We start from the raw sequence: 144,179 nt of genomic DNA, 5'->3' as shown, positions 1-144,179 counted from the left end.
TTTCATTTCTCTCCGTGCAATTGTTCCCTGTTTCTATCACAGTAGGAATATTTAAGATGTTTTCAGCTTCCTGTGAAGAGAACCATGCACTTACTGTTGCACAGACATGACATGGTGGTGTTCTGTTACAGTTGCACAGCATAAAATGCTGTTGTGCCAGCAAAACACAAATATAATTAAAGTCTGGAGGCTAAAAATTGTAGAAAAAAAAAATAAATTGTATAATCCTGGCATGCAAAACACTGAGGGGAAAAAAATCAGGTGGTTACATCACAAGCAACAAGCCCCAGCAGGGTGAACCACATGCCCATGTTTGTGTAATTCTTCTCAATGCCATTTTGGTTTCAAAGTGACATGTTGTGGCAGTGCCAGAACAGGGCGTTCTGAAACAACGGAGGTGAATGGTTTTCTAATTCGTGTGTCATCCCTAGGAATCTTGTTCTTTCTGCTGCAACTGCTTCACCTTGTGTTGCTTGTTTGTGAATCAACAGGATAGTTTGAACTCACCAGTGGATGCAACAGCTTCTGCTTCCTTAGTGTCTCATTGCTGCTTTTTTTTTGTTTTCCGTGTGATTTTGAGCCTTGGATTTTACCTTTTTTTCCATTGGCACTTTGTATGCTGTGTCCCTAAATGACATTTTGATGAAAATGCACATACTTTGCAGGCATTTGTACCCATTAGCTAGTGTTGCTGTTCACTTTCCTATCTGCTATACAAATTCACATAAAATGTGCTTAAAACTTTCTTTTTTTTTTTTGCTGTGCTTTTCATCCACTGTCCTAGATTTGTGTCACTTTGAAAAGTATGGACTGGCACAATATGTTGTCATCATAATCTAATGTTTTGACAATCACAGCACAAGTGTAGCCTGCTGCCAGCAAGCTGTGCACTGCTGAGTTAGAAGCTTGTTTTGTCAGTGTTCTCCAGGACAATGCCTTCTGCTCACCTTCAAGCTGGTTTTGTAGCTTCATGTTGTCCCCTCATTAGAGGGTGGCAGCATTTTCCTCTGCGTTTGGAAATTGGCTCTCACTCCCTCTGATATTAACATTATTATCTGGATAATTCAGCAGGAGCTAAAGAGAGAGTGAACTTCATCAAGTCAGAAAGCACAGCCCTCAGCTCACTGGTGAAATGTTAGTGAGGACTCTTAGCCTCCAGTGTGTCACTGCTGTGGCCAACATTGAACCCAGGTCTCCAGGGGTGGAAAACTGGCCCAAGGGACAGACACCTCCTCTAACTCCCATCACATCCCTAACATCCCTGCCCATTCTGTTACTAGGGCAGAATAATGTTCCATGACCTTTGGGTAGTACCATTACCATAGCATAATCTAGCTGTGTGAGCTTTGCAAAGGTCATTGTAGAAATAAAAATATTGCCTGCTGTGATCCATACCCTCAGACACAAAGGAAAAGAAATAGCTTAATAAATGTAGTGATATTTGCACTATAGGGCACAGTGCAAGGGTCACGAACCATTATTCTGCACTAGTAATAATGTCACTATTCTATTCTTGCCCAGTGGTTACTGTATGACATTTGTGCTTGCAGGGAAATTCCTGTGAATATCAGGAATTTAAAATACATTGCCTCGAGGGGCCATTGTTCTCCCATTGAAGTCAATGGAGTCAATGTGCCATTTGCTTCCCAGTATCTGGGCACTGGACTTACCCAGCATTCCTCATGATCAAAACTGAAATGGCTTTAAAGTGGGTTTGGCATTTTGTTTTCTTTTATCCTTAAAAAGTATTTGTTCATTGGACCCCAGATGAAACGTGTTTCTTAAAAGATTGTAACACATAATTTTATCATATCTATGGGAATTGCCATTACTGTATATGTAGAAGACAGATTATATGATGAGGTTTTTTTGTTTTAAAAAAAGTTCAAGTCCTAACACTCCTAAGTACCTGTGTGATGATTTATGACATGGGAGAGAGATGTTACCCAATATTTCTTCACTGTATTCCTATGTGATAGGTAAATGACTGTTTTCTCTATTTCTCCAACAAAGAAATATATTAATTCAGACTTTTCTGCATGATATGGCTGGAATGATAGAACTGAAATTACAGAATTCTTCATAATATTGAAGAATTTTGGCCTGAACTTTGCAGATGTGGAAGGTGCTAGTTTTGCCTGAAAGATTCCTGTTTTTATGCTAGTGGAATTGGAAGCCTTGAAGCTGATTTTTTTTTTTTTTTTTTTTTAAACCTGAAGTATGTCAGCCTTGGTGCATCCCTCTGAGATCCTGAATTATGACTGAGCTCTTAAGGGAAGTGGTGGACAGTTTGAATGCAGCTGTTGCCCATGTTGGCATTGCTCTTGGTCTAGAAACATACCTTAGCAATCAATAAGTTTCATGTGCCTCTGGTAACAAGTCTGAGAAGAACTCCACTCCTCATGTGTGAAGAAGCCTGTCTGACAGAAAGGAGCTATTTGAGAGCTCAGTCAGTGGCAGGATCATTTAATTAATTGCTTTGGATAACTGGTGCCTGCCTGTAGTCTGGCCCCACCATGGACGAGGTGATAAATGTTTCCTTCCCCAGCCTCAGAATGTGTATCAGAGAAAAACACAACACCAGTTGTTTTCAAGAGCTTGTGGTGACTAAAATTGTCCCCAGCTGCAAGGGAGGGGTCGTGTTTACAATCTGGGGAAGCAGGCAGCATTGTACCATTCAGGGTGCCATGTCCTGATTGCCTCTCAGAAGTGCTGCAGCCAGGCTGGTGACAGAGGAAGGGGTTTGGTGCACAGCATGGTGAGGGGGGCACAGGGGCCCTTGTAGATCAGGTGCATCCTTACAGAAGGACTTTGTTGAACATGGAAACACAGTAAGGGGGATCTAGTGGCAAAAGAGCTGTCACCTCTTTGTGATCCGCTGAGCTCACCTCAGCTGTCACAGCAGCCTGTGGCTCTGCCTTGAACATGAAGTTTAGCCCTGGCTCCAGACAAAGATGAAGTGAGAACCACTCATGAGCCATGTCTAGTACACGAGACAAAGTCAGTCTACAGGGCTGACATTCAAGGTGTGCTCCACAGAGCTGGGCATAGACTGTGTCTGTTTCTCCAAGGCCTTGACAGTGAACAGCACAGACTGATCCTGCCCTTGTTTTCCTGCTCCTTTTCCAGGCCAGGAGAACAGGCAGATTTGCATAGTCTGTAGGCAGCTGAGTACAAGTTTTCCTGTGGGTGGAAGTGTTTAGAAAGTGTCCCGCCTTGCCACTTTCAGATTGCTATCACCCTCCCCTGATGGGATTAGGAGCCTGGCTTCACAGGCATTGCCTGATCCAGCTGGCTTTCCTAGGGATGAGGTGGGCAGTGGTGACAAAACAGGATGGGTGATGACTATGTAGCTGTGCTGGTAAACTTTCCTTGGGGGAGGGGACTGAGGGGAAGACAGGGGGACAGAGGAAAAAGTTAGAAATCTCCCATAGAAGGAGCTCCTTTAACATTTGAAGGAAATTATCAGGGAGCAGACACCAGTCATGCTGTTCTGACTCATTGTCCTGTTTTCAGACAGCATCCCCCCACTCCAGTCTCCTCCTGCCTGTAGCAGTGCTGTCCCAATTTATTTCTGTAAAAAGTTATCACAAGAATTTCCCTCTTCAAAAATGTAATTAAAAAATTAATGTTGTAATACACAAAGTTTTGCAATATGCTGAAATCACTGAGAAAATTAACTTTCGTTTTTAAAAAATAAAAAGCAGCAACACTCATGCAGTCTGCAACCTGAATGACTCGAGATGCTCTCATGGGTTCTTCACTTCTTTAAGTAGAGTCTGCCCTTTGCTCCCAGATGATCCTAACACAGGATGCCTTCAGAGGGGACATAAGGTACAGTTTGATCTCATAATGAATGGTTAACTGACTTGCTCTTCTCCCTAGCTTTGGAAGGAGGAAGGTCTGCAGAAACTTTTTCAATGTCAGTGGCGTCCACAAAAAGAACAGGAAGAGTGGTCTGTGAGGTACAAACCTGTGTGTGTTTTCTTCTAAGCCTGCTTCCCAATTTTGTTACTAATATGTTACTTGGGAGTACTGAGGGACAGGCCACTGCCCCTTTCCAAGGCTCTTTTGTACAGTAGAGCCCAGAGGTGAAAGGCTGCTCTAACTTTGCAGTAGCCTCATGAAAATTGCTGTAAAGACTGATTTTGCCACAGGTACTGTAGAAAGCTTGACTTGGCATGTCTTTGGCATCAGCCACAAACACTTTCACTTCTGGGCCCAGAGTTTCAAGGATCAGCTTAGTCAGCAGTAGAAACTCTGTCATCTCATTTGATACCCTTTAATTAGACGTACATGCATATATAAATGCATAGATTATCTAATACATCCTACTGCAAATTTCTCACTGAAATTAATGAGGTTATTCAAAGAGTAAACTGTGAGTAATAATGAATAATATTAGTACTCAGCGTGACTAATAGTGGCAAGAGGGAGAGTCTTAATGACTTAGAGACAAGGAGGGTCTGCTGGGAGCCAGCATAACCATTTGCACAAACAATTCCTTTTCAGAGTGGTGAAACTTGGAGCTTACCAGGAGCCAATCATTAAACTGCAGACCCCATTTTATCACAGGCGTCTTGATTTCTGTCTCTGAGCCTTTCTCGAGGCACAGCTTACATGTGTGGCAGAAAATGAGTCATGCCCAGGCAGTTGGCCTTCTGATCCTTTCTCTGTTTAGTGTAGTCCACATCTTTGCAGCAACTTTTATGGAGAGATCGTGTTTCAAAAAGCCTTTGACAAAGCTCCAGACCGGGTGTTATTTTTCATTTAACTGGGAGAGAGAGGCAGAGCATGAGATGAGGAACTGGCTAAGCAGTAAGAAAAAAAAGCAGAATGAGATTATATTTTGTTAAAGCTAACTGTTCTTGGTGCAGCGCCTGGGAGTCTATCTGAGGTTAAGCCATATTTTAGCATATTAGTATCTCTGAAGGATCTGGAAGAGTGGAAAAAATGATGCAAAATTAAAGAAAAGCAAGATTCATGAAAGTTTCTAAAATAATGAAACATGAGGTAGTTTTCTGTGATATTGGGTGCTAGATGGTCAGCTCTGAATAGATATCAGTGAATATTTGAAGTTATTAAGACAAACTGGTGTGTATATATTACTGTAGAGTCATATACAGTAAAATAAAGTCTGCTCTCGTGCTATTCCTCCTTGCTGTAATTGCAAGTTTTTGCAAGGAAGGGGAAAGATGTGTGGTGTAAATTAATTTGGGATGGGAAGCAAGGAAATTAATATTCCTCCTCAAATACAAAGCAATCAGAACTTCTTCAGAATGAATACTGAAAGGGTGAACCTTTTTTATCACTGTAAAAACTCCAGTTCCTTTCCAGTTCATATTTCCAGCTCTTGCCACTATTTCCCCATCTGTGATGCCTCTGCTTTTCTCATGATATATTTTTCAGCAGTTTCATGCCACAAAAATCTGCAAAATGCTAACAATTTAGAGATCCTTGGTCAGGCTGGATTTAGGAAAATAGGGTCAAGAGGTTTGGAAGAAAGACAAAGCTGTATAATTCCAAGGTTTGTCCTAATCTATCATTAAGATGCTGCAATGGCACCTAACTTTAACAAGTTCCATGACTAGAATAATAAGTTAAACCAAATAGATGTGTCAGATGATGAGCATTGAAAACCAGGTCATTTCAGGCTGTTTTAATTGAAAATTTTCTCTTGAGGATTTATGATCCAGGTCTGGACCAGAATAATATTTAATAGTTTAATCTATTAGATATCTCCTATTGGTTGAGGAAAAATGTGAGTCAAGGTGTGAAAGGATTAGTTCCAACAGAGAATCTCTTTCAGATACTGTTTATGTATGATTAAAGCTCAGGTCAGAATGGCCTCTGTACTAGGGCCACAAAGAATCAGCCTTCTCTCAGCAGTAGTTTTGAATATGATTAAATCACCAAAGGCATATTCAAAATCACCCAATCCATTTTAATTCTTCTTTTATGTTGTACCCAACTGAAATTTTCTGATGCTGTAGGCTAATGGAAAATACAACTTTTGCTGCCTGTCCTGAAGGAGAATATTACTGTAAATGTTCTTGAAAAGCTGTATCATAAGCAGCATCTAAGGGATGTAATTTTAAAATAATTCTTGCTCGTAGTCCTCTCATTACAACATTGGCCTTAAGATGATCTGTTTAAATGCAGGTGTCAGCTGCCTGCTTGTCTGATTAGTGCAATATTGCCCCTGTTGTGTACTGGAAGGTAAGAGTTTTAGGTTGATGTGGATCCTGGGGTTCAGTTAGCCACCCCAGCATGTCTTTTCCATGAATTTGACCCAAATGACTATTCCTTTTCTGTTTGATGGATTAGATGAATAGGCTTCTTCTTTACAGAAGAAGACTCAGCAGGTTGCTTGTTGCATGAGGCAATGAAGGTCAGGCAGAGGGGCATTACAAAACTGATGAATGATTCTGATTGATGGAACTTTTATTCCTAGGCATGCAAGAATGGAAATCTCTTTTATAAGAGCTTACAGAAGGCATAACAGAATAGCAAGAATGTTCTTGTTGATTTATCTGCAGCTGGTATTGGGTCTGTGGTAGTGATTAAATAAATAACAGCAGTTCTATCAAATGTTGCAAAAGTGAGCAAAATCAACAGCACATCAAAACTGAGTTCAGGTCTCTGGGACATAAGCTTTACATAGACTGCATTTTCATGTAGCACAGAGATTCACCATGAACCCTCTCTGATCTCACCATTGCTGTGGCAAATGCAGTGTGCTTGCAAGAGTGCAGCCTACTTGTGGCAAGTTTGCTGTTTGTACTGGAATCTTCTCTGAGTTTTTAAATCAAAGCCTAAAAGTGAGAAAAGCATGTGTGTATGGTTATTATATACCACCTGCTTGTCACTCAGCAGCAAACTAAGTGATCTTTTAAAGAGTGTTTAAGCATTTGAATAAATTACAAGGGGAGTTGTTTGGGTTGTATCTTGTTTTGTTGACATTGTTTTATCTTGATAAAATATTGAAATGGATTCAGAAATGTCCATTGCAAAAGAGTAATGTGCAATGAACTTTTATATGTGGCAGCTGTTAATGACATCCTTCCCCCTTGCAAAGGAGATCGTTCTCTGTGGTACAGCATTGTTGATATCTCTTAAGTTAGTTCTTTGTCATATCCTCTAAATAAAGCAGAAGAGAGCAATACTGCAAATGGAAGAAATTCTTGATACCTTTGGAATTACTCATCCACTGTGTTGGAAACTGTGAAGAAATCTTTCTTATTGTGTATCCTTCTTTGTCTGTTATTTTGAAAGAAAAAGCTGCCACCAGCCAGCCAGAATCACCACTTAGGTCTTCAATAAGCAGCTGCTAGGAGTTTGACTTAGAAATGAGAGAGACAAGAAGCAGAAAAAATCCGCTCCAAGTGGGTGGGAAGGAAGGAGAGCTTTTATGAGGTAGAATTTCTGAACTTCCTTCCTTGCAAGTATATTACTAAAAGTTGCCTTTGTTTTTCAGGGGGGAAATCCTGCTGGTGAAGTAAAGGGTGAGCCATTGTGTCAAGGTAGCTTGCTAGGGCCTGGACATGTGTTTCAGATCAGCTCTCCTGTTGGTGCTGATTCTTATGCCAGTGAGGTTTTGCTGTTGACTTAATTGTGAACAGACAATTCTCTGTGTCCTTAATGGCTTAGGAAGCTGTATATGGTAGCTAAGACCTTCCATTTGCTCTCCAAGGAATGTGCTCTTCCTACAAGACTGCTCTTCTGATCCTGAGGTGTTCAGCTTCATTTTTTTCTCTTTTGTCAATAGAATCAAATGAACATTTTGAAGATGTAGTATTCTGTAATTCCAGTAGTCCACACAAGTATGGACTAAGCCAGCCCAATAACTGGATAAATGCATTTTAGGGAAAAATGACCATGTTTACTGACAACAGTGTTCTCATTCTAGTGCTTGCACAATATTAACTATTGTACAGCTTTCTTGCACTGACTGTCATCACATTCTTCAAGCTAGAAAGAAAATCAAATCATTGCAAATAGGTTTGAACACTTGGCAGTGAAGAAGCTGGAACATAAAAAATAACTCAAGAGGAGACTATTGAAGTGTTTGCTGATGGCCATTTGTTAGCTGACAGATTGGTTCAGGCAAACACATCATCCAGGATTAAAGCTAGACAAGACCTGGAAACCAACCCATTTTAATTTCAGACTCAAATATGTTTATTGTTTGTCCATTCTCTTTTTCCTTTCTGTTCTCTTCTTTGCTTGCTGTCCATCTCTCTGCATGTTTTCAACAGTTTCTGAGTTCTTGCTTGGGACAGACCAAAGCAATCTGGCAAGATCAATTATTTCAAAGATTAATTATTCCCCACAACAACTTAACCCACCTAGCATGGTACTGGGGATGGCTTTGTGTGCTTGAGAGAGAGATGATGTGAAGGTGGTTACTTAACCTTCACTGTAAGTGAGAGAACAGTTTTCAAACTATGCTTAGTAAGCTTAGACTCATGGATTTCTTGGAAAGGGGGATTGATGAAGGAGAAGAAGTAAGGCTCAGAATTCAATAATTCAGACATGTTAAGTCTTCGAGAACGGGCTTTAAACTAATTACTTACTAAGTTACCTATTTTGGCTATGGGGATGCCATATGTACCTCCTGTTTTCAGGCATTTTCGTGTGTTTGTTCTTTTTTCCACCCTCCCCACGTGCCCCTAGAAGTAGTGCTGCTACAGCAGAGTGTGGGATGGAGTTGTGGGTAGGATCAGAAGACTGATTTGTCTGAAGGCTAAGCTGGCAGCAGATGGTTATGGGTAACTTGGGTCAGGCCCTGGTGTGGCTCCCAGTGCAGCCCTGGTGCAGTTGGCCAGCGCTGCTGAGGGGTGGTGCAGGATCAGCTGGGAGCAGACAGGGGCCACGTGGAAGCAATGCAAATGCTGCTCCCCAACTCCTGTGCCCCCAAGGCCATTGTGGGAACCCAGAACATCCCTCTGGCTGTCCAGGATGGCCAAGACCCCTGCCAAGGGGCTCAGAAGCCCTGGCACAGAGCCCAAAACACCTGTGGTTTTGATTATGACCCACGGAGCAAATTACCAACCTTACATGAAGATCAGCAACCCACAACAATTTAAGTAGAATAATAGTGAAGTTATCACAGAGTGGAAAAGTAGATATGGGGGTTCAGGAGGCAAGATGGAGGGATCTGGGCGTGTCCAGCCTTTCTCCTTCTTCTTCTTGGCCTCCATCTTCTGCTGTGATGTTGGCACTCACAGATTGGTTTAGAGTATAAGCTCACTGTCTAACATAGGTGGTAGGTATTGGAAAGTAATTGTAAACATTGTATATGTAGTTTTTAGTGTAAAGACACAACACCACCCCGGGGGAAGGCAGTGTGCCTGGAACTGTCCTGCTGGACGGACCTCAGCAGGGCACGAGAAAATATTTTATAGATAAAACGCAATAAACAACCTTGAGACCAAGAACTGAAGAGCTCCGACTCATTCTTCAAGTGCTCGGGCTGGGAAAAGAGACTTTTAACATCTCTTGGGGTCATAGTGACCAGAAAAAGATCCTGAGAGGCCATGACTCCAAGCTAGGAGGTTGGCACAGGGCTGTTGCAGCAGGTGGCCTGTGTGTGTGCAGTGTCAGGAGATGGGCTCGGACACGATGGGTGTCCTCTGTCCTCAGCTCTGATTTCACCTCACAGGAGGAGGGAGCTCTGGAAGTGCCTCAGACTGCCAGCTGCCCAGCAAGGGCAAAGGTATCACAGGAGAGTTTGCTTTTCTGATGTTCCTACCTTTGACCATTTGGAGCAGGAAAGGCAACGTTTGCCTTCTGAACTGGCATGCACTGGGGTGAACACACGCAGTCCTGCTGGTAACTGTGCAGCAGAGACAGGCTGCTGTTCTCCAGGTGGTTGCTGCCTTCTTTTCAGGGTAAAATCTTCCTGGACACTGTGACTAGGAGAAATGCAAGCAGTCATAACTGGCTTGACAGAAATAATGTCTGGGCTCCTCAGAATCCCTCCATCCTTTACATTTTAATTATGAGTAGGACTTTAAAGTTCCAGAACACTTTCTTCACTAAGATTAGTTCTATTTTGCAGTTTTTTTTTTCCTCCCATAACTTAAAAAAGGAAAACCAGTATTTTTTGTTTTAATTTGGTCTTCCCTTCTTCCTCAACTTTACCTCATACATTTTATGAATGGGGATAGTTTAAATAGGGAATTTTAAGAACATGGATCTGCTTTCCATGTATGGACCCTTCTTTGTCATTTTAGGAAGCTAAGGAGATTGCCTTCAGTAGCATGGAATGGTATTGATAAATCCAATTGTATATGTAAATTAATTGCAAACATATAAATCCACATCTCATTTTGTGGAGATGTCTAGCTATCAATCTATCAATCTAGATATGCTATGCATTAAATATGCATAAGTGTTGAACAGCTGCTTCTATAGTGGTGAACAGCTGACTGAAGTTTGACTTTCCAGAGTGAAATATATTTATTTAGTGATCCTTTATCTAATGCTCTTTGCTTACTGCAAAATTTACAAGATAAGAAAAAAAAACCCCAACCTTTTGAAAATACACAACTTTGACCAATAATGTGATAAAGGATCAAATATTAAGTGATGCCTGAGACACATACTTTTAGGCACATAAGCTTTTAGGCAACAGTGCTGATCTTCTTGGAGGGAGCATTGTTTTAGAAGACTGGCGGTCAGGTGACAGTCATCAGTCTGCTTTCTCCTTTTAGCTTTTGCCTGTGGAAACATGCTATTCAGAATCATTATCTGCTTTGCAAATATATTTGTAGTAATTATGCCTCTGCAGGCTAGATGAGCCATTAAGTTTTTATTGTGGCATAAAAATGGTTTTGAAATCTCTGTACCAAAGTAATTAGCAAGAGTGAAAGAGGAGATCACGGGGCTGGAATTTTTTATTTTGCTCAAGTAACATGGATTTGCTATAGCAAGTTGGAGAAGGCTGATGTTTCATCCTGACTTCATCGATACTGTAGGTACAGGAACAGCCATGAATGCTGTGCAACTGACTAATGGATTTACTTCGGTGATTAATGCCTATTATCTACTTTACTTCAGAGTTTGATACTTGCTAAACCGTTTTTAATACCTAGAAATATGCTGAAACCACCTCAATTTCTTGCAAAATTACTTCTTGTGAATAGGGTGCTGCTAAATGCAAGCTAGAACATGCAGTTGGTGATACCATTAGGGACTAGGCCTGCAGAGAAGAAAAAACCAACTTTGAAAGCTATTGTGTGTTTAAGACACAGCACGAGTTTGGAGCTAACAGCTCCCAGATGTAGTGATGCTCTTTTTTCCCAACACCTAGCATCCTCTGGGCAGACACTGTCTCAATTAATCTGTAAATTAATTCAGTGCAGGCTCATGGGGCATGTATGGAGGTAAAATGTTACCAAACCCTAGTCAGATGCATGATTCCTACTAAAGCTGATGGGAATGACCTGCCAACAGGTTATGTGTGCTCATGGCCTGATGCTATCCTGTGATGCTGTTTGTGATGGTGTAGGGGTTTTGCAATGCCGAATACATGTCATGTTAAGTGTTATTATATACCAATGTTAACATGTTTCTCTGTTATCCTGATACTTTTGAAATGCTGTACTCCTCCTTTCCTGCCTCACCTGCCATGTTTCTCTTCTCAGCCATGACTTGTGTTATTTGCACAACCTCTGTTCTCCAAGGATGCCACAGTCCTCTTTTTAATCACCCTCTCCTCAACTCCACATGGCAATGCTTTTATTTTTCTCTAGAGAAGTCTCAGAACAGAGTTGCTGTGTTTTCTCTGAGAGAAAGGGAGTTATATTTACGAGAGGGATTATTCACCAAGAGATTTGTGGAGCATCAGCATTGTGCCTTGTCACCCTGTCCCAGGAACATTTGCCAACGTCTTTCTCCTCTCAAGGATCTTGAGATTAGTGGTAGAGAGAAAAAAGGTGACATCCTATAGGACAGATCCTCCTTTTTGTGGTGGATAACTGACCAAAGGTACTATTAATGTGACTGTATTCCACTCTTAAAGTTAATCTCAAGAGCTAGTTCAGATATTTCCAAGTCCTTCTAGATTGTACTGTGTATCAGTAACCTCAGGGCCAAGCTCTGCAAAGCAGTAAAAGGTGTCTTTGGGAGAAAGGCTGCACTGTTATACATTACTTGTTGAGGCACAGGTTGCCTTTCTCTGTCTTGAAATGGAAATTGATTGCTGAGTTGTGAACTGAGTTGAACCAGAGTCCCAGTCTCTGCAAAAGTATCCTTCCTAATTGTTTGCAGCAGGGCAATTTTCATAGAAGTGGGACTTTGCTGCAGGTGTCTTCTGGCTCTTCTTTCAAGGCTTGGCATAGATGACTTAAGCAGGTTAATTTATAAGGAAGGTGAGTGTAAGCACTGCAGGGAAGAGCCAAATGTTGTGGGCAGGCTGTCCAGACAGTGCTGTGCAATCCCTTCTTGCCCTTGGGGCTGCAGACTTGGATTTCACTCTTTTTCCCATACCTCTTCAGCCCCAGTAGTTTTACAATATGTGCTTGGTAACATGGAGAACTACAATGAATGTTTTTCCTCAGAGCAGAGAAAGGCAAAACTGCAGGCTAGGCTGCTCTGGAGGTTTATAGCAGTGAAATGAATGATCTGAATGTAATGGCTGCTCCTTGCCAGGGGAAGGGGAAGCCCTGTATAGGGACGAATGCATATGGCAAAATGCCCTTGATGACAGGGCCTCAGATGCGCACAGAATCAGTGGTGTGTGCACTCACACGCTTCACAATTCTCTGTATGAACATGGTGACCTTCAGTCTTGTGGTCTTTGCTAGGAGTCTGAAAACCAAGTAAAGTTCAAGCAACTTGAGGAATATGCCTCTGCAAATTCTGGCATGCCTTGGCCTTTTTTCTTGTGCCAAGCTGAGCCTCCAATCATCTACGTGATGCTCCCAGCACCCTTTTAACCTCTTAACACACCTTGGATATGTGCGTGCACATCCTCACGCTCTAAGGTGAAAGGGAGCCAGAGATGCCAAACACTTTTAGGGAGGATAAGTAGGTACAAGTTAGATGGATTTCCAGGGCTGGTAGGTCTGCAGTTCATGCAGACAAATCAAGTAATGTGAGAAAGAGGAATGCTTTAAGGCTTTATGAGTAAGCTGTGCAGGAAACTTTCCACAGCCTGTGAAACAGAAGGTAAAATCAGGTCACAAAACTTTGTCTTTAGCAGGTCTCAAAATTTGTAATCAAGTAACTTTTGATATAGTTAAGCATGGTATAGCATAGGCAGTATTCCTGAATGAGGGAAAATTGGGAGAAAAACCTTGGGATGGCCCAGAAAAATCTGTTTTTACTCTGATGTTAACCTGTTATTGTCATCAGCAAGTTTTTTATCTCTTGATATTCCCCCCCCCCCCTCCACCCTTGCATGGATTATGTTTGAAATAACCCAGACTGCCTTGTGTAATTTTGATCACAGGTTTCTCTGTCTGGTCCATGTGAATGCAATGATAATGTGAAATCTGCTGCTGGCTGTTCAAGCTCCTGGAATATGATGTTGGGTATGCGAGAGCTCCACACCTTTAACCATCAATTGATTAAGGCATCTCTTCATATGATAAAAAACATTTATTTCTTTATTTGTTACATTTTCACCGCAGTCCTGGGTCAGGTTAAAGCCTAGGATTCCTTGTTCCTCTTTCCACCATCTACCGTGGCCCAGAGTTAATATACTTGCTCTGACCGGTCAGTTGTTTGTAACACAGTCGCCTTGAAAGTTTGGTTGGCATAGGCATGGTGCTTTTTCTCTTTTTACCTGCATTACTCTCCTCACAAAAATATACTTCAGGTGCAGTTACACCACAAAACCCCCTGCTCCAGCTCTCATCTTCTGCTCTCCCAGCCATAGTTGTAGTTGCATGTGTTTGTAGCAGCACAGCAGAACAAGACACCATCTGGGTTTGAGTGTGTCTGTGGAGGGAGGGCTGTTGGAGCCAGTCCCTCGCCCCAGCAGCAGGTGCCCTAAGCTCAGGTGTGTCACAGTCTGCAGCCTTCCCTAACACCGAGCTCAGGGCAGTGTTGCACTGATCATCACAGCCTTGTGTTGCACTGTGTTTGCTCTGGGACTTAGGTGCAGCTTACCGAATCTGGAATTGGCAGAGTGCTGTCCTTTCATGTACTCATGCAGGACCAAAAGCAATGAAGCTCTGTCTCATAAGTCTGGCTGCTGCTCGCTGGGATAATTGCTGCCCCTTGGCTAGTAAAGGAAATGTAACAGGGCTGGGCACAAATGATTTTTAAAAAGCCCACTTAGAATTGGACAATTTCCTTAGAAAACCCTTATCTTTTGGCTTTAGGAGTTCTATAGAATGGGCTATACAATGAAAAGCTTCCTAAAGACTTCCACAAAGGGGGAATTAGCCAAGTGCTATTCATAGAACTCAGTGTCTGTGCTGAAAAGGTAGCAAGCGTCCATTCTGCAGGGCCTCCCCCACAATAGCCAGGAGTTACTGAGCCTTTCAAAGGCAATAATGCTTTCAGGCTTTGTGTGCCTCCAATCCCACAAACGACCCTATAGTTTACTTGGGTACTTAGTAGAAAGTGTTTCAAACAGACCATTTTCCTGAGCTGCCCGTGTGCTAACAGTTTCCCTGACAACTTGGCTATAGTAATTTCTCCTGCTTTTTTTCTAACGCCGATTTCCCAAGAACTGGTAATTTCAGTTAATTCCCTCTTGGGAATATGGGAGCGAGATATTATGTTTGTTTTCCTGTGATGAATTCTGCATGAATGGTTTTGCCCTGCATGCGGAATGCAGGGAAGGGAAATTTAAAAAAAGCTTATTAAACAAAAGAAGGGAAATAAAAGGGAAGAAATCGTGAATTAAAAAGCCTTTTAAAAGATGGAGAAGAAAGAAAAGAATATAATTCTTCCTTGCTATAAATAACATAGTTTTTCTTTTATTTACCTTATTTATAATTGTGTGAATTATAATAGAAATAGTTTTTTAATTACTTGTTGAACTTTACAATCTTGTAGCAGGAAAAATATTAGTGTCTGTAGCCCTATATGTCAAGAATCTATAGTGTAGGCCACATTTTAGAAGGGTTGGTATTAAGTGAATTCTCCATTTTTAATGGATGGATCATATTTTCAGTTTTTCTTGACTACAGGAGATCTACATGGGCAACTCTGATAGCAACTTAAAAAAAAGAAGGGTAACTTTAGCATGTGTTTAGCTCAGCTTAATGCCATTTGGTGTTGGAGTATGTGGGAATTAATTGTACCTTACAAATCCTGGCTGTAGACTACTAGTTGTAGCCCAAAGGCTCTGTTAACTATTAGTTCTCCAGAGTGGGAGGAAGCATGTAATGCACTGCTGGAAATGGAACGTGTTTGTAGGTGCTGTGTGGTGAAATTCTCCTCACAGGGAATCCCTTGCCTTTCCATCTGGACTGTGTTCATGGGTGAGCCTTTCTTGTTCTCAGAATGTATCAAGATAATTTTTCATCAGCTCTGTGAGCTGTTGAGCATTTAAAGACAACACAGACACAAAAATGCTGTTGGTGTGGGGCACACAGTAACACTGAGTTATGGCTTCAGAGGTCATCAGAGTGAGGAACTGAGGTTTGGTAAAGCATCCATATTTAATGGGCTCTGGTTTTTACTTAAGAGACTTGAGTTCACCATTAAGATCGGAGTTTTCAAAACGATTTAATAATCAGTATTGCTAAATCAGACATTGTTCAGATCCAAGATGAAAGCTTCTGCAGAGCAACTGTAGTTGAAAAGTCCTCTTTAGTCCTGAGCTCCCAAGAAAGGCCCTACTGAACTTGCTCAAGTCTGCTTGTCTTCAGAGCATTTCACTGATGTCTTTGGCATTCCACTAAGGCATTTAGCATCAAGGATTTAGGGTTTCACTGAACTGTGCCCTGTTCATCATCACCTGAGCCGTCACACAAGCCTTGTCTGCTTTAGGGTTACAGAGAGAGATTAAAAAGTGTGTGAAAACTAGAGGACAGGAGGTGACCTGATGTGGGGATTCTCATTGCACGTAAAACCTTTCTGCTTGAAAATTGAAGTATTGCTCGGGTTTTAGCCAGTAGAGGGAGATGCTACACGCGTGTAAATCACACCCTGTGCATCAGGCAGCCGTGCCCCTCAGAGGAGGGCACCAAGCCTAGCCCAGCACTCACAGATAGAGGGGTTCCTGTTTCCTTGCATGATGTGATTGGTTTAATATGCTTTTCAAAGCTGCTTTCTTCTAGGAGAAGCTGAAACCAGAAAATTCAGTAAAAATCAAGTTGTTCTAAGAGCACATTGTAAGAAAGCAAGAGTTTATTGATTTATTCAAGCACATAAGTGCTCAGGCAAAATAGGTATTAATGCACACCATTTGCAATGGCACACAAATATTTTCAGGTGCCTGTTACATCACTTTTAAGAGCTGTTCTGATAACACTGTAATTAATACTACAAAGTAATGATGAATAATAGTAGCAGTGAGATACAGGATGTATATGGAAGTGTGATATTAATGCTGTGTAATAGTGTCAGAGCTAGGTTTGGGACAGTCTGCTTCCCTGCACAGGTGTACCACCCGTGTACATAAAAAAACAAATGCTTTAGTGTAGTTTAGTACGTTTTTGGTTGGTTGGTTTTGGTTTTTTTTTTAAATTATTGTTATATGCAGTGTAGTTGTAGGTCATGAGACATGGTAAGAGGAAAGTGAAAGAACAGTGGAAATCACTGCAGACTCAATAGTTCATGTCTTTATAGTGGTATTGATCTGAAGCAACATAGAAGGGGAGCTGACATGGATGATGGCTGCTAACTTCTCAGATGTCTGTGTATATAGAGACACAAAAGTATTTAGCCTAAACTGTTTGTTTAGAAGGAGATGCATCATGACAATTCTGGGGAAATCTTGTTTTCCTCCATGTGTTGAGCAACAGGATTCAAGGTCACAAGGATGAGCTGGATTTTGGAGCTGATACAGTCACAGCCTACACATCTCTTCTCTATACTAAACAAGATTTCTTAGGAGGTAAGTGGACAGAGTTGCTTCAGAGCATTATCTGCATTAGTTCACTTGTCAACAGAAAATTAATTTAACAGTTTGGAAGGCTATCAAAACTATATGAGGATGGCTGTATTCACTTAAAACATGACTGATAGAATGGCTGATTAATTAAACTCTCTGTGCTTTGTTTATAGCAAGAATAGATTATTTTTATACTGTCAGAGTATGGACTCAAGAATTTTTATGGACTCAAGAATCTTTCATCTCTTTTACTGATACTCATAGAGTTCCTTTGAGACCATACTTTGAAACAGATGATGCTCAGTTTCAAATCTGTGTTTGAGTTTGGTATGCCCTCTAGTTCTGTTCTTGGGCAGCATCTCACAACCATCTTATCCAAAGGAAAAAGAAAATAAAATTGAAAAAGGTCAGATACTGCCTCAGGCTTTACTTTAAAAACACACTCCTGTTGATGTGCCTGAAAAAAGGCTGCACAGTATGACCTTGATATCCTCCACTTTAAATGCCTGTATTGAATATGTGAAGTGATCTTTGTGTATAATTTTTTTCCCCTTCTCTCTCTTTTAGAGGCTTTCCTTTTGTTCTTTAGATTACTTTGGATGCTGACTTAGTACTGTAATGTTCTAGTGGCAGGAAATGTCTGTATATGGGAATCTTGCAGCTAGACTTCAGTAATTCCCACACAGACTGTCAGTCCTATGCAGTGACTATGTATACTCTGTCCTCATGTTGGCAGGAGAATTCAATTGTGTTCCTACAATGGGATAGGATTTAAAGCTTTTAGTTGCTTTTGTTTCTTGTGGAAACGATGGCTTCTGGCCATTGGAATGGAGACTGACATGGCCTCTTATACGGGACTTTTACCCATGTTAGGGAACTGATCAGACTTGATTTTAAATAAAAATTTCAACCTGATGCAGAGGAGACTACAGTGACTGAACTTTATTTCCTCCCTTCACTCTCAGCAGCTCAAATTTTAATGTAGACTTACAGAAATTAAGGACTTGGTGAACACTGAGTAAAATGTCAGCACAGTCAGACAGCTGTAATTAGTTTCTGACTACCTTCCTGGCAGACAGTGACCAAATATTCATGCAAGCCAACCTCTTGATAGCCTGATAACACAGTTTCAATAGGGATTATTGCTTCTAGTATTTATGATAAAATTCCAGGCCAATAAGTAGTGAAGGTACTTGGGAAAATTGGAGTTTACACATTTCTAAGAGGGTAATAGTCAATAGTGTTGCATATCCCCCAAAATGGCTGTGAAATATGAGACCCTCTCTGAAATCAGTTCAGTTCTTTATTTGTGAAAATCCAACCTTATCCTAACTTCATTATAATTTAAGCCAAATCTGCTCTTATCCTTCATGTCTTTTATCCAGTGCTTACATTTTTCAGGCCTTCTTGCTATCTGCTGTCTTTGGGCACATCCCTGTGGAGTCAATGGAAAGACACTTCTAACACCAGTGAAACTGGACTAGACGCTTTGCATTTTAAAAATCTAAATATTTTTCCTTATATGCCATATTTCTGTGAGGAACACATCTTTTTATCTGATGGCACTTCTGTCTTTTTATCTGATTTCACTTGCAAAATTATTTTGGAGTTTTTGGTTGTTTATTCAGAAAAGCTACAATTATCTCATGAGATACAAATGTAAGCAGTGCTTCAAGATTCTTTTTTTCTGCTTTGGTTGTCTTTGATGGCTAGGTGTGTTTATTAGATTCTTGGAACAATGACAACATCTGTTCTTATGGCCAATGTAAAACTTATAGTCTTTAAATAATGTATCTGAAAAAAAAAAACAACTCTGAAATCAGCAGAGCAGAGATTTTCTTGGATTACTGCTTGACTCCTGAGATAACAGCACTTGGTATGTAGAAGGACATAATTGTGCTGAATTGTGGAGTTACCTGAATAAAAACAAACCAAAACAATCTACCCTGTACTTTGACCATACGTTCACCTTTGATCTTTCTCGGTTAGGGGTACTGCTCACACAGATCTGTTCTAGATAGGCTTGTCATATCGGCCTTAACAATGTCATCTAGATACAGATAAACTGTTCTACATAGTCTTAAACTACATTCAATGCATTGAGGAGATAGTTCTCTCTTTCCCAGAATTGTATTGTTTGGAGTCTTGGCAACTAACAGAGTGTGGGTATGAATTAGCTAGAAAATAACCCCAAGATATAGCATATATTAGCAAACCAAACAAGTATCTCAACCTCAATTCTGAAAGTTTCCAAAGTTTCCAAAATGGCTTGATGCAAATGATCCCATTTCTTGTGGCCGTGTGTGAAGCTTATTGCTTGTAGCTGTGGACTGTTTCATTGTCCCCTATTCTAAAATGGCAAAACTGAGGGCAAGTGACCTCCCCCTGCAGGTTATTAGCAGGGCCAAGAGTAGAATTTGGGACTGCTTTTCCCACTCCAATGCCTCCACCCTTTGAAAGACAGAGATATTATTCATAAAAGTTGATGAATATTTATTTTTTCAGTGTAACTTGGGAAGTTGCATTTGAGTTGATCATAGAAAAACTATTTAGCAACTGGGAGTAATTAAAATTTTTCTTTTCATAAGTTGCTATGGCATTGAGGGCACTAATGGCCTTGCCCAGCTTCCCTAAGGGACTTCCCTCACCCTGTCCATGGCTCCCATTTCAGCCCAGCCCTGCCCCAGTGAAGCTGCTGCAGAGTTTGTCTCCAGCAGTGGTCAGTATAGGATGCTCTAGGGCAAGGCACAGCATGCTTTTAGTTAGCATGAGTGAGGTTCTGGTCCTCAAAGGAGCCTCTTCCTTGTTGCAATTCTATCTCTAAATACTGAGCCTGGGAGCATGTAATTGTTGTAATTAGTGTAATTAATTAGCCTTTGAAAAAATGGTTACCATAACTCTGTTTTATAAATGTGTAAACCATGGTAGAGTCTTGCCTAACTTGTAGCTTGAGTGACACTGTCTGACTGTAGGGTTTGGCTGAAATTCTTATATGACATATATATGTATAATAACTTTCTTATCAGCTCTGAATTTATCATCTCGCTGTTTGCTCCAGTATTTTCTTGGCTCTTTTGTGGTGAGGTAACAGAAATGTCTACTTTACCTTTTATTTTTTTTTTTAAATCAGCCAACATTTTACCTACTTATATCACCTTACCCAATTCACCTTTCTTTAAAATCTACTCTAATAAGGGAGCCAAGATCCTGTCTAACCAAAATCTGGGAAACAAAGAAGATGTGCAAGCCTAGCTCTAGCAAGGCTGGTGCTCAGTTCCTCTGTGGCAGTAGAATTACAGACTGAAGTATCTACATGAAGTCTGAGCAGACTGTTAAAGGTCTTTAGTCCTTACAGTCAGACACAATGCTCAGTTTTCCTGATCTTGTGCCACAGCTGGAAGCTGTGGGCCCCATCGGTCTGGATTCCTCTGTCATCTGGGATCTCTTGACACAGAGTGGATGCTTTGCTTCATTTAAAGTAATTGCCAGCTGTTTGTTGAGCTGCAATAACTCTGTCATGCATCTGTCCAAATTTCAAAGAAATCATGTTGGCTAAGACAGTGACTAAATAGATCTTAGCTGTCCAATTCCCAATCCTTGCTTTTTGTAATAAGCATGTAAATACCCTACGGTTGACTTTGCTGGCTTTTGTTTAGTGCATTTAAAAACAATGAGCTTGACTTTTCTCTCCACACACATTGTGGAGTCATGAATATGCTGTCAAAGGAATGTGACAGGTGCTAAAATGCCAGTCTGCTGAGTGCTAGCAAAGGGAACTCAAGGGGATGGATAAGGACAATTCTTCAGGTAAGAACTGGGCCTAGCACAGTTAAAACTCCTCACTGGTAGTTTCAGATGTGCTGTCATTACACACAAGAAGTAATAATGCCTTTTGTTGAATTGCTCTGGCTCTCCTCTGTTAATATATACAAAAGGAAACCGTCACATACTGCACCTTTTTAGTTTCACAGCTGGAACTATTCTTCTGATATCTTTGAAGGTAGCTCACTGTTCTATTCTTTAGATCTTTGTTTTCCAGTTTCCCTTTTCAGTCCTCTCCACTCATTTGCTCCATTAGCTGCACTTTTTTATTTCTGCTTCTTGGGCCAGGATTCTAAGAGACCAAGATAAACATTTGAGAGGATTTCTATCTGGGCAAGGCAAAACTTCTGTGGCCAGGAAAAACATTTCAGCTGTATGAAACTATTATGGCTACCATAGAACTAGCAGGTGACATGGCAGTGAACAAAACACAGGTATTCTACACAAATATTAAATACCAGGATGATATCTCTTTATTGCAAGGTTAACTCTGATTCTTGCTTATGTGGCAGCTCTGCTCTGCCCTGAGAGCACAGACTTCTCAACAGCTCCAGAATTTGGACAGCCTAAAGCAAGCATTCTGGGGTTCCTGTGTTCCTGGGGTTCCCTGAGCTTTCTTGGCCTTGCAGTCCCTGCTATTTTGTACTTGGTGTCCCATTCAGAGTTAGCTCAGGGGTGTTTCACACCTGTCAGAACCCTGGAGCTGTATTCCATGACTTCTGTCTGTCCACTTGCTTAAACAGGCCCATCCGTATCTTTTCTCTGGCAAAAACCCACCCATGAGACAGAAATCCAAACTGCTGAAACACAGAAACACATTCTCTGTTCAAAGGAAGCCTGTGATACAAATGGGCCTGTTGTCATATGACAGTATAATCTTATGAAACAGTGCACTGACAGAATACTGTAAGGATGTGTACATGTCTGTTCACACAAGGACTTTTTTATAATTTTTTTATTATGAAAGGGGAGTGATCAAATTTAAACCCATTTTTTAGTTCAGAATAATCCTGATGAATGAGTACTTACTGATAATCCCTTCTCAAAAATACATTTTCAGACAACTTTGAAGTAAAATACAAACAGTGAGGACTTTCTAATATTTTATGATTAAAAAAAAAAGGAAAATTAAATTTGAAGGCATCAGGAGTTATTACTGACAAAATCACTGGTGAGACTAATTCACCATGTCTGCTGACTAACACCTCTGATTTTGTTCAAGTGGAGAAAGCAGAAGGAAATGAGAACCAGATAGCCTGACAACAACCTCTGCACACAGTTTCTGTCTCTCTGGAGGAGGTGCTACTCAGTTCTCTGTGCCATTAAAGTTCAGACCAGTTCCCTGTTGTGGCCACAGTTTGGGACAGCAAAGCTGTGTTTCAGCTTGAACAGCTTATTCTAGCCCACCTCAGCAAAACGAGCTCTAGATGCAGCACTGAACTTCTGCCACAGGACAGTGAGCAGCGTCTGGCTGTGCCGGGAGGGACTCACTGTCACTGCAAGCACAGGGTCTTGGTTCCTCCTCTGCTGCACCACTGCCTTGCAGTCACTTCTGCATCGGTGCCTTTCAAAGGAGGAGATGGGGCCCTGCTGCCACCATCTCACCCTGCTCTTGTGTCCTGCTGCCTTGCAGAGCAGGGTGGGCAGTGAACCTGGGTAAAAGCTCTTTGGCTCCTGCTTTGTGCTCTGCTTTAGATAGATGAATTCTATGACCGCTGTGCACACCACTTCCTGTTACACCAGGCCTAAAAGGGGTTGTTGGTATTATTTTCCCATGCTGAAGTCAAAGGTAGTCTGCTGTAAAGCACTTTCCTGGTGGGGTTATTTCAGTTCTAATGCTGCCATAACTACAACACCTTCAGGTTGACCTTACAGGGACTGGTATGTGAGTGTGGTTTTTGGAGCAAGCAAACTTGAGAGAAAAATGTAAGAAATAACACATTGTGTCCAGAACACTTTCCTGTTCAGATGTTTTCATTAATGAATTAAGCCTTAGGATTTGAAATCCAACCCCAGTTTACAACTCGAATGATCTGATTTCTGATCTAATGTCCCCCACCTCACTCTCACTTCCTTTGAAAACATCGGTTATGCGGTAAGCACGATATGAGGTATCGAAAAGGAAAACTTCTAGATTTCCAGAATGAAGAGTGTAAGGTATCTAAGTATCCAGCCTGGAGATTCTGGTTGTATATGATGGATCACTGATGGAAACTCATCCAAAGAATTTGGATAATGTGCTTATAATCACAGAGGATATATCTAACAGTTGTTGGTAAAGCCCCTGTCTCTTAAGTGTCAATCCTATGCTTTGACTGTGGCATCATCCCTTCTCTATTCCAGCAACTAAATCATAAAGCATTACAGAATAGAGAGTACAGGCCTATTTTAAATGCTCTACAGATAATTTATTTTTGTGTTGTGACTTAAGTACCTTTCAGGACCTAGTGAATTGATTTACTCCCTAAATTAAAAAAAAAAAAAACAAAACATTTAAAACTATTAAGGAAGCCAAAGTCAGATCTAAATGATGAGACAGAGATAGTAAAGAGGAGATGCACTCCAGTATGGAGGCTGGCCCTTCAAAGGCTGTGGACATGTGTATTCATTTGCCTAGGAGTTTGGAAAATAGCAGTGTGGTGGGCTGAGGGCAGTGTGTAAAAGCCCTGTGTGGTTTTATTCTTGGCTTGTATTTCACTGTGAATGAACACACAGTATGTGATTTGGTTTCTCTGAACTGAGTGAAAAGGCCACAGGTGCCCAGTTTGAGAGTGCCTTTTATTGCCACCTTAGATCCAGAAGCACCACGGGCACTGTGGAGATGTTTGGGTAGGTACCACAGTGCCTCTGGTACATGGGAGCTCCACCCCATCTGCTTGCTTGGAACACTCCACAGTAAGTATTTACAGAAAGTTCCAGCCTTTCTGGACCAGTGTCTGAGCAGATCTGCTGGTCTGAAACCTCCCTGCAGCACAGGGCCGGTTTCTTCCTTTTGGTTTTCTAATGGCCCGTGCTAAATCCCAAATCTGTGAGTGCTTATGCATGGACTTTACTACTGTAAGTAATTCCATTTAGCTCCATAGGGTTATTCATAGTCAAGCTGAGCATGTGTGTTCAATGTTTGCAAGACCAGACACTGCAGAAGCTGGCTGCTGTGCCATTTAGGTCTGACAATTCCATCCCTCAGGCTTTGTGTCCTTGTATGGAATGATTTCATTTTATATAGAATTTACTTTGTTTTCTACATCAGCCCTCTGCACTATTAATACATACCAGAGGCAAATACTTCTTCCTTAAATATTGTATGAAAAAAAAGGCAAATTAGAAGTGCATGGAAATTCAAATTCACTTCCTGTCCAGTGTGATGTCCTGTGCAAAACATTTAGAATACTTCAATGCTGAAACAACAATTATCACTTTTGACAAAGAAGAGATCTCTCTGGTTTATGTTGGATTTTTTTTCGTTTCTTTCAACTGGTTTGTAATGTGTAAACTGCTAGAAACCATAGCAAAGTTTTGGGATGTGCAAATACAGTGAAAAGCAGCTCTGCTCAACAGGAACTTGCAGTCAAGCATTGAGTTGTGACAGCCTGAGAGGAGACACAAAATTGTCTGGATTTGGCCAAAAAGTATTGAATGAAAGCACAAAATGGGTAAGGAGAAGCCTTAGCACATGTCAAATTAGGGGATTAAAGCTTGTGTTTTGCATAAGGTTAGATATGAAGGAAAATACAATAATAAAAAAAAGGGCCAGAGACCCAGTTACTCATTGCTGTCCCAATTGCTTTCAGTTGTCAACTTCCAGAGTGCTCACAGCTCCCTCCAGTTTGACAATGTCTGCAGCTGTAGTAAGTCCCTACCTGTTTTCAGATCACAGATACGTATATTGACTAGCTGAGGCTCAAGAACAGTGTTCTGCATAACACAGGTTGGTATATTTTCCATTTGGACAATTTCTCATTGATAACTCATCATTCTGAATATTTTTTCCATATTCTGTACCTGTCTTAAGATGTTGACGTAGCTTGCTTGTGAGACAGTTATGTGATGGAGCATGAAAGACTTAACAAGGCAACAATCCAACAGTGGCTCATATCTCCACTGCATTTTGGCCTTGCAAAGAAAATTAACTTGGACTGAAGTGATTTGCTGCTGACAAATCCCTGTTGATGTGTCCTTAGCTATGGGGTGCTTACGTAGGAGCTGAATGGTTTGTTCTGTTGTCTTTCCAAGAAATTAAGTGTTAAGCTAAGTGCTCTAGTGCTCTGTCGTTTCTAGGGTCCTCCTATCTCTCTATTTTTACAGATAAGAACTGTATTCACCCTTTATCAAAAGCCTCATCCTTCTCCCACAAGTTCTCAATGATAATCACTGATGGTTCTGAAATAGCTTCAGGCAGTTCCTAAAAATATTTTGGGTCAAACTTCACCAGGCTCAAGTCAAACCCTGAGTCTGTTCTCTTTCCTTCCTTTCTCGAATAATGCCTGCTTTGTTAGTTATATTCTGTCTAATCCCAAATGATTAAAAGTGTCTGCTAAACAGATTAGTGGCCTGTAGTGTCGCTGTAAAGGGTTTATGTTGTTGCTGAGTATAGGTAGTAAGTCAACTTAGTGAACTAATAGAGAAGCCAAGAGATTTTGGAGATCTTAGAAGCCAGAGCAGAGTGCTGGGTAGAAAAGTGACACTGGAAGAATTCAAAGGTTGGGGATGTTGTGAAGGAAGGGTTTTGCCAAGGTTATTCTGACAGTGGAATTTATCTACAGCCCTGAAGACCACAGAATGGAAGATTACAGAGTCTGTAGTAGTGCATGGTTAAACATCAATGTCTCTGAATGCAGTGGTGTTTTAAAGAGTTATTTTTGTTTGTTTTTTTGGAAAAAAACTGAAGACTTCAGTGTAGCTTGGATCCAACGCTCTGTAGAGAAGGCTGGGTCACTTATGCCTGTAGTGGGTTTGAGGTGCTGGAGCCTGTTCACAAGCGACAGAGCAGCCACATCTCTGCTTCATATGATGAAAGAGTTAGCTCTGACCAGCTCAGGTATTTTGAAAGTAGTTAAACTCTGGCTATGCTGAAATTTTAATATATTTTTGTTGAAATGTACTGACTCTTACTCAGAGTGGAAATAGAAAGAGACAAATATAAAAGGGAATACTAGATGACAGTATATAAAATTATACTTGGAACTGTTTCATCCTCTGTCCTCTACTTTCTGTGGAGAGAAGCATAAAGATAAGTGCTCTATCTCTTCTTATGAATGTTCTTACCTTAGTGGGAATCATTTAGAGACAGAGTTTTGACAGATCAGGTCTCCAACTTGAGACCACTTGCTCTTGAACACTTTAGTTAATTACAGAAACCACTGAGTTATATGAAGCCTCATTTTTTTTTTTCTCTTTGTTAAGATAATACTTGAGCATGGTGGTTTTCTCTTCCTTTTGCTCTTTGTTTCTGAAGACTTTTAGTTACAGTGTGATAAAATCAACTCACTAAAAAGAATATTTATCCTGTTTTCTGTTCTTGTGAAGAGGGCTTGGAAAGCCAACAGCCTTCCACAAAAACATACTCAGACATCACACCCTGGTTTCAGTTAACTTGGATGAATTACACTACTAGCTTTCTAACAGTTAATTACAGTGCTTGATCTTGTTACCAAGGATGATGAAACTGATTCATCCGCTAAACAAAGAGCTTTGTGGGGTTTTTTTCCCCCACTTGCTTTGTTCCAGCATTGCTTTATACTGTCAGTGTGTAATTCATCCTGATTTATTTCGTTATTAATTGTCCATGCAGGCTACATTGTAGTGGTGATTTGGTGATATGGACACCTGAAGTATTCCACACTTAACTTTTTACTAAAGGATACCAAAGTCTAAACATTATAGCTGGTAAGTACTTTACAAAACAGATATATCCTCATTTTTCCTATTGAAAAGCCAGAAATTACTTTCTGGCTTGTGGAGACACAGATATAATGATTGAAGTAATTTTCTTGTCTGTGCACACTTCCTGAACAGATGTGGGTTTTGATTTTGATTGTGGTCGTTTATCAGTTGTTGGTATGGAGAAAACATATAGGTAAACTATTTAATAAAAAAACTGATAAGCACCAGATACTAGAAAAATTTAATAATGTCTTTGTGAAAAGGGAGGGGAAATAATCTATTTCTTAATTTTGCTGCTAGTCAAATTATCTTGACTATGGGTGTTGTCAGCAGGTGCAAGGGTAGCTGACTAGAGGAATAGCATATTCTTCTCATGTATTATAGAAAAAACTTATGGTACCCAGTGGTTTGCTGTAGTCAGATGAGCTGCAGAATTCAATAAAAGTTCTATGCACTTACAAATCATTTATTTTCATGGCAGAGCAAAATAATACAATTCAGTGGTAAATGAAATTATTTCATTTACCAGTGAAGAGACAAAAATGTCTATTGCTATATGTCATAATGACTTTTGAAATCCTAGATTTTTAAACGATAAAGATCTTCAGGCATACAAATAAGTTGTCACTATGGCAATCAGTGAAATGCAGTGCTGTCCTCCTGCTGGTATCTCCAGCCAACAGTTAAAATCTACAAGACAGAAAAAATGTCAGTCCCTAGTCTAGGAAAGAGCACTCAGAAGACAGATAAAAAAGACATCAAATATAGACAAGATAGCCACAAAACAGAAAGGAATGAATGATGCCCTGTGTTATGTGTGCATGGAACTTGAGTTGCAGCAAGTGATGTTTGGGCCGGATGCAGGCAAGGCCTCGTTTAATATTTGAGGTAGTTATCCTTTCTGCAGCCTTTAGGGGGAAAAACTGCACCATCACTGCATGGAGAATCATGGAGATGCTGCTGATTCAGTCTCAGAGCTGGGAGAGAGACTTTTACATGAGGTTTCTTCTGGTTCTGTGATTTCCCTTAAATGGGGCCCAAAGCAGAGCCCCTGCAGGCACTGAAAACAACAAGGGCTTGCTGAAAGGCAGCAGCCTGCTGTGTCTCTGAGCTAAGCCTACATGTCTAGGGAATCTCCTAGTTAGGTGGTAAAGACTTGTCTGGTCGTCTTGAGTCTCAGGAATACACGTAGTGAGGCTGGATCATGTACTTGTGTATGAGGAAATAGCCATCTTACAAGAATCTCCTTGAAACCTGGGGGGAGAACCCCCAAACAGCAACCAGCAAACAAACAAAGCATCTGAATTCCTATTTGTCAGATCAGTATATTTTTAGGACTCCTGCTGAAACATGTTGGGGCACTTTGATCCTACTTCAAGGAAGGAGTAAGAAGATGGGCTGGAGTCAGCTAATCTTATGCATGTGAGTGTTGTGAAAGGTGATGCCCACATTCTTCATCACTAACTGGTTTGAGTCTTCCTCCTCCACTAACAAGTCTCTTTCAGGCAAGAAAATTGCCAGTTGAACTTCATGGTGTCTGAACTTGTTTCCTGAGGCCTGAGCTCACAACTTGAGTGCTTTTGTTTGTGAAATCTGTTAGATGACATATCTCATCTCCTTTTGTTTGGCTTCATCAGACAAAGCTGAAAACAATCACAGAAAAAGAAACATACATGCTAGATAATGGACAGATGCAAAATATGTAACCTATGTATGATGTATTTCTTACCTTTTAAAATTTTAGATCCAAATGTATCGAAGAACAGTGGCATTTATACCATAAAACTGTTACAGACATTTTCTGGTGACCAGTGATGGTCTGCCTGATTTAGAGTATTCTCTGAAATCAGCATTCCTGACTTTGTAGATAAATACTTTCTGTCTTCTCCCTGTGGTAGATCTTGTATGTTAGACTAATCCATGAAGCTTTCAAATTGATTTTATTTAATCTAGAAGGAATAAAAGATTTAAATTCCATCAATAGTAGCTGATAGAGAGTGCTCAGTGTGCAAGATGCTGCCTTGATGAGCTATAGTAAGTCTAATAATTCTTCTCATCTCTCCTACTTTATAAGTTCTTTAGATGCAGCCATGCATCTGAGAATCAATCTAGGATTCTATCAAACAATCTTAAGAGTCATTTAGTTTGGAAAAGACCCTTATGATCACCAAGTCCAAAGTTTGGAAAAGACCCTTATGATCACCAAGTCCAACCATAAACCTAACAGCTAAGTCCACTGTTACTACAAAATCTAGACATGTTCTAAGTTCCTGCAGGGGTGGTGACTCCACCACCCCCCTGGGCAGTGCTTGGGAACACTTGAGAGGGTAAAAAATAGGAATGGGCAAAACATTTCCTCGTCATAGGAAAGACCTTACACTTAGTGAAGTGACAGACATTTCTTACCAGTTTTCCTCCTGTCCGGTAAGGAGCACTTCAGGTATGAATTACCATGGGCAATGAGAAGTGCCAGCTTTTTGGAAGTGTAAGCATTTTAGTTATTTGCTGCAGGGAATTGTGGGATTTGGATTGCAGAGAGCAAAGTGAATAATCCAAATATGGCATAGGGATTTGGGTCAGGATGGGTTCCCAGCAGGGTAGGCTTTTTCAAATATGTGTTTAATGATTCAAGTTGAATTACTTGAAGTTTAGATTTGGACTCTCAAAGATACACAATGCCCAAATTCCTCAGATTAGGAATTTTGCACCTGAAAATAGAGAGGGGTAAAATCCTATTGACAAGTACTGTTAAGTGATTTTCTGGGCTGTTCTGGTGGCTGATAGGGATGCTGGTGAAAGTTCACTGGGAGGCTCGGATAGGAGTGAATGTGTTTTGTGCATGTATTTGAATGAGCTGTTCTTGGCTCAGCTCTAAGCAGAGCATGTTTGTACCTGCTCTCATTTCAAAGGTGTAACTGGACTCAGCACTTTTTTTTTCTTTTTCTTTAGTTTTACTTTCCAGTGGGATTATAAATACATGACATGGTGAAAGTATGATAAATCTGCCATGTCTGCTCTGAATGCAGCTGTCTGCAGAGAGATACAGTTTAAGTTAAGCCCATCTGAGGTAGTTCTGTTTATGCCAAAAATTACAGTCTGTGCTACAATTTTAATATGGAATTGCATCTTTTTTTCCTTCTCAAAGAAGGCACTTTAAGTGGGATGTAACATTGTGACAGTATCTGTGTGTGTGTTGTAGGAAAGAAGGGGTTTTTTAAGGCTTATCAAATATGTTTAAATGGAAACACCAAATAATTCTTTCTGCTAATAGGACTGACTGTGAGAAAACTTTGCTAAGTGTGGTTCCAAGTTCTAATTTTGCTTATTTGTGCTTATTTAAATCTAACATATTTGCTCTGAAGTCATTGGAGCTGCAGGGAATTAGGCGATTGCAGAATTTACATCAAATGGTCCCCAGAGCTGTTTGTGCTGCTGTAAGCAGTTACCATTCATAACAGTAAATGAGCTAATATGTGTATGGGAGATTCTTTTTGGATAGTATGAGATACAGAGACTGTCAATCCAATTCTCATGAATGGAATTTTCTACAGCAACACTGAAAAGAAATCACATTTCCTCTTAGTGGAACTCAGAAAACTTAGAGATACAGGAAATTCACTTGTATATTAAAAAAATAATTTCCTTCATTGGTGTCTGGGTGATGTTCTGTGATCTTTTTACAGTCCTTAATAGAGGCATAAAGCTGATAATCTTTCAAGTCATTTCTGTCAGACAAAATAGGCCTAATGTTAGGAGTGCCTGTTACTGCAAAACTAGCCTTTTCTGTTTCTGGTCCAAGGAGCAGAAACAATGTTTTATTTGGATTGTCCTATCTCTAGGGAAATAATAACTTGCGCATACAGCCTTTGAACTAGTTAGGGATTTGATGCATCGTTTTGGTAAACTAACAGTATTCCAAAGAATAGGATTAGATTAACTCTGTCTGACATTAGATGTGATCTGTTCGATCAGAGTTTTCCTTAGGCAACAGCAAAACACAAAGCTAAAGGAAATCAAAGCAAGAATCGAAACATTTTATGGAAAGCCATCATTCTCTTTTCTGCCTTGCAGCCTCTCCCCCTTTCTCTGTTTAATAGATTTTATTAATTTTTTATTGTGAATCTTTAGTTACCTTCAGATGAAAGAGCATCACCAAACTGTCAAATACACATTTCTAGGAAAAAAGATATTTCTTAAAGTCCAAGAAATATCTTGGACTTCTCCTTCATTACAACAGTGTAATGTGTATCTAATACTGGTTCTTCAAGAGTGTTGAGCTTATAAAGGTTGTTGTAGTCACTTGCACTGTTGAGATCCAAAATATATACCTAGCATATCCAACATGTATAGCACTTAGTGTGTGAAGATGCCACAAAAGTCATACATTGCAGTAAAAACAATGAAACTGACATTTAACCATGAGATAGGATGCATATCCATGTGCAAACATATCACTGGCCAAGTTAGAAAATGGTTAAACCTGTCTGACTACATATAGGAAAAGAAATTAAGTATAAGTGCTTTCATGGGCATAGAAACAAACAGAATGAAGTCCACGGTCAGTCAGATTATTTTTCCCAGACAATATCCTTTGCAAGAAGAGTGGAAAGATAAAACCCAGCTTGAAGCTTGGATAAGGAGTTATTAAATGACTTCTGTTTCTGCGAAGCTGTTCCAATAAGATAACGTAAGAAGCAAACATTATTGGCACAGTAGTCAATATGCAGAAGGTTGGTTTCAAACTAGCAGCAGTGGTTTGTGTGACACAGGCTCAGGCTGCCAGCATGAAGCCATGTCCTTTGGTACAATATAGAACACTGGATGCAGATCAATCTCTGCTAGCTAAAGAGTGCTTGGGCTAATTCCATATAGATGAACTGCGGCCAACTGTTCCATTTCTTTATGCCTGTCACTAGCTTTGGCCAATGTGACTAAAGCCAGATCTGACACTAAAAGCTAGAGTGGATAATGGCCTTTGACTGCTTGGCTGTTATGTTTGTGCTCAGGACCTTTGTGATATGCCGTCATTATGAGTGGCTATGGACAATAAATGCACAGGTCACTGTGAAGGATCCAAAGTCCTGTTCTGTAGTATCTTTGCTGTGCTCTGTGCCCTTGGAAAATCTAATCTTCTAATTTGCAAGATGTGTGAATGCCATCCTGTGGGTATCTTGTCAGAATTCCTTGACTGACAGATGTATTTGGGTGTGGGCACTTGCAGAGCTGTGTTAGTGTGTGCCTGTCAGGCAGGCACACTGCAGGACCTGGCCACACACATGGCCTCTGCTTGCCACAGCTGTGAGGCAAAGAATGTCACTTTAACCTGCTCACTCTAGTGCAGTGGGGATGTACACAGCTGCATTACACTGAGGGCCACTGGGCTGTCATGTGATGCTTTCCAGAGTCAGCACCATCAGGACCACTTTCAGTGCTCTCCTGGTGTGCTCCTCAGGGGAAATTCTCAGTCCTTCAGTCTGCTTCCTTAGGACACACCCCTGGAATATGTTAGTCTTAAAAAGTCAAATTTTTTATTCTCTAACCACCTGCATACATCTCATATCTTGCAAGGAAGGGGGAATGTAGATTACAGACTTTGTGAGTGAGAAAAATGTGTGCCAGTGTAATTTGAGCTGCCTCCCCTTGCTCTTACTGTGTGTCTTTCAAAGTGTAGGTTTAACCTGACTGAGGACAGAGCTATTCCTGCTGTAAATGAAGTCTGTATCCCCTTCTCAGTGTGTATCTCTGATCAGGAATAATACCTGAAATCCATTCTCAGTAGGCACTGCCAACTGTTCTCCTTCTGGGCCTTAGGAGGTACAAGTGCCAAATGACAACACGAGTGACAACAGTGGAGTGGCATCATTGCCAGGTTTATCAAGAACCTGCCTATTCTGGGGGAGAGCAGCCTGGATTGTATGTTTACTTCACTTCTCAGTAAGGCTCTTGCTGTGCCTTTACCTGATATGTTTCTAGCAGAGCCCACTTTTGCTTCCCAGGCTTCAGCAACCATGTAAATGTGTCCTGCAGTGAGATCCAAGAGGCACTACAAACCTGCAGGCCTAAGGGACCCAAGAATCCTTTTCCAGGCAGCAGTACAGTTTTGAGATGGAGATTTTGTCTGGCAAGTTGGGCTAGGAAGTGAGCTTTTCAGAAAAGAGTGATGGTGTCTGGGTTCCTGGGTGGAGGAGTGCTAAAAAGCAACTACTGAAAAAGTAGTTTATACTACCTGAAGAATAAAGACGCAGTGGAGTAGTTGCTGGAGGATTGCTTTTATCATGAAAGTCATATAGAACCTATTCTGGCAATATACTGGCAAAATATGTCCAAAGAGTACTGTCATCTTATTTTCTTCTGTCATCTTATTTTAGTAACACAATCTGGACTTTGCTGCCAGGAATCACATTTGGCTCTGTTAATAAAGGTACTTTGAGGTGCCCAGATTTATAGTGTGCAGCTTGCTTGAAGACTGTAGCAAGGATAGAAGGAGTGGCCTTTGGTTTGTCCCTACCTTCTTGCTGGAAAAAAACATGCTGGTAGTGCTGAGTGACATTTTCATCCCACAAGCTTGGTGTTTGTGAGCAATCTCTGCATTCCAGAAAGCAAGCAAAGCAGTGAGGCAACCTGTGTCAGCAGTGTGCAGGTGACATTCAGGGCTCTTTCACCAAAGCCAAATAACTTCGCCATAACTGGGCTGAAAATGTGCTCAGGGTTCACACAGGTGTGAGGACAGAGTGGAAGAGCTGCTGTCTGTGGGGTTTAGTCAGTGTGATGGGTTAAACACAATCCTTCCTCTCTTCTATAGTGAGTCCTGTTGGCTTGGGCTGCTCTGCTGCTCCCAAAAGCAGCTGCAACTGGGGAGGGGCTTTTCACAGAACCCTGTTTCTCTCTGCTGAGCTCACAAGTGCAGGCACAATGAGCATGTATAATGGACAGCTAATTTAGTAGTGTGCAGCCCAAGTGACACAAATGCTCCTTACCTCACAACTCTTTTGTAAAAATCTATTAATTTTTTTTTCTATGCATCAGTGATAGTAACAGCAATGGCAACAGGTACCAGCACTACAAGTCCTGGTACTGATACACAAATCACATATTCCTTGAGCAGCTGCTCTATTGGATCTAGGACATGGAACTTCTATTGCCTTGTGTCTTCAGCTGAAATTTTTGTTCTGTGTTTGAGCAGCATATAGCACAGACATAGCCAGTACTTCAAAGACTGTCACATAAACAAGTCTTGCAAATAGGCAGGCTAAGTAAACAAGGGGGATATTTTTGATCTCTGTTTATAACAAGTTGTCACTGCATGCCAGCATTTTCACTGATGTTCAGTGCAGGGGATTGGAAGTGGAAGAATGAGATAGCTCAGGGGATGCTTATGAGGAGCTTCAGCTCACTGAGAATCTGCAAGAGGAAAGCACACGGCTCCAGTTAGAAAATCTAGTGGAGCAGATAGAAGAGTCTGATGTGATGGGCAAGCTGGAGATGTGAATAAAGGTGCAGCCATTGTAGCTGAACTACTGGGGGCTGCCATGGTCCTCTCTCCTTTGAGGACTGAGCCAGACAAAAATTAATCCCTTTTTTTAGGGCTTGTTTTCAGCTGGCCCACCTCACCAAACAATTGCAGAAGCAGCAGTGCTAGCACAGGAGAGATAAATGCAGCGTGCAGAAGAGAGCAAGACTGCAGCAGCCCAGGTGCAGATCAGACCACATAGCTTTGGGATCACACACCGCCTTCTGACTCTGAGTCAGATATAATAGCTGCAAGGGAAGCAGTCTCACAAGTTAGGAGCTGATTTTTGTTCACTGCCATGAGCGCTGTAAAGAGCTGATATAGTCTTGCTCTCGGGGACTAGATTTGAGCAGAGGTGGAAATACACAGTGGTATATACTCCCTCACATAGAACAACGTGCAAAACTCAAAACTTGGTAGTAGCAATAAGCTCTAGCATTGTAACTTGTCTCTGGCCTAGACATCTTGAGAGAACTGAGATATACTTGAGTTACTTTGGGTGTAGCCACTCACAGGGGAAAATCCTTTCCTCTGTAGCCAGAGAGAAAATAAAGTAGCCAAAAATATCTGATTACTGTTGCTTCTGCTCTGAGACATAGTGGAATTTATCATCTCTGTTGCAAAGCTGTCCTATTTTAATGGAACCATTTTTCCCCACTCTGGGTCTTCTCCAAAAAGACTAGTGTCAAAAGGATTTTATATTAACTAAAAACTAAGAAGAAGGAAAGCCAGATATGCTCTTGAAAGCTAATCATTCTGACTGTAGAAGAAAGTGTTTTCTAAATAAGACAAGTCCTTGCAGTCTCCTAGTGCCAGAGTTCTTTGGGGAATTATTCTAAACTCTAGTCCTCAGCAAAGTAAGCTTTCCTGCAGCCAAGTATTGAAGTTAAACTCCAAGCTTTATTTTTATCTACAGTATTCTTGGCAAATTCTGAAGCTTATGTTTGGCATTTTATTTCCCTTTACAATCTTCTATCTTTGGCTTGTATTACACTTTGCAGAGCTTAGGGTTTATACAGGGTTCTGGGTGGGTGATATAAAGTCTAATAGGCTTTTATATAATGTAATTTAGAAGCTTAAACAAAGAAAGCCATATTCTGTACGGGAAGATTTGTGCAGAGCTTTGCTGAACTTATGTTAATGTTGAATTAACAACTATTTTCAGTAGTGTTTTGTTTTTCTTTCAAATGGAACTGTAATAGAGAAGAGGGTGGAGAGCAAATTTCTTACTGAAATGCAATACAACAGTAACACTTAAATATCTTTGGTGATCTGAGAATAGAGACCAAATTTGTGACCCTCACATTGTCATTATAATGTGCATTTTCTTTGAGAAACAAAATCCTAGGAACTTTATTTCAATAGACAATTTTGGTGTGCTAAATTTCTGGGATATATTTCTCTGTAGCTGTCTTAGTAACTTTTTTATTAAATAGGAAAAAAAAGTGTGTATAATGATTGCAAGACTGTGTGTTCTTATTGTAACTTGCAATTAGGGATCAAAAAGCATGTTACAATTATTGGTTGTACTAAGTCAGAACTGAATGTGTGAACATGATTTCTGTATCTGCTGGTGTAAATGAATGTTTTACTCACAGCTTAAGCAGGTCTGATTGTAAATGACACTGCCAAAATCACTCCAAACCACACCACAGAGCTGAAGATAAAAGAGTTGTCTCTGTATGTTTTTCCTTGTGACAGAACAATATAAATAAAAGTTTAAGACAAATGCTGTCAGGAAGATAAGGTGGAAAGCCAAACCACAGTGCATGTTATGTCCAAACTTCAGGAGCCTGGTGGGGGCAGCTTTAAACTGGGAAGTCTCATGTGGGTTTGTTGAGCAGACTTCTAGTACTGGTTTAGATCCAGGAACTGGAAAGGAATAAAACAAGAACCATCTCTTGGCTATAAATGGCAGCTCCCATAAAAGGCAAAGGAGAGTCATAAAATGTCAGCAGCTATCTGGGGATGGATCTTTATGGACACTTTCTCACCAGAGGGATCAGCCCCAGCAGAGTCCCATGCTAATGTGCCAGCTTGGTTCTCAGTTCAGAATAGTCTCATGCCTGGTCAGCTCCTTTCCTTCCATTTCTCCCTGCACTCTTCTGAGATGATGTACTGCTGCTGCTTAGGCTGTGCATGGACTGCTTGACACAGATGCAGTCAAGCCAGGGTAGCCAAGATGAATTACACAAACTGCAAATCTTTAGTAAGGAAGAGTCTTGCTCAGAGTATGTCTTTTCAGGAAAGAATGAAACAACAGAGACGGTATTTGGCTTTTTCTACCCCTTCTACATGCAGGTCAAGATGATTTTCTGCTAGATACAGTTAGTACTGGTCTTTATAATCAAATATCTTTGGAGTATTAGAGCTACAAATATGGAAGGAAAAAAAATTCCTAAGCTGAAATAAAACAGATAGGCTTCAGGAGAGCTATGTGCTGTAAATGAGATTTTGAAACTGGGTATATATTCATATATTATTATATTAATTTTAAGTGCAAACATGCCTTCAGATCACTCACAGGTATTGTCAAAGACAACATCTTAAAATTCAGCTTAGCCTGGGTTGTTTTATGTAATACTGCTGTTGTCCTATGATATTTTGTACTTGTGGCAGCATTCTTCCTTTGGTGCCATACGAAGTTCCACTGTCCTGGAGATGGTGATTTGTTTCCAAAAGTCCTCTTACATACATTGATAAAATTCTTAAATCAAGATAGTGAATATTGTATTTTTTATTTTTTGTTTTTTAAGAAGAAATAATCTGAAAGTCTGTATCAAAATTAGAGATGAATAGAAATTCTGTGCAACTCTGTACAAAGCACTAGTGAATCTGCTGATGTGACTCAGAGCCACTGCTTTCAGTTGATATTCCGCCATGGAATTAATTCTCATGTCACTTTCAAGAATCACAGAGTCATAGAATTGGACAGGACTCTGAGCTACCCCATGGGCTGATGTTGCTCCCGTTGCAGGGGCATGGAGGAGATGATTTTTAAAGGTTCCATCCAACCCAAACTGTTCTATGATTCTGTGATACCACACCTGAAGAAGTAACACAGGGATAATTGTTTTGCTTTTACTTTAGACTGAGAATACTTTAGCAAGTCACCAAAGTAAGCAAGAGTTTTGTAGCTGGGAGATGACTTGAAAAGAGAGTTACGAGTTAGGTTCAAGATTTATGGCTATTTTCTTGGGGTTTTGTTCCAGGTTTGGCTATTTGAAATTTAAGTTGCTACAGACACACTAAGTAAGGAACCTAGATTTTCTCAAATGTTGGAGTATCTGCTGAAACCCATTTGGCACATGGTGGCAATCTAGTCAGTAATAAAGACATCTGGTTACAGATATAAAGCATTACATGTTAAGTAGCCCAGTTTAAAAGATGCAAATGATTGTGTCTTGTAAAAATTTTTCCCCAAAATTGACTTCCATATTCTGTTTCCACAAGTTTTCCCTTTCCTTGTTATTTATTTAAAATTAATTTATTTAGATATTGCTAATGCATATATAATAAAATATTATATAATATATTAAAATAAAATATATTGTAAAATATATTAATTATATATTAATATAAATAATTATAAATATATAGGAATATAAAAATATTAAAATATATTATTTAATATTTATAATTTTGATATATTTAATATATTATGTAATACCTGTTTTTTCTGAAGTCCTTTGTATGAATTTCTGAGCAAATACTGTGTATGAAACTTTCTGCTATGCTAGGTGACCTGCACGATCACAAAAAGAAAAGTTTTTCCTATCAAGAAATTGGACTTTTCGATTATCAGATAAGAATTTGAGATTGTCCAACTATGTTGCACCTTTAAAATAGACCATACTAAAGAACTGGCATTGTGAAGAATATAAGGAGCACTTTAGCAGCACAAAGAAAGTAGTGCCTATCCCATCTACTTGGACACCTGTACAGAAAACCTTTTTTTGCAATGAGAAATAGACAAAAAATGAACTCCTAGTACAAAGGAATTTTGAAGGCACCTGAGTGGAAGCTGACTGTGTCAGTATAGCCAGATGATTTTTGAAGACAGGAAAACAGGATAAAATTTTAATGTTGCAAATTCAAAGGAAGAATATCCAAGAAGCTCTTTTCTGTCTAAATTTTGGTATCAACAGACTTTAACTTGCTTTCTTACTCATCATCCAATAATACCAATCAGTTGAAAAAAGCCAATTTTGAGATAAAATAATTGCATTTTTCTAAAACTAGAAATCCGTATGCCCTGGTTGTTGGCAATTTAGACATTTTAGGCACTTTTCTAGACAAGTCAAGGTGGATTAGCAAACTTTTCCTGAACTTCCATGGCTTTTTTTTGCCCAGATTGGCCTGCAGCTTCATAGGCAAATTGTTTAGCAATGGCTGTAGAATTAAGGCGAAGTCCATATTTCAGCTCTGAAACTCTTAAGTGCAAGTTCTCCATAATTGGAAATTCAGTGACTAGATGTCTGTCACGGCCACAGCTACTTGTATCTTGCCAAAAACAACTTGGTGGTTCACAATCACAAGGGAAAACTAAGCTTCCCAGCTGGCTGATGGGATGTAATCTGACTCCTGCTCAGTTACCAGAGTGCTGCAGAAACATGTGTTCCATTTGTTGACAGAACAATTGTCCTGGGTAACATTTACTTACAATTTGGTACTTTCATAAATATTCTAAGAACTGGTACAGCGCAGAGAGTGCAGGTAGCAGTTTCCATTTGCCCTGTGATGGCCTCGGGCCATCCCTTCTAAGCTCACTGCCAGCTCACTCAGCAAATCCTCCAGACTGGAGTACAGGCTGTTTAGGAATTGAGACAGGTCATGCTGTACCTTGTTTTCCTTAGCTGGCCATTCTCATTTTTTGATTGCTTTCTTCTGCTCTAAGCCTCACAGCTTCTCTGCCCAAAATTGGCTAATGGGTGGGATTTGTGCCGTGGCAATTTCCAGACTGGAAGTAGAGTAAGTCATTAGAATTGAAAGCACATGTGTAGAAGAGTCCTGAATGGCAAGAATGAGAGTGCACTTTGATAATAGCTCAGGAAAATTTTTAAGTCTGATCTGTTTTATTTCTAGACTTTTTTGTGGACATCCTGCCTCTTAATACAATATGGTGAAAACCTCTTCATTAAGAAAAAGATACAAGGATAGATTAGATTACAAGGACCTGGAAAGTATTATTTTGTTTCATGTTATCTATTGGTGATGAATTGTTTCTGCTAAGAAGAATATTCTGAGGGACAGTAATCTCTGAATTTATGCTGTATGACTTTAATGAATAATGCACCTACATTTGCCATTGATGATTCTTTCTTTCAGTTGAAACTCTTTAATGTAATATGTTGTAATGGTAATTGTTCTCTAGAAGTCTCAGATAGGAGATCTGAACTTTCGAGGAGTCACATTTACACAAGGGATTTGGACAACAGTTCCCTCATGGGAGGTTATAATCTCTGTAGTTCCTAATCTGATTTGCATTAGGGAATACATACAGCTCATTAGCAGCACTGTCGTCTTAATTAGCACATAACTAAATGTGGGACATGCATTTGACTTGTAAATAAATGTTCCCTATATCCATGCTCCTCTAAGAGTGCCAGAAAACCAGAGACAGTGAGGATGATGAACTGTGCAGTATTTCACTTTAAGTGAGGGGGTAAACAAAGTAGGCCACCACTTCCTCCCCCAAAATATCACAAAGCTGTGCCTAGTGGGACGTGTAACCTCATTTGCATCAGTTGTGTCCTTCATCCACAAACACATTTTTCACTATACTGACCATGCTCTGTTAGGAACAATATTCAAATCTGTTCTCTCCCAGAAGGGCAGGAGTGAAATTACCTTCCTGTTTCACTGGTACCTTGTTGCTTAATTCCCTTTTTAAAGTAAAGGTTTCCTGTCTCTTGTGGAGAAAACAGAAATATATAGGGTTGCTCTTTAATGTAAGAGAAAAAAGGCAATGTTTAATAAATTTGATAATATTCAGTAAAGCACATTACAATCTGTAATTAAATAATGTTGTATTTTGATTTATTGGAACAGTTTATTTAAATATTATAAGACTATGACTTTGTTATGCCTCTGTTTTCTGTCTCTAAGTATCTTACTTCTCAAGAGCTGAAACTTCTTAAATATGGAAGAAAAGCATCTGAAGTTAGGCATGCTTTTTGGCTATGTTCTTGGCCAGAAAACAAAGACCAGAACAGCAAATTGAAAACTTTTTTTGTTATAAAGATACTTTATTTGGAAAGGCGACAATTGCAGAAATGTATTGTCTATTTTTGTTTTTGCCTTTTTTTTTTTTTTAATCCCAACTGATTATTGAAAAAAAAAAAGAAAAATCATGTTAATGCAGATAATGTGACAACTGTTTATAAAGGTACAGCCACCAGATCCTGGGTGAAGACCTTGTGCTATGTCATTTTGAAACAGAAATGCCTACTCTGAAGGCATTTTATGTGTAGATAATTAGCATGTAGTGTATTGGGCATTTTGGAACTGAGTCCAGAGAATGTCCAAACATTTAGAACTTGGCTTTTCATCACAACAGGTATGATTAAACTCCCTGGAGTGATGGAAGAGAAATTGTGTGGGAAGAATATGATCGTCTGGAGAGCCTTATGGGAAAAGAGATTTGGTGTCCCATATCGCACAATTTACCTCAGCTACCTGGAACCCTGGATATATGAATATCTTTGGTGTTTATTTACTGTATTCCTTCTGTGCATGTGAAAAAATTTTGCACAAGTTGACTAATCTTTAATATTTTTCCTTGGCTGAGGAGCAGGTTAAAGGTTAAACTCATGACTTTAGGCTAAGCAGGGCTATAATAAAGGGTGCTGATTGTTTTGGTGATGTGAAGACCTGCTTGGGTGAGGTTAAAATATTACACAGAGAGCCTGTATGGAAAACAAGGAACAAGTGCAGCCGCGAAATGTGTGAGACCACATGACTGAAAAGAACTTCTTGGAATCTTTTCTTGGAAGAGTCTTCTCCTACTGCAGGCATTTACATGCTGAAGTCCTTAATTACTACTTCAAGGTCTATCTTAAACTAAGTCTTTTATAGCTTTCTCAAGGCTGCCCTAAACCTCCTTGAAAGGGTTCCCAAGATTTCATTCTTCTGATATCTAAAAACTTTTTTCAACCTTAAATTGTGCCAGTGTTGTCTTTTATGTTAAACAACTATTCCTTTCTTTGTCCTGGGGAAAAAGTAAATATCATGGCTACCATCGGGCTAAATCATGTGAAGGTAAAATTTCAGGAAGGTGTCTCCTTCTACTAAGCTGGCCATGGTGATGCTAAGTTAGCACTGAAATGCAGTGAGCATTAAACACATAGTCAAGTCTGAGGATGGATTTCACTGCTTTTCTATACATTCTATACAAGGGTACATTTTAGACATTGCACACAAGCTGGATGGGGTAAGAAATATAAATTGGTGTTAAAAATCAGCTGCATATAATTGTGACTTGTATGGAAATTTAACTGAAAATTTCTTTCATGTCTGCTACTGCTATTGTTGACAGTCAGAGTTGTTATTTCTGTTAGTGTAGTTGGACAAGGTAGGTATCATGTATGATTAATGGAGGGATAAACAGCAATAGATGAACACACAGTCAAGACACTTGTTAGTGTGGAGTCCTTAGTGTAGAGTCCTTTCATACTATCTCACCATGCCTTCTAAAATGGCCAAGTTCTATACACTGAAGTTAATAAATATTTTCCTTCTGTCAGAGGTCTGTACCAGAAAATTATGAAGCAGCGGATTTTTCTTTTCTTTTTTTTTAAAGACAAGGTGAGATAAATTTCCCTAGACTAAAACTTCTTTTTGAACTGTGTAACAGCTCAAACACACATCTGATTTAAAAAGTGTATTCTTTCTCTTTGCATGCAAGGAAAAAAGAAACAACAGAACAATTGATCTTTTAAAAGGAGAATTGAGGAGAGAAAATGAAGTGGAAGTGATTTTATTCATTAAATAGCCTGCCTCGACTTGCTATATGCCTTTCAAATCTACTTTACTCATCTGAACCTGTACTTGTTGAAGCTAGTGACTGTAATGATGGTGACTTCATCGTTTTGTTTATACTGAAACCTCTTTTGAGCACAATCACAAAAGAGATAGTTTTAGGAGATTGATTATTCCTCAACTGTGGAATTTGGTAATTTTGGTATACCTCAAACATGCTGCACTTGTCCTCAAGTCTGCTTTTCTTAGCTTTAGATTATGAACTCATCAGGCCTTTGATTATTTCTTCATAAGCATTTATAAACCACATAATACACTAAATCTCCTGGAAAGAAACACAAATAACTTTGATCCTTGACCATATGAATTTACAATAAATATTTAGTCACAATTTTGCATTTTATATTACACCCACAAACTGTGCAGAGATGAGCACTCAACATTTGTAAATCTTAATTAAGGATCTGCTAGAATATGCAGGTTGTTCTTAGTTTTGATTTGACCCTGTTGTTCATGTGCCTTATAAGATGGTTTTCATTTACCCAATTGCTTCAGGTTTTTTGAGTTTTATTATTTTTTTTACAAGATCACTCATACTGCCTTCATCACAGAAAAATGACAGCATTTAATGAACAGCTTCTAGGTGTTTTATTTTAATTGTGCGGACTAAGAATGTATTTATTTATTATTTACTCCACTGGAGTGATGCTATTGTTTCTCTTTTTTGCTTTTTACTAACATTCAAGTTTATATATCTGTTTCTTTCATAAGCACTGACTTTCATGGTAGCTTTCACAAGTATGGGAAGGGGGATTTATCTTTTTTTGCAGATAGCTAGCCAAACAATGTCAAGTTTCAACTGATCCTCAGTATTCAATTTTAGATACCTGAACTGGTAATTTTTTTATGTGCTAAGTATTGTATGACACTTGTCCTCAAAATGCAATATCATCTTGATTTCTTTGCAAATGTCCTTGGTTTTTTTTTCAGTCTAAACCTGGCAAACAGATACTCAGAGTATAGAGAATGCACCATTTAGTTGAGCACATAGGAAAAGGTTTAATTTTTAAAATGTGATATAGAAATTACATTGGCAGCGGTCCTGAGACCCTTCGGTTTTCTCCTGTACTCCTCCTAGCAGAGAATCTTCCTTTCCTAGACCCTTTTCTTTAAGAGCATTAGGTCAGAGTGCCTCTTTCTCCTTTTGCAGCTCTAGTTTGTGTTTGTTTCCTCACCCCTTCTTTCTCTCACACCCCACTTAACATCTGATGCTTACCTTTCTGATCCCTGAGAAATCAGTTTTACTTTCTCCCCTGGTTTACTTTACTCCTTCTTTTACTTTACACTTCTTTGCTTGGAGCCAGCCTTCTCAACGTATCCAGGTGTTTCTCTTGCCTGTCTCCTTCTGTACATGTGATTATTTGCACTAGTATTTGTGTCTTTTTGCCCTTACTCCTTTTGTTTAACTTTTGTTCCTCCTATTTGAATGTTCTTTGTCCTGGTGTAGCTATAGGAACTGGTTTTTTTCATACTGCTTCCCTCTCCCCCTCACACTGTTTCTTTAATATTGTTTGCTTCTGCCAGCATCAGATGCTCTAATGAGAAAGAGGGGGCAGGTTCCTTATCTTCTTCTCCCCTCAGCTCCTTCTTTTATTTTTGTATTGCTAGCTCCTCAGTATGAAACTCTGTCCTAGCCATGGAAATTGTCTGCTTTGTCTTGAAAGAAAAGGTTACAAGGACCATGGAATACTGACTCCTGGCATTTTCCTCCTTTCTCATTCTTAGGGGTGCTACCGCTGCTAAAATGACCTGTTGTGATTACCTGTACCAGGTACTCAGCTCCATTAAAGTTGGAAATGTTTTTGTTAGTAATATTGTGTCAGCCTGTAAGAACAGCCAGTATTAATAGATAAATCCTTGAGAAAGAATGTACTTTGGTATAAGTAATGGCTGTTCCAGTTACCCCCTCAAACATCATCTTTCCATCCTGTTTGTGAAGTCTGTGGTAACTCCTGACAGAGGTCCTACTTGCCAGAGCAGCTGATGACTGGAGTGGATCTGATGCTGGTGTCAGGCTGGGTGGAAGGTGCTTTTATCAGCCTCTAACTTCCTTTCTTTGAGTCCTTTGGCAGTTGGCAAGAAATTAAACAGCAGGAGAATAAAATGCAAAGCAGACTCTTATGGCACTGCCCTAGGAGACAGGAGACAGGCAATTTCCTAATCAGAGGTTTGGCTTATCCAGCAAATCCTGCCGCTTCCATCTATGTCCAATAATGTGTTTGGGGAGGGGGTGGGTAAGGAAATGGAGGAAGAGGAGTGGAGGAAAACCACCATCAGGCCACTCTTAGTGGATCAGGTACAGTATCTTATTAAAGATACTGATGGACCAACTCTTCAGTGCCACACAAGCCCTACCCATCTCCTTTCATATGTCCCTGGTGTGTCAGGGACAGTTGCACTCATATTCGTATACACAAAGCTGGTCTGCTTCTATTTTGATAGTGACTTCTGGGAGGTTTGGTAAGTTTTCATTGTTTTGGAGGTCTGGTCAGCTTGTTGTAAACAGTGGCATCAGTTTCTTTTCACTCAGGCAGCGTGGCATGGGGAAGCTAGGTTGGCCTTTTCTGCTATAGTTATACATATGGTGACCAGATGGAATGCAATGAGCAAACAAGTTTTCCAGCTCAGCAAATGACTGTGTGTTCACCTGGAGATGTTGTTCTCCACAGAGTGCCAAAGGAAGTAAGGTGGATGAATGCTGGGCCCTGCTGCCCTACTGAACCTTGATTGGTCCATTGGGCATTCTCTGATGGCAATGAAAAAAGTGCTGGAGCACCTTGTCAGAGATCCCTTCTCAGAGATCAAGGGGAAAGGAACATCCTTTTATGCCAAACCTAACTGGCATTCATGTCAGTAGGCTCCTTTTTGAAGGACCAAACATTTTTCTCATTCTAACCCTTCATCTGCTGTCCCCTGAGAAACCTCTCTAAATACTTTAGTTCACTGCACATTATGGGAAGTTCTGTTTTAGCTATTACTGTTCTCTGGGCTGAATCCCCAGAGAATGGAGAAGTTCAGTGCTTGTGAAGATGGGTTGTGTTCATCGCAGTATCAATGGAGGACCATTGCAATCTGCCTCCCAAGACATATTTAGCATCAATTACATGGGACATGAAGGTGCAATCCATCCCTTTTTATAGCCATGCTGTTTTGTACAATACCATTTTCAATTGTTTAGCTGGGCTGAAACTCTGCCAGTACTGTTCCTGGGAAAGGAAAGGACAGAAGAGGTCACAGTTATACTGCAGGTGTATCAAGGCCCTTAATATCAAGGTTATTATTTTTGTGATGGTTGTGCCAGTGCTTTATTATCCATTAAAACTCTGGGTCATAATCTTTGATTGAAGAATGTGTTAAGACTGCTCCCTATTCAATCAGTTCTGCACAGCTTGTCTTACTTACTTCATCTCCTCAGTACAACTAGGCAGGTGTAGTTTACACTAATGATGCATTTCTCAAAGTGCAGGTTTTAGTGACCTGGTGTAGGTGCATGCCAAATCTTTAATTTAAAACCTCCCTCCAGGTTGTATGGGTCAGGAGCTCAGACTGCAAGGATTGCAAGGATTGCATCTGTGCCCAGTGCCATCCAATGGTGTGTGCACCTGCTCTTCCCTTCAGGGCATTTGCTTCTGTTCAGAGAAATGGTGAACTAATTTTGTTTGCAGACTGATCTGGCTCTGCCAGCACCTTTCCTGAAAAGCATACAGAGGGTTACTGGTCACCAATCGGCTCTTCCTGCCCAGGCTCAGGCAAACGTCAGGAGCCTTTCCTTCTCTTGTGTCAGCCTCCAGAGCAAGCCGGTGTCTGAGGCTGTGCTAAGCCTCCTGCTGGTAGGCAGTGCCAGAGGCCTGCTTTGCCTCCACAGCCAGGTTTATATTTTTGTCCACAGGCCCTGCAGAGCCTCCTTTTATAGTGTTCTTAGTTCAGCACGGTATTTGTTGATGCACGCATTCCTTTCATTTGCTGCTTCCAAAACGGCTGATAAGACCAGAAGCTCTTCTGCCTCCATTTGAGAGGGTTTGTTTGAGACCCAGTCCAGCTGAGATCCCCTCGCCTTGCATTGTCTCGACCGTGCTGTATCTGCCTCAGCCTGCCTGCCTTCACTTTCACACTGCACCTCCTGTGAGCCCTGCCTGATCCCAAAAACTCTGTGCCTCTCATCGAGTAACTCTAGAATTTTTGCTTCTTTCAGAAGTCAAGCTGGGACTGGCCCTGTTGCAGTGGAGTCACTGCTGTTTTCTTCCTGACGCTTCCCAGCCATTCAGAGTTCCGACACTGCATGTAACAAATGCTAAGCCCAGAGCATCCCAAAAGTGATCCAGGGAACTGGCTGCATTGCACATGATGTGGAGCTTTGTGGCCTCTCTGCCTCCCTGTGGTAATGTCAGAGCTTCAGTGACAGCTCAGCCCAGAAGCTGTGGGCAAATACAGACTCTGCAGAGTGTCAGGGTGGGAAAAGGAGCCACAGTATGCAATCCCCCTAAAGTGTAGTGGGAGTAAGTGTAAGGAGGAGCTCCAGGGCAATGTGAGTATGTAGTCAAGAACAGGAAGCACGGAGGGATGGTTCACCTGCTGTATGTGGATCTTCAGCCCCATCAGCACAAGGTGTTTCACAACTGAATGAGCCTAAGGAGGGTGTAATTTTCACAGAGGCAGACAAGGCAAAGTTACCTTTACTAGACAAGTGTTAACAGCTGTTTCTAAAAACTTTCACTGGAGCAAAGCTTTACAGGGGAAGCCAGAAGTACAACTTTGATACTGCTCTCTCCCAGCCCCCCAGCCTTTTGAATAAAGGATTGTTGGACTACTTATGCAAGGGCAAATAACGTTATTTTTGGAAATGACTGAATTATTTTCATTACTTTTTTTTCCAAAAGAAAAAAAAATCAGCCCGAGGCAGACACCTGGCATGGAAAATTTCAGCTTGCGTGGTAAAAGGCTGGCTGGCAGAAGTTACCGGGAAGTGCGAAGAGTGTCAAAAAAAAAAAAAAAGGAAAGAAAGGCAAGCATTAAGGAGGCGTACACCGGCAGCGCTGGGAGCTCGCTGCCCCCCCGGCTCCCGGACCCGCCGGGATGCGATCCCTAGTGTCCGGCGCTGCTCCCGGCCCGGGCGGCAGCGCGGGAGCCGGGCCCGCCACGCGGCTCCGCGTGGGACCGAGCGCGCCGCCCCCGCGCCCCGCGCTGCTCCAGCCCCGGCGGGCGGCGGGGGCGGGGCCGCGGCCGCGTTGCGCTGCTGCCATTGGCCCGGCGGGCGGCGCGGGGCGGGGGCAGCGGGCGCGCCGCCGAGGCGGTCCGGGCTCAGCCCCCGGTGCGGCGGAGCAGTCGCGGCCGCCCCGTCCTGAGGGCACCGGCGCCGCCCGCCTCCGCCAGGCAGCGCAGCCCCCGCGTCCGGTTCCAGCTCGCCGTTCGCCTGCCGCTCCGCGCCCTTTTCTCTCGCTCTGTCTCCCGGGCGATCTCGGCGGGGCCGCGATGGAAGAGGAGCGGGCGGGCGAGCAGATGAGACCGTTGCTCACCACGGTAACGGGGGGTGCGGTGCGGCGGGGGGGCGCACAAAGGGGCCGCCACGGGGCAGCGCTGCCCCGCGTCCCGCCCGGGGGTCGTGCCGCTGCCCTCCTGCCGGGGCACGGGGGACGCGGCGGGGCTGCCCCCCGGCCGTGGCCGCCCAGCCCTCGGCGGCGGGACCCTCGGCCGCGGCTCCCGGCCCCTCTCGCCCGTTGTCCCCGCGTGCCGGCCGCGTGCGCGCGGCCGTGTCCCCCCCCCCCCCCGCCCCTCGGCTTCCCCGGGGGGCGGCGGCGGGGCCGGAGCCTTTTGTTCGGCCGCGGGCTCCGTGTGCTCGGCGGCCGCGGCTGCCCCGTCCACCCCCCCGTTCCTTTGTGAGAGCCCCGCAGGGCTTGTGCCGGCGGCGGTGGGCGGCGCGGCCGCCCCTGGCCTCGCCTTTCTGCCTGCCCCGCCGGCTGACGAGTTCCTGGGCGAGGGAGAAGTGCGCACACATGGCAAGCGGCGAGCTTCCCCTTGTCCTCGTGTCGCACGGCGGCGGGGTCGGCTCGGGTGCTGGGCACGCTTCCCCCGCGGGTTTCTGCTCCTGGGGAGTGCAAGTGTTGGTGAGGGGGAGATGGGCAGAACTACGGAGCTTGGGCTCGTTTCCTTGTCGGGCCGGGTGGCTCAGTGAAGCAGGCATGTGTTGCCTTCCTGTGCTGCTGAAAAATACATGTGGTTCCACGCTTGTAATTTCCCCTCCCTTCAGATGACTCAAGGTCTGGATTTTGTTAATGAGCCTGTGAGCTCTTACTCTGATGTTCTCCTTCAGGGCCTTTTCCAAAAAGGTGTCGCGCAGGGATTTGTCTTCAGTGCCTGAAGAGGAGGGATGTGTAGTTTGAAACACAAAGAATGCTGTGATGGACAGAGAAATAACACTGAAAACACATGAGTTTTCATCATCTTTCCGTTACTCTTCAAGGAGAGACTTGAGTCACATTTGATAAAATTGGCAGTCTAATGAAGTGCTCGCTTCCTGTGACATCAGTATGTTCAGTGTGTTTTTCCTTTGTTATAACGGGAGCGTTGATAACTTAGTGGTTCAAAGGGCCATGAATTTTGCAAATGTTACAATCTTTGTATGTTGCCTTTGTATGTTAACGCTTGTGCTCACTTTGAAAGATTTTGCAGATGTGCTCTAGACCATTTCTCTGTCTTGTCACTGCTGCGAAAAAGATACATTCCCAATTCATGTTAACTTCTTCACGGTAGATTCTGTGTAAGAGCAGACTGCTTAATAGGTTTAATTCTTGTTAAAACTACCTTGCTCCTCTGTATGAGGTATCTGTTCTTAGCTGGCAGGAGAATATTCCCTCTGTATAGGAGAATACTTCCTATATATAACAAAAAGATGCTAAACTGTGTGCAGGGAGTTGAAAAACTTTGAGGTTCAAGTGTGGGGTTGCAGTGGAAGATGGTAATGGTTACCATCAGGTGACTCCAAATGAAAAGACAAGACTATTGCAGATGTCATGAAAGTCAGTGTGCTCTGGTCATGTTTGTCAGATCTGGCAGCAGTCATTTAGGTTCTGTTGTAGCAGAAATGAAATTTTTTAGGATGAACTCCTCCTATATTGTTGCATGGTCATTTTTGATGCAGCTGTAATGAACAGAGATACTCAGTGGAGTGGTCCACATTGGTTTCCTTGGAACAGCAATACCTGACCTTGGTGCCCGAGTGTATCTGGGAGGTAATTCCAGCTGAGATGAAACAGTTAGAAAAGTGAGAGGGCAGGTTAGAAAAGTGAGAGGGCAGAAGACTTGGTAGGAACTGGAAAAAAAGAATTTCTGGAGAAAACACATGAATTAAATGGCTTACAGAAGGAGAGGACATGCTGATCTTTGGGCAATTGCATAGTATAGCAGTACTGGATTTGTTGTGGGTTTCATATGCAAGAGGTGTAATTTTATATACAAGAGAGCTACTTAATCCAAAAGATGAGTGTTTTTGACAATAGAGTTTGACGTAATTTTTCTAATCCTGTGTTTCTTGACAGAACAGGCTACCTTCCTGCTAGCAAAGCTTGCTGAAACTGCTTACATGTGCATAACTTTTTGAGAAATAAGCCTCTCAGTAAGATGGAAAGACTTAGTAAAAAAGTGTAGATCAAATCTGATAGCTTCATTGCTGTGGCTTAAAAATAAAGAAGTGTAATCAAACAGAGGAGTTCCTAAAAATTCCTTTTCTTCCTTCCTCCTGTGTTGTTTCTGTGTTCATAGAATATTAGATACGTAATGAGTTAAGATTGGTGGCTCTCTTATGGAGGAGCACTTCTATCAGTCACATGCTGCCCCCCCATTTAGTTAATCAAAAATACAAAAAAATCCTTTAACCTTGCTTGTTTTATACTTTAGGTCCAGTCGTACAGAAGAGAATGAATTACTGTTTGGAACTTTGGTGTTTTGAAGAACCTGATTGGTGGCAATTGAAAGTTGGAAGGGCGAGGTGAAACAAATGCCTGATAGTTATTACAACCAGAGAGCAACTGATGAACAGAGCATCTGGGATGACTAGAAAATACAATAGGAAAAAGATACATAACTGCATAAATCCACAGTTCTTTCATACCTTACATGCTCTTAGATGTTCTGCCCCCCCATGTTAGGAAAGATGCATTATTATTGGAAAATGTTCATGGAATAACAAGAGGATATGAATTTAGTTCAAAGATGATAAAGGATTCAACAGCCTAGGACTTGTCAGCCTAGTAGAGATGATGCAACAGTGATATGGTGAGGCTCTATAAAACTCCTGTGGAGAAAGTAGGTGAGCATGGAAGAGGAGGCACACAGTCAAATCAGACTTAGGTGCTCAGTTCCAAACAAACCAAAGAAACTCGGTGTAGGGATTCACAGGTATATTTGCTATACAATGTACACAGTGTGAACTTTGGGGGAGTTTGGACAAACATTGGAAGACAGATACATTGAGGTTAGTAAATGGATGAGGAACAGCCCCAGGAAATCTGATTTGAAAACAACTGGAGGTTGTGAGTATAAGGAGGAGGAGTTGTGTGCTTGTCTTGTTTTTCCTCTTCCCTCAACAGCTACTTATGGTAATTCTTGTTGGGTTTTTCAAAATAGGGGTGGGATGTGGTAGTTTGTTTTCTATACAGTGGTGAGTTTGACAGTTACAGTTATGGTATTAAAAATACTTGATACTGCATATGAGTGATCTTAGTTCTATCTTCTGGCTTTTGTCATTATGGTGTTCATTACTGTAATGTTTGGTGGGCTTTTTTGCAACAACTCTAAGTAGCATTTAAAGGAATGTGTAGTGCAGTTCTGTCTCTAGATGTTTTGCAGGTAATATTTTCAAAATACTTTGTTTTCTTAAATAGATGGAAACTTTCTGTTAGTATTTGATACTGCTTCATGTATGAGATTGTAGACCATGCAGTGTAGTTAAGTAATGGGTTTGTTTGTGTCTTCTTTCAATGAAACACATCTGGTTTTATCATTAATTCTACAGTAGATGATGATAGAACTGAAAGTGGCTCTGTTGGAGAAGGGCATGTTTCCAGGGATCTCCTTCTGGCTTTCCTAATCAAACCAGAAAAGTACTGTGGTCTGCCTTATCTCACTGAAGAGGGCATTAGTGTCACAGTGCTTTTTCTGAAGTGGCTGTGTGGTTGGCTACAGCTTTTTAAAATTCTTTTAACAGATGTGCTTGCACGTTATCAGGTGGCTTGCAGTCACTGTCCTCTGCTGTCATCTTATTCAACATGGGGCTTCTGTCATGTGAAGTCAACAGGTCTCTGCATACAATTTTTTTTTCCTACTAACACAGTGAGCTCAGACTGGTGTTTTGCCTTTATGGCTGGGCAAGGGTAACCGAGGGTATGTTTGTACTGCATAATTGAGGACTGTGCAGGAAACTCTCCTCCCCCACAAGTTTGTGGCATCTGGCTGAACAAATGCTCTGCACAAGTTCAAGCACTACAGTTAGAGCTGTGTGGCAGAGCCCTAGCTAAATGGCCCTGATCAGAGAGAATTGTAGTGGCTTGCCAGCCTTGCAGACTTGAAGCCATGACTTTGGAGAGACAAGCTGCTTTTCTCTGGTGTGCTGTTTGGGTACGGTGCGTACCTCGAACAGCTTGGACTGTGCTGTGGGCCTCTGTAAGCTTTTAAGTGCATGTCTGGCAGGCTTTCTGAGTTCTTGAAAAGTTACCATGGCTGTCAAAAACTTGTTGTGTTATTTGAGAACTTTCATTATGCTTCATTGTAGTAGTTCTATTTTCTGTCCAGAATAAGCTGGGAGTGTACCAAGTTGAGTAGTTGTTAGTTTATATCCATGTCATTTATCTGCCTCTGCAGGTGACTTTTGACATGTCACCAAATTTGTTGTGGGCCTTTGAATATTGATTCCCATTACACAAGGGTATCTGTTGCACAGGTCCTTTTGTGGCCCTGAAGCAGTAGTAATACTTAGTAAAGAGAACTGCCCTATAACTAGTGTTAGATAAAAAAATAGAGTGTAAGTATACTTTGAGTGTACTCAAACTTAGCTACAGCAGGTCTGTCATGAATGTTTTTGGTATAGCACATCCTGGAATAATAAAGTTTAAGGATACATCAGATTTTTTTTGCTAAAATGAAGATAGATGTCCAGGTAATGTTTTGAAATAGTGCAATGAATAGTGAAATTCAACTGAGTGTTTTGTAAGTAAGGACATAGAGATGAGCACCAACTATTACTGAGCTGTGTAGATCAGAAAATGTCTGAATGGTTAAATGAGAATTTTGATTATTTTACAGATGATCTTGCAATATTCCTAAATATTTGCATTTCTAAATTTACATTTGCAAAATTATCCATAGATGAAAGTATTACATTATTTTTAAAAAAGACCGACATGTATTTGAAATGGCTCAAATCTACCTTGCTGGCATATCTCAGCAGTTGTTAGAAGGGATTATCTGTCTAAGAGTCTTGTGTTTGTGTATGGCACCCTCAGAGTTCCTAGTTTCCCTGGGAATTACATTCTCTAACTAGAGTGTCATAACTTATAAAATGCACATTTTAACCAGTAGATGGAGCCATTTTAGTTATGTATCAGCCTGTCTATTTACCTAAGTTTGGAAAACTTTGTTTCATAAAGTGCTTTCAGTCATTTTTGTCCTTAGAAGATGGCTTACAATTTTTTATTCGTTTCTTTACCTACGGAGAAGACTGTATTATTCTTCAAGTAACAGTGCCAGGACTGTACAGCAGGAAGGCTATTACGTTTTCATAAATGTGGAGAAAAAAGTGAATGCTAGTTCTTAGTGGGAATTACAGTTGTCCAGTGTCACATGAGTAGAACTTTGTAGCTTTGTACACCTTGTGTTGCCTGAAGTAGCTTTTTGGAATATTGATCCACAGTGGTGTTAGATATCTGACAGTCTGGGTGTTCTTGTGACTTCTGCCCAGGAAAGGCTGCTAGCTCAAGGTTTTTTTAGCTTTTTGAGCTTTTGTTTTTCCTTCTGCAGTACCTTAAACTAAAATGACTCAAACCCATGTAATGAAATGTTTGTCCTGTTTGGATATACTGGCGTCAGTTGTCTTGTTTCAGCAATGCTGGAGTGCTTCCTAAACTTGAAATACCCCTGGCTTATTAATTCTAGCAAGTCCCATTTTAGCAGAAGCATTCCCAGTGCTGTACTCATTGTATTTCATCTTCCTTCAGAAGATATAAGATTCTCTTTTCTAAAAGTTTTTTCTGAGTGTGATTCTGCCCCTGCATTACATCCTTAGTAATGTCCCACCTAGACCTTCCCTTTCTCCCTCTCTTCTGTCTTCTGCTTTGAAGATGAGTTTAGATTAACACTTTGCCAACTTGGAGAGTAGAACCTTATTCAAGTCTTCATTTGAACTCTCACTGTATGATACCTTGTGAACTATAGGTGAGTCATCTTCTTTCCCAGAATCCTACTGTGAGAGATTTTGAGATTTCTTGTGGCTCAGGGTTTTTGTAGTTGTTGTTTGGATTTTTTCTTATCCAAACTCATTGGAATTGTAAATTTTCAACAATTTTTACAGAATGAGTACTGATGTTTTTCATATGCTGTAAGGCATCTAGACTTACGTTCTTTGCAGTAGTGCTAAGATAGTATCCTGAAATATCAGAATATTTTTAAACTTGAAAACAGACTTGAAGGTTTTTTTAAACTTAAATAGATGCTTCCAGATTGGGCACCTGTTGTCACACTGTTGCCCCTGTTTAACAGAATGTCTGGAGTCTGCCTCCAAACAAACTGGAGCTTCCTGTGAATGAGGCATGTGGGTGGAAACTGTGGAGAGGAAGTGGGAATTACAGAGAAGCATCCCCTGTGTGTTGGAATTTTGCTGTTTGACGTACTCTGCCCTCTGCTACTGTTGCTTTTACAGTGCAGCTATAGTTCTGAGGATCTGGTAGCTGAGATCTGCTTGCAGGTGAGGTGAAGTGAGGACTTGTATGAAAACCTGTCTGTTCTTTTCAGTTACTGTGTTTTTACTATGGGGGCATGTATTTAGAGTGTGTATGTAGAAATGCTGTCTTAAAAAACTGTGCTTTCCTAAAATGTAAAGTGAAGATTTCTTTTTTCCCTTACTCATTTTTGGACTAGGCTGATTCTTTTTCATTTTCCATGACTAATGTCTACTAAATATATGCTGGCTGTGTCTTGACTGGGATCTATTTTGGGATGAAGAAAAAGGCAGCCAAGTTATTGTGAATACCTGGGTTATGGCAGGGGTAGTGATGCCAGTAATTCCTTACTAGAAGAAGTTAAGAATTTGCTTCCACAAAAAATGCTGCTGCTGAACATCCTGAACACACTGATGGTTTCACTGGCATATTATAATCAGAAGACTAGAGAATCTCTAATAAGCCTGCTTTGCATGTATGTCTTTGTTACCAAAGAACAGAAACAGGTTAAAGCAAATCTGTTCACAGAGCTGTTGTAATAGAACCTTTTTTGGTGTCCATTTCTCAACTGTGACTGCTTCTCAGTGCAAAAATTGTGTTGCTGTGTCAAGAGATTCAGGCTGCTGTTTCCTGGATCTCAGAAATCATGCTGAGTGGAAGCATGTGTGATTTCTTTCTTTTCTTTTAGATAGGGTTATGAGTAAGCTAATATAGCTTACTGTAAATCACATTTATTGCTAACTGATGAGATTTCCAGTTTGCATTTAGAAGCCCTAATTCTTTGGATTTTCTCCTTTTAAGCTAGCAGATGCTGGTGTGAATAACACCTTGTTGTACAAAGATTTATTTTCTGTTTCTGCTGTCTAACTTCACTTTTGGATGAAAAAATTAGAAGTGTGTTTTCTCCTTTTCATAGTGCCTTTTGTCTCCATTATTATTTTCAACCACTGCAGAGCTCTAGTTTATCTAACTCCACCCCTGCACAATTAGATAATGTCTGTATATTCCTCCCACTCCTGCTTCCACCTTTCATGTATTCTGTTTTGCATTTGAGCTCAGCCACAGGTTCCCTTTTCTTTCACAGTGGTCCATTGGCAGGCCTGCTTGAACTCCTGCATGTTGTTCTTTGAGGATGTTGTCCTTAAAGGTCAGCCAGTACTCACAGGCTTTGCCTTCATCCTCCTCCATTGTGGTCTGGTCTCCTGGGAGATTCTGCATGCAGAGCCCTGGACCAGGTGAAAGTGAAGAGCCATGAAGTAACTCTGAGCTGCCATGTTGTAACTGTGTGCTGGGTTGTGCACTGTATGCTGTAGTATTTGTCTGTTCTCCCTCTCTCAGGACTTCAAACTCCATGATTTCATGATTGCTGCAGCCAAGGCTGCTCTTGGCTTTCACATCTCCATCTGCTTCTTCCTTGTTTGTGAGCCACATGTCCAGCAGAGCATATTCAGTAGTTGGGTCATCAATGACTTGTGCCACGAAGTAATTTTCAACAAATTGAAGAAAATTCCTGGAGTGCTTGTGTTTGCCTATACTCTACCAGCAGATACTAGTTGTTTTAGGCCCTGGAATGTCTGCAGTCTTGAAGTTTCCTTAAGCTTTCAAATGAAAGCTTTTGCTACAGCCCCTTCTTGCCCATGTTGGACTGTTCTCTGATCCTTACCTATGGGGTCTTTGATGCCTTGTCACTCATTCCAAGCAAAGCAGGAATCCCTTTGCATAGATTGAAACCCATGTTCCTTACCTTCCAGGCTGTTTTTCCTAAATCATCTCTGACCTTCTGTTGTAGTACCTCAACCGTGTGAGCTGTCTCACCATCACTCTAATTTCCATGAGGTTGTAGCTCTGCAATGGTGCATGGACTGAATCCTATTACTTCCCATGGTAAGTAGAAGCACTTGAGATGGGCTCACAGACAGGCCACTTTCATGAGAGAAGTGTGTGAGCCTCCAGACTTGTGTTCCCACATCTTGACTTCTCAGAGTGACAGCCTTTCTCCACCATGCCTAGTTTAAAGCTATACTCACAGACTTATTGTGCCTGGTGACAAATACACTCCTGCCACACTTTGTCAGATGGATCCTTCTTCCTGGAAGATGTTTCTGTGGTCATAGCGTAAAAGCTCTGCTGCAGCCATGCACTGACCCTCTGGAAGCATCTAATCTGCTCTAAGCCTTTTGCTTCTCAGTGGAGAGACTGAGAAACACTGCATGGGCTTCCTTGCCCACAGTGCTCAGGAGTCACTCTTGATTTGCTCTGTAGTTGCATTTTGGAGGTGTCACTGGTGTCCATATGGATAAGCAGGAAAGTCCAGTAGTTTGAGGATTGGATGAACCTGATTTATTCATTGTTTGGCAAGCAGCAGACCTCCCAGGACCTCCTGCTTATCTTATCTTCCCTGTTGTGCCATATGTTGATCTCCTGCAGCTCTTTCACCTGGCCTGCTCAGCAGCTCAAAGGTAGCACAGCTCCCATAGGGTGAGGGAGGCCACTGTGATTCACTGCAGTGAGCCAGGGAGGAGCAGCACAGGCTTCCTGCAGGCCAGCATCTGGACGGTGACATCCTCCCTGTGCAGTTCTTGGAACTGGGATCTCTGATGTACCTGTTCGTTTGGCTGGTGTGAAACTTCACCTTGTAACATTGCACAAACTTGGAAGGTATTTTGGGCCTTTTGTAAGTTTGGCTGTGAGCTGCTGTGCATCTATTGCCTGAGCCCTGGTAGATTGATGTGCTGCACCCAGGTTTAGGTTTATATTGTGAAAGTATTGCACTACCATCCAGTTCTGTTCACAATATAGATTTAAAATACATATGTTGATGTGAATGCTTTGGTCTACCTGCAGCTGGTTTTTGATGGGCATGTCACGTCAATATTACTTTAACAACTTCCGTGCTGTAAACTTGTAATGACTGCTATTTCTCCAAGGCAAATATTCAGTAACAGTAATCATTAAAGTTTTTAGTTGGCTGGTGCTGTTGCATTGGCTGATGTTGCATAACTTCTTGGCTTCTCAGCTTGGAGGGACCAAACACAACAGATTTTCATATTCATGTTTTGCCAGATCATGTGTCTGTAATAATAGGTATCTCTTTCCCTTACCTGGAAATATTTAACAACATTTAATAAATACCTCATTATGTAGAGCAGAGACAGTTCTACCATACTGGAGATGCTTCAGTTTTTTGAAAAACTTAATTTTTTTTTCTTTTTGTTTGTCATATCTGTAAACTTAGTTTGTTATAGGTGGAAACACTGTGGCTTCAGTCTATGTTCTAGGAATTTCTTAATCTTTGTCTCTTTTATAGAGGGATTTTAACTGAGTAATGCTACTGGTGCTAATGAGGGTGAGTACAAAACTAGTTGCTCACCAGAATGTTTTAAAGAAGGTATGCTGTGGGTTCTCTGACTAAATTGTGAAGTCAAAGGACTGATTGCAAACTCTTTAATACTCTAAGCAACAAGGTAGGATTCTTCAGACTACTACCAGATTAATTGCTTCTTTGTTTCTATTAAAGAAAAAAAAAAAGGAAGCTGTTGGAAAGATTGTATTTAACCTTACTGCTTGTTTTAGGCTACTGATTTTTGGAATTTTTTTTCCTTTGGCTTGTAAAGCACTATTGTGAAGTTATACTATTATGTAGGCACATGCATTTCTTTAACATGTCGAACATATTTCCAAACAGACTTTGTGTACAAAAAAGGAAATGAGAACTTCTTACTGAATAGCCACAGTTGGTGTTCCTGTTAGTGGTACATTCTTCTCTTTTTTTTGTCAAATGGCTACACCCTACCAGCCATGAATTTTAAAACTGTTTATATAAAAACAAACAGATAGCATCTGATGATTGTTATGACTCATTTAAGGAAGTGATAAAACCCAAGAGTAGCAGGGATCCTTTCCTTTCTCAGCTTGGTTTTTTTTTTTTTTTATTAACTTTGCTGTGCTTGTGTGCAATTGAGACATATCAAAAAAGAAATTAATAAAGCAGATACTTACAATTAATATTTGAATTTGAATTGCAGATACATAGTGATTCATACTTATGAATTAAGTTTACAAAACCAGCTTGAATTTTAGATTGCAATTACAAGCAATTTGATTAAAACTATTGTAACTGTATTGTACAAGCTGTTGTAATTAAAGCTTTTGTTGAAATTCTTGAGTTTTTCAAACTGGTGATATATGTCAGAAAAAAACCAACCTTTTCTTTTGCTTGTTGGCATCAGTGTTACCATCCATTACCTGCCTTAACTGCTCTTGTTATATGAAATGCTTGCAATTGCTGTACATGTTTTTAGAAACATAACCAGAGGGCTTTTTTCAGCATAATGTGCAGTATATTTTGCTAGACCGACTTTGATGGTTTTTGCTGAAATATGTAAATGTACATGGTTCTGTGTGTTGTAAGAATAAACATTTTTGGGGCTTGTTTTTATACACAGATGCTTTAGGTAGAGCTTCAGCTGGAGAAGATCAGTTTATTGAGAAGTTGAGAGTATTTTTCCTGAAAGTTAATTGAATGAAGATTCATGTTTAGGCTAAGTAAAATTATAGATTTGAGACTTTAGAGCAGGACACAGAAAAAAAGGTTAAAAAATCTTATCACCAGGATAGAGAAAAAAATAAATAGGGGTAGGATGCTAACTTTTTTAATGAAACAGCTGTCCACCAAATTATTTTGACATGATAGGAAACCTTATTTCTCAAACGATGTTTTGTTTGATGTGATTAAATGTAGTGAAGTTAGTCCACTTAGGGACACAAATAAATTCCAGTTCTCTATAACTCTTGCATAGTGCAGATGGGCTTGGTAGGTAGCCTGTTGGCTTATAGTTGAGGAAGAAGATGGCCATATTCTGTTGAGTGAAGCCAAATAATGTTAGTGCAAGCCTTTAATTCTTGAGCATGAGTAAGTTGCCTTTGCTATAAAGATATAAATGAAGGGCAAAATATAAATAGGGATCTGAAGAAATTTGATACACTCAAGGTCAAAGAATATACCTACTACTTGTATTGTGTGCTTTGCATTGACAGAAGGTTTTGAAAAGCCAGGCAGACAAGAAAGTTCAGTGTGCTTCTCTCATTGGTCATGGGGACAACTTACTGTAATCCATTTGGTATATGTGATTTTAGCTAGTCCTAATACAGAAATAACTTGAAATACACTGCTTTGTTAAATAAGATAATGCATTTCTCCCTGTCACATTCATTGAGTTGGTGTGTGACTGGGTATTTACTGTATTTGCATTTATGGTAGCCCAGGCTGATGATTATAAACTTCTGGATCCTAGAGGCAATGTAAAGGTGAGCATTTGCATGTGAAAACAGCAGTCCTCAAACCAGGTCTACTTCCTAGTCTACATATGTCAACTCTATAGCTGTGTTTCTCTGGGGAAGGGTGGAAGAGTAGGTCTCACCTTGAAACTATGTTGGGGGTTGATGTATTAACAAATAATTAACTTCGGCTTTCTGAAGAAAGGCATATTTTGTCTTTGGCGGTTCTTGGAAGAAATGTGTAATGCTTGATGACCATTGCTTAGGTAGTAACTTTTCAAACAGCTCAAGTTGTAGTTTTGTTGCCCTGAGAGGTTGCTGCAGAATACTCTTGACTTGAAATTGCCACTGGTGCATGTTCTTAGTAATGTCACAAGTGTCCCTTTCCAGGTGCTGGGGGAGGTTGTAGACTGATGACAAGTTTGGTGGCACTGAGAGCACCGGGGGGCCCAGGAAGATGTGTATCTGTTTTCAGAAATGGCTTCTAGAGAATGGTGGCAGTATTTTCAAACAAAGGTTTGTTTTAGAGGCTGCAGAGGTGGCAAGGGCTGGGGATAGGCATGGGCAGTGGCAGTACAGGTGTCAGGTGCTGTGGAAGCTGTTAAGAGCCCAAGGGGGCTGTGGCTGGAGTGCTGAGTACTTCTGCAAGTGACAGAAGGGGAATTGTATTTGTATGCATGCTTGTTTCTGGAATAAAGTACAAGTGTGCAACGTGTTTGAATTTCTAGTGAAGAGTAAAGAAATACATCCTCCAAGATGGCATGTTCACTTCTGTCTTGTGGCTTGGGTTACTGCTGCAATCAAGCTCAGAGGATCAATTGCAAGCAAGACTGTAAACAGATTTATGCATTATGGCCACTTTATGATATGGAGAACCTGTTTCCAGCTTCACTTGGGCTGTGGTATAAAACAGGCACTTGGGTGAAGATAGAAAAAAATTTCCTTCCTGTCTTGAGGGTTGCTAAAAAAAAATCCAAGTACCATGAATGTGTACAATATGCTGTACAATTTCATGAAAGCTGAACAATGGCTCTTTGGTGGTGAACAGATTGTATGTGTATATATTTATCTTTAAGGTATACTAAATTTAAATGGAAGAAGTTATGTATTGTTAGAGAAAAGAATGGACATGACCTTAATTTGGAGAACTTGCCTCCTGTAGAGCTCTATATCAAAATATTTTAGTACAATATTTTAGCATGTCCTAACAAATCCTTAATAAACCTTTTTAAGTCCAGTGGTGATCCTGAAGTCAAGTATCGGATAAAAAAGAGGAAAATGATCTGGAAACTGCTTTAAATGTCTTGCTTGCATAGGAATCATTAAGATAAGGTAATGGTCAAGAAAGTGGCTTATTGTGAGGGGTGAAATGGGGCAGAGCAGAACTTGGTGGTGTCCTTCTGTAGGTTCTGTGGTCACGGTAATTCTTGAGAGTTCCATTGAAAATTAATGTGTAACAGCAAGCAGGAGAGACACATTTGAGGTATTTTTGATAAGGCTGTAGTTCTGCCTTTCCCCCTTTATTGTGGTTTATTATTTGGTATCCAGTGCTTTTCAATGTTAGAGTGATGGTTGCCTAGCTTCTATCCTTAACCTCACCTGTTTATGATTGGTCAAAGGTTGGTCTCTATCATCTTGGAGGCTTTTTCCAACTTAATTGATTCTGTATTGACAGACAGCCTCAAAAGAGCTGGATTGTGACTGAGCCTCTTGTTCTGTGTGAGCAGTGAGTCTGTGATGTTGAAGGATTCCCACGGGATGTTTTCTGTAAAAAAATGTGCTTTGTGACTGAAAAATTGATGTGCTTACTCCACATACCTGCAGGATTGATAGTGACTTATACTGCAGCATAGAGAGAAGTTTTTTTGGTGGCTGTAGCCCTGTGCTTCTCGGTTAAAGTGGGAAGGAGGCATTTGCAAATCAGCAGCCTTTCTGTTTCATATACTGCTTCATGTAAACTGGCAACTGACTTCCTTTTAAGTAGTAACATTGCCCTTCCTCCTGTTACTGTGCTACTATCTCTCAACTTTGGCATGAGTTGCTAAGCTCCAAGTGAAGTGTGTGCTAGGCAGAGACTCACAGCAGCTTTCCAGTGTATTAATTCTAGGCAGATAGTAATGTAATAAAAGCTGAAATGTAAATGTGCCCTGTATGTGACTATATTCTTTTGTTGGTTCTCTCTGCCATGTGCTGTTCATAGTACTGAAGAAAGTGCTTCTAAACCCTCTAGGCTCTGAGAAGGCAGAAATTGAAGAACCTATAAAAATAACCCTTTTTTTCCACAGCAATCGTGCTCTGGGACAGGCATGAGCAGTGATCTCCTAATTTTACACCACCGGTGGGGACAAAGTTTCAAAACAGGTTACATGTTTTATATTCTATATGACAAAAAGGTCAATAATCCTATATCAATCCAAATCATAGAAAATCCAAACCTGAAAACTGTTGGTTAGGAGTGAAGCATCAAGGCTCTAAGTGAGCCCATGTAAAAGAAGCAGAGCTCTTGTTGCAGTTGATGAGTGATGAGGAAGTTGATCTTTGTTAAGTGAACTCTACTAATTATGTAAGGTCATGTGTTAAACTTACTTGTAGCAGGTAGTTTGACAGAAGTCTTATTAATGAGAACAGTGGTTTATATCAAAGTTGTTCAGAGACTAGATGTAATGAAACAGCTGGAATTACCTGGTTTAAACTAGATAATTGGATGTGATCCTGTTATGGTATTCTGAGACCCTCATGTGAGGGCAATCAAATCTTCTTTTCATCCTAGAGTGCTGTGGCATACACATTCAGCACAACAGAGAAGCTGAAGATTGAGCAATTTGTCTTCCTTGGCAGCTGAGGACTAAGTGAGGTTTCTGGTTTTAAATACTTACTGAACTTTTTTTGTGTGCATCTCTGTTATTGTAATAGAGAATGTCTGTAATTCAGGGCCTGCTCACTTTGCAAAGTGGTGCCTGATTGTCAAGACAGTGTAGTGTGGGTGAGTTACCTTCGTACCTTCTTAGATCATGTATTACTAATACCCTTTTGTAAGTGGCCCCTTCAGTGGCTTCCTAATGTACAAAAGTTCCAATTTTCCTTTGTGGTGTCATAAATTTCCTGTAGAAGCAGCTTAAGCAGAGGATTTTTTGTGTTGTGACTTTACTGTTGTTTGTTCATAAAATCTTGTTGAAGAGGTTAGTGTTAGAAATGACTGTGTTTCAGTTGATCCTTCAGAATTAATACAAAATATTCAGGATGTTCCACTTCAATAGTGTAAGCACTGATGTCTCTCCTTTGGAATAATAGAAATTGTAGACTCATTTAGGTTGGAAAAGACCTTTAAGGTCTTTGAGTGCAACTGTAAATGTTTGTGCCTTATTAATATGCATTATGTTTCCAGTTCTCTTGGTAACATTAGTAGAAAATGTTTGTAAGACCTAGAAAATACATGAATGGTTAACTGAAAGAATATGGGAGTTTTTGGAAAAGCTTAGTTATGGAATGTAATATTGCTTTAAAGTATCAATAAGTGCATAGAGGTAAAAAAAAATATTTAAAAAAAGAAAATGGATAATTTTAGGAAATCCTTAGTGAATGCTCTTCTATCACCCTCTTCCTCCATCCTCCTTATAAAGTGTTAGTCTGTGAATGTGGCTAATGACATCTCAAAACTGCATGCCTATCTTTGTCTCCTAGTGCTTCCAAAAGGATTTTTAGAAATGTGGGGTTATCTTGCATATTCAAATTAACGCCCAGAGCAGAAATGAAACCTGCTGACACAGTGCTTCCAAAAGTCTGAATTGTGGTGTAGTTACCTGCTGTGCAATGTGCCCAGGGTGCTTCTGTTTAGGAGAGCAGGTATGTTTGTGAATGTAAGTTGCTAATAACATTTTATCAAGTGTTACTGAAAATCCAAAAGTTGCATCCATTATGGAATGAGTCAAAAGTAGAAACAAACTTCAAATAACGTAGAGTAAACTTTTCTTCAGGCTACTTTGTTTCACTTCCTAAACAGTAAGGGTAAAGAAGTATTGCAGCCTTTTCAACTGCCTTTTGTTTAACATAATTTTCTTGGTATTTGAGTATGCAGCTTCACAATTTTCTTCAGTAAAAAAGACTGGAAGAACTGCAGGAATGGAGAAGAATGAAGGATGGTCTCTGTACTACTGTACAATAGCTTCCTGTCTGAGGCTGTCAGAATGCCATGTTTTTTTCCCAATGTATGACTACATTTCAAATGTTTAAGCATTATGACCTCAGTTGTCTGCAAAAGCTTCTCTTTCCTTGTATATCTAAATCACTTGTTCATGAATGAAAATTTGGAGTCAATGGCAGGATCAGAGTGTGCAAGAGATTTTTGAAGCGGACTGCTTTCAGGTTCCCCCTAGTGTCCTGGTATGGATGTTGTAATTCTAAAGTGAGCTACAGTTCCATTTTTCTTTAGTGGAAGAGCTTCCTCTTGGCACAGTTGTTCTGTTCCTGTGAGAAAAGGGCATCTTATGCTTTCTTTGAGTTCCTGTCAATGCACAGGGCCCTCAGACAGCATAAAAAGCCTTTAATGGGCAGTTGGCCTGGTTATAAGTATTTTAAAATAGCAATTTTTTGTCTCATTGTGCTTGAGTAATTCTGCTGTATATGCTTTAAAAAAACACCAAAACCCCACAAAACAATGCTTCTGCTATAGTGTTGATTTTGATAAACAATGATGAAAGTATTGCAAATTGATGAGTCAGGTCCTTTTGGAAACCTCAGTTTTTAAGGGTGTAAAACATTGTTTAAATCAGATATGAAATTATTACTTCTATTTAAATAAATTACATCTCAGACAAAAGCTCTGAAATTGATGTTAAGATAACCAAAAGCTATGGTGTTGTGCTGCCCCAAATATCAAAGTGTATTCAAATGTCAATCAAGAGGCACCATTTTCTGCCAAAGTTGGATGTCTTATTGTCATTGAGATACAATCTCATTTGATTAAGGTTAAAGTGCAGTAGAAGCCAGTTTGATTCTCTTTGTTTTCTACAGGGAAAATTTTTACAACTTGCTGTTGATGATACTTTTCCAACCTGGTTTAAAGGCAGTTGATTTTCTTCTGTAGAGTCAGTTCTGTGAAAAAATGTGAGAATAAATACAAATGATTTGCTGGATAGGTTGATTTCTTTGTGTGTGCCCAGACTTAAGTAAAGTAACACTGGAAAAAGGAACTTTATAATTAGAAACATGGGCAGTTCCTAGAGGACAAGTATGTTCAAATTTTTCCTATTTCATTATTTCTTTACATGTTGCATTTGGGAGTAGGTGAGATAATTCTATTAAAGCTGCTCTTGTTGTTTCTCTTGTATCTCATATTTATTTTTAAAAAGTCTCTTTATCAGTTTGAGGTGGAACAGTCCTTTGGAATTATGGAATGATGAAAGCTGTGTTTGGATGACAGCTGTGTTTGATTGCCAAAAGCCACCATGTAAAGATGTTCTTCCTTCCCAGGAAAAACCCTGCTGAACATTTAAAGTTGTATAAATGCATATATAATTAAGGTATCTGATCACAGAAATTTATTTGATATCATAACACATCCCCAGGGGTGTTAGCTGTGTTGTTAATATTTTATATGCTGCAGTAAAAGAAAGTATTGGATTCTGTGTAGGTGGTTTCTCTACAAATTTGGTAGTATTGGAAAGAAATACTTGTTCTGGAGGCTTGGTTTCTAAATATTGAGAAACATAATGCAATTTTCTTTACTTTCTCTTTTTTCTCCTTATCTCATATGTGTAGAAAATTAATTTGGTTGCCAGATACAATTGCCGTTGACTAGAGTAACTCTTGCATTCTTTTCAGCATTTAAAAATTCCCTGCTAGCTGTGAAATCCTGAATTAAAAATGTTAAGATAAAGTTCTTGTAGCCACTGGGTGTAGCATATTTGATTCATATTGCTGGAAAGTCTTTTGCTTAGATCTCCAGTCTGGATGATATATTTTATGTATTTGTCTTAGTGTTCGGTTCACTGTGCATTTGGCTTGACATTTTATTTTTATCTGTTAATGGTATCAATTATGTTTGTAAGGACATCTTAAAGCTGTTTCAAGTTCAGGCAGAGAGTTCAGGAGGAGACTTTGTGTCTAGGGCAGTGACTTTGATTTATTGATGACAGCTTTAGAGTTCTAGGGCTGGTCAGAACTGCTGTGGTTGCATCACAGGAAGCATGGCTGGTGTAGGTTTACTCTGCATGTTCAAATTTGCCTTACAATAAAATCATGGCAGCAGAATTTTTATGGGTAGACTTTATGCAAGGCTAGATAAATGCCTGTCTTCCAGAAGTCAGTGTGAAAGCCAAAAGCCTAAGTTCTTTGTTGTACGTGCTCCAATTTTGCTTAAAATTGTCTCAAATAAATTGTCTTTCCTTGAACATGTATTTGTGCTACTGGATGTTAGTGTACAGATTAAGGTGCATGTAAGTGTGGTCTATAGCTTTATTAGAAAAATGGGTAACTTCTGTTGTTCATTTTAAAATAATGAAAAATGCCTTTTCAGAGAGCACCCTTTTTAATAGTTCTTGGCTGGTTAGACCTCCCATGCAAACCATGGTAATGCTCTCTGAAGTAGAGAATTCTAAGTGTTAAGCGAATGAAGAGCATCTGATCTGTCTGCCAGGTGTTGGATGCTGTCAACTTTTCTTACTAAGTAGCCCCTCAAGTCATAAATTTACAATAGGAGTCTGACAGCATTTTTTTTCTCTTTGCAAGAGAATTGTGTGTCTTTCTTTAAAGTACTGTGTTGTCTTTTACATGTTTATTCACAAAACAAAAACTAATAAAATAATAAAACCTGTGTCAGTAGTTGTAGTTCTTGAGACAATAAATGAAATGGCTACAAAAGAGGTAGGCTTGGTTTTTTTTTTTTTGGCTGAGTTTAGATCTCTATGAGTCAGTTGTGCCAGAATCAACATCTTACTTTTAAACTGACTTCTCACAAAACCTGCTAGTAGGACATAGTGAAAGCATTACCCTTAATACATCAGAAAATCAACCGCTTGCTTTTTTAAAACAGAAAGAGCTTATTTGTATAGTTTTACAAGATATTGGGCAAGACAAATAAGAAACAGAAGTGGATCTCCTTTTAAATGTCCTGTCAGTGGCCCTTCTGAAGGACCTTGGACTGACTCCTAGAAATTTCAAGTTCTGAGAGGTTTTATCTCAGGCTTTATTATTTCTTTCTTTCAGGCTTTTCAGACTTTTAAGATTGTTGTGCTTTAGAAATGCAAGAGGAAAATGGAAGAAATTTTGGCAAGAAAGTATGTGGCTTAAAAAACAGCTTCATGGTAAGGGTGAGCTGGAACTAACTAGTTCCTGATTTCTGAAAGGGAAAAATGTCATTTCCACTACATCCTTTCTCCTTTCCCATAAGCTGATTCAACTTCTGAAACCATTGAAAACTCAAACAAAACCTTAAAAACCACTCTACAAGCTCAAAAAAGACTTGTCAGTGTTAGTTTCCTGAAGTGAATGTTAAATGAGTTATATGTTCATTCTGTAAATCAGAATCACTGAATCAAAAAATGGTCTGGGTTAGAAGGCACAGTCTTCTAGTTCCAGCATCCCTAGCGTGGAAAGACACACCTTCACCTAGATCATGTTCTCAGGGCTCCATCCTACTTGGCCTTAAACACTTCCGGGGTGGGCAGCCACAACTTCTCTGGGCAACTTGTTCCAGTGCCTCACCACCTGACAGGAAGAATTTCTTCCTGATATCTAATGTGAGTCTACTCTCTTCCCATTCGAAATGCAAGAGACTTCTGACTTTCTCTCAGCCTTTCCTCCAGGGAAAAGTGCTCCATCCTTCTAATTATCTTGGTAGGTCTCCTCTGGACTCTGTCCAGCAAGTCCATGTCCTTCCTGTGCTGGGAATGAGGTGGGTTCTCAGTGGAGTGGAGTCATGGAATCACTTCCCTAAAAGTACCAACTGCTTTGGTCGGGAATCGAACCCTGGCTTCCTGCGTGGCAGGCAAGAATTCTACCACTGAACCACCAATGCCAGTGATTATTTTTTTTCCCTGACTCATTTTACACATTGTCTTTAGTAAAAAAAATTAAATAAAACAAAAACTTCTATTCCACAAACACACAGGTGCCACCAACTTCTTTGATTTTTCCCCTCTACGCTTCCTCTGAAAAATTTGCTTTCGCAATTGGGAGTTGCTTGTGCAGCTTCCCCTTGCCCAGCACTTTGTAGTAGCCTGAGTGCATAATATCAGTGACTGCAGCCAGTCTGGCCTCATTTTTCATGTAATTGAACATTTTCTATTCACTTACAGGTGTTCACAGTTTCCAAGTTGACAGCAGCACAGAATTTTTGGTTTCTTGTCAAATGGCAGTGTGTCATGCCTACTTTTCCGAAGTAACCAGGGTGATGCTTGCCAAAGTTCATCCTGTGATGTTGAGTACCACTAGCATTACCATGTCCTCTGGGATGTTTCCTGTGTGTGCATGTGGCTGTGGCTGATGTGCCCTCTCAGCTTCAGGGTGTCCCTTAGTCTGGAAGGCATCTTGTCAGTGTGTGCAAGGGCAGGGAAAGAGCTTGGTGCTTGTGAGGGTGAGGAAGGGCAAAGGCAGCAGAAGTGGGAAAGCATCAGATCCAATGTAAGGCAAAGATGTTGCATTGTCAGAATGTTATGAGAAGAGTGGAAGGTGATGCTACCTTGCCATTTCTCCAAGCTGAGATGTGAAACTACAGCAGTGGAAGTGGGTGGCTCCATTACAGTTTGAGTCAGACTCTGCTGGAACATGGTCCTGCTCTACCTCCCCTGGGCTCAGCAGTGCCCCCTCTGCACCTCACTGCTACTGAGTGACATCCAAATTGAAGTGGCAAAATACCATCAGTGCAACTTTACTGCTGGCTCAGTTCCCTGATCTGGTATGTTGCAGGTTCTCATTATGGCCAGCACTAGCACAAAACAGGAATTGCAGCATTCTGGTACTGTCTGCCTTACTAATAAAATATGTGTGGATTGCTAAAACTTGTTTTTTTTGGTAGCTGTGAATTTGTTGGGATAGAGGCTTGCTAGTACACTAGTGGCTGGTTGATATTCAGCATATGTGTAACAGTGGTAGTAATCTGTCTGGCATTCATGCTACAAGGATTTCAAATACCTTGAAGTTCCTCAGCATAACTTTGGAGATGTGACTTGTGGACTTTTTATTTTGTTGGTTTTTGTTTTAGGTTTGGGGTTTTTGGTGGTTTTCATTTGGCTTTTAAACATTAAAATTTAATTAAAATAATCTGCAGATGACAGCACCTGAATCCTGTATGTTACAGCACTTAGCTAAAAATTTATGATGAAATGCTGCTGTAGTTCAGATTGCATGAGCAGACTGTATTTCCATCCTACCTGCCTTCTTATTAAAAAGAAATGTTGTGGGCCAGCAGAGTGCTGGTTCCTTCTCCTGTATTAGTTGCCTATGGATATTGGAAACATTGCATTACCCTCCCACTATAACTTAATGAGTTTTGATTTGTAGGAAGCAATTTTTGTTCACTGTAAGAGTAAACATGTGTTGTTTGTTAGTTATTATACAGACACTTGATTTGAGCGGGATGCAGTTATATAAATAGAGAATTTGAGACACTGGGAAAGCTGAAGGTGAAGAATTAAGCCATGAATTCATGTGAATTGGTGAGATTCAGTCTTTTGCTTTTTTGTGGAATGACTATATTAGTGAATAATCATTCAAAAATGACATCATCATGGAAAGACATCTTTTATTTATTAGCTGCTGGTGATTGACGGTCTTTTCAAGGAGATATTCTGTTTGGGTGTAATTTGGTTGGGTTGTATTTGAGCAATTTGTCCTAACTCAGTAATTGGATGGGGTGACTTCTTTAAATTTATTTTTTGTTTTTTCTTTTGCTGTTTACCTCTTGAAGATCTGCTGTCAGGGAAAGCAGATCATCTTGTGCAAGCACTTTAAATAATGTCAATAAAAACAAGATAATTTTATCTGTCTCTTATTATGCTGCTTCATATCTGGGCTCATCAGCTGTTCACAATGATGCCATCTATTCTAGGGAATTAATCTAGAGGATAAGTGTTTAATATTTGGACATTGACCTGTTGGAGTGAACCCAGAGGAGGGCTACCAAGTTGATCAGAGGGATGGAGTTCATGTATGAGGAAAGGCTGAGAGACTTTGGATTGTTCAGCCTGGAAAAAGGAAGGCTTTGGACTAATCTAACTGTGGAAAGGAGCCTACAGGAAAGATGGGACAAGACTATTTAAGAGAGGATGTAGTGACAGGGCAAGGAGGAATAGGATCAAATGGAAAGAGAGTAGTCGGTTTAAATTAGGTGTGAGAGAGAACTGTTTACTCTGAGAGTGCTGAGGCACTGCAACAGAGAAGTTGTGGATGGACCATTCCTGGAAGTGTACAAGGCCAGGTGGGAACTCTGAGGGAGTTGTTCCTGCCCATGGCAGGGAGATTGGAACTTGATGATCTTCAGGGTCCTCCAAGTGGCAGCCCAAACCACTCCATAATTTAGAATATTTGTATAAATGGTTGTAGAACAATTAAACAGATGGCTTTGCTTAGGCAGCCTTAATCGTGTTGAAACAGCCCTGGTTTATAGTTCTTGTGAACTGTCACAGCAATCTAAGACTATTTTGAGATAAAGAAAAACTAGAATATCTCTCAAAAATGCTGCCAAAATGCCTGGAGATGAATTTAGCTAAAGGCAGTATGTTACAGTTGTAAAGTAAGCAGCTTTGAATTCCTGTGTGTCTCTCTACCATCCCTTCTTCCCCTTCCCCCAGGAAAAAAAACCAAACAAAATAACTGAAGACCAAAAACATACCCAGAGTTTAAAAACCCAACCTCCTGAAAACCCCAACAAATCAAATCACCCAACCCTCCCTAGCCTAGCTCAGTGGCATTTCATGCTGACCACATGCTCATACATGCTGCTGTAAGATCTTGGTGGGGTTCTGTTAGAACATGGTGAATTTCATCCATCTATACTGAGGGACAGTTTTGAGTCCTGGAACATGTCCTGGAAAACTTTACACACATCTTTTGTTTTTCTACATCATCAGTGTATTTAGATCAGAATGTGGTGTGATTAATCAAGTAGTACATAGTACACTAGAGAACATAGTAATCTTGCTGTTAATGAGGGTTCAGGTTATAAAATTCAGTGGGATCCCTAGAGACTAAGTATTCAGCTGTCCAAATGATGTGCAATTGTGTAATGTCAGGAGGGCTTAAACTAGTGATCTGCCTCATGTTTGCTCTCTGCATCCTGGTGGCTTCTGACAGCTGTCCTGCAATGTGCTGAGATACCTAAGACTCCACTACTGGGGCAATACACCAGAGAATATCTGTACAGAATACATCTATCTTTATTCTTCCTTTCTTTTTTTGGAATAACCCAGTTCCATGTGTATGTGCTGATGCAAGCTGAAGCGTGCTATGCAGATGTATGGCTTGGGAACTAGGTGTTACATAGAAATTGTATTCTGAAAAATACTTGTAGGCAGTAAGACTTTGGGATTTCATGGTTAGTTTTAATTAATTAAATGATGAGCCACTGCTGGCAAAGGTTTCTGTGTCCCCTTGCTAAGGCAGTAATGTTTCTTTGGAGGAATACCCTATATTTAATTTTTTGTAAAAAGAAACTCCTATGAAGTTTTTTAAATATCATTTAGTAGGTTCCCCTTTGATAAGAAGCTGAACAAAACCATATGTAGAGGTGTTTGACATATGAACTTTAGACTGTGTTGTACAACTTGCCCCCTCCATCGTCTTAATCCCCTAGCACCTTGCCTCTCTCCTGAATCCCCCCATGGCCTGGGCCACCCTCACCCTCTCTAAGATAAAGCCTCATTTAGCAGTATTTTCATGCTGTCTCATAATTATTTCTTGCCTTTTTTTATTTCCTAAAGAGAGACACTTTGAGCTCAGTAGATGTTGTCCTTTCAGCTGCATGAAGAAGGGTGGCACTGGGTTGGTTTTTTGGGGCTGCAGTGTTAGACAAGATAGTCATAATATCATAGACTGATTTGAGTTGGAATGGAAACATAGGGATTATCAACTCCAACTCCCTGATTTAATTTGCTTATAAAAGGAAGGGTTGATTTTGGACTGTGGATACAACTCTTAGCACCCCATCTCCCTACCCCACCTCCCTACCCCCCTAAACCAGGATTTTAAAGTATCAATAGGTACAGAGTTTCAGGGCTGCATGTGTGGGTGGGTCAGTTTGCTTGCTCTGCAAGCAAGCAAGCAAGCACTCAGTTTTCTTGTGCTCATATCTGACTGTGTCAGATAGCAGCTGGGCTGGAGCTCATGTGGTAAATCCTGCTGAGAGCTCAGTCCTGCTTACTGCAGCTACTTTAAATGTCCTGCCATTTCAGAATAGCAGATTAAGCACAGCTCTGCCTGCTAGACACTCTGCAGACCCTGCAGTAAGGCAGTTCACTGCCACTTTGTAATGGACTGGGATCAGAATTGTGTGTCACCTAGGAAAAAATGAAAAGTTTTTCAAAGAAGTAGGAGCTCAGAGGATTTTTTTTTTTGTCTAGATAAGTGGTACATACTCTTTTGGACCCGTCTTTCAAAAATGTGTTTTTACAGACTGAGTTAAGGTCAAATAAGTGGAATTTGAAGGGATAGAAAAGTGAAAATGAAGAAGGAAAGATTGAAGGAAAAAGTGTATGTTTCATTGTAGGTACTTATGTTTCTTTTATTAAAATAAATCTCCTCGTACACTTCATAGAGATATTTTTGCAGCATCAAACATATGGTTAAAATATTGCTCCAGCACAAATAGTTCTGCTCTGAGTTCTCACAATGTTGTCACTGAACATGTTCAAGGATGTGATAATTTTGAATATATTTGCCTACAGTTTGTTTTAGAATACTTCTGTAGTTAAACATGTTGAGACAATTGCAGTTTGAAGTTGATCTGTTGTTCTCCATTTGATGGGAAGCTTTTTCCTGGTATTTACTCTAAGGGAAGAGCAGACGTTTATCCACAAAGTGTTTTGGTATGGGACTTGAAAGACAAAAACTTCCATCTGTTTGAAAAAAAAACGTGCTTCTCTTGCTTCTTAGTGGGTTTTTTTTGTTTGTTTTGTTCCAAGACTGAGTAACTGTTAACAAGGAATTGGCTGACTACAGACTATAAAGAAATTTCAATAAGCTGCTTCAGAAAGGTTTTTTTTTCTTTAAGTATTCAAACCAAGCAAGTACTTTTTCCCAAACTTATTAAAAAAAAAAAAAGTGATTCCCACCCCTCTTATTCTATCCCTAAGGAATAGACAGCCTCTTTTCCCTTCACACACCCACTCCCAACCTAAACAAACATATTTTTTACTTGTAGCAATTGAATTACTTCTAGTATGGATTTATGCTAAGGAACAGTTCATTGAAATATGGGAGAGCCACCAGGGCACAGTTGAGCATAGCTGTTTCAGTGTTCATCTGAGCAGCTGAAGAGCTGTGTGAATCTGTGCTCTGTTTTAGGGAAAGAATAGGTGTGATTTAGGATGCCCAGTTTAGAAGAGATCACTAAGAACTAGGGTATCTGATATTTATGTTTAACTCTGTGCTTCCTTTATGAATCATTCAGTTTATAACCATTTACACATGGCAGCAGAGAGGCCTTCAATAGCTTGGAAGTTAAAAGATGCATATGTGTCTTAGAGTGAACTTCTATTTACAGAGTGGAAACAAACTACTTTTAAACTCTCTTGTCAGCACTGTCTGAGAATACTTTCATTAGCCCATGGTTGGAGAATTTTCTGGACTGAGGCAGCAAGAGGAACTGAATGTGGCCTTCTGATTTCTCTACAGCTAGGTGATAAATACCATCTTCATAGTTACACAATGTATTTGCACCAAGTTCACGGACAGTATGTTACTTGTTCTTGTTTGTTGGTTGCGGTGGCATCAGTCCAGCTTCACTGCTAAGAGTTCTCGTCAAACAAGACGTAGGAGTAAAAGAAGAAAAAGGAACAAGCAAGGCAGTGGCATGTCTTAAAGGTTAAGTTATAGATAACTCCTTAAAGAGCCAGTTTGCCCATGCATTTGGTAATGGGGCAAGGAGATTAGGGTATGTTAGTGATGAAGAGGGAAAGAATAAGATGAAGCACTGAATTTGATCTGCTCAAGCAGAGGTTGCATTTTTCAAAGGGTGACTTTCAGAAGGAAAAAATACAGATAATTACCTGAATAGTAATACTCACCAGTATTACCTGAAACAGAGACAGCTTACTCTGGGAGGGCACATGAGATTAATTGCAGCTAACATCAGTGCTTTTTTACCTTTTCAACAGGAGAGGGAAAAAAAATCTTTTTAGGAAACTTTGGTTTGTTTTGCAGAACAGGAATATATAGCTTATGTTAAAAAAAACCAAAAAAACAACCCAACACCTGCATTGGAATGAGTATTCAGTGAAAGGCTGAGAATACAGCTATAAACACACTTAGCAGATGTTTAACTTCTGGGTTGTTCTGTTCTGGGACCCATGGTACAAATGCATTTTGTAGTGCTAATGAAGTCTTGGATCAGAGCAAAAATATTACCTTGGAGCTGTTCTCAGCAGCTGTTGATGCAGAAAATGTGAAGTGTGGAACTCAGTTTCAGCTCCTTTTTTGGTATTCCCTGGGCTGGAATTGAAGGCATGCTGTCTTGCCCATTCTGCTGCTGAGTGACCCTGCGGTAGCTGTAATCAGTGGCCTGGGAGATGAGTGCGCGGAGCAGGAGCGATTGGCTGGGGAGCAATTTCCCGGAGTACATCTGTGTCAGGCACAGGCAGCTAAAGCAGTCATGTATGCGCAGGCTCTGATCTCTGGGGAGGTTCATTACAGGGTCTCCTACAAGGGCACTCTCTGCTTCTGCACATCAGCATGGAGGAAGCTCGTCAAGGGAAGAAAATGCAACCTGTATGTAAATAGCAGCTGTGTAACGTAATAATGGCTTGAATGGGATTTGATGCAAGTGATATTTAGCAGCTGTGGCTCAGAATTGTGTGCTACCTTAGACTCAGTAGTTGTGGAAGAAATTTTTGAAAGATCTGGTGATAGAAGTAGTAGTTTGAGTAGAGATTTCTGTATTAGGGAAGATATTTGCTGTGTTGTTAGAATTGCTTAATCATAGTAACCAGCTTAATTCAGAAAGAAAATGTGCTCTTATAGTTGTGCCAGTATACTGTCAGACTTTGAGATTGGTTGAGTGTTTTAGATTGGGTTATTTTTTCTTTTGCACTATTTTGAGTCAGTCTTTCTTAATTTGAAGGTTATCGACTGTGACTTTGCTTGATTCTGTGCAAGTATAGCCAGGATGCTTCTGGTAGAGATTCTTAAAATAGCCGTCTAACTCTTCCTTTTTGACAAAAAAAAAGGCAAGTGAACTTAATGAGCTGTGTAACTGAGGTGAAGTGTTTGCAGAGATAACATTTTCTTCAGACCTCAGTGGCACAGACAAAAAACTCAATTTGTGGGGATTTATACAGTGAATTCTAATATTAGTGTTACAAGCTATTTCTTAGCCATTGTATGACTTGTCATTACCATTGCCATGTAACTGCAATGCAGCGTGTAACAGGGATCACTACTTTAAAAGTTTCCTGGAAACTAAAATCTATGGGATGGAATTTTTCTAAGGTGTAAAACTTTGAAGATCCCTGAATTATTTTATGTATGACAGCTAAATTTTCTATTCCGTTGTGTGAGTATAAGAAAGAATTTGATTTAGATATATTACAGTGCATCAGATTGTGGTGGCCTTTGTTTGTTAAGGTCTCTGTAGTGCAGTGCTCGATTTTTTGTTTTCATTGTGGTGCTACTTTCAGCTCTGGGCACAGAACTGTGTCAAGCATGCATAGAAGACTAGGCACAGATTTGAGGTCACTAGTTGTAAACATTATACTACTTCTTTTTTTTACCTGTAATTTCAGGAATTCACTTAATTATGTTTAGGTGAATGGAGATATGTTGGGTTTTTTTGAATGAAATTTAGTACTGTGAGGCAGTGATAAAATGCAACTTCGTGAAATAGCTACTATAATATTAGATATGCAATTTGATATCTTGTGTTGGATTGCTGACAGTATTTGCTAAGTTTATACATGGTGGTGAATTTTCTGGCTTGCAGAATACTCAGGCTGAATTCAAATAGACTTGTAAATCAAATATTCACTTGCACCTTGCTAGGAATCAAGCCATCTCTTTTTCTTGTGCTTGTTCTAATTCAGTTTTTTTTTATGAATTGCTGTGGTGTGCCATGGTTGAAAGCCATTCACAGTCGTGACCAGGCTCTTTCTCGTTGTTATTATGTTTCCTTTTCTTTCTGACTTTTTCTCTTCAATTTAATTTTCTCTTGTGATTAATGCAAACTCCGTTTATTGTCCAAAGACATGTTTAGTTTTTCTGGAATGGGACATGGCTTCTCTTGGACATTGTGGTGCTCAGTGTGACCCTGGCTGGATTAAGGCCTGCTAGAACTGAGATAAAACTACTTATAAACATTAGATTTCAATAGAAGCAAAACATTAGTGTGTTTAGAACTGTTTTTTTCCTGAAAGTGATTGGGTTTTGTGGTGTTTAAGTAGCATACATGCGCATCTTTAGTGCCCTCCACATACAGTTTCAGAAAATTCAAAGTACAGTGAAACTTCCGGGGAGTCCGACTGAAGTCTGTTGATATCTTTTGGACATACTTGTCCAAACAAGGTTTGTAGAGCTGCTGTGTTTATTGTAAGTCTTCTAGAAGCAGATTGGTCAGATGTATTTAGTAATGTAAGCTGAACAGTTAATTAGAGGATTAGTAGGCTAAAAAAATGTCTAAGTAACCCTAACCTCTTCTGTGATGGTTATGGTCTTACTGAAATAAATCTAAGTGTCACAGCTCCCTGCAAGGCTCTGAGTGTAGCTTTGGTGGGGCGGGGCTGTCATTTACATGTGAGGATTGCTGAGTAAAATAGGAGTTGTACATGCACAGGTAAAATTCACAGGAAAAGAGGGGATGTGTGGTGACACCAAAGCCATTGAGCTGAATTAGAGTCATTTCTGTAGTGCTTGAGCAATACCCTCTGCTAAGATAGTAGGGGAAAAAATCTCTGGAAAGCAGCTGTTGGAGACCATAGAAATTACAACTAAGGGGGAACCCATCAACAGTATGCTTCCTATTTTAAACCTGGCAAGTGCTCTGTTTGTGAATTATTATTAATTGTGCTCTCATCTGTATATATTTAGAGGGGAAGGCCAGCTAAAAATTGTACAATGACAAAATGAGACAGGGCTCATTTATATGTGATGCATTTTTCCTTGGCTGTTAGGTTGATGTGCTTGATTTAGAACTGGTAGTGTTTCATCACTCTGGCAACTTCTGATGATACAGTATTGCTGTGTAGAGATTGTGCCCAAAGAACTTATTTCAAATGCATCTATAGGACCACTTGTGCAGTTCAACTAAAGTTGAACAGTTTGATAGACTGCCTAATACCTTCACTTACTATTATTTAGAAAGAACTTTAATTTTTTTTGTATCCTGATTGTCCTTCAAGGAGGCAGCAACTACAGATGCCTGCCCTCCTGCCTACTGTGGGCTCATCTTACCTCTGGTTTAAAAGCAGAATCAGTCTGGAAGAGAAGTAAAACAATATATTTAGGACTAACAGCAAGGGCTGCTGTTAGTTCATCCTGCAGGTAAACCATGTCTACAAGCCCTTCCTATTTACTCACTTTTAACTAAGGCTGCTTGGTGCTGTGTGTGGGTAGCAGTGGGAGGAGACCTATGGGATAGACCTGATGCTTGCCTGAAGTAGAGTGGTTGGCATTCAAATCTGCATTTAACTCTGCATACAGCATCCAGAGATGACAGTAACAAATACACTGTTTTTCTGGTTTCTTTTCTTTTCCTTTCCAGAGTTGCTGTCCCTGGTAGACCTAATCTCCTAATTTTGTGGTTATACAACACTGGTCTTGTCTGTTTTTTACTCCCTGAAGTATTAGTTCTTATTAGCTTGCAGCTGTGGGGGGTTGCATGGATAGAGAGGAGGTTGTACATGCATTCTGTAAATTTGACATGCGTTTTATTTCCTGACTACATGGAGTATTATGTGGGCCTAGAGCAGAAATGCAGACTTCTGGAACAGATCACTTGGGAAATGTGGCTGTGACAATGAGTAATGAATTACCCTGTGGGTTCTGAATTACCCTGAACAATATATTTCAGTACCTATGTAACAAAACAACTGAGTTTATCTATTTTTTATAAAGATGAGTTTTAAAATATTTTTTAGATGTACACACACATACCTGGATACATTTGCAAAGTGAGGTTTTGTAGTTCCTCTTTGGTTGTCTTTGAGATACATGGTCAAAATGAAGGTTTTAATTCCTTTTCATAGCCAAACCTTAATTTTTGAAGCAGGGCAATATCAACAATCTTATCTCAATTAATTTTTTATTTATTTTTGTCACTGGAGTTTTTTTTGATGGCTGTCATATCCATCTCCTGAGTGTAGATCACACAAAGGAGGGCTGATAATAGAACAAGAGTCCTGCTTTGGCTATGCTTCCTAAGGCCAAGCCACTGTTGACTCTGATTCAGTTTGCACAGGGCCTCTCCTGTTGTGTCCTCTTGCAGACAGCCCATTGATGGATGATTTGGTCCAGCTGAACTGCTCCTCTGTGCTTACTGGTGGTGAAAGGAGGAAGAGCTGAGCCTGACAGGCAAAATGCACTGTGCTCGATTGCTCGTATGCTGCTGATCTTGGTAAATCTACAGCAGTGTGCTACAAAGGTTTGCCAGTGGGGTCTGTAAGCAGGGTTTGCTCCTGTGTTGAGAGGAATGATTTGTTGGTGCCACATTCCAGCCTAAGAGGAAAATCCTGTTTGCCAGATCTCTTGTGCTTACAGAAGTAGAGATGTATCCATGAGTTCTTGTGGGAAGGAGGAGGAAACTGCTTTATCTTCAAGCCAGAGAGATTGGGATACAGTTACAGTAACAAAGCAGTATGTAGGATCACTGGGACATTATAGGCAGTTATATTAGAATACTGTTAAAATAAGAAGTGTTAAACTGTTGGCCAGGGACAGATATATGGAGGAAAAACGTTGATTTGAGTTTGCTCCTTCCTCCCCATCCTGAGTTGGGGTTAGTTTTTGTTGGTTGCATTTTGTATTGTGTTTTTGGTTCTGTTTTTTCTTTTTTATTTGCGTCTACTTAAATAAATGCTGTAGTGAAGCTTCTTTGTAGCATGAAAGTTGTAATGTAATTTTTTGGGGGGGGGGGAAGGATGATGGTGTTTGTGGAGGTTTTTTTGTTTGCTTATGCCCTCTCTTAAGCCCTACTTACTTACTTCCATGAGCACTAATACAGTCCCTTCTGGTGCTGCAAGTCACTCTCTAACTCTGCTGGGAAAGAACTTTGGTCTGAGGAAATGTAAATGGACACATAAACATTGACTTAGCTAAGTAATGGTCTTAAATGTTGATCTCAAATTATTCTTAACATGGTTACTGTATTGCTCATAGATTTTAAAGGTTTACAGTTAGCTGCATCAGCTATTTATGATCACTGTCTATCACCAGAATGATTTGATTAGACTGTATTTCAAGTACCTTAAAACTGTGCTTCTAGCAAGTTGTCTGTCTTGGAAGTGGTTATTCGGTAATGCACTTTGGCAGCGTGCCCGTCTGAAATCTGTCGTGTGTGTGACTGCACAAGGTTAAGTGAGTTGCATGGTGAGAAGTGCTTGCAGAGATGACAGTGGAAACTTGCCTTTGGATTTAATACTCCCTGCGTCATATTCATGCTAGTCCTTGAGACTGTGGCTACCACATACTGCTGGAGGTTGTCAGCTCTTCCCAACTCAGGGCTTTCCATAAAAATTCATGCAATTCAGGATTGACTCTTTTTTCAGTACTAGTTTTAAAAACATGTGGCATTAATACGCTAGATACCAAAAGTGTACTGTAGTAAATGACAATAAATGTTTGAGAAGGTAAATTAGTAGTGTTAAAAATTTCTGGTGCTTGGTTTTCTGCAAGGGGGAATTACTCTTTTCTCACAGACTGAGAAAAGACATTTGAAATCCAGAGGTGGCAAGAGGAATCCTACTGGGACTCTGCTGGAGCACTGAGTATTTGAAAGTCTTGTCTGATCTATAGCAGTTGAAAAGGCATTTCATTTTCATGCTGAGGAGAGTTAGAAGGCTGAGAAGACAGATTCTAATGTATGCAGGCACCTCTAGCTGAATATGAAGGTGTTACTGGAGGTTGTTTCTGCAGTATGTTTATGAGTATCCAGAAATCTGTTAGGAAAAAGTACGCTTAGTACATCATAATACAGTGCAGTGTATCTTAATACAATGTGCTAGGCTTTTTATTTTTTTTCCCTTGAAGTACTCAGGATTTGTTCTTTTTTTATAATTACCTTCTCCTTAAAAAAAAAAAAAAAAGTGCAAACCAAAGGTGAAAGCTTAATCTCTCCCTAGGGCACCTTGGTTGCTGCTCATGTTGGCTTTTTTCCCCCTTCTCAATTGTTCTGTCTTTTGACTGAAAATGAAAGTTACATACATTCTAAATTAGTCTTGAATTTTACTTTGGCTTGTCTACATCAGCTGTGTTTGGGCATCGGTGGGATTGTCCTATGTAAAGTTTCACATGCAGTGAATGGTAAAGTGCCCTGGAATATTTGCTTTAAGCTCCAAGTCATTCTCTGCCTAAAACAGGGAAGTTGACAAATTTTCCACAATCCCACTGTTCTTTGTTTATGTAAAAAGTTCAGAAAGTAAACAAGAGAACTGAAACGGCAGCTGTAAAATTTTCCCTCCCTTCAGTGCCTTTAACTGACATGATAGATCATCTGTAATTACTGGAAAGCTATGCCCTACAGACTTTATTTTTAACCAGGAAAAGGTTGTAGTTTGGAATTACTCTATAATGTATTTGAATATTTTTGATTTTTTACCTGACCTAAGGCAAAAATATCTCATACTGGGATTTGCTCTTGGCATCACAAAACAGATATGTTAAAATGATGCTTTGTGTTTTTCTGAACAAAGACTGTAAATGATATGCTTCCTCCATGTATGATATTTGTGGTTCTTAATGGTTTATTCTTGGAAGAGTCTTTGCATATGTTGAGTACTTTGAGATAGTGATAGAACGGTTTGCAAGGGCACACATGCCTTCCTGTAATCTAATCTTAAAAGACATGTTACTTTCACGTGATGTGGTTTTTGAAGACTGCTTCTGTATGTCTGAGTTTGGCAGAGAATCTCTTTTACTGAAGGAAAGGGTGATAAAAATTAATAATGTGATGTAGGACACACAGCAAATCCACTTTCAAAATGTTATTGGGAGATGAAAATTTCTTCATACGTGCATATTTTTCACAGTGTGTATACATTTTCTACTGGTATGCAGTTGTTTGTATCATCTGGAGAAAAAACTCTTTCTTCCTTTGTTGCTCAAAAACTGTGTCTTTGGCAAGATTTCAAGTGTCCTAAAAGGACTGCTGGGGATGAGTGTATTTAGGTACAGGAGTTTTCAGGAGTCTGTGGCTGTAACCATGAAGCTAATTGTGGAACAGATTTTGATAGTGGTTTTCCTATTGCTAGGGTTTTTTTTTCTACTCAGATATAAAAAACCACCTAAGGTAGTTCAGAGAATTTGTAATTCTTCCATCTGCTTCCATCTCTGCTTGGAGTTTTGTGGTAATGTGTATACTGTGTGTATCTGTTTCTGTGAACAGGAGTGTACTACAGTACTCTGGATTTTGGTGTGTAGGAGACATGAATATACTATTTCCCCCCATACTCCCCTCCCACCTTATTACCATGACACTTGAAAAATTTCTACCACTTTTTTATTAACAGGTCCCTGGAACATTTTCATGGTCTTTCTCCAACAGACATTGCCTCAATTCTTTTTAAATTGTAGCTCTGTGGAGCGTACAAGGTTTTTTCTACCCTTCTTGCAAAACTCTACTGTCACTACAATGCAGCAGTAGTGACAAAGTTAGGTTACTGTGTAATGCCTTTCTTGAAAACCCTATTTTCAGGGACACAGCTCAGAATTGACTTGTATTTAGTTTTCAGAGGTTTATTCTGCCATGTGCTACTCTTTCCTCTTATGTTTTTACTTATTTACATGGTGCCAGCTGCTTTTAGTTTTTTGTGGTCTAGCTGCATCTAACCTTTTTTTGAACCTCATCAGAATTTTTTTCCCAGCATGTGGTGCTTGTCCTCTTCATATTCTTTCATCTTCTTCCCTCAGTAGTTAACTACTTAAATTTGTTTTGTGTATATGCACACAATATATTATAATAAAGATATTTTTTTTAAGATCAGGGAGTTCTGTGTTCAAGAAAAATTTTTTTTGTGAGTGGGAGTTGATACAGTGTTTATTAGCTTGTACCTGTTACACACAGGTATGTTGTTTTTCATCCTTGCCACTTTTCCTGTGAGGTGACAAACTTGTTCTATATATAAAGTAATTGCATAATTCTAAGACCAAAGTTTAGTTGAATGTCAACACTGTTAGGGTTCCCAGTTCCTGTGAGACTCCTGATTTAGGCTTCTGTTTTTCCCTCATGAACCCATTATCACAGATCCTCTGTGAACTGAAATGTAAAGCATCAGATCAGTGTAGCTGCTGCTAGAAGCAGTGATCAAACAGATAAACTTGTGGTGGATCTGGCTGTCATATGGCCACAAGAGAAGTCACTTTGGTGAGCTGATCCAATGGAAAACTAATCAAGTTATTATAAAAAAGCTAAAAAAAAAAAAAACCCAAAGAAACCACACTGTTTCTTAAGCGCTTTTAATCTGATTTCAGGATGGTTAGGTCTGACTTAAGGAAGAAGTGTGTGCCCAAGGGAGCAGAAAGATCAGGGACACAGTAACCTTTAGCAGCTAGCCTTGCCCTTATATTTGGATGTAAAACTGCCCTTAAGTAGTTGTTCTTTTGGAGAACCAGCTCTGTCAGGGGGCTGTAATGTGTGAGCTGTGAAAAGTGGACTTTATTCTAAGGAATGCAGACACGTGGAGAAAGACAACTCTAATGTTGTTTTGATGTCAAGTCTGAGATGGACTTGAGATTTCTACTATTCAGTTTCTTTATTTTTGTCAAGACTGAGCAAAAGGCAGTTTTAAGGTCTGCTTTAGTGATGTGCTAACTGTGCTAAGAGGATGTGTTCAGAGATAAGCCTATATCTATTTCAAATATTTCATGTTATGAGTGGTGTGGTTTCAGTAGTAATGGAACCCCAAAAGGTCTGCTGGAAACTGCTGCTTTTTAACTTTGTGGGTAAAAAAAAAAAAGTGAATTAGGTTAACAAGCTGGCTGTTGAAACCTGAATGAAGCAGTTATTTTGATATTTCCAGAGCTGTGGGTCTAGGAAATACCTTAAGTTTTTTTTGCTACCCCTTTGTTCAAAAAAGCTTCTTATTTGTGCTGGAAAATCTCACACAGGAATTGCCCCCTAAAGAGAAGAGCTTGAGGTCTCTCAGTATTTACTTCTGTATCTTTTTATAAATTTATCAGTTATTTCATGGAAGTAGATTGATTGCTGTTGAATAAAAAGCTAAAAGAATACTGCACTTTTGAAACATGTGTCCTGATTGTAATGAAATCCCAGAGCATTGCAGAAAGAAATTTTATGGTATTTAGCCTGTCTGTTGATTTACTGTCTTTTCCTTCAATGCAGGGTAATGTTTTCTTGAAAAATTGGATAGATAGGTTTTCAGTGATGACGTGCTGTCTCAGAACATGTTTAGGAATTTAGGAAAAAAGTAGTTCTATTTAGTTGTAACTTAAACTTGTGTCTTGTTTCTTCAGGGTCACGATGAAGAAGCTGTTGTGGATATGGGCAAAATCAGCTCTACTATCAATACAAATTTTGAGAAGGAAGAACTAGAGAGTAAGTTTGTGGTGGTTTTGTGTTTGATTAACATGTATTTTTTTGCCTAGGGATAAAAGATGAATTTTCCTTGCTAAAAGGAATCAAAATTTTATGGCTATCATGAAATTCTGGGGTAAAACCAGTGAAAGGCAGAGCTGATGTGCCCTGTTTTGTCTCTGTGCATGCTGGTAAATATCCACTGTTCTAATCTGTCACCAAAAAAACCCCCCAAAATGACTGAAGCTTTCCAAGGAAAGCTTGCTTCTTAGACTTAGGTTTGAAAAAATAATTCCTGTTGGTAAGTAATTTTCCAGCATGAATGATGTCACGTTCTTCAGAATTAAAAGTCAGAAAACAGGGGTCATGAGGGAGATGTTTGTTTTCTTTTCTGAAAGTTAAGTGTCCTTGTGATTGTGGTTATGCACTTCAAATACTGAGAGTCTCAACAGACATGCAACTGTCCTTCTGGTTCCATAGTAAACTGTATGTTCCACAGTCAGCTCTCAGTAAAGCATTATGGTAGTTTTCATTATTTGACTCGGGATCCCACATTTAGCAATAAAACAGCAATGATTTAGTTTCATGTAGCAGAATGTAAAATTCGGTATTTCATCTAAGACATGACTTTTCTTCTTACTTGAAAACAAATTAGTTTGGGATGAGGATTCATGGATGCTCCTTAATGAACAAGAAAAAGACTAGGGAGATCCAGTGTTAAAGTCTTCAGCCTTTCACATGGAATACTCTGAAGCTTAATTAACATTTGCAGAATGCTAGAAGGCAGTAGATTCACTGAGTTGTACTGACTCTTACACTGCTTCAGCACACTGGAAAACCATAATGGCAGCAGTTTCTGGCTAAGAAAGGTTGATTTTAGGTTGCTGTGACATTTTTCTCACACTGTGGTATAAGAGGAGACAGTTTAAAGTGATTGAAGTTGTTTGCTGCTGCAGTGTACTCTTGATCTGTCCCCTTCATTCTGTTACCGTTTTCTGTCTTGTGCTAACATTTCTGTTGGCCTGACCAAACCACAATCCCAGCTAGGTCTGTTAAGCGATTGGAAAATTTACCAGTCTGACAAAGGAAGATGGTCAGGATCTCAGCTGTTGGGCTCAAAATGCCACACTGATGGATGTGTGCAGGATCTGAGCAGAGGAAGGAAGTGTGGATATGGGGCTGAGAGATGCAGCGGTGGAGGCTGTGACAATGCTGGTTTAGATGGGGTTCTGCTGTAGGGAAACCACTGCCTTGGCTGTTTCTGCAGTTGAATCTTCAGTGGAGATTTAAGCTGATTCCTCCTTAATTTCTTTCTCTTGCTTTTCTCAGGAGATGACCCAGAAAAAGTGTGTGTGTATGTTTTGCAGCGAGGCAGGGGTTAAGGGAAGGCAGGCATCCAGCTGGAGTAGTGTTGGAGGCAGCAGCTTTAGCAGCTGTAATACCTCGACCCCAAGGAATGACATGGGAATGTGCAGCCAGATCTCTTCCCCAGTCTCTTTCAGAGCACATTCTTGTAGGAATGCTTCAGCTCGTACAGCACTGCAGTTAACCAAGATACTGGGTGGGAAGGCAGAGGCTCAGGCTGCCTGAGGCAATTTAAGCACTTGGGTGACTGCTATGGAAAATACCCCTGTCTTCCCATAGCCAAAGAGTAAATTAAGGTGAAATGTAGACTGCTGTCCAATGAACAATTGAGTCAACGTAAGTGCTTTTGAAAGGAGGAGTTGCGATCTCACTCTCCTCACCTTGCTCTTATCCATGCACATCATCTTTTCTTTCACTCCCTCACTCATTTTGGAGTGGCCAGTCTTGGTATCTCAATGCAAGAGGGGGCTGGTTATACAGAGGTTTAACAAATAACTAATAATAAGTATCTGACCAAAAAAAAAAAAAAGTTTTCCAGTAGTATTATCACATCTGTGAAGCTGTATATAGGTACACATTTTCTCACATAAATAGGAATTATTCTTGGTGTTCACATATATTTTTAGTATGTTGTATGTTTGTGAGAATTAAATTTTTTTTGATAGAATGGAACAAGGGAGGGGCACCATATAGTTTGACTTTTATCAAAGTGAAAACTATTCCAAAGTAAGAACAAAATGTTTTTTTCTTTCCTTTATGAAAGAGAAAAAGGTATGTAAGTGTGATTGTTCTACTCATATAGTCACCTTCTCAGAGATTCTTCAAATCAAGGTATTCTAGAAGATAAATTTATGTGAACTTACAGCTCTGCTTAAGAGTTCATTATTTATAAGCTATTATGATAAAAGTAGGTATGTGGAATTTTTAGGTTTTGTTTTTAATTCTGGTATCAAAATCCTACAAGGAGAGAAATGGGATTGTTGGCTGCAAGCAGTAAAACAATTCCAACTAGCATTATTTTTCATTTCTGACACAAATATTTTCTTGTAAGCTTGGGAAGCCCTCTACTAAAGCATGGGGCATTGGAAGTGTTTTAAGACTTTAACCTATTTCAGTCTAGTCTTTCCATATGTATTTCTTGAAAAGGAGTACTAGGAATTTTGAACCTTTACACAAGTATGCATCGATGTATTTTCAAGGAGAGTCAGCAAGCAGTTCATTGAGTTCAGCTCTGGTGTGAAGCACAGTATTTTTTTAGAGCCCATTTGGACAGATGATACTTAACCTCCTTAAAGCATGTACAAACTAATTTTGATAGGTTTGATACAGCTAAGGGCATAATTTTGCTCTTAATACTAAAGGAAAGGTGTCTTAGTGTGGTCAGTTTCTCTTGTATGTTGTGGAAATTTTGTGATGAAATGTTAATGGAAAGAGAAACAAATGCTAAAGGAGAAAATAGATCTTGAACTTGATGCTTCTCAAGCCCTGCATTCTATTTATGGTGGCTGGCAGAGTGTGGTACCTGTCTGGAGTGACAGTGTTTAGGTTAGGAAGGTTAGGCACAGGCTGCTGGTTTCGTAACGCTCTTCCCATAAAAGAGGAATGGTTAGAGATGGTAAACTGCAATTGTGGGCAGACTGTGTGTGTACTAAATAAAGGTACTGCACTTTACTGAAGCTGTAAGGCCTTATTTTGAATTAACAAATGTCAGTTTACAGAAGAGCTAGAAAAGGGAATAACATCTTAAAATAACCTTTTTTAAGAGCACCTAATGTTCTTAACTTGATGCCAGGCTCTTTGAGCTGCAGTGAATGAGAGTAATAACAAAGTCACTCAGGAGTTGGAAGTAAGGCATGAATATTAATGGCAGAGTATTTAATGTGGTCTTGTAAAATGTATTTTCTGTTAAATGATGTTTGAGGAAAACTTTCTTCACTTGGGCTGGCTTGATACTACAAGAATGCATCTTTTAAACTGTGTAGCTACTTTTCAACCTTGATTTGAGGAACATTTACTCGATACAGTGTAAGGGAAGAAGGGATACATTCTGTTACTCTTAGCGGGCATAGCAGAGGTAAGCAGTTTACACATTACAGAGGTTTCATTCCAGAAACAATCTTGAGGTCAGGAATGTGTGTCTTGGTAGACTAGTTTTCTGTGGCATAGATCCAAGCACCAGCTTTCAAGAGTTAAGATGGTTTAATAGCTATCTACTCTCACATTATCCTGTGGCAGGTGTAAGTAATGTTTACATTTTAAACGACCCTATTATCTCTTATACCTTGATGTGCTTTAATTTTTATTTAAGAAGAGAACCGTGGTTTTCACTTAATCTTAGTTGACAAGGACAAGCAATCAAATAATCCTGTATTTTTTTCTCCCCTTAAGTGAATATTGTGTATCTAAGTAGAAGACTTGCTGTACAAGTGTTTCACAATTTGAAGCTTTTTAGAGGTGTTTGACATCAACTGTGTCCTAATGACTTTTTCCCCTAACTTCTTTTATTTAAGAGAACAATATGTAATGTTTTTGTTCTGACTGCATTAGAAATTTTATAAAAAGACAGCTAACTGCAAACTGTAATAGTTTTATAAACTGAAACACACATGAAATTATTGTTTAAGTAATATGGTCATAAAACTGAAGTTCTACCAAACAGCATGAACCAAAACATAAAACTTACAGTAAACTTGATAGTCCCAGATCACTCAAATATAAAATTTTTGAGAGGAGGCAGAAGAGACTGCTTGATTCTACAACCTATTACTTCTTGATAACTTTTCATAACCTTTACCTTTTTTCAATCCCTTAAAAACCAATTGTTCCAAAAATTGACTAAACTTGTGCCTTGTTGGATATTGGAACTATTTCTGAATGGATGATTTCTTTATTTGCAGTTCACTGAAAGTTAGTCACTGAATTTTAAGCTTTTAAATTGCAGTCACTGAAATTTAAGCTTTTAAATTTACGTTTTCTAATTTCTAATTTACAAAATAAATAAAAAAAGGAGAGGGTTTGAGGTTTTCTCAGGAATTAGTAACCCTTCTGTGAAGCAAGATTCCTTCTGTAAATACCAGTAGATGCATTTGGCAAACCAATCCATTTACACACTTATAAAAAGAGGGGTGTAATCAAATTTGTTATGACAATGCATTTGTGACCCATTGATGAAGTCAGAAAATTTTCATTTCAGAAGTTTCTTATGAAATACTTTCCAAGAACAGTGTTAGAATGTGGAAGCCTTATGTCTTTACCAGGGGGATGGGAACTGATGATCTTCAAGATCCATTGCCACCCAAACCATTCTGTGGTTTTATGTTGTGTTTAGTGGACAAAGGGCTAGTCTTGAATGTTAATGGAACTTGCACTTGAATTGCTTATTTCTAGGTTTTCTCTCCTCCAACAGAAACAACTGTTTGAAATTACCCTATATGTGCATCCTTTTTCCTGAGCTCTGCGGCAGAGGCAGGCTGCACCGAGGATCCTCAGCTGGGATAAAGCGTGGGGCCCAGCTCTGCTCTGGCTTGGCTGTGCAGAGCAGGCACGGCTTGTCCTCCCTCCCATCAGCACCAAGGGCTGGCTCCTTGCCCTGGCAAGGGACATGGCTGCTGGCAGGGAGCCACAGGTCTGTGCCAGAATCCCTGTGTGGCACTGCCACCCAGCACTAAGCTTTTCCTATTACTGTTTCTGCCTGCCTATCTACTATAAACCCTTCCTAAATATTGTTGATTGTGTCTAATAGAAATATGCAGTGAATTTTTCTCTATGACTGCCCCTACAAACTCATTTGATTTTAAGTCAGAGAAAAAAATCACTTTTGTGTGTAATGAGAAATCTGGCATTTACTGGTTTTGTCAGCATAATATGCCAATCTTTGTCACATAGTGAGAAAAAACTCTTCCTGAATGCTTTACCCTGTGCTGTGCTAACTATGGTTTGGGATTGTGCTTCTCAGTTTTATCAGTTCAAGTATAAGGAGTGTATTCTCAGAGAGACTGAATTCCTAGGAGCAGCAGGAGATTTCAGAGCCCAGCCCAGGTTGTGTACTGCATTCTAAAGTATGCTGTACTGTGGAGAACCTTTGGGTTCCAGTCATGGCATGCAGTTATCCCGTGAAAGAATTTTCTTCTTTCTACAGGTTTGGTTAGAAAATTTTATCTCAAATGTTTAATTCTGAAAGCAAGAGATAGCTTTAGTTAAATAGTTCCTTTAACAAGAAGAATCCTAGGTAATTAAAGGATTTCTTAGTAGTCAGTTGATGTGTGGAAGACCAAGATTATGTTAAATTATTTTATATTCAATTTTGATACATTTAATTCTGTAGAAAATAATTTGACTCTTTCTTGGGAATGTGCATGAGAAGTTTATAAAATAAGTGAAAAATACTGTTTGTTCTGAAATATTTAGTTTCTTTCTTATGACAGGGACTTCACTAACAATACTAATTTCTGCATTTAATTGCATCCTTCAGAAATAGGACATTGTTTTTAATTAGAAAATTAGCATAGTGGAAGTATTTTTTGTGACTTAGTGACTTATTTTTCATTATAAATGAAAAGGGTGTGTGTGTATATGTGTGTGTGTGGAGGCATTGTTCTTGTTCCTTAAGTTTTACCAGAACCAAGAATATTTGGAGAAGTCCTATGGGCTCTGAAATTTTTAAGGGCAAGAAAAGACACTTTTGTTCTTACTCTTACTTCTTCCATCCCTCTCCTTTTTCCCATTTTTGTGCTACTACCTTCAGAGCAGTCTTGTAACAGAAAAGATCACAAGAAGTTGTGCTCGTAGATTGCATTGAGCTTATTTTTGTGCATACAAGTACTCTCTGTGATGTAAGGGAAATTAATACCAAGGAATGAGATGCTGTGTTCCAGATCTTTCCTACTAGGGTAATGGATTTAAGACATCAAACAGCTGGATTTCTTCCCTGTTTTATGATCTTAAGGAATGGATTAGGGTCTCTCTTGCAGATACTCCAGTTTTTCCATACTGGAATGCGCCATGCTAGAATGAGATAGATTGTGACATTATTTGATTAAAAAAGGCTTCTGTATAAAGTAAATTTTCCATCTTCAGATTATTATTTGAAAATTTTCCGTAAAAACAGTAATTCTTGTCACAAAGCTTTAGTCTTCAGTTGGGAAGATGGGGTCACAATGGTAGGTTGTGAAAGGGTGAGGGGGATCACACATAAAGCGCTGTATTGGAAGTGACAGTTGGATATTAGGATTTTTTTTTCAGGTAGTGTGTTGCTGTAGGTTGGTATAAGTTGCCTAGATAGGCTGTAGAACATATATCCTTAAAATTACTAAAAGTGTGGCTGTCATCCTAACTAAACTGATCAAAACCATGGCTCCAGCTTTGAAGTTGGCTGTACTTTGAGCAAGGTTGGACCAGGGAGCTCACCTGCCGATGGTCCTTACATCCATCGTTAGTATATGATCGCTCTTAGTTCAAATTTCTAAGCTACAGGGTTTCAGAATCCACATAGACACAAACTTGATTTCCTTTGCTTTTCCTTGTTAAGATGGAGAAAAATGTCCTTCTTTCTATGAAGCTTTAAAGGCATCTAGCCAAAGAAAAGAGAAGGTTCTGTGAAGACCTAGTGATACCAGGGCATTTTTGTTCAGCTCTCTCCGGCTTCAGAAATCTTCTATTATGAAAATCTTCCACTTTCATAGGAGCTGTGGAGAGAAATCAGAGCATTTTCTTTTCTGTAAATGTTATAGGACTTCACCCAAAGTGACTTTTTGAGTGAGACCAACCATGTGATTCAAGATCTACCATGTGATGGAGACACTTTTCAAGATCCTAACACTTAAGTTTGTTTCATATTGATAAGGGCCTTAAGTAGTAAATACTCTCAGTGGATTTCAACAGCTAAGCTTGGATAAAGTCATGTTGGATTAAAATGAGCAATCATCTCTTGAGCTTTGTATTACTAAATTTAGTATTGGGCAGTCTACTAATTCTATTGATTATTGGTTTATAGTAATTCTGTAAGAAGCTTTGTTTGAAAGTGGTACGATGCTACGTGAATGAAGCTTTGAAGGTCACATGATGTACCTTTTGAACTTCTAAACACAATATTCAAGTAAAGGTTGTGTCCCTTGTAAAAATAACACCCCCATGCTAGAAACTTGAACCCCAACCTTTTTAGAGTTAAATTTATTTCCAGTGCTTTCACAGATGATATATTATCTTTATATTAATTGCCTTTCTTGGAGGTCTGGTTGTTTATTTTGTTAAGGTTTGGTTTTTTGGCAAAACCAAAATTTGCTGAAAAATATGAAATCTGAAAAATAACTTGTTTAGTCCAATTCACTGGGAGTGAAGGAAGAAAATGGCTACGGCTTTGTTTTACTTTGCTTTTCCTTGTAAATTATATTTATACGTAAATCTCTATCTGTCTATCTGCAAACTTCTATCTGAATAATGAAACACAGACCTACTCAGTGCAGTTATCTTATTTTTAGAAGGCTTCTCAATGCTTTGCTTTGTTGAGTTAGAATCAAAGTTAAGCTTGTCCGATTTTTCTTATGTAGTTTTGTTCCACTTTTGGAGTTGACTATATCTGTAAGCAGTTTTTGGGTAATCCTGACAGTATACTCAACAGCAGTAGTTTCAGATTTGCTAGACAGTAGTTGAAATATCTTTATTTATGACTGTGATAGCAGAATGAAGAACAGTCAGGTGCACTCATAAGCTTTTGTTTGCTGCTGGTAAATTTTCTCGGTTGGTCTGTTGTACTGCCACTATCACTGCTTGCTCTGAAAAATATTTCAGAGGCTTTTTGTCAACATCAGTTTTTTTCTTAAAGTTACTCTGATGGAATTACATTGCATTGTGATCCATTTTACTTTATAAATGCTGACAATCATTTGCTCATTGGCATTTCATATTAGTCCCAGAATACCATTGCAGATGTCCGAACACTTTGCATATACAGAAGTGCTTTGGGGAAGGTAGGCTTGGTGTATATTTGCCTGCAAGACCATGTCTACGTGAGGAAATAGTTTCACTGTAGTCACTTCTGGGCAGTGGGGCTGAAGGGCAGGATCATAACCCATGGCTAGACTGTTCCCTTTCTCTGTGAAACCCTCGTTTGTTCAGGAGCCAAGAAAGTGCTTCCTTTAATTCTTCCTTTTGGAGTGGAACAGCAATATCAAATGTTGTAGGTTGTGGATTTACCATCCAGGTTACTAACTTGGCAGTGCCTGCTTGAGGCAGCTGTGAGGCACCTGGACATGATTCTGTGATTTCTGTGATAGTAAAAGCCATTTGCTGTGGACCCACGTTGTTTTAAAACACCTTCTGTTTGTTGCTTATTTCAGCTCGGTTTCCATAGCTTTTAGTCTTTGCGATATATCTGGTCTCCTCCAAACTTTTCTACTGGAAAAAAACCAGTTCTGTCTCAGTGTAATTAGGTAAAAGGAGATAGACTTATTTCCACCTCTCCTTCATGCAGCAACATGGTCTTTGACCATGAAGATTGTCACACTATTACAAATGCCAGCTTTTGCAATAGCAAGGTATATTGTTTAAGATGGAGATCCTTGGAAAATCTGTGAGGGATTTTTGTCTCTTATTTGTAGGAATGTTGAAAGACCAAAATGTGGAAGTCCTTATTTCTCAGGGAGTAAAATCCTGAACAGTGTCAGACTCCTTCAAGGTAGTTTTTTTGGTTTTGTGGTTGTTTTTTTTTTTTTTCCTTTAGTGCAGTGATCAAAACACATGCTTAAAAGAGTCTTATTAACAATATTAAAGCAAGCATTTATATAAAATGCTCAATTACTAGAAGTGTGCTAGAGTTTCTCTTAGGAAGAAACAGTTCCTGCAAAAAAATCCAGCACTTTGGCAACAAATAGAACTGTTGGAGTGTATATATAAACTGTAGCTTGATACCTGCTAATTGAATATATAAAATAAAACAGAAACCCTAACAGGCACAGTAACAGCACTTGCAGTGAGTGTGGCTCACTCAGTTGCAGCTTTGAGTGAAATGTGGTGAGTAATGCAGTTATTTTTAAACCTTGTACTTTTGCTTTCCCTGTGCATCAGATTATTGTATCATGATGGTGTCAGCGACATGGCCATTGTTAATGATGCCCCCTGATCATATTACATATATATACACCAAGTGCAGTGATTTATAAGTGTCACATTGACATTAATTTCTCTGGGAATTGCATTGTGCATAGCAGTCATGGAGGACAGAGGTCAGGCTGCTGGGCAGGGGCTGGGTATTGTTGGAAGAAACTCACAAAAAATCAAGTCTCTCTCCATAAATAGGAATGATGAGTGCTTTGAGAAATTAATCTCTTTTCCACTCTTACATGGAAACAAATAGCTTTTAATATGCTTAATTTCAGATTTGGTCATAGTGCCAGTCAGTCAGCTCTAATTAAACTTGTGTTGGAAGTGTGTCAAGAATTGGATCCTGTTATGTGAAAAGGAATCTTTGACCAATTAAATGTTGAACTTACTTGTGTGAATAATGGTTTTTGCTTGTGTTTTTAGTCAGGTAGCACTGTAAAAATACACAAAACTTCTATAAAGCAGCATCTTTTTGGGCTTAGGAATTCTTTTTTTGGGAAATAAGCTTGACAACTTATCACTTTTTGTTTCTTTAAAGCTCTATAATCAGCAGGAATCTTAAACATCTTTATGTGTGCTAGGCACATACATATATATGTGTGTACATGCAGTCACAATTTCTAGGGCTTGCCTTCATAATGTAAATTTGCTGAATTTGCATCTAAGAGCTGGAAGACCACTTCCTTTTCCTTTGGTTAATGTCAGTCTTCTGTAATAGCTCTTCAACACCAAGAAGCAGAGTATTTAGTGTTGTAGTTAATTTGTCTCTTCCTGCAATTGTTTGTTTAAATAGCAATGAAAAGCCTATTGTATATGCTATCTGCATTACAGGAGACATGGTAGTAATATGTTCATAACAGTCACTTGATTGATATCTTTTGCTAAGATGTTGATGCTAGTATTGTCTTGATGTCAAAGGTCAAAGGAAAAGCAATATGTTGAAAGTACGTCTTCAAGAGCAGTGTTCATTAATTTGAGGATGTGCTTCTAAATTTATTAAAACATTCTAGAATAGGAAAAACCCACCCCAACATCTCTGGAAGTTATTTGAAGTGTTGACATACATTTCAGAATAGAAGTTCCTTTTATCCTCTTGATACTAAGTTAATGGTGTAATTCAACATCAGTTTCACTTTGAGGTGTTATGTGCTATTTGAGAAAATATTGGCAGCTCTTTCAAGGACAGAAAACTACTTGCAGACTCTGATGAAGGGTAATTTCTTGATGAAGTTAATAAGCTGAACCAAGGGATTATTTTGCCATTCTTACAACTGTCCTGATATGAATCCCTGCAAAAAAAGAGGACTAAAATGTAATTTCTCTGCTTTGGCCTCATGTTTATAAAGTAGCTTCTTTCAGTGTTACAGGTCAAGCTTGTACTTCTGAATTATTTGTTTCACAACTGAATTCTTAAACTGAATAAAAATATGACCTAATTTATCAGAGAAATGAGTCTAGCGCTAGTTCCGTGACACTCTGGGAGGACAGAAATGGTCATGTTAGTTCACTAAAGGTAATTTTTGTCAAGTGCTTTTGGATTGGTATTTCTTAAACCCCTTGTCTTTAGATACTAAATTTGGGTAGTAGGTAATTTTTTGTTTATTTGTGTCCTTTAAAACTTCCTTGAAAAGGCCACAGAGCTGTGTATATCGGAGTTCACGTCCCACTTGGCAAGCCAGGCCGTCGAAGGCATAGGCATCGTGGGCACAGGCACAGAAGAAAAAGAGACAAAGATGACAGAGAGGATGGCCGAGAATCTCCATCATATGGTAAGAAGTTTGTTGTGCATGTTCTTCATGTCTCCTGAAAATAAACCTGTAGTAGCTACTCTGTGCTTAAATGTTGTTTGTTTTGTGCTTTCTTTTATTCTCGCTGTAATTAATGTCTTTTTGTGTACAATCAGACAAGGATTTTGTGGTTGTGTTTTATCTAAGTCAGAAGCTGTTGGACTTGGTCCAGCTGCCTGCATGAATGTTCAGCAGCCTGCACTGAATAGGTTAGACTAGAGCTTTGTAATGCTCTCCTGTAGCATGAAAATCTGTGTTATTTAAATTAGACACCTTTTTTCAGATTGTGTAGTCGTGTATGCTTCTTCCTCTGATTTTTGAAACTAAGCATGTAGCTGTGAAAAGCAGCATTTGCCATGGTAATTTGATCAATGATCTTATTTTATTTAAATATTTGCTTCTGCCTTCTTGCTGTCTGTTAGTAAAGGAACTGCACTGCCTCATAAATTTTTTGTTTGGATCACGAACTGCCCCCCCCCTCCCCCACACCTATTATCCTCAAGAGAGGACAATTTTGTCATATCATTCTCTGAAATGAAAATATTTGGCAGTATGCTTAGCAGTTTTTCTTCAACATCCTAAGTCCACTTTAATTCCTAAAGTGCCATGAACGAGCAGATTATGGTGCAATGTTTGAATTTAAGTGTGGACACCATGCTGTTCACTATTACCTTTCAATGACTGGCAGCATGTTCTGCATGGGCCAGTACCTGAAACAAAGGATTTTTCAAATGGAAAAGCTCTGACAAATCTTTTACCATTCTCCTATGGTTCTTGGTTTCAACCATCTTCAAGGCCTCCTCTCCCACATACAAATTATTATAATGGATATCATGTTTGTAGAGTCTTGCTATACAGATTTTGAAGAAGTAAGTGATATTAAGTTGACAAAAATTCACTTTCTCTGTTCTGGTTGCTTCTGTATGCACAGAAGCACAGGGTTTGGCCAGATTCTGGGGTGTGTTGGTTTTGGGATGGAAACAATCTGCTATAGATCTTAACTAATAATGAATGTTGTTTGCATTCAAGAGCACATTTCAGAATGATGCTACTAGATGGTGATATATACCAGGACAAAAATGCTAAAGTAAATCTCAGTGTGGAATTAACTTTTTTACTAATTCAGATCTTAACCTTTAAATCTAAAAGGCCATCTTCCTTCTACAGTAGAAGCCTACAGTTGTATATTCATGTATAACAGCTGTAAGAGTGATGTTTCAGTGAACAAAGTTAAATTTTTTTAAATTTGAGAAAATTAAAAGAAATTTAAAATTGAGATTTACCTGGATTTTCTATTTCTGGCCTTCCTTGAGATAGCATTGCAATTAGTACATTTTTTGAACCCTTGTAATATGAAAGTTCACTTGAATTGAAACAAAATCCTTGTATAAATATATGTATAAAAGTATCTCTAGAATCATGTGGTTTAATTGGTGTTTTTTGAAAAGTTTTGCTCATATTAATTGAAGTCTAGTACTTATGTGATCAATAAGGATAGTTTAGTTTTCTAGCTAGTTATTGAGCCTGTTCCACTAGACATTATACTATGAGAAGTTAAATTATTTTCTGGACACTTCAGCTACATAGTTTTCTGCTTTCCTATGGTAATTTATACATACTGCTCCAACCATGCAATGAAAAATTTTATCCTACATAAATAGCAACAGACCACAGAAAAATCTGCTGCTCTGACAGTCAGTGCCTGGCTACTCACTGATGACCATCTTGAACTATTGCTTGGGCAGCTAATCTGTAAGTAAGGCTGTTTGTTTCCATCAGCCTGTTTTGTTTCAGCTTCTTCAGTGTCTTGTGTCATGATGGTATTAATTATTTTGTTCTCAAAATGAAAACAAAGTTTCTAGTGTTTTGGTATATTAATTTCTAGTTTTTTTTAACCAAATTTGCTCATGATGTTAATTTTCATATTGGCAATCTGTAGAAGAGCCAATACCAATTGATTAATTTTCATAAATTGGATTTCCAGATGTTTTGTTTTCAGAAACAGTGCAAAGTTTTCAGAGAGCCTTCTTTTAAAGACATGTATATGTTTCTTTTGTTCCTCTTCCCTCTTAAAGAGGATGTTGTCCTGCATATTTCTAGCTGAGGGCAGGAGACTTTACTGTTATGTAATGTTTCTTATTTCATAGAAGTATGAATTCTTCTAATTATTTAGTTTCTCCTTTTCTTCAAGACACACCATCCCAACGTGTGCAGTTTATCTTGGGTACTGAAGATGATGATGAACACATTCCTCATGATCTCTTCACTGAAATGGATGAACTTTGCTTCAGGGATGGAGAGGAATATGAATGGAGAGAAACTGCTAGGTATGTTTAGAATAGATTGTTTCAAGGTATATCTTATAGTAACTTTATTTCAAAGAATTGCAAACCAGGTTTGGTTTAGAATCATCACTATCTGTAGGAGTTGTTTGCTCAATTCATGCACTGCAACCCAAAACTTTAGTTCTTCTTTTCAAACTCTGAAAGAATCAATATTGTTTTCAAGAGACCCTCAGTCTTTCTGGTGCTGTGTTCTCTTCCCTAAAACTGATCATGCCAAACATTTTGAAAGGGAGGAGTAAGCCAAGTTATAAATATGGGGTTTCGTCCACCTAGTGTGGTATTTGCAATCTCAGAAATGTCTTTAGTATATCATAGCCAATATATTAGTATCATTTTTTTCTTAAACATAAAAAAAAGGGAATTATTATTTTTCTTGGATAGTATTTGATTAATTTTTGGCAAATTGTATGCCTGAATGTTACAGCATGCCATGATTGGTTTTGACCCTTACTAGTTTAGTTGCTTCCTTCTACTCATGCATTGTGGTGAATTCTTCTGCATTCAGTACTTCCAGCTACCTTGTTGCATGATAACTTTTGTAGAAACTCAATTTGCATAATGCCTGTGAGTGGGAATACAGATCAATTTGTAGTTTCGCGTGTTAATATTGCCTGGCTCTTAAATGTCTGACTTAGCAGCCTTAGGAGACTTGAACATGCTGTATGGTATGTTTCAGACAGCTTTCTAATCTCAAAATACTAATTAAATCAAGATACAAATCAGGTAATAAGGCAGACAGCCATATTCTTCATGAGAACATGTGAATAGACAGGTATTGGTCAAGCCCAAAGAAACAATATGGGTAAAAACTGAAACAGTTGAGTGTGGTTATTAAGGCCTGATAAAAATGTTAATCAGTTGAGCTGCCTGAGAAAATGAAAGCGGGTATGATTTCATGGGATTTTCTGTTCTATGTCATGCCTAAGCCACATGGAAGAGTGGGATTACTTGCCAAATTTTCTTCCCAGGAGAAATATAAATGTGTACATGTGAATTCATTTCAGATGGCTGAAGTTTGAAGAGGATGTTGAAGACGGTGGTGATCGATGGAGCAAGCCTTACGTAGCGACTCTGTCTCTGCACAGTCTCTTTGAACTGCGGAGCTGTATTCTTAATGGCACGGTCATGTTGGACATGAGAGCAGACACACTTGATGAGATAGCAGGTTGCAGCTAAAATTTTTAAAAATACTTTATTCCTAAATTCTGATCTATAACTTGAGGTGGTTTTGGTGATGTCTATGTTCTTGAAAATACTGTGTTGAAGAAACAGGTATGTGCATGCTTGCTGCACTTCTCTTGGTCTCGTTGAGAGGAGCTGGTCCTACAAATGTCACTTACAAAAGTGGATGAGTAGGAGCTCCTTAGTTTGTACTTTAGGCTGAGGCCCAGAACTTGCCTTTATGTTCTAATCCCTTAATGTGTTCTCTGTCTTTGTTTCTACAGATGAATTGTAAATATCTGCCAGAACATTTTAGGAGTTATTTGTGCACTTTAGTACCATAATTATTAATCATATTTTGACTGACATTAGCTTGATGCCAGTAGTGCAGTTCGTTGTTGCACATCTGGTAATTTTTTCACCTTTATAAGAGGTGAGCAGAAATAAATGCTGTACATGTTGTTTGACCTACTGTGCTGAGTGTCCTCACTAATCACATGGTCATTTTGGATACTTTCATACCTATAGATAAATATAAATATATAGATACATGCACATATATATACATGATATATGTCTACTTGCTCCTAAATGAATTTAGAATTAGTTCTACATAATTTTCCTGCTATCTCTTGCTACAGGTACCAGACAGTGGAATGCCTTCTCAGGAATCATATTAGACTTAGGGTTGACCAACATATGCATGAAGGACAAAGTGTTTTGGCCTTAAAAACTTTGGCAGCGCTTGAAATGTTTTCTTGTTTTGAAATCCTTGAAATTCGCTCAGGAAGTTGGTATTCCCTTCCTATTGTTCTGACTTACTGAGCAAGAGCATTCAGTACATCTTTGCAAATGTAATGTTTTGATTTAGAATTTTATTTTTGGTAATCAAATTTAGTAATAATCTTAATACATAACCAAAGTAATTGCATAATTCCATGTAACCAGCACTCTGGGTAGCAGGCACTTGAGTTGCAACTAGGGTGCCTTAAGAGATTGTGTGAACTTGTTTCAAGTTAATTTTAGGTGCCATTTTGAAGCATGTGGCTTAGCAGTGCTTGGTAACAAGTGTGCTGTCTTGTTTCCAGGAGCCAGCAATACCCAGTAGGTAATACTGTTTGTTACTCATAACAGGAGAGGGAGGGTGGCTGGTTTCCTTCTGAGAACCTGTAACAAGTGGCTGTGTGTTACCCGTGGTCTCAGAAAGAAGCTGCACTGTACTGACAGACACTTTACTGCCTGTTGTTCTGTTAGTCAGGACGGAGCCCTACCCTGAGCCCTAACATTTTTCATTGTGAGAAGTTCTATGCAATTTCAGTTTAACAATGCAGTTAAGTCTCGATACATTAGTTAAGCCTGGGAAAATACATTTAAAAATTTGTCACATAGGTTTGTGTTTATTTGTGCAGGTTGAGGTCTTTTATGAATTTGTTTTATATTTTTTATTGTTTTTAAAAAATGGACCTCTAAGAAACACAGTAGGTATTTTCCCTGATATGTAGGCTTTCTTTCCTGATGTGAGAATACTGGTGAGATGCCCTTTTGAAACTTCATATTGTTTGACAGATGAGTAGTTAGTTTTAGATTATATACCTAGACTTTGCTTCATAATTCCTCTTCTAAAGCATGTGAATCACACAAAGTTCCGTAAAGAGTCTCAGTAGAGCATCTGAAGATGACAGGAGTTGTGTAATTCCTCTCATTCCATAGCAACTTGCACTTTTATGTAGTTGTATATACTTCTGAAAGAAGGGAACACCAGGTTAAGACTGTCATAAGTCTGTTTTCCATTGTGTTTGTCTTCGTGAATTCACTCCTAGTGTAGGTTTGTTGAATACAATAAATACATTTTTTGAAAGTGAGTTTCCATTGAAATTTGAATTAAATGGCTCAAATTACAAGGTGCTTAGTACCTTACATTTCTTGAAATGATGCTACTAATAAATACCCTCGCTTGGATCTGCATGTTGTGCTTTTCTTATTCTCACATTTACTTGTTTAGTGACATCTGAAAATTTCCTGTGGATTCTTGAAGATGGTTTTGCTAAAGAGAAGACTTTTCTTTTAAATAGGTTTTGATTTTCTTTTATTATTTGATACGACTGCAGTGCTTGAGTGAGGCGAAAGAGAGATGTGATAGCTACCTATATAATTTTCTTCTTTTGTTATTATCATGTAGATATGGTTTTGGACAACATGATTGCCTCTGGCCAGCTGGATGAATCCATAAGAGAGAAAGTGAGAGAGGCTCTTCTAAAGAGGCACCATCATCAGAACGAGAAGAAACTGAGCAGTCGGATTCCTCTAGTTCGGTCTTTCGCAGATATAGGCAAGAAACATTCTGACCCTCACTTGCTTGAACGAAATGGTGAGATAAGTTGTAGCCTCCAGTTCATACTAACCTGGTAAATGATGCTCTCACTGGGAGATGAAGGAAAGGTCAGCTGGTAATAACAGATAAGTGTTTCCTTCTTGATGAGCAAAGAACTAACAATAAGAGTGTGTGTGTGATGTGTAGCTATGGATGATATTTTTGAATTTACTCAAATATTCTGCTCCTGCCTGTATACCATAGCATGCATTATTATTTTGAAGCATAGTAGTAGACATAAATTGATCCTAATGGTTTTTTTTGGTATATGCTTAAATAAAATGTGCAATGTTTGAGGAATTTCAGCCTTGTGGCATAACTTATACATGTGTCAGATGGATCCTACTTGCTTTTATAGCCTTTGCATAAGAGATTTAGTGATCATGAGTTCAGTGATGCTGACAGTTACTGTGTCTTAACCCAGTGTTAAGTTCATTTGACAAGTTTGCTATGTCAATGGTGAAGGTAGTACTGTTAGCTGTTTATTTTTATCTTGTTTTATAGAGAAGGTTCTAATGGGAACAAAAATCTCAAACCCAAGAAAGGTATTAGCAATGTTCTTAGATACCTTTTTTGAACCAGTTCCTGAAAATTTATTCTAGACATCCAGTCCCAAATTCCAAATAGCAATATGAACTACAGAGCAGCTTACTTGTATTCTTGTGTTTTTATGGGACCTCTATTTTCATCTCTGTTCTTTGTTTCATTTTGCCTTGCATTAAGTAAGACACATGGATTTTTTTTATTCTGAAAAATTGAAATTTTTTACCCTGATTTCATGAATCAATCATTGAAGTGAACTTCCTTTTCTGTCTTGAAGGATGCCTCATTGCTTAGAGTATGTTTCACTTAGTTAAGTGCTTGTTAGGGGCTACATATGCTGGAGTATTCCCCAGTGAATGCCTGAGCTTGCTGATAGGTTTTTTTGTTAGCCAGTGCATATATGATATATGCTTAAATATTTCTCTAGTAGTTTCAGATTTATTTTTACAAGAATGAAAATGCAGCTAATTGATCTAAGAGCATAATGTCTCCTGTAACTCCTGACTTACATGTTTTGTTCAGCAAACATGAAAATTTCACACACACAGCCTTGGTTTTGCCCATCCTTGAACACCTGTATCCCCAGGTATAATCTTTCTTGACACTTATCTTACATGTATCACTTCCATTTTTTAGGGCATTTTATTCTTAATACTCTTTTTACAAGAGATTATGGGATATATGCTGAAACAAGAAACCAGTATAATGTGATGAGCATGTACTAATTTAATTTTCTTTTTATTATGCTTTGGTAACCCTCTAATAAGCTGGTAAACCAAACATGCATATTTACATATTAGTTCTTAGGCTCCTTAGGGGGTTGTGTGTGTTAGGACATGTTTGTAATTTATCAGGTATACTTATGGAATTTAGTTATTACTGTAGTGATTATTATAGGCAACCAAATCTGCTCTATTGGTCCTATTTTCTTTACTGCTCTGCAGTTTTGATATTTTAATAGTTGAGTTTTGAGGCTTTTGTTCTTAAAGCAGGTTTGTATCTGTAGGATCCACTCTTTGATTGTTTGCGGGGAGGGGAATGTATGTGACCTTTAGCTAGGCATGCTTTCTGCACCTCCTTCTTGTTAATTTTTCTGTGGTTGTTCAACTTACTGGTCTCTGTAGTGCTTGGTATAAATGTGAAAGTAAATGTGTATAGTTTGCTGTTTGTTTGTTTCATGGCATGGTACATGAAACCAGCATGTTTTGGATTTCAGGGATTGTAGGAGAAGTCATCAGTAATGTTTTCAAGGAGACTGGTCATCCCAGGAAAAGTGTTTGTGGCAAATGGGAGAAATGGTATCACTAAACCTTTTAATGGAAGTACTAATATGAGCATAAACAGTCTGTCTTCCTGCTTAAGGAAGAACTGAAAAATCCATTACAAACTCCAGTCTGAAGGAATCATCACAAGACTGTGTTCTCTTCATAAGAAATTAGTAGGACATGGAAACTAGAGCAACAAAAGTAACAAGGGATTTTGGAGAAATGTTTGGTTTTAGCCATGTGGGGCTATTGGTAAGTCACAGCAGGAGGGTGTGGAGAAGGGGCTGTGTATCTCATTTTTGTGCCCCCTTCAAAAATATATATTAGACTACAGCTGCCTGGGAAAATTCTCAATAAAACAAGACTCTTATTGGAAGACAGCTGCATTTAACACATTTAGATATGTTTGATCGTGATCACTTTTTAAAAACTAACAATTCTTTGTATGTAATGGATAGAGTTAACACAAGTCTTGTAATATTTTGATTTTTTAGTTTATTTTTTGTATGGATTAGCTGCTGTGCGATTAGGAATAAGGAATTATAGGAAAATTGAAGAGTCAGTGTCAAGAGATATTTTTTTTTTGTTAACAAATCTTACTCTGACTCAAGATAATATCTGCTCCCTCAGATCTTTGGCATTCTAATTAGTACTCCTCAGTAATTTCTGACTTTCCTAATGTCTGGTATCAGACCTGCTCTTACCTCTTATCTTACTTGCATGAGTATGACACTTTGGCCCATAAAGCTTGCAATTTACTATGTAAATTGTTAATGCATATTTGTATCTGTGTGGGTTTGGTTTGGTTTGTTTGAATTTAATATAATCTATCCCTTTTGTAAGCCTCATGGTGTTCCATTTGTTTTATCTCAGGGGAAGGCCTTTCAGCCTCCCGGCACTCTTTGCGAACAGGTCTCTCTGCCTCCAATCTTTCCCTGAGAGCAGACAGCCGTTTGTCGGTTCTTCTCAGTTACCTTCTTCCTTCTTCAAGAGCTGGGAGCCCGGCAGCCTCAAGGTGTACAACCCCTGTAACCACCCCTCAAAACACTCCACCCTCCAGCCCTACCTGCAGCCCAAGCACAAGTGCCCAGCCAAGCCCGCTTCAGGGCAAGGAATTGCTGGTGTCACCTGCCAGTGATGATATTCCTTCAGTAGTAATCCACCCACCTGAGGAGGACTTAGAAGTGCAGGAAAGCCAGGAAAAGAAGACAGAGGAAAATATTGGCAAAACACCAGGCAACTATTGAAATTTAAGCTGTCCATGTGTGATGCTCTCTGCATCTGGATCACTTGCACTGCGATGTTTTTGGCACAAAGAAATATGATAAATGTTACCTCTGCCTGCATGTTTTATCTCTTCTCAGTTGTGACTGTCTTCTTGTTTGGCATTTTTAACTTTTTAGCTTTTAACTAAAGCAAGCAAAAAATTCTTTAATTAACATTCATTTGTGTAATTAAAAAGGAATATGGTTTAAAAAACTAATATATAAGCAAAATGTCAAAAATGGTGGCCTTTTCCTTTCACTCACCTACAGTCCATAGCAGGTTTTGCTTTGGTTTTGTCAGTGGTTGAGGTAATGTCTTAAACCAGTGTTGGATATCCTGAGATAGGTACAGCTGAAACCATGGTAAAGTGTTAGAGGTGAATATGAAAAGAATTAGGAAAGATACAATTATCAGTGGCATTCATAGTTTAGTTGGATCATGAAGCTTTCAAGCAGTTTTATTTTTGCTTTTGTGCTTTTTGAAACCATGACTGTTAAAACCAGCAGTAGTTAACTGATGAAATGATCAGGTTCAGTTCACCTGCAGTTGTTTCTGGATAGTTCTCCATTACTGCACTGCTTCAGCATCAGACACTCCATGAGTGTTTTGCTGTGTTTGATAGGCAAAATTGGAGACAGTAGTTAGGAGCTTGTAATCGTAGGCCAGAGCTCAGCAATTTATTTTGTTATCTGCAAAGCCTTTCTTCTTTATATGCAAAAAGGGTATGTAGGTGTATAGATAAGTTGAAAGAAACTGTTAGAACTTTCCATCCTTGCTTGAAATATTTTTAGTAAAAGTTTCATAACATTTGCATTCTGCGTATGTGCGGTCATACTAGCTTTACTTCTGCAAAATTACCAGCTATTTAGAAACTTCACAATTCTACCTGACAGGTTGTGTTTTTAAGGTGGAATCATCTTTCTTTTTTGGTCATCAGGCTCTTCCTCCCCTTCCTAGAAATTTGTCTTGCCAAAATCCAGCTTGTAGGTTTGACTGCTTTAGGCCTGTGTGTATTGGGAGCAGGGGGACTGATCTCCCTTGGTTCTTCCATCAGTTGAGGCTTTGCTTGTTTTCTTCCTCACTTGTTTAATAAATAAGAGCACACTGTTACATTTAACAGTGGAAATATGCTGACAGAGAAGAAGGAGGCTGTGGTTATCTGCCTTTTCACATTAGCAGCCAAGTAGTTCACTGAACGGGAGAGAAACTATGTCATAGTTTTTTATCTTCAGTTTAAGTACAGAGGCCTCATCATTACTTAAATTGAGAAAAGCAAACACAAATCTCTTTTTCTGACTTCCTTATGGGAAATTAAGAGAATTCACGTGACGATAATTCTGTCACAGGTCATCTTCCAAATGTGCTTTGAAATCAGAAGTAAAATAATAGCTGTAATTGTTTTTCCAGTTCTCATTTCTCTGACAGGAATTACAGCATGCCAGACACAAGATCTTTATAATCCAGGAGAAGGCAAATAAATTAAGCTCAAGTACATGATGCTATTACTATCATCACTAGTAAGACTTTCTACTAGAATCTCCAAGTCATGTTCAAATCAGTTTTGTTCCTCATGCAGATATTTCTCATAAAGAAAAAAATCTGAAAGGCATGATTTCCCAGTTAATCCATAAGTCTTTCAAGAGAATAATAAACACCAACAATGAAGATATTTTTGTTTTCTGGGATTTCCCCTGCTTTTTTAGTTCAAGAAATCATCTGATCACAGAAAGACACGTTTTTTTCCTTAGATTTGCTTTTGAGGACATTCTTAGACTATGACTTCAGGGCTGCAACTGGACCAATTTCTGTCTTGGGAGGCAAGAGTCAAAGAAAACCCTGACAAGGAAGTCAACTTCCTGGTATTAATTAAGAAAAAAACCCAAACAAATCTTCCCGGTCCATTCCGCTATAGGTTATGGTCTGTATCACCTCTCTAGTAATTCAGAATATTGCAGTCTGAATACATTTTACAAATCTGTATGATTGAGTCTGGTTTGCCTCCTGTGAGTGTGAGAAGATGTGTTAATTTTCTAATAGGTGTTTTTTTTTCTGTATACATTCCTCTGTCATTTGCCTTGTGTTATTCAGACTTTTATTTTTTAGTTTTCATAAATAGCTGAAAGGTTTCTGAACTTAATGTGAGTTACTGTAAAAGGAGGGAAAAGAGACACACCTTTGGTCTACCACTTAATTTTAATCAGCCAGTCATCAGTTCCTAGTAAGTCAACTAGACAAAGGCTTCTCTTAATAATGTTTTTTTAATTTTGTCATCAGTTGAAGATCAGTGTTTGTTTTCCCATCTTTGAACTGTTGAATAATGAATTCCATAGGAAGGGCTGGGAAGTGAGCTGTGTCACAGCTAAAAATTAACAGTTAATTCACCAGCATCATTGAGGTTTCATAATGTCTGTGAACAACAGAAAAGAAGTCTGTTTTAAAAGGTCTTTTGGTCCACTGAGAAATGTACTTTGAAAGTGAGCAAAATAACATTTACAATGTCTTTCCTCTTACAGTAATTGCTTCCTGAAAATATTGATTCAGAGGAGTTTGCATATTTGCCCTCTAGTAGTAATTTGAACTTTCTTTTTTTGCATTAGAGCTGCATTGAACTTTAGTTTTAAAACTTGATTTTAATTTCCTCAAGTACAAATATGGTTGACTTCATATTTAGAAGATTTGTATTATATAAGTTTTGCTTTTCTAAAGACGGTTACTTTGAAATAGTCATGCTTAGATGTTGAACTCATATATTACTCATCTTTTTCATATGAAACAGATGTGAGACAACTGTATGTAATCTTCTTGCTTTCTTTTTTCTGTAGATAATGTTGATTAGATTTTTGTGATCACAGTATTAAGTGTAGTTGGCCAGAAAAAGCACATGATTTTTAGTGATGGTGTAGTTATAAATACCTAACTTGAATATATGAGGTTTTATTCCAAATGACTCCAGACTCACTTCACTGTAGTCTTTCAGAGGAGACAAGTGGTCCATCTGCCTAACTAATATCAGGAAGAGCGCTGTGTTTTATGGATCCCCTCAGTAGCTTCATAACAATGAATTTTTCTGTCTTACAATCTGAAAAGTACTTCTAGGTAGTTGTCCTTGAGTTTGCTTCTACTAAACTGGAGAAGAGAGGGAAACAAGTTCTTTTATTGATGTGAGATTGGAATAGAAGTGTTTCACTATTAAAGCAGATTAATTCTTTGGTTCAGAGTTTCTCTATAAATAGCAGATTGAGGGATATGTGTAATGAAGGCAGTCTCATATGGAAATGCTTGCTCAGGTCTGAAAACCTGTGAGCAGTATTGTCTTGTGAGAGCAGCAGTCTGTCCAACTGCAAGGCTGATGGAAAGGAAAACTATTCACACATGGTTTAGGATCAGACAAATATTCCTGTGTCAGTGCCAAAACTTGTGAGCCTTGACTGTGACTGATCGGTGAAATTTTGAAGGCAAACCTTTTAGAAGAATCAGTGTCACTTTAGCACTGAAATAGTAAATATTTCTGCTAATATGTGGAATCCTTATTCTCTGTCCTTCTCCTTGATTGTCTCTCTGTTTTTGTTCTAGTCTCTGCTTGCTTTTGCTCACAGTGCTTTTCCAGAAAATGCAAAGCGATGCATTATGGCTCATCTTTCATCAGCTAAAAACATTCTAAGTTTCCTGTATTGCTACAGAGAAGGGGAAAAATGAAGTTTATATGTCTAAACTTTTGTATTAGGATGCTCTTCTGCAACAACTGTTTAATATTTCTTTCTAGTTCTACAAACGTCAACTCCTAAGCAGTTAAATACTTAAATCAGCTGATTTCATAGGTGGTTGATGGTATGATTCTTGTGAATAACATATAAATCTTGGAGCAGAAGAGTAGAATGTGTTTTTTGTTGTTGGGGGTTTTCTTCTTGTTGTGTTGGCTCATTGTGCATGTTAGGATTTATGAAGGAATGACAGCCTATTAACTTGGATTTGGTTTTTGCTTCAGGACAAAACACCCACACCTTATGGGTGTTTTGTCCTGAAGCAAAAAACTTACATCCCTTATGAACTGTAAGAATGAAAATTAGTGGTAAAGGCTTGGACCTGCGTGTTTTTGTATGATGACTTTTTGGAAGAGCTTTTTGAAAACAAAGATGAGGATGAAGTAAAGTGAATTCAGTCATCATTTGAAACGCTAAAAAAAAATTCAAAATGGAGAAATAATAGACATGGGGGTATGCAAGTAGTTATGTGCCAGTAGTTACAATAGAGTAGTAGCCTGAAGATAGCCAGAGAGGGTTTCATTTATATCTTGACTGGAGAGATGCTTGACCTAAATACAAACTTTCTCCATGTAATACAATGTTTAGGCTTCAGTCTTTATCTAGATGTGGTTTTGAAGGCATGTGAAAGCATGTTCTGTCACCACAGCTGGAAGGTCTAGTGTAGACAAGCAAGAAGGCCAAATGCATTTGTAGTGCATGTTAAACTGAACAAGCAAAAGCTCTGTAATTCAGAAGGTGGGATTTGGGCTTGGTTATGCATGCCTAGACCAGCTTTTCAATGTTAATTGGGTAGAGAGAACCATGATGCAACATGGAATTCAGTGTGTTTGAATGCTTGGGTTACTTGCCTATTGCACCCTTTACTGAACCTGCAATTCAGTGCTACTGGCAATGTATCAGGATTCATAACAAGGTTTTTTTTTTTGGTGCAAGTGTTATAGGGAAGCTGTATACTGAACATGAAAAACTTTGTGTGTATTCTTCAGCTCAAGCATATATTCCACATAGCAACACGTGGTTGGATGAATAGTGGGAGCTTAGGTCTGCTGATTGAAAGCACAGTTTGCAAGCTGTCCTTCATGTAGTACACTACTTACTTTTACAGCTTAGTTAACTTAGTTGACTACATTCCCTGTAGTTGTAGCCTGAGGCTTGCTGACACTTTACAATTACAGTAAGTGCTACACAGCAGACTAGAGGTGCTTGCATTTGGTGTCCAAGGACTTCTTAGTACGGTAAAGATGCTATATCCTAACTACTGAATCAGTTATGATTAAAATGCCAGAAGTTATCTTTTCTGCAATTAAAGTAGCTGATGTTTTCTGGTGACTGTTTTGCAAATGGCCATCATTTGGGGCAATACCTAATTTTTTAAATTATGCCATTTTTTTGACAACCCAGTGACTTGTTAATGTTGCATTTATGATACTAATGTAGGGCACTTACTGAATAACGTGCACTTTTGCATTAAGCAAGCTGCCACATTGAGTTTTGGTGGTGTTTCACACTCAGTTTGTTTCCTGCACCATTTTGAACTTATCTCCTTTTTTTTAAATTTAGGGCTGTTGGCATCTCCACAGTCAGCACCTGGAAGTTTGGACACTGGGAAAAGTGGAGAGGTTAAAGCTACTGGGTCAGGAGGAAGCAGAGAAAACAGCACTGTTGATTTTACTAAGGTAAGTAACATTAAACACCTTAGAGTTTAGCATCAATTAACTATGTAGCAAAACCTGTGCAGGTTGTAACTTCCCCCTTAGTTACAACTAAGACATGTGTACCAGTATACACATGAAATAGGTACTAAGAGATAACTTGTGTCACAATATGATCTAGGCTAAATGTGTCACATGTTTTAAAATTCTTCCCAGCAGAATGCTTCTCAGTATTTTGGTAACATATGAGTGCAGCTGCTGTACTTTCTCATGCAGATGGAGATATTTACACATCTGCTATTAAGGCTCTTCTGAAAGCAGTTTTGTACATTGTGTTGTAACTTATTTTTCTAGAACTTTTTGTTGGTTCCTTTTTTTTTTGTGAAGAGGGCTTTTAAGAAGAATTTGCTTTATATGTATAATGAGTTTCCTCTACAAAAGTTGTCGTACATCTTAGTCATTAGTAACACATAATACCATATTCTAAAAGAAACGTTGTAAAAAATCTGCTGTAAATCTCATATATTTCATTCATAATCTAAATTTGCTGGGCAAGTTCCATCGTGGCTGTTACTATAAAGTTCAGTCAGAAGTGTCATCTATATTGTGAAATACTGTAAGAAAATTGTTTTGCCAAGTTAAATAATTTTGCTTAAGGAAAGCTAGCTTACACTGTAGTTCTGATCTGATCATGGCAGGTGCCATATATTCCTGCTCCTCTGTCACAGTTTATGTATTTTTGCTTGGCCTGTCCTTGTGTACACCTGCCTTGTCTCCTGTTGGACAGGAGCCAGCCTCCTGGCACTGTAGTTGTGGCACACTTGGTATGGGACTCAAGAGGCCATCTGTAAGTTCTCTAGCTAGCAGTGTCACTGGTGCTTGTGTGTGTGTGTATGTGAACACAGAGTTCATGTGCTGTACCATTTTCTAATGCACTTCTGTAATTATGTACAGAAATGAAGGTGAAGATTTTCAGCCATCATATTCTTTATGATTTGTATGAACATACAAATTATTTTTCAAAATTATGACATACTTGAAATACATGGCTGTGAAATAACTTACTGCATTCTAGAAACCATGTGTAATTACATGAACTCTCCTTACTTAATTGTGCATAGATTTTGTTAATTTATGTCCTATCACGGAATGTTTGTCATGATAATATTAGAAAGGTGATTATGCAGTTTGGAGTCTTCTAGAGTATACTAGTTGTTAGAAATTCTAACTTATAGAAAATAGTTTATTATTATTTGGCTGGCTGACATTTTCTAAATGTGTTTGTCTTTTCTGTATTGTGGGATATTTAATTTGCTTTTTAATTTTTCTTTGTAGCATAAATGTCTTGTAAATTCTGATAAACATAATTGTGTTATGGAATTTCTGCTAAGAAATGTAAGGGATTAAACAATTGTTTCACCTTTGTATGAATAGGTTGATATGAACTTCATGAAGAAAATTCCTTCAGGAGCAGAAGCATCAAATGTGTTAGTGGGAGAAGTAGATTTTTTAGAAAGACCTATTATTGCTTTTGTGAGGCTCTCCCCTGCTGTGCTTCTCTCGGGTCTCACAGAGGTTCCGGTTCCTACACGGTAAATAAATGCCTGGAAATTCTGGCTTTACTTATGCAATAAGATAATAATATTTAAGATCTCAAATAGCTGTAAATTTTTATATACACTGTATTAACCTCAAAAAAATGTAGAGTTTTGTTTAACATTATGTCAGTCATTTGCTGCAAAATTTGAAGTAATGAGATCTGCCACAAAATTCTCTGAATGCATTATATATCTTTATATATATCTCTGTATACACACATACATATATACATCTATATACATGTAAAGATGCTGTCTTAAGCAAGTGCAGGATTTGAAACTGAAAGTTAATTTGCAGTAAAAGCAATGAGTCTTCCAAGTTTGTTTTGACATTTTGAAGATGGGCATGAAGATATAGTTCCCTTCGGTGTGACACAGCTTGTCAGTGGGGAAGAGCACACTAAGTCTGAAGGTCTGTCTAATCTGAACATCTGTTCTTATACAAATGCTCTGCATATGAATGACTTAGGTGGTTAAAAAACAATTTTTTATTATATGCCCAATTCTACATGATTGACATTGGAGTAGTCAATCTTCAGCTAATACATAGAGAAGTAGTTTTCAGTCTGCAGTATGCTATCCAGCCTGGTGCAGTCACCCCTGCTCCCCCAGTCCCAATGATCTCATTACTATACTTGTGGGTATGTTTACCACAGATGTTCAAAATATCAAAATACAGGTCTCATGATGAAGGTTAGAAGATAATTTCATCAATCATCATGGATGACACTTCATTTTCTGTGCACATTGATGTATTGGACTGTTCCGTGGTGTTTGCCCATACATTTGTATTTATGTTTTTTGTTGGATTTTTAATGTTTTAAAATTATCAAAGTGTTTGTTTATCTTCATGATTTTCAGCTTATACACTCTATTGAAGGGCAAAAATACATATATGTGAGAATTTTTGGAGAGTAGTTGACAGGAGTACTCAATTTTTTTTTGGGAAATTCCAAAATTTCTGCATAGTGATTACTGTAGCTGAATCTATTCTGTCCTAATTTCTTCAGAACGGTGTAGACTTGCAGATCTGAAATAGCATACTGGGATTCTTAAGATGCACTCCTGTTTTCAGTTAGTGTAGTAAACTTGCAAAGGAGACAGAAGTGACCTTTTTGTACAATGAGTTGAAAGAAAGTGCTACTTTTTTCACATGTGTTGTGCTTAGGAATATCATTTTCATGAAATATAGAAGAAGGTTGTGAAACAAATTACTGAGGTTCACTCTTTGGTTTGTATCCTTTTGAATTTATAAAATGTTATTCCTGTTCAAGGTTTTGGTAAGTTTTATGTTAGGCACTGTTACTGCACAAGGATCTGCTACTATATGCTGTGACTCAACCCCCAGATTGGATCAGCTTCCCAGAATGTCACTTACTTCAATAGGTGTTCAAATACCCAAGTTCCCTTCCTTTGCACTGACACAAGACTAGGATAGACTATATGAGTATGCCCAAGTGTACTGCAGGAGGTACCAGTAGGTGCATCCTCTGTGTGCCATGGCCACTCTCAGGAGGTGAGGGGGCTGAACTCCCATGAAAGGGAATGTAGGACAGGTCATAGAGCTCCTAGGCTGCCACTTTAATGGATCTTTGCTACTGGGAACGTCAGAAAGGCTTAGAATCCAGGGGAAATATTCATTGAGCTCTAGTCTGTGGAATTCTACAGTCTTGAAGGCATTACAAGAAGTTGAAAAATTAGGCTTAATTAAGAAGATATCTGAGTAATTTTGGGTCAGGATTTGAGTTCCTTACAATAATGACTTTAAACTGAATCTTTTCACAGTGTTGCAGCAGTCTTTTAAGATCGTAAGCAGTAAAAATGGGATTTTTACTTCACCACTAAATTTTCTTTTAAATATTAATTTGAAAAAAACCCTTTTGAATATATGCAGATGAGTCAGCCATACTCACCTGTATTACTTTCTCCACAGGTTTTTGTTTTTGTTGTTGGGACCAGTAGGAAAAAGTCCACAGTACCATGAAATTGGACGATCCATAGCAACACTTATGACAGATGACGTGAGTGATCTGTTTTAAATGCTTGTAGTTGAAGTCTAGAATGAGGTATTTACCAATTGATTTCAGTAAATGATTTGGAGTAGTAGGTTAAAGAAAAAAACCTCAGACTAGTTAAATGAAGAACTGTAAACTTAATTATTTTTTGTATTAGTGAAGTCGATAATGGTAAATTAACTTCCCTCCTTGTCTGTCTTGAAATCCTAAATGTGTTTCTGAAAAAAAAAAAATTGACTTTAATGTATAGATTTCATTTTTATGTTAAATTCATTATCAGAACTATTAAATAGAACTGCATTTGGTACGAGTCACTGTGTGTCAGAAAGGACAGAAGCAGCTGCGCGAGTGCTCAGGAAACAAAGTTTTAAAAACCCATGCAATTGAGTCATAATAGTTTTTTTTTTTTTTTAATCTAAGCCAGATCAAAGAAATAAAATAGGAATTTTAATAGCCTTTTGAAGTCATGTGCTTAGAGCCCTTTGGTTTTAAAGACCACAGGAGGGAACCAGTACTTTTAATTTGAGAGTGATGCCATCTTACTGAGCAAAATTAGGGTCTTTTAATTTGACTTCACATTGAGCGCCACCTACTGAATTGCTGATAATTTTTAAGGTTATCTAGCAGAAATGCAAGTACTTTTTACTCTAGAACAATTTGAAGTTTGGTAATGTAAACTAGAAATTTGTCATTTTGCAATTGTTAACAAGTCCGTGAATACAGTTTTTGTTCAATGTGAGAATTGAATTTTAAAAGCTTTAGTTGCAGCTTCTAAACTTTTTTATATAGGCTGATCTGATTTTTAGGAATACTCTAGATCACTGAAAGAGAAAAGAAAATCAATTATTTGATGGTCTAAAAAGACCTGAGTAGACTTCAGAGATTTTAAGATTAGAAGATTTAATGATCAGATTTAATGGTATTTGGAGAAAACCAGTTCAGGTTTAAAATGTACAGAACAATTCAGAATCATCTTCTACATGCAGTTTTACAGTAAAATAGCATTTTTTCCCTCTGTGTGTATAAAATATATCTTGGAGTTGATGTTGTAGTAGTCTATAAAATGGTATAGGATTTTTTAGTAGGATTGCTTTCATGTGATTTTTAGGCAGTCTTCTAAACTTAATTAAGGTAGATGTATAAAAATGCATTCTTATTCTTAATAAAAGCTTATGGTTTGGTTTGAAGCTTATTTGAAGTATTTTTTGTCATAGTGATACAATGGCTATAAGGCAGAGTTAGACAATAGTACATGAACTTGATGTCCTGAAAATTGAAGATTAACTTTCATTTAACTTTAGAAATTACCTCAATATTAGTTTTGAGTTTGAAGATAAAACTTCTATGTCTTGTGGTCCATAGGAATGTGCATACCAGTAGCTTTTAATTTAAAAGTATGTAAGTAAAGTAAGAGCCAAACTTTTGAGAACCTACCAAATATGTTCCATACCTTTTAATCAAGTTTAATCATTATATAATGATAATCAGTTCCTCTTTCAGAAAAAATAAAATAAAAATAAGTGTTGAGTACTTTCTTCTTGTAGGTTTTCCATGATGTTGCCTATAAAGCAAAAGACCGAAATGATTTGTTGTCAGGAATTGATGAGTTTTTAGACCAAGTGACAGTCCTGCCTCCGGGAGAGTGGGATCCAACTATACGAATTGAGCCACCACAAAATATTCCTTCCCAGGTAAAAGGAAAAAAAAAGGTCCAGTCTGTCTTGGAGTGAGGGGGCCTAAACTGAACATAGGATTTGAGCTGCTGAGTACAGAGGGACAATCACTGCCCTTGTCCTGCTGGCCACACTCTACTTGACACGTGCCAAGATCTCATTAGCCTTTCTGGCCACCTGGCCACACTGCTGGCTCCTATCCAGATGGCTGTAAAGCATCAGAAAAGTCCCCACATGCATTTTGCAAGAAAAAGTTGATTGTTCATTTAAGTTACAAAAAAAAAAAAAAAAATTAAGAAGGGGGGAAAGGCATTAATCCGTTTTCTGCTATGCTGTTAAGTTAATTTTATTTACAATATTTCCTTTTGAAATACTGAAATGAGTTCATGTGGGAACTGGTAGAATTGGTGAGAAATTGTGCTTGAGTTCATGTTACCAAATTCTGTGAGTAGTCTAGCAGTGGTCAGCAAGAATATTTAAATTATTGTAAGAACTTCTGTTTGCATGCAGCATTCATTACAGTGTTCAATGTGTTTTGTGTAGCATATACTGATAACAGAATGTTTATGAAATAGATACAAATTGGTCATACTTCTCAGTTGTGATCATGCAGGCTTACAATGAGAGCTGAGGAAAGTGGGTCCTTGGAGAGATTTTCTTCCTCTCCTCCCTCTTTACAACTTAAAGGAACTTGGGCCTGCAGGATCAAAAGCAGGGGAGAGACCAGAGCTTTTTGTTCAGAAGGTTGACATTGGTGTCGAGTCCTGTGGTGGTTTGGCAGAGTGGGTGGAATAGAATGGGGTAACAGCAGTGCAGTCTATTCAAGAGTAGCCTGAGGTTACCATGTAACTTGTTTCCAAAATAAGCTGGGCTCAGGGTTTTTTGGAAGGCAGGCTCAGCTGAAAAATTTATGAGGAGCTGGTAAGTAGCTTGCTCAGCAGGGGAATTACTTCTCATTTATATTTCAACTAAATACTGTGTGTATCATAAAAAGACATCAGTTTCTGATACATGTTAAATGTTTCTGCTCTGTAAATGGTTGAAGAAAAAAAGTGTCTAAAGATTCCTGTCTCATGGTTGAGCCTCTACTGTGTGTTGAAAATCTAGGTTTTGTTTCATTGTGTTTCAGGCATCCATTTCTTGTAGGTACAGGGAAGATGAATACTGTTGTGCAAGGTAATAATAAGGTCTTCTGGGTGGTGGTGTACAGTTCTAGTCATCTGTACTCAACAAAAGATTGGTTTGGAAAATGGAGCACTGCTGATGAGCTAAGAATATGAAAAAGGGTGTGGAAGGCATAGGATTTGTGCACACTCTCTTTTAATTATACTTTTCTAGTGTAAAAACAGTCTCAAAGTATTTTTTTCCTTTTTCCTTTTTTTCCCCCGTGTCTCTTTTGTAGGAGAAAAGGAAGGCACCTAAATTTCCAAATGGATCTACTCCTACAGGAAACGGTCATAAAGAAGAAGGCCATCATGCCGGACCTGAACTTCAGAGAACTGGAAGGTGTGTTCACTTCCCTAAATGCTAGCTTCCATAAAGAAATAAAAGTGATAAATCTTCATCTTAATGATTGACATTTAAACATTAAAAAATTACGGTACAAGTGTCAGAGTGCATCCTTTGTCCTTTTCAAGTGTTGGATTCTTGCCTGTAAGTGCCAATCTGCTTAAAGTATTTTCAAGCCTCTGGCAATGTTTCTCAACACATTTGCAAAGGATTTCACATAAGATGCTGCCTAATTTAACTAACTGACTTTTAAAAGTTGGGGTTTAAGTTTTAATCTTCAGGAGCTTGCAATTATCATAATTACAGCAGGAATGTGCAATTTTCAGTGTTTGGCTAGGTACTAAAAAATCCCATTAATGCAAATCTGTTTTATTAAGGGTGTATGAAATGGAACAATAAGAAATGAAAAGTGGCACAAAGTAGTTTGGTATTGGTTAGCTTTGAGTTTTGGTCAGGTTTCTTATAGAGATAAAATAAAACTGAAGGAATTTCTTTCAGTTGCTGTTGTTTTCTGTTAATTCTAAAATATTCGCTAAAGAAGTCTCCAACATTGGAAATACCTGGTTATGAGTAAACTTTAATATCTGAAATGAGAGTAAAGAGTAAATCAACTGAAAAATTTTGGAGTATCTGTACAGTGTTGTTATCCCCAGAATAATAAACTTCTAAATCAAATGCATCTTTTTCATACATTTGCAAGAAAGACTTTACAGCATTTGTGTTGATTTTTACCATTGTGTCTTTGTTATAATTATCTTTTACTGTTTTTGTAGACAGTATGTGGAGCTAAAAAGTTCATTTCTGCTCACAAAATTATCTGTAGATAAGACTTTTCTTAGGAGTGTTTGGGGTTTTATTAATAATTAAAAATAAAATAAATTTTTCTAAATGCAAATTAATGTCTATTATTTTGGAGTCTTTAAGGTTTTTTAAAATTGATTTTTAAATTCTTGGTAATAACTTACTCTGCTGAACTAAGTGGAATATCTGTGTTCTCCAGATAGGAACACTGTTAAAAATGATACCCCTAAATTTATTTATTGACGTCATCATATGTATGTAGTGAATTTAAATAAAAAGCTACAGCTGTATGTTGGAGTGGAAATATTGAAATGCGATAAAGCAGTGATCTTGGTTGAGGTTTAGCATATTTCTCTGTTCCATTGTTTTGAATATCATAAGACAGATTTGACTTTAAGCATCATTTAGGTGAAATTGTTTGCAAAGTTATTTTTTCAGTATCTAGCCCATATATTAAAAAAATGTAGTCCGCTTTTAAAAATGTGGGAAACCTGCTTGATTATGTTTGAAATACTGCCGAATTGGAGTAGATAAGATTCTCATTGACATTTTTAATTGTTATGGTTTAATCTAGATTATGAAATAGCTAATTTATGCCAGCAATAGGCACTGGCAGTCATGTGTAGCCCATAGTTTTAAACTAGCTAGAATCCTTTAGTGTACAGTTTGACGAGTTTCATCTCACCTATTTAGGCTTTTTGGTGGTTTGATACTTGACATCAAAAGGAAAGCACCTTTTTTCTTGAGTGACTTCAAGGATGCATTAAGCCTGCAGTGCCTGGCCTCGATTCTTTTCCTATACTGTGCCTGTATGTCTCCTGTAATCACTTTTGGAGGGCTCCTGGGAGAAGCTACAGAAGGCAGAATAGTGAGTACAAAGAATGGTAGCGGCCAGGCTTTTAGACCTTCAGAGGCAAGTCACTGTGTGCATTTGTCTCATTTATTTATACTTGTATTTGAAGAATTTACCCACAGCACTTGATTAGCCTGCCCCAAAGCAGATCTTCCCCAAAAGGTAATTGCTATGGAAAATGTGGGGAACCTATGTGAACAGGAGAAGATGCACAGGGGAGGTAAAAAATGTTTATCCTACCTTATTGGATGAATGGCTTCATGAATTGAGAAAAGGCTTGTATTGCCTTCTTTTTGGCTGCTTAAGAGCAATAAATAGCAGTAAAGGTGCACCATCCCACTGGGCCTGCTTTAGGCAAAGTCAGAGGCTCAAGGTGTATAGCCAAGAATATGTACTGGCCTTGAGTAGACCTATGAGGATGATAATGCCTGCAGTGTGTGGCCAGCAGTCCATTTATGAAACTGACAGGATGTGTTTATGCTTGCACTAATACATATGTTGCTCACAATAGAATAAAGTGTTTGAGGTTTATCAGCAGAAAATACTCTTCATTGTAAATTATTCAAATGTAAACCATATGCATACAAAATTTTAGTAGTGTTATGTTGGGCAGCGGATAATACTAGCACCTTTTCACCAGCAGTTTTTGAAGCAGGGAAGAATTACTGAATATCAGCAGTGTTAGTAACTTAGTGTCAATTGGCTTATGAGGAAACTAGTTTGAAGTGTATTTTCTGTTTTTAAATCTATCACAAAGAAACAAGGCTCTGTCCTTTTATGGGAGGGAAGGATATATTCAGACATGTCTTTTACAAGTGCTAAGATGCTGATGAAACTTATGTTACAAAATTCTTGATACTTAATGAAATTTTTAAGCTTGTACTGTATTAAAATTTAGTTAACTGTTTTATTTCTTTCAATTATTGCTATTGACTCAGATATTTGTTTATTGATGTAGCACTTCAAGCTGGTAGAAAATACAGAAATCAATTATGTCTTTGCTGTGTGCTGGTTTTCCCACTGTAAATGTAGGAATGATTACTAAAATGACAGTGTAACTTTTGAATGTAAAACATGTATAATAATGAAACTACCCTCCTTTCAAAGCTTGATTCTCAAACACCTTCTTTCTTTTAGCTGTCTGGAATTGTTTGCGGGTTTGTTCCTGCCTTCAGATACTTGGTGTGCATCATTGAATAAAACATTTAGTTACTGCACACACATGTTCAAGCACAGTAGCTGACATTGTAAGGTACACAGTTTGTCTTTGAAACCTTCCCTCGCATTCTCAGAGGCCATCACCTCCACAGTGCTCCTGTCCCTGCCACCCTGACTGAGAGCCCCAAGGTTAATGCATTGACTAACCAAAAACACTAATTTGAAGGTAATAGAACGAGAGACTGGAATTATATTTTTTTCTTAATGTTATGAACAAAGGACTTATTTTCATTTTTAATAGCCCAGTTCGGCAAATCATTTTGACCATTTTCAGATGATTTCCTGAATTGGAGCTCAAGTTTGAGGAATTCTGTTTTCTTAGGTTTGCATAATTTCAAAATAGCAAATGCTTTAAAGTTCCAGTAGGAACACTGTAATTCCATTACAGGAATCTGTAATCCATGACCTCTCATAGTGGTAGGTGGTGTAATTAACAGTTTTCAAGTAAATTTAATATAATACTAGTATTTAAAATTCTGACCTCTCTCTTTAGGAGGTATATTGTAACTGGGTATTTTTGGCAGAAAATATTGCAGGGAAACACTTAATTCAAGAACTGAAGTAGATACCTTAATTCCTTCAAAAGAAATGCATTACCAGGTGGGACATTGGTTTACTGCTCATCTATTTTTGGTGTCATGTATACATAAAGCAATATTCTTCAGTAATTTCCCCCGCACCTTTGCCTGTCAGCTTGTTTTTCTTTTTTTTTTTTTTTTCTTTTGTAATGCTTGGTTGACTGATGCAGGTTTGATACAGCACACTGTAGGTATGGTACAATACAGATATCTGTTTTCTTTACAGAGACCATTAATTCTTTCTGTAATCAACATGTTGAGTAACTATTTTCTTTTTTTGTTTGTTTGGTTTTTTTTTTTTTTTTTGTTTCAGATTAGTTTTTCTTTTTTTTTTTTTTTTTTTTTTTGTAAATTTGTATAATTGTTGGTATGCTTTTCCTTCAGAGCTGGCAGGACTAGTAACTTGTTCTCATGGTGTTTTGGATGGCTTTATGTTTCTCAAGGGTGAAGTTTTCAAAATCTTATCCATGGTATTGTTACTGCAAAACAGTGTTAAGTTATTCTTGTCTCAAACATGGATATTGATTGCAATGTGTTTGCATCTTGTCTTGTTTCTAAGTTAGTGCATCTTAAAGCTGTATTTATGAAGATATGATGCTAAGTGCTAACCTGAAAGACAGCAAAGTTACAGTATTTTTTTTCCCCCCAAACAGAGTGCAATAGAGTCTCTCTTTGGAGCCTCATTAACTGGGATTGCCTATTCTCTCTTTGCTGGGCAACCTCTTACTATCTTGGGAAGCACAGGACCAGTTCTAGTATTTGAAAAAATATTATTTAAATTTTGCAGGTAAGTGATGTTTCTATAGACTTGATGCACTTTTTTAACATTCTAGCCTGTTACAATAGCAGTGATTGAAAGCAGATGTGCAGTAAATGTGTATGTCCATGAAGGTAAATACAGTGGCAAGCGACTGAGAAATTGATATTATTTGGTAAAGCAATGAGGCACTGGCAAACCTAAATGAGAAAATCAGTGATAAGAAGTGGCAAGGACTCAAATGAAAGTTATGTTCTGACTCTGTGAAGTTGTTGGCTTTGCTTCTGCAGGGGTAAGCAGAGATGGATCTACCCTCTAGGAGAAACCATCTGGGTAGCTCTGGAGAGACCCATCCCCATGATGCTTCCCAAGCCTAGGTAGTTGCACTGTCAGTCCTAGAAACATCTTGCAGTGTTGCTTTGCTTTGGTGGGAGATGAGACAAAAAAATTTTTGCTTCCTTCAGAGCTAGTATCAAGCATGAGAAAAGTGCTGAAAACCTATAAAGCTTGGCCTCAGTGTCTTTTCAAGTAGAATGTAATACAGGTGGGTTTTGACTCAGTTAATGCTTTTTATTTCTTTCTTCACACAGGGATTATGGTCTTTCCTACCTCTCCCTGCGAGCTAGCATTGGTCTGTGGACTGCATTTCTGTGCATCGTGCTTGTAGCCACAGATGCCAGCAGCCTCGTGTGCTACATCACTCGATTTACTGAGGAAGCTTTTGCAGCACTCATATGTATCATATTTATTTATGAGGCATTGGAAAAGCTTGTCCATTTGGGAGAAGTGTATCCCTTCAATATGCACAATGATTTGAATAAACTGACTTCATATTCGTAAGTACCAAGTTCCTATCTGTTAGTGAAATAAATAGGGACATATAGAGGGACATATTTTTTACTAAATGGCAGTGGGTGCCACTTCCAGGAAGGGTAGGAGGAATGCTAAGGTTGGTGTGGGCATGAAAAACACCAAAACAATTCTATTCAGGATGCTGTGAAATTGAATTTTCTGTGTTAGCTATGGGTGGTTGAAAAGGGATAAGGGGTTGTGACAAAGCCTGATTTAATACAGCTTTCCTAAAGGTCAGAACAGGACTTCTGCTTGCTACTTCTAGGAATTATAGTTTCATGAAATAGGATGACTTGGGTTAGCAGCTTACACATGCCAGATGAAGATACTGCTTACTGTTGCTCAGAGAAAACTGCTCATTTCTCATAGTTTAAATGAAATAATTTAAATGTTAGTGCTCCCCTCCTGTTGGAGATGTGCATCTTCCAACTTCAGTTGTACCTGTGTGGTCACAGTGTGGGTGAGGGACCCCTAACAAGGTCATGTCCATGCACGTGGGGTGAGGGTCCCTGCTTGTTGCACTGGGGCAATCATTCCCTAGTTGGAGAGCAGAATACTCTGTCCTGCTGGGCTGCTGCTCTGCTTGGCCAGGGCAGTGATCCCCTTGCACACAGGGTGACTTCTAGCAGTGTCAAAACTGGTTTGGACTACTGTGTTTCCCCTCCAAGATCTCTGCTCACTTTTGCAATCATTCAGTGCTTCTTCAGGACTTTCTTCCAGGGGGAAAGGGCAAACACCCTGCCAGGCTGCTTCTTGTGTTCCATTCACACTTGACATTTACACTCACTTTACACTCACTTTCCTGTCTTAGCCGCTGTTATGACCAGGCCACATTGCCAGGAGTGGGCTGTGGGAGGACACTCACTCACTTATTTTTCCCTTCCTACTGGCTGCTCATCCTTCTGTTTCAGTGGCTCTGGGTCCTCACTGGACTTCTGCATGGGCATGTTCAATCCGCTGAGCTGGCAGAAACTGTTCTGTAGGGCTTTGGGCACTTGCCACCTGACTGTGTTTTGCCACAGGCAGGCCATGAGGGTGGGAAGGTGGGATTTTAATTTGCTTTAGCTCTGTGGTTTTTGGGACATGCCACAGTGTTCAGCATGGGTTTGCCCTGCATTTTTTCTCTTACAAAGCTGTAGGAGATCCAGCTGTTCACAATTGCTTTCTTCCACCTTTCCCTTTCCTTTTTTCCCCACTCTGTAACCCCCAGTGGGGAAAAGGGTGCAGAACAAGCATGTTCAGTTAATTGAGCCACAAAACAATCTCAAATACTCTTGCATTTTTCTGGATGTGGGTTTTTCCTTTCTTTTCCTGCATTTCTACTTATCTACTTGGTGGCATACTTTATCTTCATTGTCTTTGTTGAGAAATTTGTCAAGTCTTCCATCAGCATGCTTTTTTATGTTGCTGCTTTGACCAACAACTAATTATGATTTGTCTCATCATGCTTATTGTTGCAATTCCTTTCTCTATTGATGATTCTGTGTTGGCAACTGCTTTGTAGGAGCTACTGCTTTCCACTCCTTTCCTATTTCTTGTTTCTGTTAGTTTAGAATTCAGTTAACAAAAGATAATTGTTTACTCAGTATTTTCGAAATTCCCTCGAACATTGTGCTATGCAAATCTATGTTCTTTTTGCCCATGCACATATAATGTCTCTTCTTACTTTACCCTCACGCCACCAGGATGCAGATTTTCCCTTCCATAGTTCATTGGGATTTTTTTTTCAGTGTGTATAGTGAATCTCATAGAAAAAGGAGACTTATTTCTTGCTTACTAACTCTTTCCCCTCTTCTACATAAATTTTTATGTGTTAAGCTTACCAGTTGGTGTACTTGAATAGCTTTATTTGAAAACATCCCATTAAATCCATATTCAGTCCATTGTGTTTTGTTTTTTTTTTTTTTAATATGATGTGTACTTCTGTCAACCTGTCTGACAGAAAGGATTCTGCAGTGTGAGTTTGCAAAATGCTGCAATAGGGAGGGGGATTTTTACTTCTACAAAAATATTGCTAAAAATTATGTATACAGTTGCTTTAAAGCTGAGCACTGTAAGCTTTTATATCTTCAGTTACCTGACAACATAGTCAAATATGGTGTCTTTCTTGAGGCTGACCTGATTCTTCATTTCCCCCACCCTCTCAATAGTCCTGGATCAGGTAAGGAAAAGCCTTGTACTCTGCTTCTTCCATAGAAGTTTGGGATAAACTCTGGTTTAAACTCTTCAGGATTTTTGAATTTACTTCAAATTGCTGCATTTTGGCACATACAGCTTAAAAGCATGTAAACTTTTCTTCTTCCCTTCAGATGTGTGTGTTCTGAGCCTGAGAAACCAAGCAATGACACATTGCGTATGTGGAGGACTATCAATAAGTCTCGTGAAGACATAGCATGGAATAATCTTACAGTTTCTGTGAGTATCCAGAAGCTATATGTATGTATCTGTGTGTGTATATGTGCATATGAATAAAAAATAAACACCTGCACAGTACTAGTGTTTATTACATTTTTTCATCTGATTTCTTTTTTTAACTGAACCCAGACTGTTTTCCTTAAAACTGTATTTTTCAACTCTCTTAATTTCTTCCATAAGGCTTTACAGAGTCAGTGTAGAGGACTAGATGAGTGAGTCCAGAGAAGTAAATGCTAATATAAGTCTACTTCAGGTAGCTACCTTAATGCTTTTAGGCACCACAGTAATCTTCCTGTAGGGGAACATGATGAGGTGAATAAGCAGGAGTTTGCTTTCTTCCAGTTCCTGAAAGAAATATTTTTAATATGACATGATGATGGAATTTCTATTTGAAGTGTGGCAGTAAACACATTTCATTAGTTATTAGACATTGGTACAAAACTCCCAACACAATCTAAGGAAATACTTAAATATTGATTGGAAGAAATAATTATTTGAAATGAAAAACAATTATTTACAATGGGCTCCAAGGTATTAACTTATGAATTGGATATTTTATGCCAATATCTAATTTTGTGTGTAGGTGAAGAGGAGGAAAGTTACCATATGCAAGTGCTCTGGAAAGCTTTTAGAAAGAAACACTTTTGCTGATAAGTAGTTTCTTGGGCAGTGTGCAGTGGAATAAATGCAGCTGTGTGCAGCCACTTTGCTTACACTGGCATCTGATTCCCACCCGCTCTTGAATGATTTGGATTTGTTACTGGTTTTGTTACACTTGTTAGGTTGGCCACCTGAGGCTGTGTGGAACAGCAGTGGATATCTGTATATGGGCTCCCCTTGTGTCTGAGCATAGACATTCACACTGAAGCACCTCTTTTGCACTGCAGAAATACTACATAAAACCTCAGTGCTTTACTTGACTTGTAGCAGGACTTTTTTCTGTGTGCTACCTATGACTCCTAGTTTACTGTAATCACTTAGGATGACAGTTTCTTTTGAGCTTAGTTTTTATATTTCCTTTATATTTATTACTTATTTTATATGCCTTTTCATCTATATGCCTTTACCTCTAAAGCATCTTTAGTCTTACCTGAGAGACAGAACTGACCTGGGATTTGGTATTATCGTATAAGCAAGGTAGATTGCGAAAAGTGAGAACTTGTGCCATAAGATAAATTTTCAATGAATTATCTGATAAATTAGGCTAGTGCAGTGCTGCTTCCAGCTACTTGAATTATTGGCTTGTGTTTTCCTTGTATTCCATGTGTCTACTTGAACTTTTTGCTTTGCATTTTAGTAAGTCTTTTGGATAGCTGTCATCTGATTTTGTTTTCTTTTTTATTTAAATCCATTATTTACGATGCTTTCCTACTTTGCTAGTAATGTTTTCTTATGGTTTGGGTAATCTTATTTTATAAGACTGTTTTTTCCCTTAACTGAGCAAAACAAAGTCTAAGAGATTGGAGAAACCAAGGAGATCCTTTTTTATGTTTGTTAGCTAAAGTTGATGTTGGATATTCTGCTTTTCCTGCATTGAAAAACAGAATAGAAGTAATGTGACTGTTAAGAAATTGTTTCTTCTTGGACATCTCTCAGCATTTTTGGCATCCTGAAATAATCAGTGGTGGCTACTGTGGCTTTTCTGGAACAGACAGCACACGTCTGGCTTTTCCAGGGTGAGGTAGTCATGAAGGAAAGAAACCCTTGTTGGAATTATGGACTTTCTCAAATGTGTTTTATATAGAAAAGTTGGAAGCTTCGTTGAATGTACTGAATTAATAAAACAGACTTATGAAGAGTTTTTCTCTTTGCAGGAATGTTTAGAATATCATGGTGTGTTTCGTGGATCAGCTTGTGGCCATCACGGACCATATATTCCAGATGTTCTTTTCTGGTCTGTCATACTATTTTTTGCAACATTTTTCCTCTCCTCTTTCCTTAAGAAATTCAAGACCAAACGCTATTTCCCAACTAAGGTAATTCTGATTAGAGACTAGACTATTGTTACCTTGTAATATATACACCTTGATATAATTTAATGGAGTTGAATTCTGTCTTGAGAAGTTTCTTTTAAGACAGGAAAGGAAATGAAAACCCAAAATTCAGCTAATAATTACAAAGTTTAGGACATTTGAGGAAAGAAATAATCTGCAAAAATTTGGTGTTTATTCTGTATTTTTGTAGAATTACAACAAGATATTCTAAACTTTGAAAGATCTAAGCAGTCCATCTCCTCACATTAATCAGTATTGCCAGGCATCATTAGTAGAGACAATATTGCGGCTCTTTTCCTCACGTAGCCAAACAAAGCAATTAATTACTTTCCCCAAACCACTGATGTCTATTGGGTTTAGAGTGGTTCCTCAGGGGATTGCTATTTCTAATAGAAGTTAATGTGATGCTTCTTTTGAGATTGATTTATGTAACTTCTGTTAGGCAAAATGAAGTGGTTAGATCTGCTATAAATCTCAACTCATCCCTGTAATGTCTTCCTAATGTTTAATAAAGTTATCTTTGATAATATGAATGTATTGCAAATTATCCGCCTCCTATTGGTTAAAACATGAAAGTATGAATATTACTGACCTAAGGTACCAGGAACTAGCTGTGATGGCTGAGCCTCCTAATGGGATTGAGAGGAGAAGGAAGATTGTGGAGTTGTTTAAAGTAATTTGCCTCTTGCAGTAGTCCACTTTTAAATGAGTGAACAGCTGTATGGAATACTTGTCTTCTGCAACTTCATACTGTGCTGGCAGGCAGCTTAAATTTGAAAGTAACAAGAAAAAGTAGATAATGTTCAGTGGTAGTATAATATAAATAAACCTCACTTTTTGTAGAGGAGAAAATCATCTTTCTACACATGGAAATTATAATGTTGAAAAAGCAAGACTTAACACAAGTCTTTTCTTTATAGGTGCGTTCCACCATCAGCGACTTTGCAGTATTTCTGACCATAGTAACCATGGTTTTGATTGACTATCTTGTAGGAGTACCTTCTCCTAAGCTTCGTGTTCCAGAGAAGTTTGAGGTAAGAAACAAAACCTTTTGAAAAACATAACTTTTAAAATGATTGAAGTTTTATGAACAGTAGAACAATCAAATCGTACAGAAACAGAAGTTTCTCTTTTTTGATTACAATGTGGTTGATCAAGTAGTTTCTCTTTTCTGTTTTGGATGTATGTCTCATCTGACAGAAAAATTTATGTTTTATATTATTACTGAAAGGAAAGGATTTTTTTGTGTAAATGTACAAAATGAAGGAATCAAATGGATTTGTTTTGATTTTTCCCATATAAATGCCATGTTCACCTGTAACTACTAAATCAGTCTTTTGGTCAAAGCCATTGGAAGATAACCTAAACATATACTTAAGGGACTGATCTGTTGTTCATTGAAACTGTTTGTAATGATAAAATCTGCATTCTATTTTAGTCATTTAATTCTCCTTGTTGACGGGTTGGTGTCCTTTTTTCAGCCCACCCGAAAAGATCGAGGATGGTTCATAGATCCTCTTGGACACAATCCTTGGTGGACACTCTTGGTTGCTGCTCTTCCTGCTTTACTCTGTACCATTCTCATTTTCATGGATCAACAAATAACAGCTGTTATTATAAACAGGAAAGAGCATAAACTGAAGGTAAAAGTCCTTTTTATGGAAGTCTAATGTTGTGTAAGTTACTTAAAATCAGATTCATTCTGCAAATTTGTGAAATTACCATCAGCTGCTAAATATAAATTGACTAATCAAGAACAAATATAATTTTGTGGATACTCTCAAAGTATCTGACTTTTGCAGTTGTATTCACCTGCTGAATTAGAAGTATGATCATATAAATAGAAAGTTTTTCAAGTTATTTGTTTGCTTAATTTTACAGAAAGGCTGTGGTTATCATCTTGATCTGCTCATGGTTGGTATTATGTTGGGAATATGTTCTATCATGGGCTTACCGTGGTTTGTTGCTGCAACTGTCCTGTCTATAAGTCATGTTAACAGCCTGAAAGTTGAATCTCAATGCTCAGCACCAGGAGAACGACCAAAGTTTTTGGGAATCCGGGAGCAGCGAGTGACAGGATTGATGATTTTTGTGCTGATGGGGACGTCAGTGTCCATGACCTCTGTGTTAAAGGTAAAAGAGAGTTTTTCCAAAATATTTTCTTTGTGCTATTGATGTTGTGATTTAGCATTTCATAATGTGAGAAAGTTCTTTTATTTTAAGTAAGATAGGCCTGGACTCATTCTCAAATTGCTTTTTTAGCAACAGATGTTAGTTGAATAGAAACACTATGGAAGGATGCAAGAAAACGAAATCTGAGAAAGCTAGGAATGTAGCGAGTAGTGAAGAAAGCAACCTTTTCCTGTTTTACTTGATTTTTCTTGCCAACATTTTTTTAGTTTTTCCAGTTCATGTTACCTAAAACCTGCAGTTTTTATGTAAGTGCTTAAATGGAGAGAGAAAAGGAGTGTGATAAAGAAGTAAAGCTACTTGAGTAGAAGTAATATAGTGTAGCAGAAGGAGCAGAAACATTGCTTTAAAAGGGAGAAATTCCATTTTTCCCTTCTTGTTCTTCAGCTTAATAAACTTAATTTGGTTCTTAGAGTGTCAAGATTATTTTATACATGATCACACTATAATGGTGATTTTGCAGTTGTGTTGTAGCATCAGATTACACTTTATCTCCTAATTTATATCCCTAGTGACCTTTCAATGACTATTGGAAGAAAATTCAGTTGGATTTTGCTCAGATTTACTAAAATCTGTTCAACTTCTACTTTGTTGTTTCAAATCCAGTAGTTAAAAGGAGAAATGAAAGAATTATCTTTTTTGTTGTCAGAAATGCAGATAACTGCGTAACTGCTGGTATTTCTAAAGAGCTTTGTAAAAGTCTGTATAAGCAAAGAAAGATCTCAAGTAATTTCGTAAGAAATGCAGCTTCTCAAATTTAGATAATGGGAAAGAATAATCCTGTAAATATGCAGCTATAGTTTAATAAGTAGTTATGTATTATAAATTTTAAATAGTTGACCATTTGTATATCTATTAAAGAATGTAAAGTTCCGTAAAAAATAAGACCATTGCAGTTACTAAAAAAAAATTCAGATTTGACAGTCTCTCATTAAAGTTACCAAGAGCTCAGCTGTATAATGTGAATAATCAGAATCAAAAGCAGAAACACTGAAATAGTTTTATTGTTGCTCAAAAGCAAAAACTATAAGTGGTGGTTGCTGAAGTAAAGTGTTTTAAATCCCATATTTTAACTTTTTGTTCATAGAAATGAGTACTTTTTGGTTAATGGGCCCAGGGTAATAGGAATTAAATTATAACTCTTTGCTTTTAAGAAATGTTTTTCTTTTTCAGTGTGAATGACTGTTATTGTTCAAAAGAAGTAAGGAGAACAAAGCCTTGCATCTGACAGTTGTTGTGCTTTTGTTCCATGTGTGGATTTATACTGATTTAATGCAATAGAAGACACTATATCAAATTTCACAACTTACAGTGAAGACACTAGCCACACACACACATACATCATGAATCCCTAAGGCATAGTTTTATTTCACACTGTTTAAATAAAGGATTTTGTTCAGTCTTGATAGCAGCAGTTTTTATTAAAATTTCATGGTGTATCTTGGCTGTCCTTTACTTGGAAGCTTAATGAATTCAGGAGCAAAGAAGGCTTCACTGCAGAGGGTTGATGCAAGTGCCACTGAAATCAGTGGACAACTTTGTTATCTTAGTAAGCTTTAAGTTATATCAAAATAGAAAATCACACTGTATAAAATTATATAAGCTATTATATATTACAATTTAAATTATTAGAAATATTATTTTAATAAGCTTTAAATTGGTCTTCTTACTGAAGCAAAACTTAGTTCTGAATAATTAGCAGATTATCATAGCTCAGTAGGTATGGTGAGGTTTTTGTATTGTCTGTTCCAGGTGTTCAGAAGTAAAACTTAATGTGGCAATTTAATGAAGTTGTACAGAATACAGTAGTCTTGATACAGTTCCTGTCAAACAGCAGCATAAAGCAGTATATTTAGCATGAATAGAAATTTTTCTTGCAACCCAGAAAATTGAGTGAGTGAGCAGTCAAGGCAGAACTGCTTTTTTATCCTGATGATAACCTTGTTAGTTCTAGATTTTTTTTGCTGCTCAATGATACATATGTATTCTTTTTAATAAAGGTCTTCAGATTTCACTTAAGTAAAATATAAAGTAAAAAATAATTTGGTCTGTGCCTTTCACTCATATGGACTGCTCTCTTATGTCATGTTGATTCCACTTTTAACTGTGGGTGTTTTTTCCCCCCTAGTTTATTCCAATGCCAGTTTTGTATGGTGTCTTTCTTTACATGGGAGTATCTTCATTAAAAGGGATTCAGGTAAAGTCTGATTTTAACAAGCAGTTCACTTTTGTTTAACACTGAATGAAAAGGAAGCTGTAACACCCTGCATTATGTGAGCCACAATAAAGTTGTTCCATATTTTCTGAATAGCATATAGGATAATTTCCGGAGTGTCATGTTCAAGTATTTGCTCTTACAATATTATGTCTTCACTTGACAGTTCTTTTTTATTTATTCTTTCAATAGCGTAGCTAAGAAACAAATTTTCTGAAATATTCTGGAATTTTTTTTTATGGGGGGGGGGGGGGGCATCACCGACCCCTGCAAAACAGCCCACAGTTCCACCCCCTTGAATGTTCACTGTCTTTCATTTGTATTTAATTTGGGATTATTTTACATTTCTGTAGTCTCATAAAATCATTAATTTTCTTCTGGAGAGGCAAAAAATAATTAACTGAAGAATGCTTTTATTTTCCCATGCAGTTTTTTGACCGTATAAAACTGTTTGGAATGCCTGCCAAACATCAACCTGACCTGATTTATCTACGTTATGTGCCACTGTGGAAGGTCCATATCTTTACAGTTGTTCAGCTCACTTGTCTAGTTCTCTTGTGGGTGATCAAAGCCTCTGCAGCTGCTGTTGTTTTCCCTATGATGGTAAGTTTTCTGGTTTGTCAGTTAATAATTTTTATACAAGACTGCACGTATTATTCAGAGTCTCTTCAGAAGATGCTTGCTGCCTTTAAGAAAGAAGGAAGTGGGAAAGAAACAAAAAGCCCCTGTAGTACAAGCTGTTCACTTTTGAAACACAGAGACTTCTCATTTCCTGATAACAAGCAATTCAGATGTGAATGGCTACGGAAAGTGGAAATTATTTACCTTTGGGGTAAGATGAAATCTAGTACTAGAAAAAAGGGCTTCATTTACAGATTCTGAGTGTTCTGAAAGTGTGTGTGCATTTTTGTTCATTTGAATAGTTTAATATATAAAGTATTTTTTGTGTGGTTCTCTTTAGGTTCTAGCATTAGTGTTCGTTCGCAAGCTCATGGATTTGTGTTTCACCAAAAAAGATCTTAGCTGGCTTGATGATCTTATGCCAGAAAGTAAAAAGAAGACAGAAGATGATGAAAAGATAAAAGAGAAAGAAGTAAGTGTGAAAACAATCAAACTGAGCATGTTGTAAATTTCTAGGAAATACCTAATGCAATTTAAAATAATACTATGTGACCTGAGCATATGAGCTTATATACCAGATACATATTTTGAAATTCTTCACTTACTTAAGAAATTAAATTCTTTACTAGAGGAACAGTTGCTGCTGGTTAAGGAATTAAGTCTCTGTTTCAATTATGCTATTACAAAGTATGATTTTTATTTGTGATCAGAATTTTCAAGCAAAGTGGAAAGAAGCAGTTGTTAGCACAGAAATGTTGGGTTTTTTGGTCTTTCATCAGATTAGAAGGAAAGAAAATGGAGAGAAAGGAGAGGGAGAGGGAAGTAGTGGAGTAGGATTTCTTTATTCTGCTTAAATTAGTCACAAAAGTGTTCATAATATCAGGGACATTTTGTGTGTGTGTTTGTGGAGCTGTCATTTAGTGCAACTGCTAGTTACCAAAAATACAGTAATATAGCTTCTGGAACTTATCCATGAAAGTCCTGCCTTTCTGTGCACCACCTAGATGAATTCCTTGCAAAGCTTGTATGTAACACCCCCCTTCCCCAGTCTCCCATGTCCCCTCCCTTAATAAGACACTTCAAGGAGGAAAGGTCATAATCTCTGTCTCCTGCGTTCAACTGTGGTATCTATGCAGAAGTGCCTTTTACCCCTATGGAATACCTGTCATATAACTTGAATAAGTTGAGATGATAACTGAATAAATTGAGATACTACTGTGGTTTCTGCTATGTGAGTAATTTTACAAACTTCTTACTTGGAATTTACAGGAAGCAGAGAGAATGTTTTCAGACCATGACAGTGTACACCTTGCATATGGAGAAGCAAATATAGATTTTCCTGTAAAAACCCTGAAATACAGGTATAAAATGTGTCTGTTTAAAAATTCTTTTATCAGAGCCCAAAATTTGCTTTATATTAAGTTGGTTGTGTATGAGTTGAAATAATTTTTCCCCAAGCTGGTAGCTTAGCCATGATTAGGAAATAGGAATATATATCTCGTGGTGCTACATTAGTGTTTTTATACTGCATTGTTCTTTAAAACTGCATCTTAATTATAAATTTACATGACCATCTTGAACAGATCAGATGACTCAATTTCGACCAGCTGTACTAAAGGTGAAGAAGCATCCTTGGTCAGTTTTGATGGAATATTTGTGTGCTACTGTGCATGAAATACTGAGCATTAAGCAACTAATAGCATCAGTTGAGCCATGTGTTTGCCAGCCACTTGGGTTTTGCAGAAGAAATCTAAGTGTGTAATTATTTGGTTTACCTAAGCAAAAGCTAAAGTCGTAATCTGTGTGGTACAAAAAACCCGTTGTACAGGCAACCATTTTTACTTTAAAATGTTATTTTCTGAACATAAATATACAAATAGATTCTCTTCCAGAAAAGGAGGTACTGGAATTTCAGTCATGGAAATTCTTTCACCTTTGATAGGCATTTTGCCTCATTTGGTGTCTCCCTTACTGGGGTTGTATTTAGCTGAGTGGTCAGGTGTTCTCAACTGTTCCAACACAAGTTTAAGATGTGACAGATGAATAGCTTACAGGTTTTCTTTTTGTCTCTAATACTAAGGGTTCCTAGGTTAAAAATTTGCTTTCCTATGGATCTAGGGTAGTACCAGGTATGCCCTGATGAGAGTTGGGAACAGACAGAAATTTGGATTAGACAGATATTTCTGCTGAGTGCTGTTGTCTGTTCTGAGAGCAGGCTTAATCAGACTTAAGCAACTCAAATGAAAATGCTAAAGCTCTTTAAAAAAACATTTGAGTTGCTAATTGCTCTCACAGTAGAGGTGGGACTTCATCAACTGTGTGTGTGTTTTGTATGTATTCTGCTGCCTTATATGTCTTGTGGGATCCCTGAGGAAGAATGGCTTTGAAAGTTTTTTCTGCCATTTGAAAAACTTAGAGATGACCTGGGATAGATTCTGAAGCTTAAATGTGGAACAGAACAGAAAGCAGACGTACAGGCAGCACCTGAGTCTGCTTCACATAGAACTGTGTGCAGGACAAAAGTGGAAATAGGCTTTAACATCTTTACATCTGTGAAGGTAAACTTATCTTCTGCAACACTTGGGAGGGGGGTGGTCTGACAAAATAACCTTGCAAAATATCTAATTAGGCTTTTGAGAAAAAAAAAGCAAAACTTATCTGTCAAGATAATTGGAATTTCTAGATTTTTAATAGTTTCAAATCTCACTTAAATTTTCGAAATTTTATTAACCTTTGCTCTTTTGCCCTTGATTATTTCCTAGAAGCCACTTAAAGTAACTGATCCATGAAAGCTTTAGCACAACAGTGTGATTCAATTCATTATTTCTTGGCATGCAAAATAATTTTCTGAACCTAGGTATGGGTTACCTCTCAAGTTTTCTCAATATCTTACTGGTATCTATGTGAAAAACTGTTTTGAGATGCTATGTCATTATGGTAGTGCTGGTTAGTTAAATTTTCAGTTTTTTGTTGAAGTATACTTTTAAGAGGTGAACTCAACTTGTGGCTGTGTAAATATTGAAAGAAGGCACAACTGATGTAAATGATGAGTGACAGTAAGTATAATAGTGTTGCAAGGAATTGAATACTAACCTGAAAGTATGTTTGTTCTTTAGCACTGATCCCTCAGTTGTAAACATATCAGACGAAATGGCCAAAACTGCACAGTGGAAGGCTCTTGCCATGAGTACTGAGAATGCCAAAGTAACCAGAGCTAACCTGAGGTAGCTATAATTACTCACACCTTTTCTAACTAATTGTCTTGTGTTTATCAGCCATACTTGTATTTATTGAACTATATCTTAAAAAAAAATGTGGTCTATGAATCTGAGTTACTGACTTCTTACTTTAGAAGACTTTGAATTTGAGCTTAATTTTTCCTCTTTACTCTGATTTTATCAGTTTCTATAAGGAATTATTTTCTTGCTATTTTGTTAATGTATTATTTTAAATAGTAATTTTAAAATTACTATTTACTTAATACAAGTGTTTATTACTCTGATGAGCTTAGGGTTTCTAAGTACTAGTATGTATATAAGCATGAGAGTGGTTTGATGCTCAATAATACAAATTCCAGTGAGAATACAAAGTAAGTCCAGCACTTTCATTGTTGCTTTGTACTGCCCTAGGTTCTGTTTTTGTGGGGAAGTGTGTTGCTTGGATTGCTTTTCCTCAACTCATTTTAAATATCTAAAAATTGAACCTGTCTCAGACCCTATCTTCACTGAAATATACTTCAGTGAAGTATATGGACAGATCATGAGCCCTCAGTGCTCTGAACTTTCCCTGTAAGCTGACACTTACCTTCTATGCTGGCCAGTAGCCTTTCTTCTCTGTGAGCTCCCCATCAAAGAACAAAGTCTGAGTGTGATGTATCATTCTGCTATTTTATCCTGATTTATTCCCTGTCTAGCTGAATCTGTCTAGGGAAACAAGCCAAGATGTGAGTATTTGTGCAGTATAAATTCCTGAAAGGCTTGTGATTTATAGGAACTTTTATCTGGGGACTGCTCATCATCCATGCCACTATTGCTTAGCAGTTTTTATGTAGGAATGGGGAGAATGGGCATTTTTGCCTCAGAAAACTAAACCTAAGCAGTCCTGTTGTCTATTGTATGCATCTTCTATTGGCTGATCCTTTTCAGCCAATTCTGTCTGAGGAAGACATATTTGAGAGATACAAATTTGTCAGGTTTTGTATAAAATTACATCTCAGTGAAAGTGTTCATGGTGAGGAGGGAGTGTTCATGCTCTGTGCAAGGCTGGAGCATTCCATAGAGAGCATACTCTGTTCATGGCTCTGTCCAAGCCATCTTAGGTCCTGCTGGAAGCACCAGTAGTGACCTAGTACTTGTATACCATCTTTCTATTCACCACACACATTGCTCCAAACAAGGCATGGAAGTACAGTTTTGGCCAGACAGCAGGTCAGCCAAGGGTAAAGGAGACAGAGAAAGAACTTCGAGGTGTTTTGTAAGAGGAAAACCTTAAGAGACTCATTAGTGCAGGCACCCTTTCCATGAATGTCTAGGCTGAATTGTTTAAACATTTTTAAAATGTTAAACACATATTTAATTAAATAAAATATTTCAATTAATATTTAATTTAATATTAATTAAATTAATTAATTAAAATATTTAAAAATCTTGAGTACCACATGAGAGAGACTATCAAGAAGACAAATTGAAGAGATAAGAGAGTATGTGTGTCAGTACAGCCCCCTTATTTAATAGGTGTTTTCTTCCTTGCTAAATTCTTAGAAGCAGCCCATTACAGAATTTATGGATGATTATAGTGAATTATCTGATAGTCATTGGGCATATAGGGCTTGAAGAGATACAGGCCTGCATTTCTTTTTCCAGAAGAATGAAAATGTTTAGATTTGGTTTTCAGGCAGTTCTAGTTTAGTACAATTTCATCTATCACTTTCCTGTTTCCTGAGTAGGTTAAGTTAGTATGGATTTTATGCAATATTAGCGAATCAGGCTTCTGATCAGTTTGCAGTGTTTTTTATTGTGCTTAGCTTTGCATTCATTATTCCATCTATTGATTATGTTTTGCTATAAGACACTTCCCTTTGATTCTATAACATACCCTCCTTGAGCTTAGTACAGTAAAAAATCCATCTTGGTAGGGAACTTCCTAAAACTGTAAATGGAAAATAAGAACCACTGGTGCCAGAACTGGGTTTTTAACAGGCAGTCTCATAGTGCATTAATCTTGAAAATGTTGAAAGGCAGACTTCTTGAGCCTTAACTCAATTGGTTGCTGTTTTGAGGTGTTTGCTATGCTTTCTTTGCATCCTGTTGAGATTCAGAGATGTCACTACTGGTCATTCAAAAGTAATTTCCAATAAATTACTGATTTTAGTTCTGCTAAGGTTTTTCTGCTTAACTGTCTTCATCTGGTGGTACAGACAGACATTTAATGCTGTGGTAAAAATGGTTCTGTAAGCACTGCTATTTTCAGATTTATATTCAAATACTAATGCAGTTCAAAGGAGGCATGTCTTTTATAATTCCAGATGACATGTTGTGTGGCTTGGCATGATTTATTAAAAACCATGTATTTTTAAGAAGATCAATGTTTTATTTTTTTATTTTCTTTTTCTCAATTGATTCAGATTGCTTTTTCTTTTTTCCTCAGCCATCTATTGTAGTTTACAGACTGTGGGGTCCCAGCACACTTGTATCTTCTAAGGAGACCCAGAATTTTTCTCTTCGCATGAATTTCTAATGTATTTTTTTCCTTAAAGAGCAACTCTACAGATGTGTCATCTCTTTTGAAATTCATCCTCCCTCTTAGGCTGTTCCATTTCATCTTCTACTGACTTCCAACTACCTTGTGACATTCCTTATTGTCCTTCAGTCAGGCACTGTTCAGTGTCTGTGTCCCTAAGAGTGTCAGTTGTTCAGGTACCACTTGTCTTTTGGGTCTTCTGCTTCACTTGAAAGGAAGGTTCAGGTTACAGAGGTTTCTTACTGTCCTCTGCTGTTGTTGGAAGTGTGGTTTCCCCTTTTGAACAGACTGAAATGTCCTCTCATGCTTGTGAACAGATGGTTTCCCTGCCCAGGAATAAAGATGTATTAGTAATGTTGCTTGTTATGTATTTTTGTGTATTTTTACCGTTTTGCAGGCTGTGTTGGGGATTTGTTTGTTTGTTTTTAAAGAAGTTTTGCAAGAACAGTTTCAAATCAATAAAAGCAGTGGAATTGGATATGGTATTTATGAAGGAGATATTGGTGTTTTCTCTCTTTTAAGTTAAGTCACTGTTCCTGTGAATATTATTTAACAATTACTAAAATGTAATAGAAGTGCCTTATCATAAAAGCATCCTTATGTAAATACTTTCAGGTTTCATTTTGAAGTATAAAACTTTTGAAATTTAACCTTTCCTAAAGTGGCCCAGACTTTACATTTTCTTCTTTGTTTTCAAACAGCCCTGAAAAACCAGAAAGTGTGAAAATAGAAGTGGAAAAGTCACCTGTTGTGAGATACGTGGATGCTGAAACATCTTTATAGAATGGAACCAATGGGAATTGCTTATATTTGTGTGTATATATATATATCACTGTAGGATATTTTACCATGGAAGTGTGATTTCCAGTTTAAGGAGCAACAGATATTTAATTTCTGCCATTTGTTTGGGCACTGTAGATATGCTTGCATAATGCAAAGATTTTCCCAGCAAATAAGATGAGTGGTAATCACACTTCAGCTATTTATTTTATTGGAAATTTTATTTTCATTTTTAAATAGGAAGACTGTAATGAATGCTTATTATTTTCCATAATCAATATGTGCATAAAAGTTACATCAGCTTTTGCTGATGATTACTGGTCCACATTGCTTAAAATTTTGCAATACCTCTGTTTATAATGTGCGCCACAGAAGTTTTGTTTTCCATGCAGGCAATTAGTGCTTGTTTTTGCAGGGTATACTTTTTTTGTGGTTTCATAGAACAAATGTTAATGTGCTGTTGACAAGAACTACTGTGTTTTATGTCTCCACTCCATGCTAGTGTTTTCTGGATTCTGTCTCTCCTCCTCTACAGGAGTGGCCTAGAGCCCTAAGTCAGGTGGTTAGTTAAGCCTTAAAATGTATCTAAATACCCTGGTGTGCTGCTTTCTTTGGTTTTCTGAATTCTCTTGAGTTTTCATTATTGTCCAGTAGCAGTATGAGTGCAGTAATGGCAGTGCAGTAATGTCCCAAATCAGTATTTGCCATTCTGGACACTCCATGTTTACACAATTTAAATTGGATTTACAGGCAGCAATTGGTCTATAGGAAATTATAAGTACTTACCACGTCAGTACTCTTGAATTCTTTTCTTCCTGTTTTTGCTTACATTTTTTCCCATAGATTTTCTGTGTCTGATTTGCTCAGCTTTAAGATTTTGGAGTATTTCATATTTTCATCAAATATATTTCTTGGTTAATACATTTTTTAATTTACTGTGTATTTTATTAAATTAGTTGTAGCTCAATTCTGGAATAGGTTTATGATCAGTATTATTTTATGGATTACTAATTGCTTGTGGTATTTGTATGTACAGTTCTGATCCTCTCCATTGTAAAGGGCATATATGGTAGCACACCAACTTATTTTTAAACACATTATTTATTTTAATTAGTATAAATTTCTATCATGTAAGATGAATTGAAAAAATAAATATTCATTTATTAAAGTAAATGGGATTTTTGGGGGACTCCACTGATAAAGATGCAGTCAGTGCATTTATTGTACTTACACTTTCAAGTTCTAGTGTTTAGCATTATAATATTTGAAATAATGAGAATTTTATATATAAATGAAAATCTTGATGACTTATCTGCGCAGTTTCCATTCTTAATATTTCTTTTGCCTTATGCCTTAGTTTTTTTGGCTTTAATTTCCAACAGTATCTCTTTACATTCTGAATTGCCACTAGCCCTTTCTGGATGCATTACAATGACTTTAATTAGAATCTGTGCTCATTTAATACTAGAAGATGCTGTTTGCTTAATGCTGCTTTTGGTAGAGTTGGGAGTTTTACCATGGACCAAGTGATAAAATTCTCAATGATTGCAAAAGGAGCTGATTCTGGAGGAGGGCAGACTTTATCTGAAAATCTCACTTGAGGTGGAATTTTGGTGCTCTTCAGCCAAGTGTCACCTGTAGAGAAGGTAACTGTATGTTACAAAAATAAGGCAATCAGTGGGAATAAATAGAAACATTTTAAAATAGTATTTACATTACATGGACTGTTACTGTTCCCTTTAAATGTAATGCAATTATTTAACATTTTTTTTTCTTTCCTTTTTTCATTTAACTGAATTCTGAGAAGGCAGTTTAATGAAAGGAAATCGTAGTGTACAGCAATATGAATAATGGTATCCAAACTGTCATAACAGGCTCAGGTCAGTGGCAAAGCAAGAGAGGTCTGCATTACCAGTTTGAGCAATACTGTGTAATGACCTGCATTCTTAGATAGTAGTGTAGCTCGTGCCTTAGTTTGACTTCATGCTCTTTCAGAAAGTAACCCATGGTTTCCCTCTGATCAAACTGAGATAACAATGAAACTACAGCAGATGGTTTCTCAAAACTTCATACATTATTTAAAAAAAACCCTAACAACATCCATCTGCATGTCAGTAGTTGACAACTAAGTACCTCTTGCTCTGAATCAAGGAGGGAAGAGATATTTTGAGGATTTTATGTAGCATCATCCACAGTACAGTACTTCTGTCCTCAGTAGTATTTTTTGCTTCCTGTTCATAGTTCTACAACAGTTTCCAAAGACCCAAAAAATTACTAGAAACCTCTTGGATTTCTAACTCTTTAATGCTGGAAATCAGGGTTCCATGGTGCTGCACACCTTGTATTTGGCTTCTGCTTCAGAAGTTTTGGTCATTATTACAGGAGGTGGATATATTTTGAGTAACATTGAAAGGAAACAAAACCAAAGCCCCACAAGTCTAATCACCGTATTTATTTAATTGTGTAGATATTTTAATCAGTACCAGAAATACCATGACTTGGCAAGCCAGTTTACCTTTAGTTCCAGTGTTCTTGGGCAATAGTTATACTTGCACTTTCTTCCCATATGAACAGGAGAAGTTCTGGTATTAAGTACATAAATCCTTGTTGCTAATGTATGGTTAAGTGATTCAGTGGTCATTTTACACCTTCTATGCTTTAAAGTCACACATAGGATTAAAATAAGACAGCTAAGGATGTAGTTTATTTTATGTAGATGTTTTGCCTTAATGGATGCAAAAGAGCAGTGACAATTGCTGTGCACTGATTTTTATTTTTTTTTTCTTTCATAGGGCTTAAGCCCTGTAAAAACTACGCCAATGGATTTCCATTCCAATAGCTAGAGGAAAGTAACCAACCTGCACTTTTTATAGATGCCTTGGTTTCCTGGAATGGAGCTTAGTGCTACTGTGTACCTGGCTGCAGAGCCACCTCAGGAAGTCCCTCTTTTTTTTTTTTTTTCCTCCTTCTTTTTCCTTTTTTTTTTTTTCCTAATTTATTTATAAATATTAATGTTTACATGAAATCTAGGTCTTACTTTTGACCACTCCATTTAAATTATCATTTAAAATGTATCACTTAAAATGCAGTTTTGTGTTTAAATTATATTCTAGAAAACTCATTTTCGTATGTATTACAGTGACACGTTTTTCATTCTGTTTACACATGCCCAAGTTAACAACAATTTCCTCCTAGATGAACTTTGCAGCTATAACATCATATTTTATATAATTGTTCCATGAAATGTTCCAAATTGCCAAGTTTGTCATCATAAAACCTGTCAGGGTAGAACTTGGTGCCCTAATGGCTTTGGGATCTTTTTCAACCAAGTATCTTGGCCATTTTTTCTTCATTTAATGCAAGTTTTCCTGTAAGTTATCATTTGCTTCACCTGCATCTCTTGTCTTTATGCAGTCACTTCCTAATTCGTGCCCTTTGCAAAGGCAGGTTCGACAGGCTGTGAAATATTTCTGTACCAAATGGGTGTCACGTGGCAGAGCCTGCGCTGCTCTAAAGGGTTTGTCTTGTACAAAGGTTCTGGAAATCAGAAAGTGAATGGTTCAGGACTCTCAGTTCACAAATGAAATCTGCCAGGCGAGCACCACGGCGGGCTTAGTTGTCTTTTTGCTTTCTTATGATTAGTAATGTTTTAATTACTCATCTAGGACAAAATTATCAAGTACAGTAAAACGTGGGAAATACTTTGTTTATACCAACATAATTTATTTTATGACAAATTTCAAGACTATAGATGCACACTGCTTTGAGTCAGCATAAGTGTAGTGCTATAAATAAAGCAAATTGCTCAGTAAGTTTGTCAATTTTATTTTATAATGTTTTTAGTGAAAACTTCTAGGACTTTGTAGTTGGCATTGAACTTTGCCTAAAGACACTTTCATATTGAATTTAGTATCTGTTGACATTTATTTGGAATAATGAATGAGTTTGAAAATCGATACTTTTCTAAATGATTTTATTGGAAAGACACATTACTTCTTGTATTTTCTTTTCTGTTGTTGCTGATGCTCCTGTGCAAAGGTGTCTTCCAGGTTCAGCTTTTGCAGCTGAACTGCTGTTTTGATTTTAATATTCTTTATTTGAAATGTGATTACATACTGTATGGTTCGAATTTTTTATGACTGCTTTTCTAATTACAGTGACGTTTTCTTACTTTATAAACAAATCCAAAGCAAATGAAAACATTATTCCAACTGTAGAATCAATATTCAGTTTATACAGAAAACACAACTCTCAGACTTGTTTTTAATGTGATTCAGCCTTTGTGTTGTTTTAATTACTGCTAGAATAAAATTATCTTTTGTAACGTTTCAGAAAGTTGGTAAAAGCAATAAACAATCTCCTGGACTCCATTGGAGCCGCTTCTGTTTTCATTGCCCGGGGGGCGCTGGGGCCGGGCCCGGCCGGGCTTCCCCGTGCCCATGGCAACGGCGCCCGGCCGCGCAGCGCGGCGGCTCGCGATTGGCCGGCGGGCCAAGAAGAGGGGAGGCGATTGGCTGAGGGGTCCTGTCCTGGCGGAGCGAGCGTCGCCGTGGCCGGGCCGCGGAGCGGGGTGGGGGGAGCGGAGCCGCTGAGGGAGCGCGGGGAGCGGGACGGAGGGACGGGAACACGGGGGGACGCGGGGCTGGGGCGGGAGAGTCCAGGGCAGGGAAGGTGCAATGTCCCCATCCTCCTCCCGTTCCGCTTAATGGCGTGCTCCACAGCCCTGCTCCTTCACCAGCTCTGGGTAGGCATTGAACGACCTCGTGGTTCCCAGAGGCTCTGAGGAATAGCGGTACCATTCCCTATAAAGGTCTGCTTGGTAGTGGGAGCGGAGAGGGTGAACTTCAAAGAGCTACGTGTTACTCTCGAGTTGATACTCACCTGAGCTGCTCATTACACCTCAGAAATCCCCTCTTGTTTTCTCTCTCTTTTTATTTACTTATTTATTTTTTTTCTTTTTTCTCTTACATATGTGAACTGCTTTTTAACAGGATGGATTTAGGCAGACTTTCCTCTACAGAGGAAAGTTACACTCCGGAAATTAACCAAGAGACTGACATTTGGTGGACCCAGCACTCTGAGAATAGGCCTGGCCATTTATGGAAACAGAAAAAAGCAAAAGACAATCCCAAAACAGCAGTAGCTTAAATGTTTTCATTTGTCAGGAAAACAAGGAAGAACCTTACTCTTGTTAACCTTTCGAGAATCTCCAAAGAATTAATTAAAGAAAGATTGAGACATATATATGTGTGTGGAAGTTTTTGTGTGTAAGAAACACATGGATTTCCATATTGATTCAGTTAATGAAATGAAAGAAATATTCTTCAAACATTGTCTATGTGGGTTCTTCAATACAATTTCCTAGACATAGGCTATCATTGGTGGGGATCTGTTATAACTGCCATGCTCTTTGAGAACAAGAGGGGAAGCCAGCCAGAAGTCCCTTTTTTCCCCACCAGACTAGATAAGGAAAAGTACCTTTTGGGAATTTTTCATCACTTTTGATGCTTCCTTTGCCATTATTTTGGCCATGTTTGAAATAAATTTCTGTTTCAACAATAATATATTTCTAATTTCTCTTTTAGGAAGTGAATTTTCACCTGACCTTCATCTGACCCTGATTATGGTATTAGATGGGGTATTAGATACATTCCTATCCAGCAAGAGCATCAAAAGTCTTATTAAAGCCACCATATCTACTGCTTCTTTATCCACCCTAAGCCTGTTATCCTGTGTATGATTAGACAGTGGAATTCAGCCACTGCGGTGATTAAGAAAGGAGTTCAAGGGAAAATCTAGAAACTAGTTGGCTTACAAATTGTCCGTATCCACTAGTTATTGCTAGTAAAGATTTTAAGGAATGTGACATCTTCTTGTTGAAGAGACCATTACATTGTAATCAGTGGGGGTAGATTCATCCTCCAACACTTCTTTGTGGTTTTGTTTATTTTGGGGCTTGTTTTTACCTTCTGAAGCTTATGTGCTTATGTCATCTGGGACAGATACTAGGCTGGGCCACAGATCAAGTCTGGGGTAATTCCTTTGTCTCCTGTTTCTCATCATGTGGATTCTTTCATTTCTGACGGGGTTCTTGGAGCATTTCTTGTCCTGTCCTGCATTCCAGTGCTGTCAGAATGCATCTCTCTTCCTGTGTAATTGAATCAGCATAACTAATTAAATGTAATTATCTCCAGTTAAAATGAATGCATTACTATTGCTCTAATTCCATTGTCTTAAATGGAATTAAATGAGACTGTGCTGTAAAGGCATTTTTCTCTTAATGTGTCTCTGTTCTTCAAAAGAGTTGTCTGATTTCAGTTTTTATTTGGCACAACTAGTGAGAGCTGTTTGGTGTGTTTCTTACACATTCCTCATGGCTGGTGTCATAGCAGGGGGATAGTTATGAGGACAGTGAATAGCCTGGCTCCATGGAATCCATGGAAATTTCTGCTGGCACGAGTAAAGAAGAAACACAGGGTGGGAACTTACTTGGTTACTTCAAGAAAGTCAAATTACTGTGAGAATAGGTAAGGAAATATTAATGTCTGTTTTCTCTCAGGTTTCTGGCTGATAGAAGGAAAATTGAGTTGTTTCTGTTTGTCTGCCCCTCACTCATGGTGCTAATATACCTACCTGATTTAATGACTGGCTTTCTGCTCTTCTCCCTTGATTTACACTGGTGCATTCCTGCCCTGTCAGCAGGGGCACTCATCTGTGCCAGTGAGCTAAATTGGCAGGAAAGTAACAATATAAATGGAGGTGTATTGTTTTCTGTGTGTTTAGCTCTCTAAACTGGCTCAGGTTTGGGTCAGGTCAGCTGAAGAAGTAGAGAATTGCTGGTGGAAGGGAAGGAATGGGGAAAGCCATTTTCACTGGCAGCTGGCTGTTAATTAGTCCAATCTCTGTAGTAAGGTGAAGGGCATAACATTCTAAGCTGCATGGATAAATCCTCCTTTCTGCATGTTGTCCCTGCCCTTGTACAGTAGAAATGCTTTGGAGACAAGGCAATCAGGGCTAAAGTAGGAGAGATTATTTGTAACCTGAATCAGGTTTCCCAGTCCAGTGCATCTGAGATAATGCTGGGCTGACAGACTAAAGAGGTCACTGCAGGGTCAGTTTGTGGCCAGAGCTGGCCTCTTTCCTGAAGGGCTTCTTCCTGACCTGTGCTGACTTGTTGGCCTCTAGGAAACAGAGAGGTAACCTCAGAGTGAGTCCTCAGAGCTGGGTGAGTGCTGTATCCTTGAGTGACCAGTGTCCCTTCATTCTCAGCTGCAGTGAAGGGAATGTGGCTTGATGTTTATCAGGTTCAATTTTGCACAGGGACTTTTAGATCTGTAATGGCAACAAACCTTTAAAATATTTGTCCTCTGTTATTCTGTTTCATCTTTA

At 38.6% G+C, this 144,179-nt stretch overlaps 1 protein-coding gene, 1 long non-coding RNA gene and 1 other non-coding gene across 4 annotated transcripts; 1 reads left to right on the top strand and 2 right to left on the bottom strand.

The window, feature by feature from the left end:
* The first annotated feature begins 47,626 nt into the window (after nucleotides 1–47,626).
* SLC4A7 (solute carrier family 4 member 7) lies at nucleotides 47,627–141,160 on the top strand. 2 transcript variants are annotated; one of them, XM_059490061.1, is made up of 27 exons: nucleotides 47,627–47,795; nucleotides 83,306–83,387; nucleotides 94,460–94,597; nucleotides 96,807–96,942; nucleotides 97,965–98,125; nucleotides 100,301–100,489; nucleotides 103,174–103,536; nucleotides 108,891–109,006; nucleotides 109,770–109,829; nucleotides 110,417–110,574; nucleotides 112,514–112,601; nucleotides 114,140–114,286; nucleotides 115,671–115,774; nucleotides 117,272–117,446; nucleotides 119,881–120,014; nucleotides 120,575–120,820; nucleotides 123,146–123,251; nucleotides 125,066–125,227; nucleotides 126,166–126,279; nucleotides 126,727–126,888; nucleotides 127,127–127,378; nucleotides 129,564–129,632; nucleotides 130,080–130,253; nucleotides 130,612–130,743; nucleotides 131,541–131,632; nucleotides 133,388–133,495; nucleotides 136,712–141,160. In XM_059490061.1, the coding sequence occupies exons 1-27, from the start codon at nucleotides 47,748–47,750 to the stop codon at nucleotides 136,791–136,793; spliced, it is 3,798 nt and encodes a 1,265-aa protein (XP_059346044.1). In that variant the 5' UTR covers nucleotides 47,627–47,747; the 3' UTR covers nucleotides 136,794–141,160. The 2 variants fall into 2 exon arrangements, with proteins under 2 accessions (XP_059346044.1, XP_059346036.1); XM_059490053.1 differs by lacking the exons at nucleotides 103,174–103,536; nucleotides 109,770–109,829.
* Nucleotides 67,423–67,493, bottom strand: TRNAG-GCC (transfer RNA glycine (anticodon GCC)). The gene has a single exon. It is a non-coding gene; the product is annotated as a tRNA-Gly (tRNA).
* Nucleotides 72,169–74,238, bottom strand: LOC132082552 (uncharacterized). The gene is made up of 3 exons (XR_009419822.1): nucleotides 74,039–74,238; nucleotides 73,699–73,777; nucleotides 72,169–72,458 (listed from the first exon to the last, which is right to left on the bottom strand). It is a non-coding gene; the product is annotated as an uncharacterized LOC132082552 (long non-coding RNA).
* Nucleotides 141,161–144,179: the final 3,019 nt, after the last annotated feature.

This window comes from Ammospiza nelsoni, chromosome 1, assembly GCF_027579445.1.
Source record: "Ammospiza nelsoni isolate bAmmNel1 chromosome 1, bAmmNel1.pri, whole genome shotgun sequence".
NCBI classification, from domain to species: domain Eukaryota; kingdom Metazoa; phylum Chordata; class Aves; order Passeriformes; family Passerellidae; genus Ammospiza; species Ammospiza nelsoni.
The sequence above is the reverse complement of the archived record's forward strand: the minus strand, read 5'-3'. Positions and strand labels throughout refer to the sequence as shown.

What these genes read in the sequence shown, in the direction of transcription:
- SLC4A7 (XM_059490061.1), top strand. Translation starts at nt 47,748, where the DNA reads ATGGAAGAGGAGCGGGCGGGCGAGCAGATGAGACCGTTGCTCACCACG. An exon ending in TGAGAAGGAAGAACTAGAGA is followed by an intron (nt 83,388 to 94,459) that starts GTAAGTTTGTGG and finishes TTCCTTGAAAAG; the next exon opens with GCCACAGAGCTGTGTATATC. An exon ending in GTGTTCCAGAGAAGTTTGAG is followed by an intron (nt 126,280 to 126,726) that starts GTAAGAAACAAA and finishes TCCTTTTTTCAG; the next exon opens with CCCACCCGAAAAGATCGAGG.